This window comes from Thrips palmi, unplaced genomic scaffold (assembly GCF_012932325.1).
Source record: "Thrips palmi isolate BJ-2018 unplaced genomic scaffold, TpBJ-2018v1 HiC_scaffold_4, whole genome shotgun sequence".
NCBI classification, from domain to species: Eukaryota; Metazoa; Arthropoda; class Insecta; order Thysanoptera; family Thripidae; genus Thrips; species Thrips palmi.
In genome coordinates this window covers 10,313,058-10,430,454 of record NW_023144631.1, presented here as the reverse complement: position 1 = coordinate 10,430,454, position 117,397 = coordinate 10,313,058, and the positions used below count along the sequence as shown (strand labels likewise).

General features: G+C 58.0%; 8 protein-coding genes across 22 annotated transcripts; 7 read left to right on the top strand and 1 right to left on the bottom strand.

Moving 5' to 3' along the window:
* Nucleotides 1-333: 333 nt before the first annotated feature.
* LOC117649336 (single-stranded DNA-binding protein-like) lies at nt 334-1,444 on the top strand. Its single transcript, XM_034391986.1, has 3 exons — nt 334-492; nt 573-769; nt 876-1,444. Exons 1-3 carry the CDS (start codon nt 372-374, stop codon nt 1,113-1,115), a joined length of 558 nt encoding a protein of 185 aa, XP_034247877.1. The 5' UTR covers nt 334-371; the 3' UTR covers nt 1,116-1,444.
* A 3,835-nt stretch (nt 1,445-5,279) lies between these two features.
* LOC117649339 lies at nt 5,280-9,957 on the top strand. Of its 4 annotated transcripts, none has more exons than XM_034391991.1 (4): nt 5,280-5,381; nt 6,027-6,184; nt 8,484-8,728; nt 9,476-9,957. In XM_034391991.1, exons 2-4 carry the CDS (start codon nt 6,067-6,069, stop codon nt 9,509-9,511), a joined length of 399 nt encoding a protein of 132 aa, XP_034247882.1. In that variant the 5' UTR covers nt 5,280-5,381; nt 6,027-6,066; the 3' UTR covers nt 9,512-9,957. The 4 variants fall into 4 exon arrangements, with proteins under 4 accessions (XP_034247882.1, XP_034247883.1, XP_034247884.1 ...); XM_034391992.1 differs by lacking the exon at nt 5,280-5,381 and adding an exon at nt 5,498-5,706; XM_034391993.1 differs by lacking the exon at nt 5,280-5,381 and adding an exon at nt 5,498-5,773.
* A 4,945-nt stretch (nt 9,958-14,902) lies between these two features.
* Nucleotides 14,903-17,811, top strand: LOC117649337. 2 transcript variants are annotated; one of them, XM_034391987.1, is made up of 3 exons: nt 14,903-15,332; nt 17,130-17,338; nt 17,420-17,811. In XM_034391987.1, exons 1-3 carry the CDS (start codon nt 15,173-15,175, stop codon nt 17,504-17,506), a joined length of 456 nt encoding a protein of 151 aa, XP_034247878.1. In that variant the 5' UTR covers nt 14,903-15,172; the 3' UTR covers nt 17,507-17,811. The 2 variants fall into 2 exon arrangements, with proteins under 2 accessions (XP_034247878.1, XP_034247879.1); XM_034391988.1 differs by lacking the exon at nt 14,903-15,332 and adding an exon at nt 16,786-17,024.
* Nucleotides 17,812-17,892: 81 nt separating this feature from the next.
* Nucleotides 17,893-21,285, top strand: LOC117649335 (protein MEMO1). 2 transcript variants are annotated; one of them, XM_034391985.1, is made up of 9 exons: nt 17,893-17,939; nt 18,069-18,126; nt 18,372-18,453; nt 18,535-18,603; nt 18,682-18,794; nt 18,878-18,989; nt 19,106-19,325; nt 19,398-19,502; nt 19,592-19,735. In XM_034391985.1, exons 2-9 carry the CDS (start codon nt 18,078-18,080, stop codon nt 19,733-19,735), a joined length of 894 nt encoding a protein of 297 aa, XP_034247876.1. In that variant the 5' UTR covers nt 17,893-17,939; nt 18,069-18,077. The 2 variants fall into 2 exon arrangements, with proteins under 2 accessions (XP_034247876.1, XP_034247875.1); XM_034391984.1 differs by lacking the exon at nt 17,893-17,939 and having other exon boundaries at nt 17,946-18,126; nt 19,592-21,285.
* Nucleotides 21,286-21,965: 680 nt separating this feature from the next.
* On the top strand, nt 21,966-27,935 carry LOC117649333 (regulator of G-protein signaling 7). 3 transcript variants are annotated; one of them, XM_034391977.1, is made up of 12 exons: nt 21,966-22,021; nt 23,535-23,841; nt 23,924-24,020; nt 24,117-24,167; nt 24,245-24,403; nt 24,481-24,704; nt 24,842-25,011; nt 25,190-25,303; nt 25,437-25,562; nt 25,650-25,839; nt 25,918-26,010; nt 27,047-27,112. In XM_034391977.1, the coding sequence occupies exons 2-12, from the start codon at nt 23,548-23,550 to the stop codon at nt 27,110-27,112; spliced, it is 1,584 nt and encodes a 527-aa protein (XP_034247868.1). In that variant the 5' UTR covers nt 21,966-22,021; nt 23,535-23,547. The 3 variants fall into 3 exon arrangements, with proteins under 3 accessions (XP_034247868.1, XP_034247869.1, XP_034247867.1); XM_034391978.1 differs by having other exon boundaries at nt 21,967-22,021; nt 25,918-26,018; nt 27,047-27,935; XM_034391976.1 differs by lacking the exon at nt 21,966-22,021 and having other exon boundaries at nt 23,548-23,841; nt 27,047-27,935.
* Nucleotides 27,936-38,128: 10,193 nt separating this feature from the next.
* On the top strand, nt 38,129-55,568 carry LOC117649332 (ecdysone 20-monooxygenase). 2 transcript variants are annotated; one of them, XM_034391974.1, is made up of 10 exons: nt 38,129-38,566; nt 46,526-46,683; nt 52,089-52,217; nt 52,424-52,622; nt 52,718-52,908; nt 52,996-53,191; nt 53,268-53,430; nt 53,508-53,753; nt 53,848-54,048; nt 54,132-55,568. In XM_034391974.1, exons 1-10 carry the CDS (start codon nt 38,535-38,537, stop codon nt 54,237-54,239), a joined length of 1,623 nt encoding a protein of 540 aa, XP_034247865.1. In that variant the 5' UTR covers nt 38,129-38,534; the 3' UTR covers nt 54,240-55,568. The 2 variants fall into 2 exon arrangements, with proteins under 2 accessions (XP_034247865.1, XP_034247866.1); XM_034391975.1 differs by lacking the exon at nt 38,129-38,566 and adding an exon at nt 46,323-46,458.
* Nucleotides 55,569-55,877: 309 nt separating this feature from the next.
* Nucleotides 55,878-62,964, bottom strand: LOC117649334 (serine-arginine protein 55). 4 transcript variants are annotated; one of them, XM_034391981.1, is made up of 11 exons: nt 62,808-62,964; nt 62,246-62,369; nt 62,101-62,171; nt 61,672-61,764; nt 61,154-61,183; nt 60,370-60,439; nt 57,939-58,012; nt 57,668-57,853; nt 57,519-57,587; nt 56,803-56,967; nt 55,878-56,520 (listed from the first exon to the last, which is right to left on the bottom strand). In XM_034391981.1, the coding sequence occupies exons 2-11, from the start codon at nt 62,366-62,368 to the stop codon at nt 56,403-56,405; spliced, it is 999 nt and encodes a 332-aa protein (XP_034247872.1). In that variant the 5' UTR covers nt 62,369; nt 62,808-62,964; the 3' UTR covers nt 55,878-56,402. The 4 variants fall into 4 exon arrangements, with proteins under 4 accessions (XP_034247872.1, XP_034247870.1, XP_034247874.1 ...); XM_034391979.1 differs by lacking the exon at nt 61,672-61,764 and adding an exon at nt 61,524-61,637; XM_034391983.1 differs by lacking the exon at nt 61,154-61,183.
* Nucleotides 62,965-63,183: 219 nt separating this feature from the next.
* Nucleotides 63,184-71,920, top strand: LOC117649330 (chromatin-remodeling ATPase INO80). Of its 4 annotated transcripts, none has more exons than XM_034391968.1 (22): nt 63,184-63,665; nt 64,306-64,525; nt 64,616-64,716; nt 64,801-65,000; nt 65,107-65,277; nt 65,365-65,559; nt 65,651-65,908; nt 65,984-66,153; nt 66,240-67,308; nt 67,413-67,629; nt 67,722-67,812; nt 67,892-68,285; nt 68,374-68,535; nt 68,620-68,845; nt 68,942-69,069; nt 69,187-69,281; nt 69,360-69,432; nt 69,525-69,683; nt 69,783-69,885; nt 69,977-70,170; nt 70,259-70,340; nt 70,431-71,920. In XM_034391968.1, the coding sequence occupies exons 2-22, from the start codon at nt 64,347-64,349 to the stop codon at nt 70,979-70,981; spliced, it is 4,818 nt and encodes a 1,605-aa protein (XP_034247859.1). In that variant the 5' UTR covers nt 63,184-63,665; nt 64,306-64,346; the 3' UTR covers nt 70,982-71,920. The 4 variants fall into 4 exon arrangements, with proteins under 4 accessions (XP_034247859.1, XP_034247861.1, XP_034247860.1 ...); XM_034391970.1 differs by having other exon boundaries at nt 63,184-63,517; nt 70,431-70,981; XM_034391969.1 differs by lacking the exon at nt 63,184-63,665 and adding an exon at nt 63,762-63,965 and having other exon boundaries at nt 70,431-70,981.
* Nucleotides 71,921-117,397: the final 45,477 nt, after the last annotated feature.

Below are 117,397 nucleotides of genomic sequence, written 5' to 3'. Positions count from 1 at the left end.
TTTGTCTCCTCCATGTAATGGCGCATAGCCTTTCCGTTCAATTTTCAGTGCCGGCTCCGCGGGCATGTCGCTTGCCACCGAGTTGAAAGGGTTACTTCCTCGGCGTCGAGGTGATGGGCCGGGCCAACGCGTGGCCGCTGGAGCGGCTGGAGCGGCTGGAGGTGCCGGCCGGGGTCTCGGTGCGCCGCTGACGCCCGGCTCGGTGCCCCCTCCCCTCCTCCAGCACGCCGAAAGCAACAACACGCGGAGTGGGACGGCCGACGCGGCGTCGCGGGACGGCCTGGCCCGGGCCTGGCGGGAAAGCCAGGAACCCATCCGGCGGGAGGCCAATTTGAACCGTAATCACTAGACAATGAATATATAAACGAGCAATGGAGTGTGTGCCTCAGTCTGGAGTGGATCGCGAACTCGGCAACATGAGGACGAGCACCGTGCTCCTGCTGTGCCTGGGCCTGGGGGCGGCCCTCGCCCTGCCCGTCGACAACGCCCAACGTGAGTAGCAGTGCGCCTTCCCCGCCGAACCTGGGACTCCGACAGCGACACCGGGACTCAACTCTACGGTCTCTTTGCAGCCGAGAAGGAGGAGGCCGTCGCGACCCCCGCCGTCGTGAAGGAGGAGGCCCTCGCCGAGGCCGCCAAGGAGGTCATCGAGGAGGCCGTCAAGGACGTCGCCAAGGACTCCGACGAGGAGCCCTCGGACCACACGCACACGCACACACACGCCGTGGAGGAGGAGAGCCAGAGCAAGCTGGCTGCCATCCTGATGCCGGTGAGTGAGACAGACAGAGCGAACCCAGAACCCAGTGTGGTGGCCGATAGTCCACTGCTCGATTCCCGTCCGGACGATCAATAATGGATTTGAATTTGGCGTGCAGGATCGTGCCAAGCGATCGCCCACCTTCAAGGGCAAGTACGGCGGCTACGGCGGCTACGGAGGCTACGGCGGCGGCGGCGGCGGCTGCTGCAACCCCTGCGGCCAGTGCGGCGGCGGCGGCGGCTACCCCCAAGGCGGCTACTACCCTCAAGGCGGCGGCGGTGGGCAGTCTTACTCCCAGAGCTCCTCGCAGAGCTCCTCGCAGTCGTCCAGCTCCAGTGGTGGCTACGGCAAAAAGTGATCAAACTAGTGACTTAGTGGTGTCGGCATATCAGTGACCAAGACGATAGTGACTACGCAGTGAATACGGACCGAGACGGACGGACCCACCAGCTGATCAACAAACGAAAAGTGACATCTTTCCGAAAAGAAGTGACAGATTTTCGGCAAGTGGACACCTCCACGTCGATACTACTACTGTACCTGTATTCTCGACTCATCTGGAATCTCGTGAAAGTGACAGAAATTTTTATTGTGTTGACTTCTTCCGGATGCCGATTGGATGACGATGACTCAAATGTGATAAATGTGTATTGGATCTATGTTTCAATAAACAATAACTTATTAATATTGGCGGCATCGTTTTTGAAGGCACATCCACATCCGCATTGAGTAAATACGCATTTGAGTAAATATCCATAAAACTGGCATAAAAATCCATATTGAGTAAATGTGCAGTTTCCAGACTCGCTCTTAGTCCAAAAAGGGCTTATTCTCAATGCATAACCCAACGCACACAGTAGCTTAAAATGTTAACAAATCGACTCATCCCAAGGAAACGTTCCTACCAACAGCTAGTTTGGGAGCAACAGTCTCGTTCCAAGCCCAGTCTCGCATTCTAACTCCTGTCGGGACGGAGCACTCCATGAGTGGGGAAAGAGACAGGAGATAGAGCGAGGAGTTAGGGGATCGACTTCGCTCGCGAGTACCTGTGCCGCCCGACGACCACGCCACCCTCTCTACACGAGTCGAGGTGCGCCGTGCAGGCAGGCAAGCAGGCGGCCAGACATGCAAACAGACAGTCAGGCAGGAAGGCAGGCAGGCAGGCAGGCCGCCGCGCGCGCTGGCCGCCTGGCGTACGCGGCAGGCCGTTGGGTGGCCTGCCTCCAGGGCGCCGGGCACCGCGTTGCTCCGTGCTCTACGCCATCTCCTGGACAGGGGCGCGGATCACGGCCGTGGTGGTTTCTTTCGGCCTCATTGAAGAGCGGCCCGGCACGCGGCAGGCGGGTGGCGCGGCAGGCGTGCGTCACTTAGTGAATCAGAACAAGGTCCGCCCGCCGAGCGAATCCGAAGAGTCGTTTCCGTTGCCCTGCCTCTCTCGCACCCCACCGCGACGCCCCACGAGTGCGACGGAGACAGGGCGACGAGAGCGACTCGTCGGTATCGGTCGCCTGGCCGCCATCGGCTGCCTTTGTTCGGCTGACCCCGCGACCCGCGACCCGCCGCGACCCGCCCACAAGGTGTGGGTGTACGCCGCGCGCGACGAAAACAACCTGGGGCGGGTTGATAAACTAGCGGCAGCGTGGAGTCTTGTTGTTGAGCCTTAGCGCCCACATGATTTGCTCGCTCTGTTTGTTTCCGAAACGCGAATTGGAAAGCCTTACTTGACACCGATTTAAAGTGAGTTTGTAATTTCAAACCTCTCAGTAGACTGATTCAGGGAGTCGTCTACGTCGCTCTATCTCTCTCGCACCTATACAGGGCGCCCCATAAGTGCGACAGAGACGGGGCGACGAAAACGGCTCTCGGAATCAGGCTACAGTGAGGGTCTCTAGCGCACGCCGAAGACGCCGAAGACGCATGGCGCTGTCCACCCGTTTAAGTACTTCCTGCGACACGGCCGCCACGCCACCACACCGCAAACCAGTGTCAAGTGCACGTCAGCCATTCGCGCCGCGTTGAGGGCTCGGCGCTCGGCGCTCGGCGCTCGGCGAGCACGCGAAGCTAGGAAACTGGATCGGGTGACGTCGGCGCCAAGGCGGCAAGGCGGCAAGGCGTTCCCGCACGCGAGCGCGGAAACTGGCGGACGAACGCCCCGGTCAAGGATGACCGCGCCGCGAGGGTCAACGGACTCCACGCCGCGACTATCATCCGCGGATCGTGTCAGATTGTTTATGAAGAAGAGGTAGGCTTCGTTAGAACGCAGTTTGTGGAACACACGGCAGCGAGGCCCCTTACGAAGGCGGGGTAGGCAGTCCCGCATCGCAGCCCTGTGTAACGGGACGGCCCACCCTCCAGGCGATTGCGATTGCGATTGCGATTAACGGCTGGACCACAAGTGATCGTCTGCCTTTCGGGCCCGCCCGGCCATGTCGGTGATACACCAGCACGTGACGGGTCGTCCCTACTGAGAGTAGTGGTTTTCTCGGTAGACCGGGAACATACGCCCCGGGAAGGCCCCTTACGAAGGCCGGGTAGGCAGTCCCGCATTGCAGCCCTGTGTAACGGGATGGCCCACCCTCCATTACCATTACCATTAAGGGCTAGACCGTATGATCGTATGCCATTTCGCAGGCGGCATGGCCCCTTACGAAGGCAGGGGATGCAGTGCCGCATCGCATCCCTGTGTAACGGAACAGCCCACCTTCCAGGCGGCGTATGAAAACATTTGAAATTTAAAGTGTGGCGCTACGAAAACACGAAAAGCACACGCCAGCTCGGACGGTGATCTTCGTGAGCGGGACTCTGTCCTTGGCATTGGCGGCGGCGGCGGCCTAGCGGTGGTGCGACGGGGCGGCGAGGCGGGTGGCCAAGGCGAGCCGGGCGACGCCGTGCTCATTATCAGAGCGCCGCCCTGACCCTGCGTGGCTCTGTCTCTCTCGCACTCACGGGGCGTTCCGTAGGGGTGCGAGAGAGACAGAGCGACGCGGCACTGCCGGTGAGTTACTTGGCGGCGCTGTAATGGCCCGGCCATCACGGGATAGAGAGAGGGAATGGGCTCGGGGGCCGCGCCGAAACTACTCGGCGAGCTGCGCTGCGCGTCGCAAATAGGCACTGAGTCGCGGATTCTGGGTCGCACGCACCACATTGCTTTGGTGACGTCTCAGGCCGAGAACAAGTACATATCTAGACGCACTCGCACTGACTAGCCTTGCGTTGCATTGCGTTGCATGCGTTGCACCGCGCCGCTGCGTCGAGGCGCAGCGAGGCAGCGCGGCACTTCCCCGACGTCCTGGCCTGCGGCTGCCCGACTTCCTTCCGCGCCGCGGCCCGGCTACACTGTAGCGCCGCCGTGTGGTGAGCAGCACCTCCACTCAAAGCGAGCGGGTTCAAATCCCGACTGTCCGCCCCAAAGTCGTCTGGAGTCGTTGAGGCTACTGCCAGCCAGCGCTGCTTCCCCCTTTCGGGTCGGCAGCGCCTGCAGGTTGGCGAGCTCGCCGCGCCGCCAAGATAATTGTTTGGGTACAGTATACACTGTGCGGGTCGCTGCGATGCACAGGCGGCCGCAGCACGCATACGCAGGTCAGGGACCCCCGCGCAGCCCAGCCAGACGACAATAACCCGTCGAAAATGTGTCCAAGGTGTCCGCCACGTCCGACGCAGCCAGTTCGACGCACCCCGGTGGGGGCCCCTCTTGGGGTGTTGAAGCTCCTCATTATTTCCAAATCACATTCCGTCAGATCGTTCTAGCTAGTACGAAGCGCCACATGGATGCGGATAGGCTAGCCACCTCCTGCGGTCTGGGAGTGACGGTGTGCTGCAAGTCGGAAGCGGTGAGAGTCGGAGTTCCGGACGCCGGCGCTGCGGCCTGCGCTTCCCCGGCGTGCGGCGCAGGCGGCGGCACACAGTGGGCCAGAAGACCGGTGGAGGCGGCCGAAACTCTTGACGCGTTTTGAGCTCCAGAGTCGCGAAGCAGGACTCAAACCGAACGTGTGACCCCACCAATGGATTCCTCGCTCGGAGAGCAATCCATTGGTGGGGTCACACGTTCGGTTTGAGTCCCATTTGGCGACTCTGGAGCTCAAAACGCGTCTAGAGTTTTGTCCGCCTCCACCGGTCTTCTGGCCCACTGTGCGGCAGGCGGCGGCAGGCGGCCCACCGCGCGTTCATGCAAACGACGGCGTGCTGCGACGCACGGCGCGGCCACGCGGCCACGCGGCCAGGCGGACAGCTAGGCAGGCAGGCCGTTGGCCGTCGGCTTGGCAGCCGTCCGCGAGCGCCTTCGCCTTTCCTCTTCCTGCTTCATTTAGCGTCCCGACGCCCCCCTTTCCCCCGGCCTCCGCGCCCTGCGGCGTCCTGCCCGTCCTGCTCTTGGCGGCGCCGGCGGTGTGTGTCGCCCGGTGCAAGTGCGCCGCGCGCCCCTGACCCTGGCGACGCCGCGCCCCTCGCCGCGCCCCACTCCGCGGCCCCGCCCCGCCGCCTCGCGCCGCCTCGCCTCGCCGCGGTGGCGGCGCTCACACACGTGCTGGACGCGGCGCGCGGCGGCAGGACTGGCAGGACTAGGACGTCGAGACGCCGAAACGGAGCAGCGGCGGCCAGTGCCCGAAGATTACCCTCATCACCATCGGTACATATTATGTGGCGGGGCGGGGCGCGGCGGGGCGGGCGGGGCGCGGCGGGGATGCGTGCCGCCTAGCCGCCTCGCCGCCGTGCCCCCCGCGCAGACGGCGCAGACGAGCACCACGCCGCGGCCGAGCAGCAGAGCAGCAGCCCGGCGTACTGCGCCACCGCGCCGCGCGCCTCCACCGAAACCAAGACGAAGACCACGGCGTCGTGGAAGTGCCCTGTGATTGTGCGCCGCGCCGTGTGTAATTTTTGGCGGCCGAAGTGCCACTTCCCCGCCCTGGACCCGCGGATAGAGTTTCGCTCCGTGCCGACGCGGCGTTGTTGGAGTGAGTGCTGCTGAGTGCTGTGCGCCCAGGCCAGCCAGGCGGCCACGTTCAAGTGCGAATTGAAATTGTAGGCATCTGGCCGCGAATGACGGCGGCGAGAAAATGATTTAAAGTGTGGAGACGCTGGGTGCGCGAGTGTGTTTGTGTAGAGGGGAACAGTGTTTCGCTGCGCGATCGCATGCTCTCTGTGTCCGCGTTAGTGAGTGTGTGCGCGCGCGTGCGTGTGTGCGCGAGTGTGTGTGTGTATGTGTGTGCAAATAAGAAATCCTCTCCTGTGACTGTACAGCAAACCAAAAGCCATCGCGTTTTCCTTTGCCCAGTCCGAGTCGAGTCGTCTGACCGGACAGCGTCGCCGTCGCCATGAGGGTGCTGCTGCTGGTGCTCGCGGTGGCCGCGGCCGCCTCCGCCGCCATCATCCAGCCCAGGCCCGTGGACAACCGGCGGGACCCGCACGACGGCGAGCCCTTCGAGTGGGAGCGTGAGTAGAACGACGGGCCGAACGGGCCGGGTGTCCTTGGCGGGGTGCCTACTCCACTCCGGGGCCTAGGCCTACTTCGGGGGGCGCGGAGCGCTCTGCACCGCCAGCAGCCGGCCAATGGCGGCACGCAACGACGCCGTGCTGCAGGCCGCGCCGGGCTGCCAGGCTGCTAGGTCCCGCCCTATTGCAAGAGTCCGCCGAGTCTGTTGAAAATGCAGCGCCAGCGCAGCCAGCGCAGCCGTACCACGTGCAGGCCACGTGGCTGCGCCTTGCGCCTACAGTGTAGGCCGGACCGGGCTGGCACGGCGGCGGCGTAACAGCGCATTTATATTGAAAGTCCTGACGGCCCGCCCTGCACTGGTGCGGGCTCTATACTGCTACGGGCCCTGCACTGGTGCGGGCCCTACACTGCTATGAGCCGAAGAATGTTGCGGCTGCAACCGCGTGGACTCCAAGTAGGGGCAGACGAGACGGTGCTGCAGTGGTGCCGACCGCCGGCGCCGACCTCTTGCGTCACTTCCTCGTCGGCCACGTCCAAAGCCGGCCCTTCTCGGTAGAGGGCAGCTGGGCAGCGAGTGCCCCTCTGCGTTATCCCGCGAGGCAGCGGGCTTCGTGGCCCCAGCAACCTGCCAGCCGTCTCACCACACACCCACACGCACTCACACTGACGCCACGCACCCCCTGGAACAAGCGGAGGCGGTGCTCCGTCGGCGAGGACGCGCTACATAACACCAGGATGACGTTCTCGACCCCGCCGGGCTGAGCCCCACAGTGAACCGGTAACCGGTCTGTCGTCCAGAACTTTCGTCGCTTTCCCGGTCATTTCATTTAATGCGTCTGCGCGTCACGTTGGCCGATTTGAGCAATGGGCCCGGCTGGCACGGCGGCGCGCGCGTCTCGCAAGTCGCAAATTGATTTTGAAAACGTGTTGGCGGTTCGCGGCAGGCTGCGACCGCGTCCCGACAGCGTAGCGCGGCGGCAGCGCGGCAGCGCGCGTAGCGGCAGTTTGTTGCAGGCCACTTGCCTGGCCGAGAAGTCCGGCATTTGCATGTAAATGCTGTCTATAGCCAGCCATATATAGCGGTACATGTAACATGTCGTGGAGATTTCCTCCCCCCTCTACGCTCCAGTGCCCCACACACTCGCGCCGCCGTGTTTCTTCTGCCTTTTTTTCGAAAGTAAACACGGCCATCCACCGATAACAGGAGCTCCGTCCAAAAAAAGCAGTTTCTTGATCCAAGAAAATTGACCAGCAACTGGTAAAACTGGTACTAGGTGCATGTACATGTTGGTTCAAGACACGGCTTTTTTTGGTGTGTAGGTCCCCGGACCGGGGTGGCTCTCGCGTTGCGTCTCACGTCCCCGCCGGCCGCTGCTTGCTGCTTTCGCGTCCCCGGGGTCGCCGTCGCCAAAACGACACGACAAACGGCGCCGACGCCACTGGGGCGGCTTTCTCTCGCCGTATCCAGGAATACGGTTGCTTCTGATTGTTTCTTTCGTGTCATCACGCCCGCCCCGCCTCACCCCGCCCCTTCTTACCCCCACCTCGCCTTACCCCGCCTCACCGGCGCCACCCGCGGCTGAACACTAAACTTCCGCGTTGCTGAATTCCCCCCCCCCTCCTCCTCCGCCTCCCCTCAGACACTCGGCGTTTTCTTTGTTTACTTTTGTTTTTCGAGTCGGTGCGTCTTAACTTTAATGATGTGGATCTTGCACTCGAGTAGAATGATCCGTTCTCGCATACCAAAGCGATTTTTTTAGCCGCCGTGTGCGTGTGTGTGTGTGTGTGTGTGTGTGAGAGAGAGAGAGAGAGAGAGAGAGAGAGAGAGAGAGAGAGAGAGAGAGAGAGAGAGAGAGAGACGGGGTAGACAGACGGGTAGACAGACAGAGAGACAGAAAGAGATAGACATATCGTGGGTGTTTGTGTGCAGGCGCGTCTGTGTGAGTGCGTGTTTGTGCAACATTGTGATGCAGGCACGATCGTCGGGCCGCTGTCTCGCTCTCCCTCGCTCTCTCTCACGCCGCGGCCGAATTGTACCGCCGCGGTATGTCACAGGCCTCGCCGGACTGCGTGCGTGAGTGTGTGAGTGCGTGTGCGCGTGTGTGTAGTACAGTGTGTCGTGGGAGACGGCTACTGGGAGTGCGTTTGACCTGTGATCCGCACAGCAGAAAATCACTCACCGCACGACATGATGAAATAAAACTAAACTCGAACGACTGTCGCTCCGCCTCCAACAACAATCGCCGTCAGGCATAAACCGGAGTTCGGCGGATTGATTGATACCCGTCTTCCCCGCAGCCGTCGACGACGACCCCTGGCCCGGCCCCTCCTTCTCCTTCGCCCAGCTGCCGGGCGTGGACGACGTCGGCGTCCTGGCGGACTCGCGGCCGTCGAACCTCGCGGACGCGCGGGTGCGCGCCGCCCTCCTCATGCAGGTCCTGCGCGCCGTCTTCAACAACGGCCGCCGCGGCCAGGGCGGCCAGGGCGCGCCCGCCAAACCGGTCTCCTCCAACGAGGTGCTCCCGGCGTGGCAGCAGCAGCAGGTGAGTGCGGCGTGGCGGCGCCGAGCGCCAAAACGAGCCAAAATCAACAAAACCACCGAGACCAATCAATTGCCGCCGAATCTGGGAGATAAGACTCTACGCCAAAAACAGTCCCAAGACTTTCCAGAGGGTTCCGTAAAGGAAACCTCGGATCAATCGAGTTGAACTCCAGTTTTTTGTTTTTGTTTCTTCCTGGGAGGATCAGGACCAATTTGATCCAAACACGGAAAAGCCGTCCCAGAGATGACCTTAGCACCAGGTTTGGCGGGTTGAGACTAGAAGCAGGACCCCGACAAAAACGACACAGGAGCCATCGGCGTGCCGCCGTCCCACCGGCAGTATACACTGTTCGCTTGAAGCCCTGCCCTCGCTTCGTTGCGCCTTTTAATTTAAATGCGTGAGCGATTTCGTTCACCTCCAGCGCCCACCTGTCCCGCATCGAGTGCCCTTGACCTTGGCCGTTTCTTGTCTCAACCCGTTTTTTTTCTTTTTTTTCTGTTTTATCTCACTGTACGCTAAAAATGGCGACGCGGACGTCGTGAAAATTGGGCCGTAAATAAGTTTCGGAAGCATCACCTGACTTGTCCAGCCTCGAGCGTCAGAGCCTTACAAAGATTGCAAGCCGGTGTGGGCGGGATGGATTGGCATTTTCCAATGCATCGAAGCGCTGGCGGCGTCAGGTGTTCTTCCATTATTCCTCATTTAAATCTTGATTGCATTTTTGTTTTGTTTTTTTATTTTTTTCAGAAGTCTGACAAGCGTGGTGACAGGAACCGCCAGTGAACCCCGACCTAGGCCCCTGTGGCCCATGTCTGGTGCATCGTGACCACGTCGTGACACCCCTCCCCTGCCCCCGGCCTGGGGCCAGGACAGCCAGGGGCCAGGACGGCCAGGACGGCCAGGACGGCCAGGACTTGCTGCCGGCCGGCCGCGGCCCTTCAAGGAGACCGTGCGGCAGTCCAGTGCAGTGGGCAGTGTACTCGTGGGGGGAAAAAGGACCACGTCGGTCGGCGAGGGCAGAGATTGGACTGATGTCGACCGACTGAGCTTGTTCTGGTCCGGTGGAAATTTTGTGGCGGTGCAACACTGTGCAACGCAACCCTGCCGCGGCCGGCCGCGGCCCTGCCCTGCGGCGGGCTGGGCTGGCCGAGCGAAACCTGCCCGCCCCGCCCTACCCCAAGGACGTCTCCACCAGTCCCCGCCAACCACTGTGGACAGTGTTGGCGTCAAGTAGACACCCCCCAGCAAAAGTCTGCTATCTGTGCGAGGCTAAAACATAAGCCGCTATCTGCGTGCGAACGATTCTAAAGCCGCCATCTGCGCCGGACCAAAATAAAAGCCGCTATCTGCTTTCCCCACCTCGCGACTTTGACTCTATATAGTTTAAGAACTAATACAGACATCGCTATCAAACTTTTACCTGTTTGTTACTAAAGTTTGTCAGAGTAACTTTGCCACGGCCCAGAAACATTGTCCGAATGGTTAATTAGTAATTTGCTATGTTTATGTCAACCCTAACCTATACGGAAAGTTGGTTAGCGGCTTTTATTTTGGTCCGGCGCAGATGGCGGCTTTAGAATTAGACCGCACGCAGATAGCGGCTTATGTTTTAGCCTCGCACAGATAGCAGACTTTTGCTGGGGGGTGTCGCGTTTCCAGAGTAGGTGGTTGTGAGCCGGTGAGCCTACTCGTTCTGATTGTTTTCCGTTGTCATTACAGCTACTTACGTTTTTTTGTACATAAAAGGTGGTTAAAAAAGTAAATGCCTGTGTTGAACGAACTGAGCTATATTGCACATATTATTTACGTTTCACATATGTCACAGAAAAATGTATAAAACAATCACTAGGCACACACAAAATAAAATATATCCATAGCCCGAAAAATGGGACGTCAAAATCATCTCGAAATCGTGTAAGTAAAAGAAACGGTTTTGAAATGGTTTTAAGGCCCTCTTTGGTCCGCTGGCCGGCTGGGTCGTATCACGCCGACAAAAACTTCCAAATAACCTAAATCACTAGGTGGTGTGCGCTACCACATAAAAAGCTAAAATTCCCACGATACCAGTTTTGGGAGGGTTGCCAACCTCAGTCTGCTCACCAGGCAATGTCTCCATTTTGCTTTCGAGAACCTGCCTTGTTGAGGTTGACAACCCTCCCAAGACTGGTGTACGGCGGGCATTGCCGCCCGCGCATGCGGCAATATGACGGAGGTTCGCGTTGACGCAGGCTGCGATGCGACGCCAGGCAGGCTGCCCCTCGCGGCGCAGTTGGTAGGCAACCCATCTTACGGGGCGGGCGGAGCACACCAGTGCCGCCTCCCGCAGCAGCGTTGGCCAAGCGCAGCTAGAACCATGCAAGCAACCGCCGCTTGAGGGGCGGGGCGCAGGTCACTGCCGCTGGCCTCCACCTCCACCGTCGGCACCACCGAGGGCTTCTTGCAGGACGGCCTCCGCCCTACGCCAAAGGGGTGGTGGGCAGCGCTGGCCTTGCGGTCGTGAAGTGCGCCACCGTCTCGGACGGCAGCTGCAGGTACTCGGAGGGCTTCTCGACGGTCTCAGTCTTCTGCATCATCTGCTCCGAAAGGTCGTCCTCCGGCGTGAGGAACGCCGACTCCTCGCCGGTCTCCTCGTGGATCGGCTGGACCAGCGCCTTGGCGAACTGCGTCCTGGTCATCGAGTCGAAGCTGGTGCTGCCCAACCCGGAGAGGAAGCCGGGGCTCCCGGTCATGGCGGAGGAGTCCGGGAAGAACGTCGAGCTGTGCAGCAGCCGAGCGGAGCCCGGCGACGCGGCGGTCGAGGTCTTGGCGGCGTCCAGCAGGACGGGGCTGACCTGCGGCGCGTAGCCGCTCTTGGTTTGCTTCCTGCTGTGGCTGGCGCGGACGCCCGCGGCCTGCAGACCACCAGCCACCTGGTCGTACTCGATGTACTTCTCGAACTTCCTGACGGTGCCGTCGGGCTCCACGACCGTCTCCTCGGAGCGCGCTGGCGGCGGCGCGGGGCCGTCGAACGCGGGCACGTCGACGACGCGTCTCACCGTCTCCACCACCACCATCTTGCCGATGGACTTGAGCTTCTGCTCCTCGGTGGCCTCCTCCTTGGCCTCGTCCTCCTGCGCCAGGAGTGTCTCGGTCGGAGGCGGCGTGCTGGTGGGCTCTGCGATGATGGGCACGGCGGTGGTGGGCATGGCGGTGGGCATAGCGTTGGTGGGCATGGCGTTGGCAGGCATGGCGTCGGTGGGCATGGGGCTGGTGGGCTTCGGCGTCGGCGCAGCCAGCTTGATGAGGTTGTACACGTTCTTGGTGGGGGGCGGCACGACGACGAACGGTTGCTGGCGCTGCACTGGATGCTGCACGAAGATGTTCTTGACGAACTTGTTGAAGACGGGCGGGGAAGCCTTCACGCTCTGGACCACTGGCGGCGCGGTGAAGTACTTGCGGATCACGGGGGCGGGCATCACCTTGAACAGCTTCTGCACGACGGGGGCCGGCAGGATGGTGACGGACTTGCGCACCACGGGGGTGGACTCCATCTCGGCGTACTTCTTGATGACGGGGCTGGGCAGCGCGGAGTAGGAATTCCTGACGATGGGCTCCTGCTGTTCAAAGTACTTCCTGAGGGCCAAATCAGAGTCCAACTCATAGTTCTGGCTGACGATGGGCCTCTGCTGTTCAAAGTACTTCCTGAGGGCCAAATCAGAGTCCAACTCATAGTTCTGGCTGACGATTGGCCTCTGCTGTTCAAAGTACTTCCTGTGGGCCAAATCAGAGTCCAACTCATAGTTCTGGCTGACGATTGGCCTCTGCTGTTCAAAGTACTTCCTGAGGGCCAAATCAGAGTCTACCTCATAGGTTTGGCTCAAGATAGGCTTCTGCTGTTCAAGGTACTTCCTGTAGGTGGAGTCAGAGTCCATCTCATAGGTCTGGCTGATGATTGGCTTCTGCTGTTCAAAGTACCTCCTGAGGGCGGAATCGGAGTCCAAGTTGTGAGTCTGGCTGACGATGGGCTTCTGCTGGTCAAAGTACCTCCTGTATGCGGAGTCAGAGTCCAGGTCGTAAGTCGTGCTGATAATAGGCTTCTGCTCGAGATACTTGGCGAAGACATCATCGGAGTCCACGTCGTAGGTCTGCTTGACGATGGGCTGTTCCAGGAACTTCCTGAAGGTGTCCAGGGCATCCACGTTGTAAGAGTGGCCGAGCTCCGCTGGCCGTTCGGACTCGTAGGTCTTGGTGGTGACAGGCAGTCCGTGCAGCAGGAACTCCCGGACGTCGGCCCCGCCCCAGTGCGTAGTGCCGGTGTACTCCGAGGCGGGGCCCTCGAAATGCAGCGCGCCGTTGTGGCCGCTGGCGGTCGGCGCAGTGCCGAAGACGCCCTTCCAGGACCCTCTGTCCGCGTCCTCGCCCTCGGCGGGGTCCGGGGTGTCGGTGTAGCTGTCGGTCCCGAAGGCGGAGCCCGCTGCGGGCGACGGCTGCGTGCTCTGCGGCATGGCCAGCATGTACTCCTGGCCCCTGCGACAACGCGGGAAAAGCGTGAAGGGATGTCCCTCGGCCTCGGCACGCCTCGGCACGCCTCGACACCCACAGCGCAATCGCTCACTGACCTGTCGTACTCGTTGTCGTCGGTCCTAACCCCGTGATGGCTGAGGGACCCCGAGAGCATGGGCAAAGACTCGAGGGTGGCCAGGGCCTGGGGCTGTGGTCCTGGAACAGCAAGTCACAGTGTAGAGACCACTGGCGGCGGGCTTCCGCGCTGGCCTCATGCGCGCGAACCTACTTCGGTCTGCAGAGGCTTTGGCGGCCAGCAGCGCCAGGCCGAGGCAGATCGCCCTCAAGCTGCTCGAGCAGGTCGTCATGGTGGACCTGGGCGTCGTGGAGGTGGCGCAGGGGGTCCAAGCACTGCTTGGAGGAGAGTGTGAGGTCCGGAACGGGGCGCCACCGTTAAATAGGAGCGCGTATCTTCCCCCTGCTTCCCCAGCGATGGCTGGGCGGGAATCGGCTCTCCAAAATACCTTCGCCATCAACGCAGTGATGACGCTTGCCCAACCCCTTCAAGTCCCGAAACACAAAAGATGTACTGTTTTGAATCTTACGTTCATGTAGGTATTTTAGTTCTTTAGACTTGCTCCAACTTTAAAGCCGCCCCCCCTTTATTTGATTTTGTGTGACAGCTTTATTTTGCCGTTTGGTTACTTTTGGCGCGCGCGTAGCGAACAGCCGTTCTGGGGCTCTACGCGCGTCTATTTTGGCTCCAGTTTGAGCGGACCGCGTAGTATCGTGGGTTATTCACGCGCCGCGGCTGCGTGATAGTTGGAAGTACATTCACTAACGATGCCTCCGGCGCGCTGCCGCCGGCGTGCCTGATGGGGCGGCCTCGGGACATCGGCTCTACTCCACGGCAGCCATAACAGCCACCAAGCTATAGTCGCTAAGCTTGCCGTCACGCTGGGCCACCACGCTAGCCGCGCCGGGGCGACAGGCAACCCAACCATCACAACCGGAGCCGAGGCAGACGCAGCTAACGCAGCGCGCCGGCGCCGTGGAGGCAGGCAGCCCACGTGGCACGGCCGGAGGCCCGGAGGCAGCGCAGCCGCGCTGGGCCGCTGGCTCAACAACGAGCAACAATCTTCACCTTCACCGCACCGATACAAACAGTAGTCTTTGTCCAGATGCGCACTGATACGCGCCCAAAATATCTTTCCGTGGGCTGTGCGGCAGTGCGCGTGTCTGAGTGTGTGGAATTGACAGGAACGTTGTTTGCCGTCTGTGGGCCCAACAACGCCCGTATTCGGATAGGCGAAACGCACATGAGTAGTACGGTACAATGAGATATTGAAAAAAAGAGTCGCTTATACGGGGTCTGCCCTACCAGGTTTAGGGGGAATGGGAGACTGCAGTCTGAAGTCTGGAATGCGAACGCGCGCTTCCTGGGAGCGTGACGCTACTGTACCTAGACCTAGACGTTCTCATAGCTCAAGAAAAATGACCTGGTTTTTAATAGCATTATTTGCATCCAAGTCGCGTGTCCACCGCAGCGGGGAACGTGCCTGCGTGCACGCCGGAGCCGGGCCCTCCCTCTCCCTCTTACCCCTTCCCCCTCCGTCCCTCTCCCTCCCCCGCGCGCCTCTCACCGGTCGGCCACGCGCAGCCCGCGCAGCCCCGCGCTGGACCGGCGTACAACAGGCACGGACACAGTCTTCTCGCAGACGGTGGCACGGCAGGTCCACGATCACACTGCAGAGTCCTGGACTGGACTGCGTGGTCTGCCCCGCAGGTCGTGTCCGCGCTCCCTTCCTCCGGAAGTCCCTCCTCCTCCTCGTCCTTACTTCCGCCGCCGGCCCGCCGGCCCGCCGAGGCCTCTAGGAAGCCGCCAGGAAGCCGACAGGCCGACCCAGGCCCGCTCCCAGGCTCCGCCCGCAGGCCGAGACCCCCGAGAACCCCGCCACGACCATGGCGCCGCTCCTGCCCGCCGTCTGCCTGCTGCTGTGCTGCGCCGCGGCGACGGCGAACCCCATCCTGGGCGTGGCCCCCTACGCCGTGCGCGAGGACGCCGTCAGCACCAGCGCCGCGTCGGAGGGGCTGGAGTTCGCCCACCTGGTGGTCACCACAGGTAAGACGGTCGGGACGGGCGGTGAGGCCAAGGGACGCGTCCCGAGCCGAGCCGGTGTCGAGGGCGTCCCTCACCCCGACCGGGCCGGCCGGGGTCACAGTCCTCGGTCCTCGGACCTCGGCGTGCTCCCCATGCCAACCGGATTGTTTCCGATGAGAGGGCAAGGGGGAGGGGCCGACCGCGCAGCCTGTTTGTCTGCCGAGGATGCCGATGGCCATGGAGTCACGGTGCCCGATGCAGCCTGCCCGAGTCTGCCCGCCTTTTTTTTCGACGGATGGCTGGTTTCCAGGCATCCAGGTTGCCGCGCTGCCGCGCCGAGTTTGATGCAAAGCAAGTCGTGCCGCAACACCGCAGCGTCGCGTCACCGGCAGGTCCTCAAGTCGTGCTTCTCGGCCACTAAAAGTCCGCCGCTGCGTCGCACGACCCGTGGTCCCGTCCGATGGTCCTCAACGCTGTCTGTCTGTAGGCGTTCGGCACACAAATTAGCACCTCCGGCCGGACACTGTTTGCCCTCCTCTAACAGTGGCGCGGCATGGCCCGGCACAGCCCGTCACGACACGGCTCCGGCGCGATGCATGCGTGCTTCCTGCCCGTGCCCCCTCCCTCCCCGCCCAGCAAAAGCGGTCGTCCTCCGGGTGGCGTCGCCCCCGTAGCCCGTCGCCATGGCGTGGCGTGGCGTGGCGTGGCGTGGCGTGGCGTGGCGTGGCGTGGCGTGGCGTGGCGTGGCGTGGCGTGGCGTGGCGTGGCGTGGCCCCCGGAAGAGAGGCGGCGGCCGGCCGGTCGGCGGCGTCGTCGCGGCCGGACACAGTCAGCCTTCCCCGGAACGCGACGCGAACGCGGCGGCCAGGCTCCATTTCCATCTCCATTTCCATCCGCACGTGTCCGGTGTCCAGCCGACCGGCACGCCGACCGGCACGGCGCACCAATTTGGCGCTATTTCTCGCCTCCTTTGCATAAGCCGCGCCAGAGCCACCGCGGCCGCCACTTATTCCTCATCGCCGCCATTGACGTCGCCGTCGCCGTGTTTGCCGCTGCATGTTTGCTGCAGGCGGGCCGATTCCGGAACGGTGCGCCGTCGCTCTGTCTCTCTCGCACCCCTACGGAACGGCCCGTCAGTGCGAGAGAGACGGAGAGACGGCCGGCGGTGCAGGGCTCCGGGCCGCTGCGGGCAGTGCGATGGCGATGGCCCGATGGCGATGCGCCTCATTACACTCGCCGGGATAATCGGGGAAAATTACCGCCACCTCCCCGGCGAGCAACAAACGGCACGCAGCACGCAGCGGTCCAGCCCGACCACGGCGGCGCGGCGGTGGCGGCGTGTTGGCGGTCGCGACCGCAGGCTGCCGCGGGCGGTCCGCAGCCCTTTGCCGACGCTTCGCTCGCGGCGTGCGTACTCGCCGCGCGGCTCATAAAAATGCCATTAAAATGTTTTCTGGAATCTTCCGCGCAAGAGCGCACGTGCTCTCACACTGTACCGCCAAACCGCCTCAGTCCCAAGACGTGATGCTCGGTTCGAAATTTTGGAATTGACAGAGTTAGCGCTCCTTTGCGTGGCACGCTGCGGCGGCCGGCTTTCGAGTAATCGATTCTTCGATTAGATAGGAACGCAGATGTGCGGCCGCAGAATCAGAGAGGTGCGCGGTTTTGGCCGGCGCGAAGCGCGAACTCTGGGTTACCTTACTCGTTTTCGAGGTCACAAAGCCATTTTCTTATTTTTAGAAACAAAATTGCAGGACTTTTTCGAACGGAATTTTCAACTTTTTCTAAACTCTGTTTTCTTTTCTGTTTGGTCCTCAGCGAGCCCCAGCAGCACCGGCGTGCCCGACGACGTGGTGCCGCTGGACTCCGCCATGGAGCGCAGCCGCTTCCTCGTCTCGGTGCTCATGCTGGAGAGCCTCCACGACAAGCCCTTCGGCAAGAACAAGAACGACCCCAAGATGCAGAAGGAGCTGCTGGCCGACGAGGAGGTGATGCAGGAGGTGCTCAAGCTCTACGAGAGCCAGCAGGTACGCACCTAGGTTAGGTTAGGCAAGCGCCGATCCAAGGAGTGAAAAACATGAGAGCAACGACTTTTTTCTTTATTTCAGGAAACCAAGGGACAGCACTACATCAAAATTCCTCCGAAGCTGATGAAGAAGATCAAGAGGAAGATGAAGGAGCTCCTCAGCAACTGAAGAACTCGCCACCACGGCCAAGCCACCTCTGCGGTGTCTTAGCTTGGGTACAGCGAGGTCAAAGTTGCGCCTCGCAGTTGTTAAGATGACAGATAGTACGATTCCAGTATTTATTGACTCATTCGAGTGCCATAGTTGTACATATTTCATAAGGCCTGTTACCATTTCATCGTCTAGTATTATTATAACAATAAATTATTAGAATAATAATATTTATTTTAGCTCAAAAAGGTATTATGGTACAAACAACGCTGTAAACAAAACACAATAAAGAGCATGTTTCTGTACAGCTGAAATTCAGCGTCTGTTTGATGTTTTTCTTTCCTGAGGGAAGTCCCTACGTTCCTTTCCTCGTTTTGAATGTGGCGCCTTCCTGCCAATACACACCAGTCTTATATGCAGTCACACCCTCTAGGAGCATAAACAGAAGGCTGTGAGTTTCATCCCTTCCAAGCTTTTGTTTGGTTATTGTACAGTTATTTTGACCGATTAACACTTTTCTTTTTTGGCGATTCATTCTTTGAATTGAGGTCTGATTGCCCCATATTTTATTCTATATTAGAGATTCAACATGTCCGTTCGACGCGCCTCTCATGCCGGTAGCTGGTACTCTGATTCTGGTAGGTGTTTCTGCTCTTTGTTTTCCTTTTGTCATTTTCAGATAACCACTCTTTTACATACATTCCTATTAAAAAACTGCAATGAACTCTTCCGATCTAGTCTTATAAATTTTTTAAAAAGTCTGGTTAAGTTTTACTGTTTGTGGAAGTTTTTAAACACTTACATGACAAAACTGTAACCCTAAACAAGGAACACCTATCTTCTCTTGCCGTGAAAATCCACTTCATTTCTGTGTTTCTGTCAGGCAAAGAACTTTCAAAGCAGCTCGAGGGCTGGCTAAGTGCTGCCGATCTTTCTCACGGTCCTGCTAGAGCCATCATTGCCCCGTAAGTACCATATGATATAATGCTTGTCGCCTTGTTTGAATGATTCCTAGCCCATTGGTATGATTTTTTCCTCTGTCCAAGACATGCTGGATACCAATACTGTGGAGCTTGTGAAGCATTTGCGTATCGCCAAGTCAGCCCTGTTTGTGTGTAAGTACACTCTGTATTATGTCAATTTCATACAACACATTTTTTTTACATTTCTTCTGTCATTTTTTTGTTTAACAGTAAACGGGTATTTATCTATGGGCCCTCTCATCATGTCCGACTTGCCGGATGCGCTCTGTCATCTGCTACCAAGTATCGAACTCCTTTGTATGACTTGAAGATAGACACTCAGAGTATGTATCACATACTTTCTAATGCCTGACTAGTTTGATTAAAATTGAAATTTAACTCATTTAACTGTTCGTATCTATCACAGTTTATGCTGAACTTGAAAGTACTGGCCACTTTGAGAGGATGAATATGACTGTTGATGAAGACGAGCACAGCATTGAAATGCATCTGCCATACATTGCGAAAATTATGGAAGAGTAAGTTCAGTTCAGCAGCCCTGACTCTTTCATTTTAGTTCTCTTCTTGTCTTATTGTTTTGCCTCTTACCTTAATTTTAAAAATAAATTAAAAATATTTTTTTCTATTTTAACAGCTATAAGGACAAGTTTACAATTGTTCCGATCCTTGTTGGATCTCTTTCTCCTGAGAAAGAAGCTCTTTATGGAAAGGTTCTTGCAAAGTATCTGGCTGACCCTCAGAACCTCATTGTTGTGTCATCTGATTTTTGCCACTGGGGCCAACGGTTTAGATACACATTCCATGAACGTTCATGGGGTCCAATACACCAGTCAATTGAAACTCTTGATCGCAAAGTAAGAACCTTGCCACTCCATGATTGCTTTAGCTGACAATCTACCAAATTTAACTGAAACTCTGTGTCTTAGGGTATGGACATTATAGAAACTCTGAACCCATCTGCCTTTACTGATTATCTGAAGAAGTATGGTAACACAATTTGTGGCCGCCATCCTATTGGTGTCCTGTTGCAGGTTTGTTCTTATCACAATTATTTTTGTTTTTCATGTAAAGTAATAATTATCTGTCCAAATATACTCATTTTTCATTTATTCTTTTTCAGTCTGCTGCTCATCTCATTAAAGAAGGTGGCTTGAATGGAGAGAAGCTCTCCATGAAATTTTTGCAGTATGCTCAATCAAACAAGTGCTGTAACACCAGTGACTCGTCAGTTAGCTATGCTTCTGCTGCTTTGGTGTTTGAGTAGTACATGAAAAAGGAAAAGTAGAGGTGTTGTGTTCTAGTGACTCATGAGTTCAGTGCAATGAACAGTTGTATTATCCTTATTTTATTGTCTGCATAGAACTACAGATTGTACTGAACGATAATCTTTGACTTGTAATTTATTGAACATAATTTTCTTGTCAATGTGCTGCTTCACCAGTAGAGACGTTCCTCATGGTGGGACGTAATGTGTCAATGTGATAATGTTTCTTCTCCCATATCTTCACAATTGATTGTCACCGGCTCTTATTGTCCTAAAGGTGTGATCTGCAGTGGATCAGAGGCTTTAAGTTTAGATAATTCAAAGCTAGGCTCTATTATATGTCTATTGATTTAAATAATTTCTGAGTTGAAAGTATGACTTCATGCCCAATTTGACTCAGAATTACATTTGAAGGCAATGAATTTAGTTATTCATTGGCAGATGCTAAGTTGTGATTTTTATGAGAAAAATGTTCTAGAGACATAACGAACTTCTTAATTTAATTCATCAGAGGATTGTTTGAGTCCTTTCCAGCTATGAAGCAGAGTTTTTACTTTGCTCAGAGGACGAGTAAAATTGTCCATGTATCCCACTTGATGCATTTCATTACCTACTTTTGGTACTAGACAAATATTCCCTGCTAAGTCAGCAGCTTTGAACTGCTGTTATTCGTCTTTGGTGGCTGAATTATTACATGTATCCTTTAGGAATATTTTATTTTTAACTGCCATCATTTATCAAGCAATCTGTGATTTGTGCCCTGCATTCTGTCAACGAAGACTGTAAAAGGTTGTCTGGCCATACTCAGGGATGCAGGTTGTGTGTCCTCAAGCAGTGCGTCTTAACATTTGGAATGCCTCATGTACTTTACTGTGCCTTAAATTTTCAATATTTCTTTTTTTTTCTTTATGAGCTGCACTGCTTGAAGGGAGTAAGGCTTTATACATGTTGTGGAGGATTTCTTGTGAAGAATGATTTTTGTCTTCATTTTTCATTACACCCTCATGGCACTGAGTGGGGCCAGGACTTAAAAAACATATGTGGGAATTTCTAGAACCTTTCCTTCAATGCTCTTAGTGATTTTTTTTACCAGTGTGCTCATTTTTTAAAGTTTTGTATGGGACTAGAAACATGTTTAGTCTAGTATGGCATTTGGTTGGTTTAAATTGAGATTTTCACATTTTCATGTGGGTACACTCCTTTATATCCTGCTGTGATCTGAAAGGTAGTGATTTCACTCTGTCCAAGTAATGACTTAATATTAAATGTTTTAGTTGATTTGATATCTTTATGCTTAAAAATCTTGGAAGAAAGGTTGTGAATGTTAATGGATCTGAAAAAGAGTTGTGTTATTGAAGACAAGTTCAATTACGTGTAAGCAAAGGCAAGGCTGTCATTTGCTGATTTAACTGCCTATGACTTGAGTGAACTTTCCATGCCAAGAGATAGCTTTAATCTGTACTGTGACTTATGTGAAGGGAATCTCGGTGAGCTCTGCGAGATGCTTTGACTTGGAGTTTATTCCTACAATTAAAAGAAAGGAACAAGAACTTGTGACTTGTCGTTTTTTTTTCCCTCGATGTGCTTCCTCCACGGTCCAGGCATAAGGAGAAAGACCCAGGGGGAGAAGGGGAGAGGGCGGCTCAATCCTGCAACTGCCCCACCAGCCCCGAGTGTTGTCTCAGCTCTCCTTGCAAAGTAGCACTGTCGGAGGGAGCGGCGTGGCCAAGGCCTGGCGTGGCTCGGGGTGTGGGGCGTGTGGGGCCACAGTGCGCCGCGGCCTGCTCACTCGCGCATCCCTTGCCCTACCGCGGCACGGCGGCACCGCGGCCGCGGCAGCGTCCAGGAAGGGCCCAGCGCGCGGCGCGCCTGCCCGCCGAGATGAGAGAGAGGCCCGACGCGCGGCCGCGCCCGCGTACGCCCGCGGGGCGAGCGAGATGGAAGACGGCGCTGCTCCACAGCCCCCTCCCTGAGTCCCTGCCTGCCCTGCCTGCTCTGGCTGGCCTAGGCTGGGCTGGCCTGGGCGCCCGGATCGATAAGCTGGAAGAGGAGGGAGTCCTCCATGGGGGGCGTGGCGGGGCGCGCGGCGGAGCGGGGCGCGGCGACGGAGCCGTACTTCGTAACGCAGTCTGGTCGCGGGGCTCCGCAGCAAGTCTACCCCGGTCCGCTCCGCTCGGCTCGGTCCGCCCCGCGCCGCGACGTGACGCGCCCCAGCGGTCGACGCGGGCCTCGCGGGCACTGCACTGCACTGGGACAGTGCCATTGCGCGGCGAGGAGGATGTCCGGGTGAGCACTGCGACGACAAGTCCCTGCGCCGCGGCCGCCGTCACGCCCCCGTCGTCACGGTGTCACGGCGGCCGAGTCGCGCGAGTGGCGCGCCCCGTGCGTGCGCGGGCCGCGGGGTGTGCGCGCGCTGCCGCGCTGTGCGTGGGCGCCCACCCTCCCTCCGCCCCCGTCCCCCCCGTCCCACGCCCGAGCGAGGCACCCCGCGCAGCGCACCTCAGGAACCGTGCCGTGTCTGTTTCCTTGGCTAGTTTTAAGTCGTTGCTTTTTTAGGCGGGTCGATAAAACACGGTGCAGGACAGGGTCGCGCGTCGCGTCGCGCGGCCGCCTGGCAGGACAGCGACAGTCATGACAGCCCTCCGCGTTGCCGCCGCGTTTTGAATGGGGCCTTCGCCAAAGCCCGAAAGAGCGCGCCATGACGCCGTCCGCGCGCTGGGGCGGTGGGCGTTCTAACCTCCAAGGAGGCCGTGGCCGAGGTGGCCAGCGTCACTCCACTCCGACTCCCACGACCCGCATGCTTCCGCCACACGCCACGGACGAGGGATTCCGGAAAGTCGAAAGGTCTGTCTCGACCGTGCCGCTACGGGACGCCCCATGAGTGCGACAGAGACAGGGCGACGCAATGACGACTCCTCGGAATCTGCTGCCTTGCCCTGCAGCCAAACCTAGCCGGCCGAGCCGTATCCTGCCGCCCCCGCGGAGTGGAGGCTGCCGTCGCGACGAAGGAGTCCCCGCGGTCCTCGCGCGGGGTGGCGTGGCGTGGCGCGGCGTGGCGTGGCGTGGCGCGGTGGACAACAGGTAGGCACCACGCGCGCACCTGCGCTCACCGTGTTGCCTACCGCCCGATTCGCAGGCGCTTGGTGCTCGGTGCTCCTCGCCGTCCTGCCCGCCGCCCGCTCGGCCTGCTCGGCCTGCTCCGGCCCAGGATGCCACGCGGCCGTCCGCGGTGTCCGCGGTCCGCGGCGGGAGGGGAGGGGCGGGCGTCCCGGGCCCCAGGTGGTGGTGGTGGTGGTGGGTGGATGTCCTGCTGATGGGTCTATTAATAATTGCGGCTCGGATCGGTGGGTCGATATGCCGCGGTCCTCTCCGGTCGCCACGCCGCGCCGCGGGAACACCGCGGACCTTGTCAATTAGTGGAGGCGAACCTTGATCCCCCCCGGCGGGACTCGGGCAGCGCGTCGACGGCAGCCCACCTGCACCCTGCCCCGCATCCCCTGCAGCACCGAGCACTTGTACGGGGGAGAGTGGGAACGAGGACTGGAGGGGAGGGGGAAGCGGGTAACACGTGGGTGTCGGGAGTCACACGGACTGTCGCAGTGGCAGATGGGGGGGGGGGGGCGAGGAGGGTGGCGCGGCTATTTTAGGAAGTACCAGCAGGCTGGATGGGTGGGTAGGAGGGGCGGTGGCGGTCGCTGGAGCCAGGCAGCGAGCTTGGGTTCCCGGTTTCTTTTTTAAGGTCGAATCAGTGAGAAAACGAGAACACAAATTGAACATGTCGGTGGTGGACGTGTTGCAGCGTTTGATCCATCATGGTCACCATGAACTCTGACAAGTCTGCCGGGCGACGACGCATGGAGGAATCTGGCAACCAGACGACGGCCCAGGGAAGCGGTTCGCAGTCCTCGCAGGGCCACGGCCAGGGCGGCGGCATGGGCGCGCTCAGGCCCCCCAGTGTCCGGGTCGCCATGGGCTTCGGTGGCGGGGTGCCCTCCGTGGCCGAGGCCGCCCTGGCCGCAGCGGAGGCGGCCACCCCGGCAGCCGGCCACCGACCCACGCTGCTGCAGGCCAAGGAGGACAACCCCAACGCCGGCGTCTACAAAAAGGTACGCACGCCTTGATGACCATTCAGCATTCACCACCCCCGAAACAAAAAGACGCGAAAAATAATGGATTACCTTCTTTCAGATGGAGGCCATCATCGAACGGATGCAGGATGAAAACACCGGAGTCCCCGTCAAGACCGTGAAGAGCCTCATGGCCAAAATACCCTCGGTGTTCACAGGTAAGCACCACCACCAAGCCACCTGCTCTAACTTACTCTCGCCATCGCGATTCTTCCCCTGGCTTGTGAGTCACACTTCGATCCTCTGCCGCGCAGGTGCCGACTTAATACAGTGGACCATGAAGAACCTGGACATCGACGACATAAGTGAGTAGACCGTCGGTTCGGAGGTCAATGAGGGACGTTCGTTTGGGTGTCCCTCTAACTTTGACTTGGTCCCGCAGGCGAGGCGTTGCACCTGGGCCACCTGATGGCGTCCCACGGCTACCTGTTCCCCATCGACGACCACGTGCTCACCGTCAAGAACGACAACACGTTCTACAGGTTCCAGACGCCCTTCTTCTGGCCGTCGAACATGTGGGAGCCGGAGAACACGGACTACGGTAAGGATAGCCTCACGCATGTTCACGCAAAGCGGCGTTATTCCATGACGATAAAATGGATTTCTGGACGTTTCTAGCGGTGTACCTATGCAAGCGCACCATGCAGAACAAGACGCGGCTGGAGCTGGCGGACTACGAGGCCGAGAACCTGGCGCGCCTACAGAAGATGTTCTCGCGCAAGTGGGAGTTCATCTTCATGCAGGCAGAGGCCCAGAGCAAGGTGGACAAGCGGAGAGACAAGCTGGAGCGCAAGGTGCTGGACAGCCAGGAGCGCGCCTTCTGGGACGTGCACCGGCCCGTGGTGAGTGTCTCTCTCGCACCCAAACGGGACGCCCCATGAGTGCGAGAGAGACAGAGCGCTCTCCGAATGAGTCTGCAGCCGCGCCTCACAGTTCCACTCCTAGCCCGCGTTGCTCATGGCCTTCTTTCCCCGTGCAGCCCGGCTGCGTCAACACCACGGAGATCAACATCAAGAAGATCTGCTCCAACAGCACCAAGCTGATGACGATGCCCGCCGCCACGCCCGCCCAGCTCATCTCGAGGCAGATCCAGATGCTGAAGCAGCGCCTGGACCGCCGGAACATCAAGCTCTCCAAGGTGGCTGAGTCGTAAGTATTCAAACGTTTCCCGCGGGCCCTACGCCTCCCCTCCTCGTGCTGCGAACGCTGCGCTGCCGCGTCGCTACCCCGCGCCTCCAGTGGGCGCTAGGGGTGGCGCGGGGTATCGCCGGCCCGCGCGGCGTGTAGTGCTGCCGAAGGCTCGACGTGTGCTGCTGCTCTGTCCCAGGTACATCAGCTACTTCGAGCAGTACCAGGAGTACGACCCCTTCCTCACGCCCACGGAGGTTCAAAACCCGTGGTTGTCCGACAGCGCCGAGTTCTGGGACTACGAAAAGCAAGTGTGAGTACTCTGGACCGTAACTCTGAGTACTCTGGGCCGTAACACCCTGGGAGCTCGGCTTGTAGGGAAATCTGAACTGCAATGTGTTGGGTCTGAACTGCAATGCGTTTGCTCCGCGGCTCCGCGTTTGCAGGAAGGACGTGTCGGCGCGGCGCGTCAAGCGCTGGGCGTTCAGCCTCAAGGAGCTCCTGGCGGACCCCGCGGGCCGGGAGCACTTCGGCAAGTTCCTGGACAAGGAGTTCAGCGGGGAGAACCTCAAGTGAGTGTCGCGCGAACCGCGAGTGCGTTCTTTGGCGTGTGTGTGTGCGTGCGTTCGTGTGCGTGACGCCGTGGGCCGCTGCTGCAGGTTCTGGGAGGCGGTGCAGGCCATGAAGACGCTGCCCCAGGCTGAGGTGGCCGACGAGACCAAGAGGATGTGGGAGGAGTTCCTGGGCCCGGACGCCGGTATCCCGATCAACGTGGACGGCAAGTCGTTCGAGGCCACCAAGAAGAACGTCGAGGAGAACCCCGACCGCTGGGCGTACGACGAGGCAGCGGTGAGCAGCCTGGAACTTCCAGGGCCCGGCAAACGCCAGAAACTTGAATTCAAACGGAGCGTCCGAATCTTGTTCCAGGCCCACGTCTTCCACCTCATGAAGACCGACAGCTACTCGCGGTACCTCAGGTCCGACATGTACAAAGACTTCCTGAGCGGGTCCAAGAAAAAGGTACGTAGGTACGTGAAACAGACACAATCCAAGTACTTACAATACACCGATCCGTTTTCGCTCTTTCATTCCGTGTGCTCTGTGAACAGCCACAGGGTGCACACAAAGCTTGTCCACGTCGACATGCGCCTTCTTGCAGAGATTTTTGAAGTCGTCACCATCGAAAAACTAAATGATAAATTTAAATACTTCGCTCATCACAGACCTAAAAAAAAAAAAAAAAAAAAGAATCGCTAAATATTTGGTGAAATAGATTTTGACCTTTTAAAAAATAACGGTGGTGCAAACACGACAAAAATCTCTCGTTCAGGTCACATGGGTAAAGTACAGATTACAACACTCTAAATTTGTCGAATTGTTGGAAGTAGTCGTTTGAGCTTTCGTAAGCAACAAAGTATGCCTAGCGCGAGTGTTGAGTGTTTTATTTAGCAATATCTTAGCCATTTCACGTTTCAATGTACATTCTGGCCGAAAAGCGCGAGCCTTCTCTGGCCGACACGCCGCGGCACTGTGTGGTTATTTTTTTTTTCATTTGAACTTTTGCTTTCACTCGGCGCACTGTCACTGTTAGTTTCCACATCCTATAAACATACCAATCACCACACATAGTGCCTGGTTTTGGCCTGGGTGGTCCGAACATGATGATAGCGACACATTTACCCAAGTAGTGAGGGAAGTCCCACTCACTTTCCATAGAAAAGAAAATATGATTATTAGACACTGTTCCGCTTCGATTCACTAGTTTGGTGTCTTAGTCCGGAGATGCATTCCATCTCGTGTCAAAGCAAAGTGTGTCTATAGGAGCATTTTTTGTAGATTTTTTTTGTATTTGTACTTTGTTTTACTGCATGACTCTGTGTGTGTATTTTTATACGACAATTCTAAGGCTACACATGTAAATTTCGGTTTCGTTACACACATTCAAAAGAAGCCTGAACAAGCCCTTGCCTTACAGTTGCAGCAAGACTCGCCGCGCCGCGCTCCCGTCCGCGTTCCGTGTTCGGTCTCCGTGCTGACCCCCTGGCTCTGGTTGCAGACGTCGGTGAAGGGCATCCGCTCCATCGTTTCGTTTTCCGGGCGCAAGGAGGCCGGCGCCACGTAAAGAAGACCAAGAAGACGAAGAAGACCGCCTGCACCGCCATCTACTCTGTGGCCGCACCTCTCCGTGCCGGCACAACGTGCTCTGTGGCCGCACAACGTGCTCTGTGGCCGCACAACGGGCTCTGTGGACGCACCATGTACCCTCCGCCACCCTTACCGAGGCCGTGCCTTGCTGGCCTCGCTGGCGAGGCTGGGGCAGCTGACTTGCGCGGTCCACCTGCGGATAGTGACGAAAGAGAGGTTGAGATTACGTTACGTGTGCCAGATTGATCTCAAGAAACACCTCTAGCAAACTGTAACTTGTAGCAGACGTTTCTCTGAACGCTCTTGTGGTGTGTTGAGGGCTCAGACGAGATAGAGAGAGAAAAATTTGATCAAATCCTGTCCTGACGATGACTTTAGAGGCGATGCGGACCGGACGGGCACTGCGGTAGTGCGGCGTACCGCTTTTGTGTGTTTTGCGCATTCGTCCTTTTTCCGCCACCTGGAATCTTCCCCACCGCACTATTTCAAGTACATCGATTCCAGGAATGGTCTCAGTGGGGAATGGCATCGGACCTGCATTGTCGGGAATCAGTTCTATTAATTTTTTGAGGATGGGGAAAGATATTTTGCATTCGTGGAGGAAATGAAGGGTCGAGATGCAACTTGTATTGTACAGCAGCCTCGCATGGACTCGCACTGTCTCGCGTTACGTGGAAAGGCGGGGACGGTGTCGGTATTCCCTTTGGCGACCAAACGTCCAAAGTTTATCTGAATGAACCGGCCGCCTCTGCGTGGAATGGATATCGGTTTTGTAATAAAGCATAATTTTGGTACAAAAACAGAAACACGTTGTGTCGACTCTTATTATTCCTCGTCACTGCGGACACTCCCTTCCAGGACACCTCACTCCAGTGGCGCTCGCCCCGTCGTCCCACCCGCAACCCCCGCCTTTGTTCGATTTGGGCGCGGAGCGGTGCGAAGCGAAGGCTGGAACTAAATGTTGCACAGTGCGTTGCTCTGCCAACACTGCGCCAACAAACAGACTGCTAATGTTGGCGGAAGGGGATGCAGCAACGCAGCGCCCTGCTGCGCGTGCTGTGCGCTGCGGCGGCGTGTCCAATGCGGGCTTCTGGCTGCGACGGCGGGGTGCAGCGCGCGGTGCAGCGCCGCTCAAAGGCCCCCATTGTCCAGGACCGCGTCGTCGGGGAGGCCGGCCTGCCTGCCGGCCGGGGCAGGGGCAACGCTCTGCCTTCGCACTCCACGGCGCACGCCACGCGCAGTGCAGGTTGACGACCCAGGCGTGAGTCAGTCCAGTCAGTGGAGGCAGGCTTACCTGCCATGCCGCTGGCATCACGTGATCCACGACCGACACCGCGTGTGACGTCAGCGCGTCATTCACAACGGGCCACGGCGTGCGCGAGCTGCGCGAGCTAGGCGTGCCGGCCGGTCGGTATGCAAATGTTGCGGACTCTGGCCGCCACGCCGCCACGCCGCCGCCCGGTGGAGCGGCAGCCCACCGCGCACGCACGCTGCAGGGCTGGCTTGCGCGGCGGGCGCTTCGGCGGCGGTCGGCCTGCTCCACGACCTGGACGACCTCCGCGGTGAACTAGCCCAGCCCGGCGCCGGGTCACCACCCGCACCACCCTCAACGGACGCCTGCTATCCCCACCGTCGCCATCGAGTCCCGAGTTCAACCACAGTCATTCGGTTTAGTCTTTTGCCCCGAGTTTGCACGACCCGCGCTGGCGCGCTCCACTCGGACGCCGGTCGCTGATTTTTTTGCACTTGAGAGCTGCGCTGTCGCTGCCGGCACGCGGCTGGAGGATGCTCCGCTTGACCTTGACCTTGGTGACGTCACCGCAGGGCTGGTGTGTAATGCCGCGCCCGGCCGCTGTGTCGGTGTGTGTTGGGTCGCCGCGTCGGTCGCCGCGTCCGGCCCAAACTTGTCCTGCTTGTCCCGCCCCATCTGGCAGTACCGGCTGCCGTACCGTCCGTACCGGTCTGCTCGGGCAAGGCACTGGAGCTGGAGGTAGCTGGAGGTAGCTGGAGGCTGGCTGGCTGGGCGAGGTCCTCTCTGGTCCGGCCGAACCTGGCCGCCGACGACGACACTCGCGCCACGCCGCCATAGTGGCCGGTCCTAACCGACCGCCCCGCCCCGCCCCGCCCCGCCCCGCCCGGCCCAATCCGGCCAGACTCGAGTAAAGTACTGCGCAGCGCGCGGCGCGACAGAGGGTGGCAGAAACATCCAGAAAACACTCGAGGAAAGGGACGGAAAGAAACGAGATGGGAATAAAAAGTGGAAAAGGCGCGCGGAAAAGCGAAGGCAGGCCGACGACGCGGGCCGACAGGCACGCAGTCGCCTCGCCGTCCCGCCACAGCCAATCGTCAGCCAATCGTCAGCCAATCGGCGTCCAGGAACGGGCGACATGGACATGCAGCGCCAGCATGCTCCTGCCGCCTGTCTGCGCTTCCGGACGGCCACCGCCGCCGCGCCGCCGCGACACGCAAATCGATGAGCGCAACGCAGGGAATCGCTTTGAGTCAATGCCGCCTCTTCTTTTCCGTCTCTCATTTCCCTGGATTTCGCTTCGCAGCGCTTCTCGCAGCCACGGCGGCGGCGGCCGGGTTCGCCTCGTATTACACAACCTGACCCGGTTGTTTCCTGCTTCCATACGAACACACACGCACACACACACACACACACACACGCACACACACACACAAACACACATCTAACCCCCCCTCCCCCGGCGCACACACACAGTGCGGAATCGTGCATTTTGGAAGGGCACCAGACGACGCAAGGGGATTCAGCCAGCATTCAGTGACAGTCCAGTCGTCCAACTCAATAAACTTGGATACAAGAGGATGGGCTACACTGTAAACTTGCTTGACTTGCTTGCTCTTGCTGCTGCTGCTCTTTTGCAGTGCGGTCTCCGCGTAAGGACCCTCTACAGTGCAGTCACGGCGTCGGTGACGTCGGTGACGTCTGTGCGCCTCGCCGGTGACGTCCGCCGCTTCCGTTTCCAGGCCACGGATTCAGATTCAAGTTCACCGGATGCGTCACCGAGCGAACGCGGACTTGCCGGTGACGTCACGGCCTGGACACGGACTTGATGGACTTGGACATGGACAAGAGGGGCGCGTGTGCGGTATGTGCTCTGTCAGTGTGTGTGGTAGCACCGCGGCCTGCGACTGAGCAATAGAGTTCGATGGCTGACCCCCCAGGCCAAGCCCAGGCCATTCATTGTGCACTTTTTATCAGGCTTCTATATGTGTAAGAGTCATTACTGTTTTTTCCTTCGGCAGATAAGTACAAAATACGTCGCTCTCGAGTACACACAAGATTTCCTCGCCCATTGTCGTGTGATTTGGGCCTGTGTTCTTTTTTCGCTCGAGTCGCGCGCGTGGAAGAGGGTGAGTGTTACAGTGTGTACACTCCACTCCGTCAGGACAGCGTCGCTCTCACCAGTGACACGAGCGCGTCGCGCACAGTCCGGTCCAAAACGCGGCCGCCTGCTTCGCGGCGTTTTTGGAGAGCCCCGTCAGGCCCCATACGCACCGTCGCATTCATCAGATAAACCGCCAATGTCATCGCCATCGCCCATTTTATTTTGGAGCCGTTATCGCGCCGCCCTCCCCTGCGCGATACCAAGGTCACGGTAAATCACTCTTGTTTTCATTTTCCTCATTATCGCTTTCTTTTCGCAAGTAGGCTGGCTTCGGTAGGTCCGAGTAGGTCCGAGTGGTCCCCGAGTGGTCCGCGCGCCGCCCGACGCTCGTAGTGAGACGCAATGTCTCTCCGCCTTGCGCGCGGAGGCGGCCCGGCAGGGCCCGGCAGTCCGACTCCACCAGGAATACAACAATATAATCACAGTGGGGCTGACACGAATCAGAATGGGCGAACGCCATCATTAACTTTTATGGCACTAGTCGTGCGTGTGTGTGTGTGTGTGTGTGTGTGTGAGAGCGTCCGTGTGTGAGTGTGCGCGTGAATAAAAGCCCGCGGCGAGGCGAGCAGCGCTTATTTGCAAAGTCAGAGGTGTGTCCACTGGCGGCCCAAAAATCCGCTGACGCCGTCAGAGTCCGGGGTGGGCGGACCTGCGGACCTGCGGACCGGATTTCGCAACAGCGGATGCGCGTCCACGCGTCCACGTCCACGGCGCCTTCCATTCAAGAAATGAAAAATCAGCTGCTGGCTGGCACGCGCACGGCACTGGCCCCGGCCGCAGCACAGCAGCCTCAGCAGCAGCAGCGGGACAATTCTCATTGTTATCACGACCGAATTTTCCTAGTTTGCTTTTCAACGTCGCCGCGGGTTGCCAAGCTGCGACGCGGCAGAGCCCTCTACAGTGGAGCCAACACGAGCAGAAGGTGGGGATGTCGGGCCCTATGCCAGCCTATGAGTGCGAGTGAGAGGGTTGCTCGTGTTGGTTCGACGGTTCCGCGCAGTATGAGATTAGTGCGGCGTGCGCCACCCTCGCCTCGCCTCGCCTCGCTGGGGGGAGACGCGAGCTTCGCGTGAAGGCAAAGGCAGGTGTGGAAGCGAGAGCGACGATCTCACCGAACACGCAGGCGTTCCCGCGAACGGCGCCGCGGAGCCGCGGATCATTGATGCGCAACCCGAGACGCCGATTGGCCGATCGGCGGGGCGCGTAGCCAATCAGGGGGCTGCGTCGGCAGTCCGTCGGCTCGGGTTCCTTCCGGGGCGCCACGCTGCGCCACGCGACGGCGTCGTGCCCCGTGATCGCGACGGGGTTCCGCGAACGCCAGGCAGGCCGCCCTGCCGGCCGAGGACCGCGTCGTCCTCTGTCTATCTCGCACCCCAACGCCCTCTGAGTGCGAGAGAGACAGCGACGAAACAATCCTTTCGGAATCGCTCGCCTGGGAAGAGGCCGCGGCCTGCGGCCCGCTGGCGGTAAACATGGTGAATCTGGCCGCGCTGCCGCCATGCCGCCGCGCCTTGCCCGCGCACTCCGCGGCCATCGTGAGAACGCGGCGACAACGCGCGCAGTATCGCACCGCGCGTTTCGTTTCGGCCACTCCTTTTTCCAGAAACTAATTTTTGAACAAACGAACGACGGCCACGCTCCGCTCCTCGGCAGGTCGCGCCCCAGGGCAGTGCCGGCCAGGCCGGGCCAGCGGTATCTCTATCTGGCCTTTTATTTTGGCCGCCGAATCTCATCTCATCGCGCGACCTGCGCGTTTGTTTGGCCGGGGGGACCTGCCTATTGGACTGCCTGGCCGGTCACGTGACTGTGCTTCATTGGATGGCTTGGCGATACTAGCTTACGTTGCGCGCCGAGTTGCGATTCCAGCCTCCAGCGCCGCGGCCCGCACTTCGTACGAACGTGGGAACGGTGGCCGGCATTGCTGCGCACTGCTCGCTGTTGACTCGAGATTGGGCTAAGAAAGCCGAAAGCTGCGCGGCAATTGAACCTGCAGGCTGAGTTGTTTTTCGTCGCGCTGTCTCTGTCGCACTCATGCGGTGTTCCATGGACAGCGCGAAGGAACGACTCACGATTCGCGGGACGCTAGATAAGGACGTGTGCTTTTCGGCGGCGGTGGCGCGCGCGGTGCAGGACGAACGCAGGGAGGGCGGGCCAGAGAGGATCAAGACGACGACGACGGTGGCGACGGCGGCGGGGTGAACGGCCGCCTATCTCTCCTCTGCTCGCGTCGCCCCGCCGCACCTGTCGCGGTAAGGATGTGCGTATTTGCGTCCCGGCGCCACGGCAGGCGCGGGAACCACGAGTCGTCGGGCGTCGGGTGGTGGCTCGTCGACGCGGTGCCCTGCAGGTGCCCGTCGTCGGCGCGGTGCTGCGCGGAGCTACGGCGACGCGGCCACGCCCCAGGCAGGTGCTTCCCGGTGGCTCCGCGTGCGCCGTGCGCCGCGCTGCCCTGGGCCCCCACGACGCGGCTCTGTGTTTGTACAAATACCGCGGCGGGGAGGGGCGGCCGGGTGGGCGGCCGGCCGGGCGTAGTAGTACGGTAGTACTCAATGGCCAGCTTGTGCTGCTCGTGCACAGCAACGAGCCGCGGCTCTGGCTGCGACTCCAGCATTGACATTGCTCCACTCCAAGCGACGCCTTCCGCGCCTTGACACACTTGTGCCTCGCGCTCTCTCGCACTCACGGCGGCGCCGCGCCGCGGACGCCGCGCGTCTTCGCGGGCTGGCCCTACACCGCAAGGGACCCGCAAGGGATGGAGCCTCGTCCAGCCGCTCCAGGAGCCCACAGGACTCCAGGGAGGGCTCCAGCGCCGCGGCACCGTGGCGGGCCACGTGCAGGCCGACGACTCGGTGACGCACGAAGTGACATAACGATGGACACATCCAAGGACCGAGGACCGGCCCTGGCCCTGGCTGCCCTGGCCCTCAGTTTGACAGGTTTGACCTGCATTCGCTGCTGGTTGGGTTTGGTGGTTCGATAGAGTGGTTTGGAGGCACTGGCACTACGAGCCGCGGGTCACGTCCAAAACCTACGGCCACCTCAAACTCGTTCATTTATGTAAATGAGTAAGACTGGCGGGAAAAGGAGCGGACAGGTTTTGTCCGCATTCCCGCGCCGTGGCTCGCCGTGCCTCGCCGTCGTCGTCCAGCCGCTGCCCCGGACCGCGACTCCGTGACTCGAGCGGTGGACCTTATGGCTTCCCGGCAACCCGAGTTATTGACCCAGGTCAGACCTGGAAAATTGATTCTGTCACAACAAAGTCGCCTGTGATTGGCCGAAGCACTGCCTCGCGCGGGACTCACAGACACACGCGCGCACACACCTGCAGCCTCGCCTTCCGCCACCTTAGGCTTGTGGTTTCCGTTGATCGGATTGCCAGCTTTGGCAGCTTTGGCGGTGGCGGGGTGGCCGCACTGGCTTAGCCACATTCCGTGGCTCGTACCGTCGTAACCTCTCAAAGTCTCAAAACAAGGTTCGGTGCGCTATTATAATTCCGAACCCAGCGCGCAGGCAAACTGGCGGAAAATAAAATGGAAAATGGAGATGCCTTTCTTCTTGTTGTTGATTATTTTTTTGGCGGTTGTTGTTTGTACTCGGCCGCCTAGAGTTGGTGACGACACTGTACACAGGTGTACACAGCGGGACGCGCAAACGCTCCGGGGAAGGATTCACCGTTACTCTGGCGGTCCGGCTGCTGGCCGATTCGTCGCTCTGTCTCTCTCCCACTCATGGGGCATTCCGCAGAGGTGCGACAGAGACAACGCCACGAGGCACTGCCTGCAGCAGCGGACGGCGGAGGCACATTCCGGGTCCAGCGGCCCAGCGGCCCAGCGGCCCAGCACCAGCGGTCCCGTCCTGTCTGAAGACTCCGAGGACGGGATTGCGACCATTGCAACAACTGCAGGACTGCAATCAGCGAGCCCTGGCCTTCCCTTCATGTCGCCGACGACTCCGGCTTGTTTCAGTTCCGTCCTTGCCTCGTCCTTTGAGCGGCAGTCAAACAGACGGATGATGGATTGGCACGAGTCCTTGGAGTCCTCGGCTGCCCGAGCTGCCCGCGGGTGACAGGATGCTTTGCCATGCTCTGCCCGGTTAGATTCCTGATCCAGTGTTACAACTGGGCTGGCCGGTCTAACGGTCCCTATGCAAATAAAAGCTGCCCATCGTCCATAGCGCTCCGCCCGAAACCGCCCCGCCCCGCCACGACCCAGGACCTAGGACCCCAGGACCTTCCTGCGCCCGGGTGCCCGTCTCCGAACCGCGCGCGGCGGCCCGGGCGCGGTCTGCTCCCTGGCCAGCCTCCAGAGACCGCGATCCTGGACGGCGGCCCGCTCCGCTCGGCGCCGTGCCTTCGCCTTCGCCACCAAGGCAGCCTCCTGCCCACCCGCTTGGCGCTTCCGGTAAAAAGATGCAACACAACAATCACCTTCGGCCAGCCTCGAACCTCAACCTGTTCCCGGAGAGTCCCCCAGTTATCCTCCGACCGATACACTACCTTTTTGCGTCGACGCGTCGCGCTGCCGCACCGTTCGGTGCGCAGCACTCGCTTCGAGCTTCGAGCGGAGCGGGGCGCGGGCGGCAGGCCGAGTCCCTCTCTTTCTCTCTCGCACTCACAGGGCGTCCCGAATGGGTGCGAGAGAGATGGACCGATGGAATCACTCTGCAGTTACTGGCGGGCAGCAGGGCCCGCGACGAGAATAGGAAAGAGTGCATGCAATACAAGAGCATTGTGCCACCGCACTGTCTACTACATACCTGGCGCGCCAACGCCAGGTAAGCGGACACTACACTGTGGACATGCCAACAAGCACGCAGCGATAATGGCTATTGAATTGCGCATCGGGACAGCCAGGACAGCCTGGGACAGCCGGCCGGATGGGATGGACTCGTCGGACAGGGCAGCAGCCTGTGACCCGATCGCATCGCCACCGTCTCGTTGCGCTCTTCCAGCGCTCTTCCGGGGACTGGCGCGGAAAGTTGTAAGAAAAAGAAACGCCGAACTGCCTCGAACATGTTCTGTCTCAAAAAAATTAAGTTAGTCCTTTTTTCCTAACGCCCCACGGAGCTGTAAAGTTTTACACCTGAAAGGGAAAGGATGTTCCTGGGGCATAATAATCCAGGGACATAATAATACACAACCATCCAGCCGAGCTGTTTCGAAGGATCGTTTCGTCAGTCTCTAGGGGCGTCCCGTGGGGGTGCGAGGGAGACGCGGCGACGAGCAAGGCGACGAGCAGTCCTGGGCAGGCTAGGCACGGCCTCGAGATTTTTGTCGGCGAAATGGTCGCAATGTCGACTTTCCTTTGTAATTTGTGCCCTTACCCTGCGTCTCGTTGCCAACCTGATGGGGTTTGTTTTATGGCATGCAACAGGTAGGCAGGCAGGCTCAGGTAAGCAGTGCACTGGCACACTGGCGGTGCAGGGACGCGCGCGCCCTCCACGCGCCTGGCCCCGCGTCGTCAAGAAGTGCCGCCTCCAGCCGCCGTGACAAGACAAGGCATTTACAGCGTATTAGACTCGGTTGACTTAGAGCAGAGAGACAAGGCCCGAATCAGCCCATGGCAGACGCTATAGTAATATCCAATGAGCGTCCGGTTTTTACCCCCCATCCCCACCCCCCTCTCCACCGCCAGGGCGGCCGCCCCGGCCTTCGGCGAGGTTCCATTTTGTCGAATTTGCGTGAGGCGCGTCGGGCGAGCCCAGCAGCCCAGCATCGCGGGGAGAAGCACTCGCAGACACGCACACAGACGCAAGCACTCACTGAACCGGCACTTACGCAAGTCTGCCCTCTGGTCAAATTTTTAAACCGTTTAAAGCGATTTTGTGAAACGATAACCACCGGAGTCCGGTTTTTAAAATAGCCGGTAGCTGGGCTAATCACACCACCGCCTCGGTGCCTTGGGTACCCCTGGGGTAGGGTACCCATCCCGGATTAGTGTATTTTCGCCTCCGGCCGCCACGTGCACGACGTGCACCACCAGCACCGCCTGCCCCGCCATTCCGAAGTGTCGCTTTGCCGCTCTGTCTCTGTCGCACTCACGGGCCGGCGCGGAGGGGTGCGACAGAGACAGAAGCGGCTCTTCGCAGACGGTGTGCCGATCGCGATGAATAAACCCGCGATATGCAGCCCACACCCCACCTCCTCGCCACCGGGGGTGCAGTGAGTCATCGCCATCGCGGCGCGATGGCTATCGCGCTGCACGCTGTAAGCTGCTGCAAGATGCGGCAAGGTGTTGTCGTGCCCCCTTCGTACTCGAGCCCCGAGTTCAAATCGTTCAAACTCGCCCAGGATTATTTTGTTTCTGATTGAGCCGCGGTTGGAGGTAACCTCGCGCCGCCCCCGCGGTGGCCGGGCGCGCGGCCAGGCGGCCAGGCGGCCAGGCGGTCCCCGAGTGCCGAATGGTACCCAGCCCAGATTGTTTGTTATCGAACAGGCAGTGCTTCCGTTTCGCCGTTCGGCGTGGAGGCGGCGCTGGCGGCGGCGCTGCTGGCGGGGCGGGCACTCCAACACGGCCTGCTGCTGCTCGGGCTCGGCCGGCCTGGCCACCCCCACCGACACCCTCGCCGTGGACGACGCGGCGCGTGCGGGTGGACGCAGTGTTCGGCCCTCGTTCATAGTTCGGCCACGTTTCGGTGGTTCGGTCCGGCCGGCCAGATGAATGGCACTGGCGATGGCGTTGTTTTGCAAAGCGGTCCGTTTTTCGGGGCTCCAGAGTTCAGTTCGATCATGCGGGAATGCGACAACACGCGGACACCCGCCAGGCCGGCCAGGGTGGCGCCCGGCCCGGCGCCCGGCCCGCCGATGTGGAGGCAGGCGGCTAGCGCCAGCTAGCGCCGGCTAGCGCCATGGCGGCCGCCAGGACAGTGCCCTGCCCGCCCCGCCGCTACCCGCGACGCTATCAGATGGCCCGGTGGCCCGGTGCGGCCGAGGCCAGTGCCGGCGAAGGCCAAGAGCGCCGTCGGCGTCGTCGCCGCCCTCACAGCTGGAGTGCGGAGTGCGGCCGAGCCCGTGGGCGGAAGCGCGCGCGGCTGGTGCACGTTGGGCTGCCTACCCGCGGCATGGCAGGCGTTGCGGTTATTGGTGCACCCACTGCGCGAGCAGCACCCCCGCGCCCTGCGCCCTGCGTCGCGTCCTGCATTTAGTTCTCCTGCGCCGCGCCCCGCGCCCCACCCCCGAGCCCCAACCCCAGAGGTGCGCGGCGCGCCCCGTCGGACGCTCGGCGCGAGCCCCCGCGGCCCCTCCGCCCCGCCCCGCTGGCACGTCCATGCCGCCGCCGCGCCCCTCCCCACTCCCCGCCTCCCACTCCCCGGCGGCGCGGTGCGGCGCGGTGCGGCGCGGCCAGGCCGACCAGGCCGACGGGCTGCCGGTGTCTGGCTGGGTCTGCTTCTCCTCCTGGCTTGGCTCTGGGCTCTGGCTCTACTCGGCATCGGCACTCGACTCACTCAGCGCTCTGCCGCCGTGCGTCGCGCCACGATCGTCCACTCCGGGAAGGGCAGGGAAGGCAAGGCGTCCGCGACGACCGACGACCACGCGACACGCCACAAAGTTCCGCGACGACCACCCCGCCCCGCCCCGCCGCGCGCCGCCCCGCCCCGCCACGGGCCGAGCTCGCGGGCAACAGGTAGCTGCCGTTTGGCGTTGATTGCAATCGCTGCGACTCGACATGAGCATCGAGTCCGTCGCCGGCACTCGGGCCGCCGTTCCGCGGACTTGAACGGCACGCCGCCGACCTGAGGGGAGGCCCTCCTCTACCGCAGCCTTCACCGCCTTCCGGAAGACGCAGACCGTCGCAGACGGAGACGGCCCGGACTCTGCCGCCGTCGTCTGCCGCGTTTCGGCGTTTTGTTGTCATCCTGTTTGTGTGCGGGAACGGGTGCCGAAGAGCGTTCCCAGTGTGAGTGCGTCCCGCGCGTCCAGTGCAGTGCCGCGCGCCGCGTCGTCTGCTGGAGGCGCCGAGGTGACATTTTGGCAGCGTTGTTCGCTAAATGATATTCGACCGGAGCTTCGACTTTGCAAGGTAAACGTCTTTTGTTTTGTATTTGTACTGTACATCCCCGACGCGCCGCCGCACACTGACACCGGTTTTTATTTCTCTCTTTCCGTTTCTGCGTCCTTTCCCCCCCCCCTTTCTTCGGTTATTTTATTTGAAGTCTGCCCTTTTAATGAGTGCCAGTGGCGACGCGTCCCGGCCGGCCTGGGACTTCCCTCGGGAAGGGCGTCCCGGCGTCCCGGCGTCGCTGCACTGCCACTACACTGCCACTGCTGGCACGCACCGCCTCGCCTTATCTCGCCCCGGCTCTGCTCTGTCAGTGTTGCGACGCGTCGTGATAATGTATGCCTCGTAAATTGGGCGTGAATTTGTTATTGGGAGACATCCCTGAGCACGCCGCCGTGCCGCCGTGCCGCCGATGATGTCCGTGGATTCCATTGACCCCGTGGAGGTCGCCGGCAATCTCCCATATTGCTGGCTGGCGATAATTACGTCCATGGTCACACTCAGTGCTCTCTCTTTCCCTCTCTCTCTCTCTCTTCTTCTCCGTCGAGCGCCGCCAAACGTTCCCGTTCCACCGCATCCGGCTCGCGCGCGGTGCTGGCGGTGCTGGCGGTGCTCGCGCACCCTGGCCGCCGACACCGCGACCGAGGCCGTCATCCTTGTCCGCATCTCCAGATCGCGGACCCGATTGCGTGCATGAAGCCCCCGCCGCGCCGCGCCGGTTGCTCGAATTGGTGGGTCTTTTCCACGAAAGGCCGCGAGTGCGGCAGTTTGGCAGTGCAGTGGCAGCGCAGCCCGCAGGCCGACGAGGCGAGGGTCGCCACCCCGTCCCCGTCGTCCCCGCGGCCGCCAGGGTGGGCAGCACTGTCAAAATTCGTCGTCACTTCATGACAAAATCGTGGAAAATTTTCTCATCACGGTAAAAATTATGACAATTTCGTCACGAATTCATGACAAGCTTCTGTACTTTATTGCATGGACGGTGACAACCGCGTTGTCAACTGGTTTGATGACGTGATTCTGGCATGGAAAATTATCAAGTGACAACTGAAATTTTGACAGTGCAGTGGGCTGCCGCTGGGCTGCTGATGGACAGGCAGGGGCCATAAGCGCAATAAGCGGCAGCGAGTCGCCGCACCGCCACCGTATCGTACGGGACTCGAGTAGTATAACGTAGTTCTCATTTGTTTTTATCACGGGTCCGTTCGTCTCGGTTCGTCTGCGGGCCGAAGCTGAAACAGGTACTTTTATCAGTTGCCATGCCGGCACGACAGTGGTACAGTGGTATTACCCAGTGAGTGTGCGTACGTACAGCCTAAAGGGGCGCTGCGCGGGGGCGGGGGCGGGGTGGGGCGGGGACGGGGCGGGGCGGCCTCCATGCCGGCAAGTCCGTGTTCGTCTTCCGGCAGTCAGCTGATTGTGGGCTCGTCGGCGCGGCCAGACAGCTGGAGGGACTGGAGACTGGGGGGTGCCGAGGGGAGCGAGGGGCTGACGAGGCCTCCGCTCCTTTCCTTTTATTCCCTTTACTCCCTCGCTCCGCCCCGCCCCGCCTCGCCCCGCCGGCATGTTCCCGAGTGTAGGGCCCCTCCGTCCCCGACCCGCCCCAGCGCGCCCCAGCGTCACCGTCCTGGTCTTGACTTATCGCAGGGACGCGGCGGCGCGGCCGTCGCTATGCAGCGCACCATGCGGGACTGCATTGGAAGGGAAGCCCTGGCTGGCTGGCTGCGGGGGCGTCCCCAGCATGGAGATAGTATAGAGTCCTAAAAGTCCCGCAGGACTGGACGGGCCCACCGGCCGGACCTTGCTTGACGTCGTGGTGGGGAACTTGACACCACCGGGACATCCCGTGCGGGTTCCCCATCCCGTCCCCCATCCATTCGTACGGGGGCTCCACTCCTCGACTCTAGGCGCGACGACGCCGAGACTGGCTCGGGCGTCCTGTAGGAAATCCACCGCTTATTAGCGGTGGATTGGCGCGCGTTCGCGAGGGCTTCCCTGGGGCGCGGCCAGAGAGGCCATAGCCAGTGCTCGAGGCGGGGCCCGAATGGGGAACACATTTTGGCCGATGGGAATTTGACCGTCCCCGGCGTGGCCCAATGTCCGACGCTGTCCAAATGTCAGACTTGTCCTTGTCAGGCTCAATAGTAAATCATTGGCACAGTCGGGCGGGGCGGCGGGGCCCGTCTAAGCTTCCTAGAACTGGACAGTGGACGGGGACGGGCCTGGTGGCACCGCCTTCACCAATAGGGCCTGATTGTGGTGCGTATGGAATGGAAACCGGCTCGAGCAGGGCGGCGCGGCGGCGGGCCTGAGGGCAGGGCGGCCATGCTCCGGCGAGGCGGCGCGGCGGCGAGGCCCCCGACGACGGCAGGACGGCCCGACGACGCGCCTGGCTGCTTCCTGGCCGGCTGCCTCGGAAGTGGAGTTCTCACGCTGGGCAATGGGTTCGTCGGCTAGCTGCGATTGGTTGCGACACCGACCCCCGCCCCCCTTCCCCGCCCGGCCCTGTCCGGCCGTCCGGCCGCGGTCTGGAGAAAGGGGGTGCGGGCGCCAAGGCCGCGTCCGCGTCGCGCCGCAAGGTCACGGCCAGGCCGGCCTCGGCCGCGCCACGCCGCCACGCCTCGGAGGGGACGCGGACGGGGAACGAGTTGATTGTCGCAATCGAAGGCGATCGGAATCGAAAGGAAAATGAGGAGGGGCGCGGCGAGGATGCCGTCGACGCCCCACCGTAAGTCGAGTCCGGCCCGCGACCCTCCCGGCGTGCCAGACGGACCAAGCGGACCGCCAGGTCATTTCCTGCGAACGGGGTGCCTGGTCGTCCAGTGTCTAGCCTGCCCCGATTAGATTCGAGGGCACTGACGTGCACCCCGTGCCTTTGGCTGCCTTTGGCTGCCTTTGGCGGTGTTGCTGTGCTGCCTTGCTGCCTTGGAGTCCGTCACGGTGCTGTAGTGCCGCTGTCGTCCTGCTGCCGGCCGGCACTGGCCGCGGGGCGTGGCGGGGCGTGGCGGGGCGTGGCGGGGCGTGGCGGGGCGTGGCGGGGCGTGGCGGGCGGGGGGCGGGGCGTGGCGGGGCGTGGCGGGCGGGGGCACGGTGCCGCGAAGCGGTGGAGCGTCTCCACGCCGCGCGCCGCCACGCCTCGGCCGGTCTGCCGGCCGGCAGGACTCGCGATGTGATCTTGGCCTTGGAGTGCGCGCTCTTGGCCTTGGTCCTTGCGCTCTCACCTTGGTCTGGGCTTGCCGCCGTGCCGGCTGCCGGTGCCCGCGCCGTGACGCGCCGCGCCGGCCGCGTGGGCCACCGCGGAGGGGCCGCCGGTGGGAGAGGCAGAGGCAGGTGCGACGGAAGTGGCGGTTTTTGTGTTTCACCCCCACGGGATTCACGGGCTGGCCGCCCAGTCAATCTCAAAGCCGAGGCAGCGGGCGGTGCTGGCGCTCGTCGCGCTCGTCGAGAAGCGCCCCCGCGGTGACACTTCCCCGTAGGCCGTCGCTATCGCGGCCTGCCTTTTGTTGACTCGCTGATATTGTTTCATCCGAGCCCCGTCCCGTCCCGCTGGCGGAGGGCGGAGGGAATGTCACCTTCATTGATAAGTTATCGGGCGGCGCGTTGCTCGGCGTCGCGCGTTCGCAGATAATTATTCACGGTGAGCACCTTGTCGAAGGAGCCGAGATAACCTGCAGCCCGCCACTGCCGCCTGGAGCCCTGAGGCCTGGGGCTTGTAGGCCTGGAGGCACGCCTGGAGGCCTAGATGCGCACGTGCCTTTTGTTTTGGCTTTGGTGTTGTTGTTGCTCGCGGCTTGGCGGCTAGGCTTCGCACCTCGCGGCCGGCCGGCCGGCGCTCCCCGGCCCGTCGTGTCGTGTGCGAAGCGGCTAGGCGCGGCTAGGCGCGGCTAGGCGCGGCCCGGCGGCACGTTCAGGAAGCCTAGTTATAATTTGGTGGATTCGATAATTGCTTCAAGTGGAGGCGGAGGGGGATTTGAGGAGCAGAGAGGGGTAGAGAGAGGGGCGGGGGGACGCGTTCGGTGCTGGTTGGCTGCTTGGCTGGTTATCGGGTGTCGTCTGCCGGAAGTCTTGGCGCGCGAAATTCGAACTTCCTCCGGTCGGCCGGCCGCCGGGCCATTAGTGAGGCGATGCGACTGTTTTATCAGAAGCCGCGTCGCCCCGCTTCGCCCCGCGCAGCGCGCAGCCGGGTAGCGAAAGTACGTTTCAATGTCGCGGTGTCGTTGCTATCTGGCTCATTGGAGCCATCACGGCCTGACGACGCAAAGCGACGCAAAGTCAAACAGTGCTGGTTGCTGGTGGCACCAGCACGTTGCTGCCGGAAATACGCAAATACTTTGGCCAGTGTTGATGCGCGGTGCCGGACATCCCGGACACCGTGGCCGTGGCCTGCTGACGCTATGGTCCCTCTGGCCGTCGTCGGGGATGCACAGGAGTGCATTGCGCCATGCCGCCGTCAGGTAGACGCACGATGTTTGCGGGTGGGGCCGAATGCGAAAGGCCGAAAGTCAATTACAGTGGATGGTGTTTTCTTTTCTCCGGGCCGCGCTGCTTGCTGCTTTCTTCGGCCGCGTGTTATTTTTAGGCGCGGCAGCGGCGAAGCGGTGAACCGGACCCCCGTGTGGATTGGCTTCTAGGAACAGCCACCCCCGGCCCGGCGTGGCTGGAGGCTCTGGAGGCACTGGAGGCTGGCGCTGGGGGCGGGGCTCCTTCTTTGTCGTGCAGGCGCCGCGTTCGCACCCACACGCATTATCAAAGCGCCGCCACCAGGGCCGCCACCAGGGCCGCCACCCACCCCAGGGCCCCCGGGCCGCCTCGTGATGGATTATTGGGCATCAATCGGCGCCAATGATTCAAAGTCCGGGCGACCAAAGGGCGGCCTCTGAGGCGCTATGGCGGGCCGGCAGGCTGGCACTTTGTAGCGCTGGCGGCCCGCCGGCCGGCGAGTAGAGTCCAGGCCTCACTTTCCCACGCTGGCGTGCTCGCAGTCTCGCAGTGGAGCGGAGATAGCGAGGCGGCCCGGCGACGTAACGCGGCCCGGCCACCGCCGCGGTGCCGCCGCCAACGCCAAGGCCCCGCCGCCAAGGCCCCGCCCCCTTGGGGCCCTTGGGGCCGAGAACGGCGCGAAATCTGCAAAATCTGCGAAACGGCAAACAAGGTCGGATCGCTGGCGTCCAGTGTCGCCGTCGCCGACGGCATGCCGACGGCCAACGCGAACGTCACGCCGTGAACCCGAACCGGCGAAAGGGGAACAAGAAAGCTCTGGGCCGGCAGCGCCAGCGCAGCGCTCTACTTTTGCCCGCGTCTTGCCGCGGCGCCCTGCAGTGTTTCGTCGCTCTGTCTCTCTCGCACTTGATTGGGATGCCCCGAGAGTGCGAGAGAGACAGCGACGAAAGACAATGTTCGGAATGAGCCTGCTGCTGCTGGAAGGGCCACGCTGGCTTCGCATCCGCCGAGAAGTAGTCCGTCCGCCAGCGCCAGCAAAAGCGCCAACGGACTGATTCCGCACTCGTCGCTGTCTCTCTCACACCCTTAGGGCACGTCCCACGAGGGCGAGAGGGGCAGAGCGACGAAAGCGATGCTCAGAACCATCGGTCTTGCTGGCGACGCCCCGGCGCCCCTCCCTCTCCCCTCCCCGACGAAGGATGCCATCTCCGCCTCTGTATCGTGGCTTGCCATCTAATCGTGCGTTATTCGCTGATTGCGCTGCGAGACTGACTGGCGACTGCACCGCCCCGCCGGCCCGCCGACGTGCCAGGCCAGACGGTCTAAATCAATCAGGCGGCCACCAGCCGGCCGCGCCCCGCCCCGCCCCGCCCCGCCCCGCCCCCCGCCTCGAATCATGTTCAAGCGAGGACGCTAATTGGTGCTGAAGGGAATTCCCTGGACGTCGCGCCGGCATGAGAGCCGCGCCCGGGAGGCCCGGGACATGACAGGGACATGGCGGGGACCTAGCCCCGGGCCGAAAAAAGAAAAGAAAGGAAAAGTCCTTGGTCGTCTCAAGGCTCAAGGCCAAGGTCTTCCTAGGCGAGCCGCCGCGGGCCGCGCACCGCGTCGCCAGGGCGTCGCCGCCGCCGGAAGATCGTTCGTTGTACATGGTACGGACGGGCAGGCTGGCTGGCTCCTCTCCTACACTTGAACCGACTTGAACGGAAAGAGCGTCGTGCTGCGGGGCGCGGGTCGCGGGGCGCCAAACTCGTGGGAACGAGGCGCCAGAGTGCACCGAGCCAACACACGCACACGCTCGCACGCGGCTGCGTGTAGGTGTGTCACGCCGTGTGTGTGCCGTCCAAACGGATCATGGCCTGACCGGCCACTGTGTTGCTGCATGCCAAACATAAACAGAAGGGCGAAACCGCACATCGCGTTCGTCGCCAGCGACCGCGGAAGTGGGGTGCAGGGGGGGCGGTTGGCCCCCCCTGAAATGAAACGGGGGGGGGCGCCGCCCCCCCTGTTTTTACCATTGTTTCGTCGCAAATTTCTGTATAGTGTCCAAATTTTAACCAAAACACGCTAATATTTTCGTAAATTCGCTGGCTTTCAGCTCGCTTCGCTCGCATTTCTTGGTAGTTTCCACTATTTGATGACTTGTACTTTTCATATTTCGATGGCATTTAGCTCGCTTTGCTCGCATTTCACTGACTTTGAGGGTCAAAACCGGCCTCCTAACTATTGTAAATTCCACATTACACGCATCTTATTAGCCCCCTGTTTTTCTCCTGACCCCCCCCCCCCCTTTAAAAGGAAAGTCTTGCCCCCCCCGTCATGAACTACTTCCGCGGTCCCTGTTCGTCGCTGTCTCTCTCGCGCTCATGGGGCGTTTCGTGTGGCGCGAGAGAGACAGGGCGACCGCGGGGAATCAGTCAGCAGGGCGAAACCGAGCTGCTCCGACTGTCTATCTGTCTGTCTGCTGTCTGCTTGTCTGTCTGTCTGTCTGTCTGTCTGTCTGTCTGTCTGCTTGTCTTCGCTTCGCACGCACACGCGCTCAAACAGGAGCACCAGCGAGCACGCGTTCTTCGGCGTTCTTCCCGGCGTGGCGCCGCGTGCCGAGCGATTCGGCGCTCTGTCTCTCTCACACCCTAACGGATCGCACTGTGAACGCGACAGAGACAGAAGGGAAAAACGAAACGATTCTTCGTTGCGGCCGCCTGCCTCTCCGGCCGCCTGCCCTCTGCCCCGCACTGCCCCATGGCGCAGAGACGGCTCGAGCCCACGTCGCCCTGTCTCTCTCGCAAGCACGCGGAACGCAGCGGAACGCCCCATGGGTGCGAGAGAGACGAACCGTCCCGCAGATAGACGCGGACGCGGCCAGGCCGGCGGCGGCGGCCCGCCCCCAGCTTGCCCGCCGGCCGGACCACTCCTTGACCTTAGAAAACTGAGGCGACGGCGGCGGCGACAGCTCGGCCCAAACCCAAAAACTTGCTGACTCAGCTCGCTCGAATCAAAATCCGAAGACTCGCCTCGGTTCCCGCTTCCGAGCGGGAGGTTTATTTCGGTCGTTCCGTCCCCTTCCGGACTTCCGGTGCGAGGCGAGGGGGTAGACGATGGGGTACTCGATGTACGTGGCTGGCGTCGCGGCGACGTGCGCGGAGGCACGGCACCGCGAGGAAGACACGACGACTAGACGGGCGGCGCGGGGCGGGGCGGGGCGGGGCGGGGCGCGTTGTTTGCGCTGGTCGCGCTTTGGGCACGGCGCGGCAGCGCGGCACTCATGGCGCGGCATGGCCGTGCGACTGCTGGCTCAGCCATTGATCCGGACCTGCCTCACTTCGCGACGAACGGAGGTCGCAGTCGCCACGCCCCTCCGCCCGCCCCGCCCCGCCCCGCCAGCGCCGTTCACACGCGCACAGCCGCCGGTTTGTGTTTTTTTCACGCGGGGGGCGGCCTGCGTCCTATTTTGGCCGCGTTTGGGAGAAAAGATGGTGTGCTCTCATCGACGCCTGTTTGTTGTTGTTTGTTCTACATGGTGGTGTTGTTGTCTGCCTGCAGAATGCTGAGCGCCGTGGACCTGGTGGCGCTGGTGCTGTTCGGAGCCATCCTGCTGTTCGGGGAGTTCCAGACCAAGTGGGGCTGGCTGCGCCTCCGGAAGTCCAAGACTCTGTCGCCGCCGTCGTCCCCGACGCCCACGTCGCACTCCCACAAGCCTGGTACGTATCGCCGTACTGGCACGACACCGCCGACCCGACCCGACCCGACCTCCTCCAAGCGCGGCGTGAGTCACTGGCCAAGCGAACCGGCGACCCCCAAATACTAACACTCTAGGTCAGTGTGCGGTCCGGTCACCTTGGCTGCCGCGGGCTGCGCCGGTCCCGCCGCTGTCCCGTCCCGAGGATGGAAGTTGCGCCCCTCGTTTTATCACCTCTAGAGCCGCTAACGTCGCAACGCGTTCAGCTCGCCGTGGCGGAAGGGGGGAGGGGGGTTGCTCCCGCCATCTGCTCTGCATAGACTGGAGCAGAGCGTTGGAGTGCCCGGAGTGCCGCGTGCATTTCATTTCCGGTTTTAATCAGTCAGTTCTCCGGCCGACTCGTATCCTGGACTGGACGGACTCCTGTTGGCTTCCGTTCCGAGTCCGCGTCGTCGCGTCGCGTCGCGGTCCTCTGATGATCGCCGCGCAGCGCAGCACAGCGCAGCAGCCCTCCGCGGTTCCCCGCGACGGTATTGGCCCCCGCCCCGCCCCCGCCCGCCCCGCCCCCGCCAGCCCCGCCAGCCCCGCCCCGCTGTCTGCAACAGTCTAGACGACCGCGCGCGCCGTGCCACGCCGTGCCGCGAAGCCGCGACATGCCACACGGGAACAGCACGCAGCCTCTGTCTGCTCAAGGAGATCCTGAATGAGTTCCGCGTCGGATTTTACGAGTCGGTTGCCGATCCACACTCCACACGTGTATAGTGTAGAGGCTGTGACGCCACGCCGCCGCCGTGCCGCGCCTGCCGCGCGGGCTGCGTGCGCCAGAACCGCTAGACCCGTTTTGACAGTTTGACACACTTTCGCTTCACACCTGCCGCCGCGCCTGCCGCCGCCGCCCTGGAGCTTTTGCTGCCTGGTCGCCGCCGTGCCCCCGTGCCCTCCTCCAGCCAGAGCGAGGCCCCCTTGGCCGCAGTGCCGCAGTGCAACACGCTGGCTAGTGCTGCCGTGCCGGGCCGCTCGCCCCGCGCCGGCCTTTATCGAAACACCGCGGTCCTGTCCGCACCGCACTCTGCACTCGGCGCGACGGAAATGACGCCAGTGTTACAGTGGTGCCCGCACGCCCGCACCCAGCACCGCTCACGGCGGCCGGCTGTCTGTACAGGCCAACTTTTCCGTCCGGTGCAATGAGCCACTGCACTGCAGCGGTGGCCGCGCCACGCCACGCCGCGCCACGCCATCGCCGCGGGGAAAGCTAGGCGTGCACCGCGAGCGTGGTGCAACGCCCCGCAACGCCCCGCCACGCGGACGAGGCGCACCCCCGCGCTGACGCCGCCGCCCTGCTGACTGATTCAGAGAGTCGTTTTCGTCGCTCTGTCTTTCTCGCGACCAGAGGGGGGCGCCCCATGAGTGCGAGAGAGACAGAGCGAAGAAAACGACTCTATGAATCAGTCTACCGCAGCCGCCGACACGGATCCGTTCGGCCGACGATAGCCCTGCGGCTCGCAGTCTCGCAGGCCGATTCCTACAGTGCTTCGTCGCTCTGTCTCGCTCGCACTCATTGGGCACCCGTAGGGGTGCGAGCGAGACAGAGCGGCGAAGCACCGTTCGGCATCAGACGACTGGCAGACACCCAAACAGACGATAGCCGCGCGCATTGTAATACACAATAAAAAGTAGGGCGTGACGTAACGAAAAACGAGAAACGAGAAAAATGCGCGGAATCGCCGAATTCCGTCCTCTTGGCCGTTTTGTGTTTTTCGTCGAGCGGCGCGCGACGCGCGAAACTACGCCGTTCGTTGAGGCGGAAAAGAAAAGGAGCGAAGACAATTTTGGAGGGAAGACAGAGACAAAGCGGTGACATTCAAGCAAGCAGGGCCCGTCTGTCTCTCTCGCACTCATGTGAGGGATAGTGTAGGTGGGAGAGAGATAGACCACGGAGTCACTCTGCAGACGGCGGTACGCGGCTGGCCAGCAAGATGGTCTGCAGATTGCTGCAAGGCCGAGGACCTAGCGGCAGCGGCCTAGCGACCTAGCGGCCTAGCGGCGTCGCCGGCCATCCATTGATTGATCCGTAGTCCGCGTCCAGTCCGCACGCGGCACGCGTCCAGCCGGCAAGGCGGCGGCGAGGCGGCGAGGCGCGTCCCGGACAACAACAGGTCGCGGCGCGTGGCGCGTGGCGCTCGGCTCCGCAGAACCCGATGCCAAGGCGAAGGACTCCGGTCGCTCCATTTCCCGAACGTGTCAAAAATTCGGAAACGTCTACGTGGCCGCCCGGACCGCCTCCGTGTTGTTGACACGGCGGCAGCTGCTTCATTCCGAAGTCCCTCTTCCGCACTCATGGGGCCAGTAGGGGTGCGAGAGAGACAGAGCACCGATCATTCGGGATCAGTGGCACGCGCACCGCCCATCCTTTCGGCAGCCACGCGCGCGCCGTCGTTACCGTCGCGTTCGCGGCACGCGCGAGGCACGCGCCCCGCCCCGCCCCGCCCCGCGCGTCACGGTGGCCGAGGTGGTCACGACGCGTGCCGCACCACATGAGACGACACAACAACATGGCCACGTGTCTCGTCGGCAACAACATAGCCGTCATCAGCAACAGTGCGGCGGTCTGGAGCCCCGCGGCCCCACGGCCTATGCGTCAGCGACGCGGGCCTCGGGGGCCGCCACCGCCAAAGGGCCCGTTGCACAGTTATGCCCACTGAGGCTCGCGCCGAAAAGCACGGACCACTCGCCGGATTGTGACTACAGGTCGACGTCACCGAGGCAACATGGGCATCAGGGGGGAGGTGCGGGGTGGCCCGGCCGACTCAAAACACGTTCCTGTACGTTGAATATAAAATGATAAACACCTCTTGATCGGGGGTATAGTATATGACGTTGTTTACCAACACGGCCTGGGCCTGGCTTGACTCTAACGCCGTAATATGCCGGCCACTTGCTCGCCTGCCTCTCCCCACCGCACCCCGCCCCGCCCCGCCCCGCGCAGATTGTATTCTTTCCTCGCTGACGCTCGAACGCTCGCGGCCGGGCCAGCCGGGCAGCCAGCAGAGTAGTTCCGAAAAGTGCTTTCGTCGGTCTGTCTCTCTCGCACCCTTACGGAGCGTCCCACGAGTGCGAGAGAGAGGCCTCCCACTCGGAATGAGTCTGCAGGGCAGCCAGCAGGGCAAAGCAGCCCATGGGGCCAGCCCATGGGGCCAGCGCGGCCGCCCGGTCATTCCCCTCTCGCCCCAGAGGTTTTTCGAATGGGCGGGGCGGGGCGGCGTCGCCGTGACGTCGCGTTGCGGAGCGTTGCGGTGCGTTCAGTACAGTCTGAGGAGGAATGTTCGAACATTCGAGCACCAGCCCTCTGGCTGCGCCTCGCGGACTCGCCCCGCCTCGCCCCGCCTCGCCCCGCCTCGCCCCGCCCCCGCATTGGCACATGTTTCTGCAGCTCGGGAAGTCCCAAAAGACCACGGCCCCGCGACGGGGCGTCGCGTCGCGCAGGGTTCCCGGGAAGCGGACGCGATCGGGAAACTCTCGGGTGAAAGGGGCGGCAGTGGCGTGGCCCTTGGTGGGGCCCTAGCCGTGCCTCGCCGGGGCGCGCGCCGTGCGGGACGTGCCGGGCCAGGATCAGCCAGGATGGGGCAGGATGGGCCAGGATGGGGCAGGCGGGCCGCGCTGCCGGCTCTAGGGCCGCGGGTAGGACGCTGGGCACGCGGGGCCCGCCTGATCGTTTTCGTCGCTCTGTCTCTCTCGCTCTTATACGGGACACTCCGTGAGTGTGAGAGAGAAAGCGACTCTCGGAATCAGTCTGCTAGCCGGTGGGCCCTCGCCTATTCCATTCCACTAACGACGCTCAAGTGAAAGATGGGTCAGGCCGGAACTCACCGCGCCAGCCCTGCCGGCCCCAGGCCGGCCCTGCCTGTCTGCCTGGCCGTCTGAATTGGACGGATGAGAATGGGAATGGGATGCGAGCGCAGGGCGCAGGCCGGGCCACCACACTATCGCCTCACGCCTCACGTCCACGTCCACGTCAGCGCACTGGGTCTGGGTCGACACGCCAAGTGTCATGGCGCCACACCTCCGTGACTTTGCGAAACGAGAAAGGAGGAACGTGACTGGCCAAATGTGACATTAAACCATTTGCGTGGCGCTGCGGCGCGGTGCGGCGCGGTGCGGCGCGGTGCGGTGGCGGCATGCAGGCCAGGGTGGGCAGGCTGCGGCCGCCTGCCGCCTGTGTCGCAAGGTGCAGTGCAGTGCGCTTGCCGGGGTGTGGCGGGCTGCGGCAATTCGGGTAGGCAATGCCGCCAAAAGCCCACACGGACGTGCGTAGTGCCGTGCGGGCCTCGGGGACCACCCTGTAGTATTCGCTGGATGTGCTGGCGCGATCGTGGTGCAATCTGGTGGCAATCTTGCGTACGTGCGCTAGTCCAACCTGCAGGGCACCGACCAGGGAACGTCCGCCCCGCCCCACCCCGCCCCACCCCACCAGGCCGGTCTCAAGTTCAGTGAACTGGGCCTGGCTAGGCCTGGCTAGGCATGCTAGGCCGGCTAGGCAAGAGCCCCCTCCTCTTCCATTCAGCGACGTTTCGCGTTCCGGGACCACCTTCAGCCGACTGATTCCGAAGGAACGTTTCGTCGCTGTGCCTCTCTCGCACTCACGGGGCGTCCCGCAGGGGTGCGAGAGAGACGGAGCGACGTGACGACCCCTCGGAATCAGTCTGCAGGCTGTCTTCAGGCTGCCTTCGGGCGCGGCTAGGCCAGGCAGGCCCGGCCAGGCCGGGCGAGAGGCTGGACCTCGGGCTGCTAGACCAGCTGGAGGAACGCGACGGGCCGGCTCAGCCAGGGCCCAGGCTCTGCAGGGACGGACGGCAACACACTGGAGAAAGAGGGGGACTGCCTCGTACACGCTGTTATCAATGTGTGCGTGTTTGCATCGACTTCTATCCAACCAACACACAGGGTGAGCCGCGAGCCCAGGCTGCGGCTTGCACCGGGCCGCCCGGCTGCCTACCTACTAGGCGCCATGGCCCGCATGGCCCGAGGGGGCAACCTCTCGAGAAATCCTGTGTCCCCTGGAGCCCTAGAAATCTGAGGAAATCCGAAATCTTTCCCGAAGGGCCCCTAGCGTTACCCTTTTCCTAATTTTGAGCTGACTTTGTGACGTCAAGTTGACGTTTCTGTTCTCCTTGGGACCGCCCGCTCCACCCGCTTCACCGTGTGGCTGGCTTTGCACTTTGCGGGGTTCGCAGTCGGCGAATGCAGCGGCCAGACGGCCTGGCACGGTCATCCGACTGGCCATCCGATTGTTCCAAAGCCATTGTGTTGATTCGATGGCGTCGCAGCGTCGCAGCGACAGGCCGCGCGCCTTGCGTCGCGGTCTTCATTGTGTCCAACGCCCTACTGGACCCAACCCTGCAGAGTACTCACTTCTCGTCTGTGTTGCAGAGCCGGAGCCGAGGCGCAAGGGCGTGCAGGACATCCCGGGTCCGTGGCCCCGGCTTCCAGTGCTGGGCACGCGCTGGATCTACTCGCTGGGCGTCTACAAGATGGACAAGATCCACGAGGCGTACAGGGGTGAGTAGGGGTGTGGTGTCTTCCAGGCTGAGTACGATCACTGCGTGTCGCATCTGCCTCTCTCTTACACCCTAACGGTCGAGTTCTAAGACTCTTCGGCTGACTCATGAGTGCGAGAGACAAGAGCGTCGAAAGCAGTGTTCGGAATGAGTGTGCTGTTTGTGGGCGCGCCTTGACGCGGTTCGTCTTCCTCGTGATGTTGGCAGACATGTTCGAGCGGTACGGCCCCGTGGTGCGCGAAGAGGCGCTGTGGCGGATCCCCGTCGTGTCCGTGCTCGAGCGCTCCGCCATCGAGACGGTGCTCCGCAGCTCCACCAAGTACCCCCTGCGCCCGCCCACCGAGGTCACCTCCCACTACCGGCGCTCGCGACCCGATCGCTACACCAACCTCGGGCTCGTCAACGAGTGAGTCGTCTGGAGGGAGGACAACTTGGACGCCCCAAGTCTGGTGCTATAATTTCATTGTTTCATTCATTCGTTCTTTTCTTTCATTTTTGAAGGCAAGGCGAAACGTGGCATCATTTGCGCTCCATCCTGACCCCGGAGTTGACCAGCGGCAAGACGATGCTGCGCTTTCTGCCGGAGCTCAACACCGTGGCCAGCGACATGTCCACCCTGCTCGCCACCAGCCGCGACGCCAAGGGGGTCATCCCCAAGTTCGAAGAGCTAGCCAACCGCCTGGGGCTGGAGAGTAAGTGCTCACTACATTGCTAAACAAAAAATTACAAAAAAATAAAATAAAAAAAATACTAACATATTTGGTTTTGGTTCATAACAGGTACATGCACGCTGATTCTGGGACGCCGTATGGGTTTCCTTGATGATAAAGTAGACCCTCAAGCTGCTAAGTTGGCTGCTGCCGTCAAGGTGCACTTCTGTGCGTCGAGAGACACATTTTATGGACTTCCCTTCTGGAAGGTGATGCCTACAAAAGCCTACAGGGAACTAGTAGAAAGTGAAGAGACCATTTATGAGTAAGTGACATTTAAAAAATAATTCCTGACACTGTATATAGTGTAACTCCTCACAATGAATACTTTTCCTTTCCAGCATAATTTCTGGTCTCGTGGATACTGCCTTGGCAGAGGAACAAAATACTGCACAGATAGATGCCGTTCAGAGTGTATTCCTGGCTGTACTTAATGCGCCTGGATTGGATATACGTGACAAAAAAGCAGCAATTATTGACTTCATTGCAGCCGGAATCCAAACAGTAATAAGACAGCAATCTTTCTGTTAATCTGTTTTGTTGCTTTATCTCTCCTAAAATTTATCTTAATTTTATTTTAGCTTGGGAACACCCTTGTGTTTGTGCTTTACCTGATAGCCAAGCACCCAAATGTTCAACAGCGACTCTATGAAGAACTTATTACGGCTGCACCTCCAGGAAGTCCTTGGACTGCTCAGAATTTACGTAATGCTCCTTATCTGCGAGCCTGTATCATGGAGGCATTCAGAGTTCTCCCAACCGCTCCATGTGTAGCAAGAATTATTGACACAGATATGGTGCTGAGTGGTTATCATTTGAACGCTGGAGTAAGTGATCCTCATTTTCGCTTGCCAATTATTTTTTTTTTCATATAAAAACCTGTCTTTAAAATGGTTGCTATAATTTATTTTTTTCTTCCAGTCGGTTGTACTGTGCCATACATGGCTTGCTGGCTTGAAAGAGAGTAACTTCCCAGCTGCGCATGAGTATAGACCTGAAAGGTGGTTGAATGGTGGCCCAGGGTCCGCTGCAACTTTCTTGGTTCTACCATTTGGCTGTGGCCGGCGTATGTGCCCTGGGAAACGATTTGTTGAGCAGGCCCTGCAAGTTGTCGTAGCACAGGTAAAACCATACATTTATTAATTGCTTGCCACAAAAGATGATGAATTGAGTTAATTAAAAATATTTTTTCCTCTGGTTTGCAGACTGTTCGTGATTTTGAAGTAGGCTTTGATGGAGAATTGGGTCTGCAGTTTGAATTCCTTCTTTCACCTCAAGGGACAGCAAGTTTCTCATTCTTGGATAGAGTTTAGCAATTGCTGAAGTAGCACTAGTAGTTTGTGGTTTGTGACTCCTGGTCACTAATTTCTGCTATTGTCCTTTCCGACCTCATGAGCTGCAGTTAAAGCTTTTGAGAAGTAATGCATTCCTGCTTTGTCATTATTTTTTATTGGGAATAAGGATTAATGATTTTCTGAAATTTATTTGTCTGTATTAGCTGAAACTTTGGAAACCAGTTAAAATTTCTATACTATTTCAAGCAACGAGAAGGGAAGGGAAATATTGGTTTCACAGCAATTTGTGTAGCATATTTCTGATTGGGAAGTTAACTGATGACAAATGCCAAAGAATATTTATTTAAATTAAACTGGCCATACTTTTAAGTACTGTTTGCCTTATTTTCATAAAACATTGCTGTTACTAGTACTTATAGTAATGCATCTTACTCTCCTCGGTCGAGGAAACATTTCTGTGGTCCTTAATATGACGTACAAAATGGTTAGTTACAGCTGTATCTTGTAAAGACATTCGACAGCAATGAGTACTGATATTGTTTTATTGCCATGTGACATATGTGTAAAAATGTAAAAGCCTGACTGTAACTCTTTCCATTTATTTCATTATTTATGTGTGATTTATTACGTGCATCTTTTAGGCTGTGTAAAGAAAGACAAAGTGGCATTATTATGTTAAAAATTGGTCGTTATTTTGACCAATTTTTCTACATAAATTATGAATTTGTTCCCTTTTGGTTGTGTTATTGAAGATGACAGACTGCATCACTTACAAGCTCAGTGGGCTATGGTCATGATTTTGTGAGGAATGTGGAGTACCTGATAGTATTTTTATCTACTTAAAGTGTAGCAGTAATGTTTTTCCCCTGCTATTCACTCTCTGAATGTTTTTAATGACTTTTCAAGAAGCTCACGACTATAGTTTAAAGCCACAGTGGAGCCAAAGTGATTCTTTGAGTTCATGAACTAAAATATGTGGAATTTCACAATGCAGATCATTTTATTATATATGAAGGTTTTAAAAGTTATTTAAAATTTTCTTTTTAGTGTACTTGACTGTGACATCCCATTAAATTTGGCCTAGTGAATTTTATCTTCATTTTAAACAATTTTACATATTATTGATTTAATGCAATGCCCTGATGTATTTTTAAATTATGTGCTGTTTGCTGCTTGCCAGGTATTTTACAATTGGCGCGTAGTTTACTTGTTGGGCAATATCGGTTTATGCTGTTCATTGCTTCGTGATTTTATTGTAAGTTTATATTAGTTGTAAAGCAAATTCGTGATGAAATCTTGTTATTTATGTGTTAAGATACTAGAATTAAAGATCTTTGCTCAGATTAACGATAATTCAGTAATTTCCCCTCCTCCATGCTCGCACTTACTTATTTTAATAGGTGTTGAATAATGGCTTTGCCTTAGCAAGCAAGTCCATGGCATTGCCAGCTTGCCCATTTCACCCAAATGCGTTCTTTAGTAAAATGTCGAACAGAAAAACCATGAAAACAGAACTGTTTGATTGCTCAAGAGAAGCATTAGAGATTGAGATGACTGATTCAACTCTTCAATCTGAATGTCTCCCACCCATAATGTGTGTCAGACTTGCTAGTCCAATCGAACTATAGGGGAAGGTTGATTGAGGTAAAGAAACAATTTGTGGGAAAGAAAGCTTTTTATTCTTAAGTCAATTGTGATTTGTACAGTTCTAAATCAAATTTAAGTGAACCTTATCTCAGGAGGGGGCGAAAGAAAAAAAAACTACATGCGAGAGGGCAATGATAAAAGCATGGGAACTGAACTTTGCTCATAATTAAAAAAAGGTTTACACAGCAATGATTAAAAAAATTCTTACTTTACTATCAAGTTACTAAGCCAGCTGCTCCTAGGCTTTGGAAGTTAGAGGAAGGCTTTACAAAAGTATTACCCAGAAATGCACCTCTACAAATTCTAATACTCAACATTCATTGGGAATGGCAAGATCTAGAAAAAGAATGGGACAACAATTTTGTACACTAAACTACACACGTACCACCAAAACCTTTCACATGGAAAACCAAGAAATTACATGCTAAACAAAGTAATCAGAATAAAATTTTTTGGAATTGTCATAGATGTCTGATTAATACATTATATGTATCAAGCCATTCATATCCAAAACTTGGAAGAGTGTAAATTAGTTCAGTCCTCTTCTTTCTTGATGTCTTCAGGTGATTTGTCACCATTGTCCTTGGGAGACATGCTGCGAGACTTGGATCTGCCTTTGCTTGGAGAGCGTGAGCGAGAACGATCCCGTTCCCTGGGTAAAAGAAAAAGAAAAGCACAAGATTAGAGAAGGCACTGACAATGCACAAGACGATCCTTTAGATAGAGGTGGTCTCTACTACAGCGGCAAATTAACATTGCACCTTTTACAAGAGATAAAGCACATAGCTTCATTCCGGTGGGCAATAGATAAAGACTAGAATACCTACCAAGGCAACATGCAAACTGTCATGCAGTTACAGTATACAGGTTGCAAATACATAAATAGGGGGAGACCACCTCCACAAGGCACTAGACCCGCCAGGGCAATACTTACTTGGATAGAGATTTGGCCTTGGACTGGGATTTTGAGTGAGACCGGGAGCGGGACTTTCTATCCTTGATAGGGGATCGGGACCGGGACCTTGATCGGGAGTGAGCCGACCGCGCAGACCGAGATCGCGACCTGGACCGGGATTTTGACTTTGAGCGCCCCCTGGATCTGGCAACAACAACAATCCCCGTTTTAGACAGTGTCTTGACAACAAACATGGGAAAACAAGCAGGAAAGGCCAGGCCTCCTCCGGCATGACTCCAAACCAACCCTCCCGCCCCCTCAACAAAACTGCTTTCAAGAATTGGGCAATTTCATAGGGGACAGGATTGAGGTAGAATTTACAGGTTAGCAAATACATGGCCTACATTACTGCCAAGAGGAACCAAGTTCAAAGCAATTATGCATGCATCAAGACATGCACAGATCAGATAGAATGCTAATATTGATGGTATATTTATATTTATTCCCACTTTGGAGAGAGATAAGACAATTTATAGACAACAAGTAAAACAGTTAAGAATTATAAAGCAATCCAGACAATTTCTATATCACTTAAGAAAGCGAAGACAGACTAATTTGAAAGCAGTTCAAAGTGAAGGACATCTTATTTTAATGATGAAGTATCCTTCAGGCATATTTAAAGTGAAAAAGATGATCAATCTGGTTCCATGGTAAGAAATTTTAGTTAGAGATAGGTACAGGATAACTCTACTTACTTGGATCGTGATCGAGACTTGGACCGTGATGCAGACTTGGACTTGGATCTGCTTCGGGAGCTTCGGCGGCTGGAGGGTGAGAAAGGTGTGATTTTTTGATCTGTTTTATTCCACAATGAAGATGTGATAGAGAGCTTTGAGATAGTTACCTGGACCTGGAGCGAGACCGCCTACGAGATCTGGACCTTGACCTGGATCTAGACCTTGAAGACGATGACCTAGTCCTTCGTCTACGGCGGTCTTCAATCAGGCGAATTCTCCTTCCATTCAGTTCTGTGTCATCAAGTTTCTCAATGGCTGTCTTCATGTCAGAATATGAAGCAAATTCGACAACACTGAAAAACAGAAATGAAGTTATGAATGTCAACACAAACTTGAAACATAATTACGAAGTTACATTTATTTGAATTGATCCCTCACCCTTCATTCCTCCTTTGCTTGTGGGCATCAGCATAAGTAACTTCTCCTGCTTGACGCATATAGTCCTTGAGGTCCTGTGAAGCATTCACAAAACTCATATTAGAGTGTAACAACCAACATTTGAAAAAAACCCTACATAATCCTGATTTAACTGTACTAATGAGTTCTGGCAAATTGAGACTGAAATATTATGCCAAATATGAATAATTGAGAACCGGTGAACCAACACCAATATTTATGGTGCCAGAAAGTCAGCTTCCGGGACAATAAACATCCCACTGAAATTCTGTTACAATTGTTAAGGTACTCATCCTATTTCAAACAGCCAAATATTTAACCTGGAAACCAGAGAGCTCACAAGGTGACTAAAATGTTTGTTTTGAATGGCAAATCATAAGGCAAAAAGCTTATTTACAGTGCTGATCAACTAGGCCCTGATTAAATCCCTGACCGATTCCATGTCCAAAATTAAGAGCATGACAGACAGACTGGCTAGGAGAAAAATAAAACAGGAGTTCCATCTTCTTGAGCAAACTTAGGCTCATCAATACATCAACTGGTGAAGACGCCAAAATCCTGGTGATCCAAGGAGTCTTCTTATTTTCCTTCTGGTTTGACACACAAAACCACGCCCGGCAGATGGCATCATCTTGAAGCATGCGAAGACCAGGAAATCTCCAAGGAGGGACGCCGTATCCAGGCACCCAAGGAGTCTTCTTACATTCCTTCTGGTTGGACACGCAAAACCACGACCGGCAGAGGGCATCATCTTGAAGCATGCGAAGACCAGGAAATCTCCAAGGGGGGCTGGATCCACACATCCATCCTTCCATGGCATGGTTCCTGAAGATCCGATACTTCTTGAGGCTCGATGAGTGTCAGGGCAGGCACCAAACAAGTCTTCATGGTAAATCAGGAGTGTAAAAGGTGTTCAATTTGAAGAAACAAAAAAAAAGTGGGGGAAAAAAACAAAGAGTAGCTAACTATGACAGAAAATTCCCTTGCAGCAAGGTTCATTGAACATTCCCTCTCTAGGAAAACAGAATGCAGCAAGGCTCTTGGTTAAATTTTGGATATTGCGAAGCCTTTGCTTTGAAAGAAATGAAATCAGATTTGGACAAAATAAAAAAAACTAAAACAAGGTACAAATAAGTTATAAAAGAGGAAGTTTAGTAAAGCAAGTTCCAAGAGAGGGGACTTAAATGAACTGTCATTCCTGACTTCTAGCTTCTTTTAAAGCAAAAAATCAAGATGTCTTAGCAACTAATTTTGGACATGGACTTATCACACAGTATAGCCTGTGCTCAACTAATTGTATAAAATGATTTATTTTTAAATTAAAAATTGAGCATGCTAGACCCCTAAAATGTAAGATGGTCGTTGAACGGTGTGTTTACCTTGCGACCCGGGACCCAGGCCGCGGGGGGAAATCGAGCCACACACACCAGAGGGGAGGAGAGGAGAGGTCCTGCAGACGGGTGCCTGCACCGTTGCACCGCCCATACCAACATCTACGAGAAACCGTGAGCCGAAGCCGTCCCGTCGCCTTGCCCTAGAGTCTTGGCCGCGTCCTGCCGGATGCCATGCCGCCACCAGCCCCATCGTGGAACGGATCGGATCGGCGAAGGGTTGGATGGTGAATAGGCACGCCTCGGCACGCCACGCCTCGCCGGTACGGCACATCGCCAGCCCCTGGCAGGATCGGGCCGGGCCAGGCAGGCCAGGCCCCAGGACGGAGGCCCCGGAGGCCCCAGGCGCCCCAGGCCGGACGGAGGCTCCAGGCCGGACGGACGGACGGCGGCGGAGCCAAGCACGGAGCTGGGGGTCAGGTCCTTGGACGCTCGCTTGGCTCGCCTCGAGCTCCACCACGCCACCTCTCTCATAGCATCGAGTCATTAGGAAGCCCTACTGCGTGACTGCGTGGCTCAGGTCATCCCTCCAAGGAGAAGCCAAGGCTCTTTTGGAAAAAACACGCCAAAGTTTGTTTCGTTTTACAACAATCGTTCAAATGTGTGCATACCATGAAGTTGAGCTGAGTGAGACACCAATTTAAGTTAGACCAAGATAATTCAATTCACGCTGAGATCCAAGACAAATTACATGAAAGCGAGACAAGATTTCTTTGGCATTGAAACTTAAGATGGCTCAACATGTTTCAAGTAAGGGAGAAGTCATGATCAGTAAGATTAAAACAATGTTAGTCTCACTCAGCTACACAAATCACCATAACAACCAGTAAAACACTAGTTGATCTATGACAAAATCATCCTATTCCATTAATGAGGAAATTTCCTGCATTCCTCAAAGAATGAAAAGCTCGTTCCTAGAAGATTCGGCATTTCTTGATCTTATCCAGTGTGACCCTTTTCAGAATGTTGATGAAACAGGCTGCATGATATGATTTTAAGGTTGAAGAAAAGTAAGTGCTTACCTGCCAGCTGACCCTGCTAGAAAGGTTCTCCACGGTAAGGCGGTACTCTGTTCTTGTTGGGGGACCATATCTGAAACACAGCAAAAAGTACATTTACGCTATCCTGAGGTGCCAAGCATTTAATTCCAAATAATTAAATGATTTTTAAAGCATCCGAATGCTGAGAAACTTAAAATGAAATCCGTAGCCATGACTATGAAGAGTTAAATTATTAATATGGAGAACTGGCAGGAAGTCAATTAGGATAGAAGATACCAAAATTATGCACCTCAGGAAAGAAAGTGAAAGCACTACTAAATTTAAGTTAGGCAGAGAAAAAATAGAAATTCAAATCATTCCATAACAGAAAACTTAGTTTTCAAGAAAAAAAAAAGTATACCATAGCTTTATCCTTCATGTTACACAACACATTTCGGCATGCAATAGATACTTAAGTAGGTGCAAAATAGAGCAAATCAGGGGTAGAAGGGTGAGTATGTCAGAACATGCAGTTCAAAAAGTATTAAGTCAGGATTTGAATACTGTAGTTAAAATGATTAGAGAGAAATTAAATCTCCTAAAAAAGGAAAGGCATGCATTAAGTAGGTTTAAAAAGAAAAGATAGGACTGAAAGGCTGACTACAATTCATCACACGAGTGACACTCCGAGACCAAATATTGGCTTCAGTGCAAATTTAACTACATTGAAAAATTATAAGCAGTTCAGAAACTTGACACGGATCTTAAACCATTGCAATCAAAAAAATTCGAAGAGCCTGAACCAACAGGTATTCAAAATCTTTACCTGTCAGACATCCGGTGATCGTTATCGCGACTGAAAGTGAGAAAAATATAATTAGGACAGTAGCGCAAAATTATCATCTAGTGTAATTGAAAGTAATTTAAAAAAGAAAAGGAACTGATACAAAAAAAAAAAAAAAGCTAAATTTGAGTGGATAGTTCATCCAGCTATGCCAAATTACATTGCATGCGGAAAAAGTCAAACTGAATATAAAGGAGTTCGAGGTCAAACAAAAAATAATAGTACTGAAGCCAACCCTGAATGCCACTCCCCACCCTTGCTACCCCTTCCTTTCCACCAAACCTCCAGCGAGCTCTCCTCATCAACGTCATCGCATCGTTCGTTCGTCCATCTATCCGCACGGCTCGCTTACCCCCGGCTTCGCCCTCCCGAGGAGACAGGGGGCGGGCCAAGACTGCGGCCGCTACCGCTCCCCCTCCAGATGTCGCTACCTCTCGGAGTTCCACGTGCCCTCTCTACAGATACTCTGCAACAACAATGGGACGCTCTGCTCAGCTAACCTGTCTGCCCAGGAGCGTCGACGGCCGTAACTCCCAACTCCGCCATGTCGGTCCCGGGCACGGGCAGTGCCCCTCGCATGCTCGACAATCACTCTGCAAACACAGAATATTCGCCGACATTAGCGCAAGCTGCCTCCACTGCGCCACCCAGCTGCATCTAACCTGCACACAGAATCGCAAACGACAGAGCACATGCAATACATGGAACTAGGAGATAAGACCAAAATAAACAAAATACATCATGCAGAACATGGATAAAACAGATTCACTTGGCTAAAGAGGAAAACATGACAGCAGACCTGGGCACAAGAAACATTAACATGTCAACAAGAGAGAAACAAGTTAACACACAAGTCACAACAGTCGATAAACAGATTCAGAACACTCTTAGACTAAATTTTAGGGGTCACAACTGAATTCAAAACGTACCGTTCTCCTAAAAGTTCCTTGCCGTTCAGCTCGTACACAGCATCGTCAGCATCCCGATGATCATCAAATTCCTAAACAGAGACAAAACTCGATTAAAAAACACCAACATAGAGAGATAAGGGGCACAATAAGAACAGATACATACGACAAAGGCAAATCCGTTTTTCATGGCTATCTCCTTAATTCTGCCATACTTTCTGAAGAACCTCTCCAAATCTCGTTCCCTAACTCGGTAGGTCAGGCCTCCCACAAAGACCCTTGTACCCATTCTGCAACAAATAAAGAGTCAGAAACAATGAGGAACACACACTGACATGAAACGACAGGAAGAGCGGAATAAACAGCCCTGAACGAAGCTCGTTGGCTCGCTGGTGCTGCCTATTGGGCTCTGACGGCGGCCTAGGCCGCGAAAGCCGGCTTCTATAGACGCTACAGGCGGGACGTCGTACGCCACCGCATTGCAGCTCCGAACACAAATAAAGGCTCCCCTTCCACGGCCCGCTGAATCGGCAAGGTGAAATAGGTCGCGGGCGATGTAGGGGTACAAGAGTACGATTTTGGTGCGAAATTAACGCACGATAACAGAAATGGCGACAGCCGAAGCGCAAACGATACCGAAAACAGGGAGGGTTGACCGGCTTCAACTTGGAAATACGCTGACGTTGGAAGGATGAAGTTCAGAAAATTGTAGTATAAAACGTACATACCTGGTTCTTGATAGTAAAAACCGGCCTCAAGAGTTGGGAAAACTAAAACTATACACAAAAACAGTGAGTTTCAGAGATCCCAAGTGTCCAAGGACGCCATGCACGAACTAATGACCGGAAACAGGACGAACGGGGTCGACAAATCACGGATTCCACTGCTGAAGTCAACAGCCATCCAGTTTTTCGCATTGTCGCAAATATAAGGCATTTGAAGAAAATAAAGAAAAACGTTACGAAACGGTAATTTTTAAAAACTGTTCGTTTAGTTTTTCTTGCAGTTGTATTCACGAAAGGTCCTCCATAAGAAAAATATGAACTGCAAAGTTGACCGGAACTCCCAAAGTAGTCGGCACACAGTCTCCAACCCAAAAGTGTATTTACATTTGCCCTGCTCAAAAGCGGAACCTCATATATTTCCAAGTCCTCTAAAAATATGTGATACCGACCTTATTGATGATGTTGAAGCTATCAAATAAATGTACCCGAGTCGAACTCCATGCACCTACAGATTTATTATGTCACGATTAAATTTGAACTACAGAAGTAATGTCAATAATGGCGGTCGCCGTCATCCTGGAACCTTGCATTAAAATCAACATGGCCAGGATTCTCTGTGATCGGGTGGAGACAGACACTGCACAGCCCGTGACTGATGCATTCACGTGCTTAAATCTCAAATTATCTTGAGATAAGGGTGCTGTTGGACCCAGGTGAAGTGTATGCCGCATCCTGGAAGCAGCCTCCGTTGGCTGGATTTATGCAGGTTTACCGGTTTCCAAATAAGTAAATGCAGATAGAGGTGGAGGTCGGGCACTTGCCTTTATTTTTATGCCGCCCGCCCAATCGACAAATCCAAAGGTACGATAAGGATTGTCTCCTTGAATAATTTATTTCGCTTTTAATTCTCATGGGAGGAGCCGAAATCCCTGATTCCGGCAGGTTAAGGCAACAAGCAAATACATTATTTTCCTGATTTTCTCTGCTAGTAAAATACTTTTATCCACTGTCAGCGATGGTCACGCATTGGGAATTGCAGAAGGAAACGCCTCGTGGTGATTGCCACGCGTGACATTAAAAAGGGCCCGGGTTATGCAGATAAAATCAGTCTTATTTTCATGCCATCATTCATTTGAACACAATTGTTAGAAGCAGACAGTGGTAAACATAACCTATACAACAGATCTGTTCTCTGCTCATATCTTTTTGTAGATCTTTATTTTTGTCTAAAATTTTTAACACTTTATAATTTATGTTTTATTCTATTGCATGAAGCAGTCTTTGCTCAAAATTGTACTGTCAGAGCCTTAGAATCAAACTTTTGTGATTGTTGATTTGTACGATCTAAACTTGATTGTTTCATTTAATTTTGAAGACACAAGTTGGCACATATCACCTTTAAGCCAACATTTTCTTATTTTTTTCATATCAGTTATGAGCCTTGTAATTTTTTTTGTTTCATCTCAAGAAACTATCAACAATCTCCAATTATTTGTTTCAGACAATGTCGTCGACACCAGCCAGTAACATCTACTCTCACTCATGAGGGAAACAAGTATTGGAACGATGATAAACTCCATAAATCCAGCCAAGCCGGAAATTCAGGCTGAAATGAATTCAACAGAAATAGCAAAGCCCCTCCATCTCCAAAAGCTGGATCTTTCTCTGGACGTTCGACCATTCTTGTCTGAGGTCACGAAAATTTTTGAAAGTCCTGCTAGGTTTGTGTTTGTTTTTTTTGTTCTAAATTTATTTTCGCATTTTAACTGTTCTTCTAACTAATAATGCTGTCTTTTTCCTCTAAATTTTAGTGATGCTGATTCCAGTGACTCTGAAACAGATACAGGCGGCAGGGAGGCTTCTAAAATTAATGGTGAAAAATTATACAATGGAATTCCAACATCAAAACAAGGTAAGGTTTTACTGTCTTTGAGCTTCCTATTCTCATCTTTGATAAACCTTTGGTGATAATTCCCCATTGCCTTGAAACATCTAGAAAGGAAATCAGACAAGCTGAGGTTGTATAACTTTTCCCAACTATCTGGAGAAAGGGAGTGGTTAAAGGATGTTCTCATTAGTGATTCTGATGACTCGGATTGTGACGAAAATTGGAATGTTGATGAGCACATTAAACACATGCTTTACTACCATCAACTCAGGCGGAAGTATCAGAAGAAATATTACACCAATCCTGATGTAAGTTGGAAAACAACAACTAAAGACATAAACTTGAAATTTTTATGAGTTTTTTTATGTCTTTATACTTTTTTTATTTTTATCAAATTTTAACATTCCCTTTCAGAATATGCAATACCAGTACTATGGGGCAGGTCTTTTGTCAAATTTTGACAAATTCAGTGAACATCAGAAGGCTGTCATCGGTAACCGCAAGAAAAAGAAGAAAGAAAAAGTAGAGGTGAAAAAGAGGGGAAGAAAACCAAACAAAGACAAAATCATCCATTCTGCCTTTAATGTTAGTCATTTTTTTCATTTTTGTTTCTTTGTCTCATCTTTTTGAAAAAATTGTTGTTGATCTTATATTTTTGGTTCATCTTTTCAGGAGTCAGATCTATCTCATCTAAATGAGGAAGAGCGTAACTTGTTGCGCAAGCTGAGAATTGAGGAGTCAGGTCCTGCGGAAACTGGTAGAGCACCTCGTGGTCGTAAAAAGAAACAACCAAACAAAAGTCCAGAGGTTATGGCTCAGCGCAGGAGAAAAATATGGGCTGTCATGGCAAAGAAAGAATTGGGGAAGGTATGATTTCTTGTTTTTTTTTCCCCTTGTCTTAATTTTCCATTTCCTTTGGAATTTTATTTGATACTCAACCCTGGATATGATACTTCAGGTACAGAGGGCAAAAGCCAATAACCACAAGGAGCAACTTACTACTTGCCGTAGAGTGGCTACCTATTGTATGCGGCACTGGCGGCAAAAAGCCATGCAGTCTCAGAAGAACATGAAGGAAACGGTATGGCGGCTAAAACGCTTGACCCGAGAGATGCAGTCTTATTGGAAGCGATATGACCGTGTTGAAAGAGAAACCCGACGCCGAATGGAAAAAGAGGCTGAAGAGCAACGAAAAATGGATGTTGAATTAATGGAGGTAAAAATTGTACATATAAGTGGTGCTCGCATGGCATATTCAAATACTGTATTCACTTCCAATGTCTGTTTTTAGGCAAAGCGTCAACAAAGGAAGTTAAACTTCCTCATCACTCAGACAGAGCTTTATGCACACTTCATGTCTAGAAGATTTGGTTCAATAGCAAGTCAAGAGCAACTAAGAATCCTTAGTCAGTTGGATGAAGAGAAAAACCCGAGACTACAAGCTGTTGATGACTATGACAGGTACCTATTTGTCATTTATGATACCGTCAATCTGATGGTCATTTGGATTTCATTCTACCTGTTTCTATCTACATTTTTTATTTCAGTGATGTCATGAAATCAAAAGTGAAGCAAAATGTAAGTCAAGCATTCCGTGCAGAACAGCAGCGGACTAGAAAATTTGCTCCATCATCAGGTCAAGCTCAGGCACAGGCAGATTCAGCTATAGAAAATTCTTTCAATCCTCAAGAAGAGCAGCCACAACCACTCATGTTCAAAGGAAACTTGAAACACTATCAATTGAAGGGATTAAGCTGGATTGCTAATTTGTATGATCAGGGTATCAATGGTATACTTGCTGATGAGATGGGTCTTGGGAAAACTGTCCAGTCAATCGCTGTTATGTGTCATGTTGCTGAAAAATATGGCATATGGGGTCCTTTCCTAGTGATTTCTCCAGCTTCTACCCTACATAATTGGCAGCAAGAAATGGCTAGATTTGTTCCTGATTTTAAAGTTGTGCCATATTGGGGTAGCCCTCAGGAAAGAAAAATCTTGAGAGGTTTTTGGGATCAAAAAGATATGCATACTAAAGAAGCTAGTTTTCATGTTGTGATAACTAGTTACCAGCTTGTTATTCAAGATTTCAAGTACTTCAATCGAATCAAGTGGCAATACATGATCCTGGATGAAGCTCAAGCTATCAAGAGTACAAGTAGTGTGAGGTGGAAGTTACTCCAGTCATTTAGTTGTCGTAATAGGCTGTTGCTCAGTGGGACCCCAATCCAGAACAGTATGGCTGAGCTTTGGGCCCTGCTTCATTTCATAATGCCCACATTATTTGATTCACATGATGAATTTAATGAATGGTTCTCAAAAGATATTGAGAGTCATGCTGAAAACAAAACTGCAATGGATGAAAAGCATCTCACTCGTTTGCACATGATCCTAAAACCATTCATGCTTCGAAGAATCAAGAAGGACGTTGAAAATGAACTTTCAGACAAAATTGAAGTGATGGTTCATTGCCCTTTGACAACTCGTCAGAAATTATTGTATTCAGCTCTAAAGAAGAAAATTCGTATAGAAGACCTGCTTCAAACTTCTACAGGATCGTCTCAGTCTGCTCAAAGTGTGACATCTAGTCTTATGAACCTTGTCATGCAATTTAGAAAGGTATTCTTTCATTCAATTCCCTTTGCTTCTATGTGTGTGTGTGTGTGTGCTTTTTATAGGATTTTTAATCATTTTATATTAATACAATTCTGCTTTCATTTTAGGTTTGCAACCACCCTGAGTTGTTTGAGAGAAGAGAGGCTAGGTCTCCATTATTTATGCGCTGTGAATCCTACATTATTCCAAAACTAGTAGCTGAATATGGCATTTTGCATCATAGTATTCCAAGCAAAAGACACCTGCTCCTCAATCTTCTTAATATATTTACTTCTGAGTACCTTCACAACAGTCTTTATTCAACCGCAAGATCTCAAGGAAATGGTAACAACACATGGATGGTCATTCTTTCATAGGTCAATCTCATTTCACACTGGAATGCATCCCTGACGTTTTTCCTCTCTTGTGCATTTCAGAATATAGCAGTGGCACTTTTGGATTCATGCGAGTACTAAATTTAACTCCACAAGATCTTCACAGTATTGTACATTTTGGTATCTTGGCCATGTATGTAAAACTTTGTTTCTTCATATTTTTTGTGTGATTGACTAAGCTACTTGCATATTTATCACAAACTTATTTTCAGGTGGCAATTCATGTGGCGGACACATCGAGAAGCTGACCTGGCTTGTCATGAGCAACAGTGGAGCGAAGTTGAAGAGGCCTCTTGTAGTCCCTGGAGTTTTCAAAGGAGAAGAACACAGTTGCTTGTGAATTACAGTTTGCCCTTTGCACCATACTATTTGAGGACTAGCTCTTTTCTCAAGGATTTTGTTTTTACTGGCATGACATCTAGTCAAAGCACTGTCTATACACACACACTTCATACATACCACTCAATACCTGAAACTGTTGAACATCGGCTTCTTCGCAGCAAAAAGGTTAAACCAGTTGCTCTAATTGAAGTGAAGACAGAACCTGGAACACCCTTGTCACCAACTAAAGTGTCTCCTCGCAATCCTTTGGGAAGCCCTTCCAAGGTAGTTGTTTTTTCTTCTATCTTTTAGAAAGCTGATAATTCTCTCTCTCAAAAGCACTTATTTAAACTTAATTTGTTACATTGTCCAGTTACCTCGTGGTGTGAGCGCAGCTTCTAATATGGCAGGAGAGAATTTTCCAGGAGGGAAAGTAACACTTCTTCCTGAATTTCCTCACATACCTAGGCCACCTCTCAAAGTGGAATGTGCACAGACATCGATGCCATCTTTCCTCTATTATACAAGTCCAAAGGTTTTTGATTTTACCTACCACCTCATTAAAGTTCTAACTACTCGCAGACCTACCTTGACATCATGCTTTTCTTTTCCCTTGCAGATAACTGTTCGCAGCCGAAGTATGTTTGCCAGTAGCAGAGCAGCTGCTTGGCATCAAATTCAACATGACAGCTGTGGAAATCCGGAAGCAAGAGAAGTGGTTTGGCTTGGACAGCCTAGTATAGCTGAGCAGGTAGCAAAAGCCAAAGAGTATTTTGTTCCAACAACACCTGGCGGTCTAGTTGGCTCAGCTCCACCATTTGGATGGTCAAGTGTTTTGATCCCAGGTGAGTTCTCATCTTATATGCTCAACTTTGGCTCATAGCATTTCTTGTTTTCAAAGATTATGATTTACTACTTTATATTGAATCTATTCCCTACAGACAAACAGATTCTAGTCACAGATGCTGGAAAGTTGTATGTTTTGGATGGGCTTCTGACACGGTTGAAAGAGCAAGGCCACAGAGTACTTATATACTCTCAGATGACAAAAATGATTGATCTTCTGGAGGTACTTACCTGGCTATGTAGAATTTTTTGAGTATTGTGTTATAGAAATGTTAAAAAAAATAATAAAATTGTGTTTTCCTTTTTTTTTTTTTTTTTTTTTGTTTGTTTGTTTTGGTAGGAGTATATGTGGCACAGAAAACTCACATACATGAGGCTTGATGGTTCATCTAAAATATCAGAACGCCGTGATATGGTTGCTGATTTCCAAGCAAGGTCAGTCTAAGTGCTTTATGAAATATTTATGCTTGTATTTTATATCTCATTGGGTTATAATTATCAATTTTTTTTCAGGAATGACATTTTTGTCTTTCTCTTGAGTACCAGGGCTGGAGGTCTAGGAATTAATTTAACAGCGGCAGACACTGTGAGCAATCATGACACTTTCAATTTTGGTTCAGGACGGTTTCTCACCACTCACAACTGATTATTTCATTTGTTTTTCTCATTTTCTTCCAGGTTATTTTCTACGACAGTGACTGGAATCCCACTGTTGATCAGCAGGCTATGGATCGAGCTCATCGCTTAGGTCAGACAAAGCAGGTGACCGTTTACCGTCTCATTTGCAAAGGATCAATTGAGGAACGAATTCTGCAGAGAGCAAGAGAAAAGAGTGAGGTATGATCAACAGACCACACGTTCCTTTCTATCCTCCTTGAATTTTCTGAATTTGCTCTACCCTAGCATAACTTTTTTTTTTCTTGGTGTATGGTTTAGATTCAGAGAATGGTCATCAGCGGAGAGCAATTCAAACCGGACACACTAAAACCCAAGGAAGTGGTTTCCTTGTTGTTGGATGATGATGAAATTGAGAGTAAATGTAAGAAATGATAAAAGAAAGTTCCAGAAAAATTTTCTTGTGATTTGCCTAGGGGTGACTGACATTTCTCTCTCTCTCATCCGTGGAACAGACCGCCAGAAGCAGCGGGAGCGGCAGCAGTACGAGGAGCTCCGCGAGCGAGAGAAGAAGAGGCGCTTCTCGGGGCTGCCGAGCGCAGACGGCGGGTCGCCGTCGTCGCCGTGGAGCAAGCGAGCCCGCCTGGACGGCGCCGAGGACACGTGGGTCAACGTGGACTCGGACCCCAACAGCCCCGCGCCGAGCGAGGTGAGTCCCTCTCTCCCTGTCTGCTGTCCTTCCCTTTATTTGGCGGTGCTGCGGAGTGTTGATGCGATTGGTTTGTTTGCCTGCTCAGAGCTCACTCACTGCCACCGGTCCTCTGGACGACAAGATAGACACGCACATCATGATGTATGACAGGCCGGTAGTCAGCACAGGTACGTCCACCTCCGTCTTTCTTTGGGCTGTGGCCATACTTAAGGTCAAAGGGACAAAACTAATCGAATATCTTATTTTTTTCGGTTCAGCAGTCCGACGCTCTGGGAGGGGTGGACGCCGAGGCAGACCGAGGGGCGTACGAAGGGGCGCCGGAAGGGGTCGGATGGACTCCGGTGTCGTGGCTTCCATCGTCGGGGAGATGCCCAGCTCTCCCGCGCCGTCGCCCGCTCTGTCCGCGACGTCGTCTCCAGTGCCGTCGCCCGCTCTGCCCGCGGCGACGCCGTCAGCGCCGCCAGTGCAGTCGCCGGCGCCGTCCTCCGCCGCGGGGGAGGCCGCTACGCCGGTGGCGTTGACGTCGCCAGCACCCAGCACCCCCGCGCCGCCCGCGCTGCCCGTCCGCCGAGGGCCGGGCAGGCCGCGCCTCAAGCCGGGGACCAAGCCCGCCAACACGGGGACCAGGGGCACGGGGGCCAGGGGCTCGGGGGCCAGGGGCACGGGGACGAGGCGGCCGCGGAGGCCCGTGCGGCCCCTGCCGGTGCCCCTCGGCCGTGTCACCTCGCAGCAGCCGCAGCTCGGCCATCAGGCCCAGCAGGCCGGCATCGGCTTCTACACGCAGCGGGACATGTCCTCGCAGGACTAAGGCTCATGATGGGAATTCCACTGAGTGATTCCACTCTGATTGTTACAATTTTAGTTATTTACATGATTATGATGTACATTTTTTGTCACACGGCTGGGTTTGTCTGTCTTGCCAGAACTCAATTTAGTAATTTTGGGCCAATTTGATAGGTCTTCATCAATACATGTTTTTGACTCACCAGCATGTTTGTGAAAATTATATTTTACAGTCTGAAGTTTGACTTTTTTCTTGCTTCTGTCTGTATGTTTTTTCCTCAATGAAGGTAGATGGGTTGTGCCTGTTGGTTGCACTAAAAAGTATGACTTCTTGGTTGTGTAATTCTCGTTTTGAGTGTAGGCTGCATATGTAATATATGGCATAAATGAGCATTTATTTCATCAATGAAAATTTATCTAGGTTTTTCTTCCTATTGTGCTCAGGTTGAAATGATATTGCATGGAAATAAGACTGATTATCTCTATAAAGTGTTCTATTGTCTACTTAGTTCTGCAATATTTTTAGGGTATTACCTTTTTTTTCTTCTGCATAAAAGATATTTTCTGATCACTTTAAAGCAGGAAGGAAGATTCTGTCTAGTCCTAACTACGCTTATTCTTCCACTTATTGTACTTATGTTTTTGGTACGGACTGTTCAATCTTTCCACAATTCTTTAAATGTGAATCTCGGCTTTTATGTAGAGTACATTAAAACTTGTACAGTTTACATTAATTTTCAGTTTTTGAAACTGAAATGATGTTTTTAGAAATGAATTGTAACATTAGCTTTAGGTACTGTGTACTAGACTGTGATGATTTTCTTCTATTTGGAACAGGCGTTAACTCATGTTTTGTAATTTTCATTGTTACCTGACCATTGGATATGAAAGAACAATGTAATTCTATTTCAGAAGTTTTAGCATTTGTGCATAAAATAAGTAATAAAATTGAAATCAGCATATAGCTTTTATTTTGTTTCTGGTACAGTAATTACACACACACTGGAACAAATTTTCAGTCAGGGCCTGATAAGTAGGCAACTTATTTTGCTCCCTGGGAAAATCCGTTTCTACCTCCGCGTAAAGAAAAGCCTGGTATGCTTGAGGCACTCTCAGAAGTTTTTTCCCCCGTCGCATTGAAGAAACTGGCGCATTGCGTGCATGACTCGTACGGAACGGTGAACACAGACACCAATGATGTCCGTAGTGTGGGACTGAGAAACTGCCACGCAGGACGGACGCATCAGGGAAGGACACGACACACAGTAACGCACCAGACCGCGCGAGGACGGGCCCGACGGGCCGTCACTGCCCTGGCAGGAGCAGGGGCACCGCCTCGAGCCGCCCTACCGTGACTAACTGCCTCGAATGTCGGCCAACCTGCACCGAGGAAAGTTTCTTTCGGTTTTCTACACAAAAGTAACAAAAATTGCATCACAGTCATTGGTGCTCTGTTTGCGAGCTGAAGCATTCAGTGTACAAAAATCATAGGATGGAGACGGAGTAGCTAACATGTATTGAAGCCCTCAATCTGCTCAGTTGAAAGTTTTAAAATGGAGAGTTGATTTCTTTTCTTTTGTTTTGTTTTTTAATCTCACCCACTCCCGCACTGGCCGGTTGCACACACGAGCCAAAGTGGCGGCGGTCGCGCACCGATCCGAATCACACAGCAACACTCGAGTGTTTTATTCCTTTATTTCATGAAAGTGGGCATGCCCTGCAGGGCACGTCGCACGTCTGGCAATCAAGCTTCATCATCATCATCAACGTCACATCACCGTGATCGCGAGGACTCGAAACAAGTGCCGGGAGTGCGGGCAGCAGAGTGCCACCGAGCCGCGCCGAGCCGCGTCAGTCCAGACACATTAGTTCCCCCACCGGCAAGTCCAAGTGCCATGCCATGCAGGCCCTGCCCGCCCCTCTGTCTACCGTCGCCAAGCCAGGCAGCCAAGCAGGGGCACTCATCAGAACACGTCAAGCGAATCAGAGGCCGCGGGGGAGACGGACGGGGCAACAAAAAGCAAGATTTTACAACAGCGAGAGATAAAAGGGAATGCTGCTGCGTCGGTTCGGCCGGCAGTGCGTGCCGCGTGCGTCGCGGCGCGGGGCTGTCCGTAAACGAGCAAGGGCCGATCGGAAACGATTAGTGCGGCCGCGACCGCCAAGGGTCGCTTTCTTCACTCTGTCTCTCTCGCACTCATGGGCGTCCCTAAAAGGTGCGAGAGAGACCGATAGACTCTCGGAATCAGTCTGCAGCGACCACCCACCCAGCGACCGGCGCCAGGGCTGGCGAGGCTGGCGCTAATCCGCGGCAGATGCGCGTCGCGGCGCGTCTCTCCCGGTGTCACCGCGGCCACCGCGACGGCGCCCTGCCGACCTCCCACGGCCAGTCGCGGCCAGCGCCCGAAAAAACGGAACACCGCAAGCCTGCTCTCGTTCACCAGGACGCGGCGAGTCTGCCACAACCGACGGTTTCGTCACTCTGTCTCTCTCGCACACCTACGGGACGCCCCGAGTGCGAGAGAGACAGAGCGACGAAACCATCAGGCTAGCGCGGCAGTCGCGTGATGATTGATGCTCGCTGCAGGCGACGAAGTGACAAATTGCCGTGGGCTGGAAGCGCGGCGGGCTGGCGGCGGGCACGCCGGGAAGGGACGTGGGCGGAGGACACGGCGACGGTGCGCTGCAAGGCGGGGCGCCGCGTACACTGTACACACCACCGCCCACGCACAGCGCCCCGCACACAGACCAGAGGACTAGAGACTGCCACGGGCCGCGCGCTGCAGGCTGCAGCACGGACCATTAGGCCAAGAGCACTCCGCGCTCTGGAATTAGCTTCCATTGGCTGTTGGAGTGTTGCAGTCAAGTGCCGCCAGTGGCAGTCTTGGCTGGCCGGGGTTCGAGATTTGGCGCTGTTTCCAGGCCAGGCCCAGACGCATGGTTTCTCCTTCTTCAACATCGCACAGTTCTCGGTGCAGAAGTGCGCGTGGTAGTGAGCCTCTCTGCTCGTGACGTCCTCCTCGGCGGCGGTGGTTGCCTTAAAGCAACACACGCCGGGCCACGCCGCACCATGCCATGTCGCAGTGAGTAAGTACACGGGGAACTGCTATTTCAGACACTTCCTGGGCGAGGCGCGAGGCTGGTGGAGCGGCGGCGCACCGGACACCCAGGGCACCTCCCCGACCCGAAGCCGCCGAAGCCCGAAGCACCGACACGCTCCCCTTGACACTTTCTTCCCCAGGGAGCTCCCGTAAAAATAACAGGCGCTGCTCGGGGAGCACCCCAGGGCCGCTGCGGGGCCCACCAAGGGACCAAGGGGCACACCGCCCAACACCGCCTCGCAGGTTGATTCCACTTGTCACCGAGGCGCGTCGGCCCATTCCCCCCGTAATGAGGGCGCGAGGCCGCCGCCGTGAGGACGCCGTCGTGGCCGCGGGGCAGGAAGTCGCCGCGGAGGCGCGGGGGGCGGGGGGCGCCCAGACTACTGCTCCCGACGCGCAGGCAACCCGTGCGCCTGGCGCGCCGAGCGTGCGGCGTGGCCGGCGAGCTAGGGCGCGCCCCGGACCAGACGGGACGGCGGCGCGAAGACCGCCGGCCCCCACCACCGAGCCGCGAGGCCGCGAGGCACGACGCCAGCTACCCGCTCAGCCTGACGGCCTGACCTGACGTGCCTGACGCCAGCCATTGCAGGGCCTTACGTCAAGCAATCGCCACCAGCGATCACCAACCGAACCAACTTCACCCGGCCATCCACTCGGGCTGTGAACGGAAAGAAACCCCATACCACCTGAAAATAGTTGGCTCTGGCTCTGCATCTCGCCTGCTTACTTGGCCACGCGGAGCGCCTGCCCGAAACGGCGCACGATCAATTGTGATCCAGCCCGTAATGGCAATGGTAAGCAGCATAGGCCGGCCCGCCGCGCACGCGCGTGTGACGGGCCTGCCTACCTCACAGGCGCGCGGCTCTGGCAGCGCTCGCAGCCGTGACCCCTGTCGTGATCCTTTTTCTCATTTCCAGGGCGACTTCAAGCATTCCGTCCAGCGCGTTCGCGGGGCGCTCTCTATTCCCGGCAGGCCTTGCAGTGTGCCTGCGGCCTGGCGGCCCTGCTGCTCGGGGCGGACGTTTGCCTAACTGCCTGGAAGGCACTGGCTCGCACTGGCAGCGGCACTGGAAGGGCAGAGCGGCAGAGCGCGTGTGATACGTGCTTCCCATTTCCCTGTGTTTGGTGCCGCTCGCGGCTTGGTGCCGCCCCGGCTCGACTCGGCTCGAACCTGACGGGCATACTGGCACCGCGATGCGAGGCGGCAAGGGCAGCAGGCGGCGGGGCCGAGGCGGGGCCGAGGCGGGGCCCGCCCATAACAACAACAGTCGTGCCGTTTTCCTGACGGCGCCGTGCCGCGCACTCTATTTTTCATACACGCACGTAAAGATGATGTTGGAGTTTGCGCCGAGGCGGCGGCTGGGGCGGCTGCGGCCAGGCGGCATGCCTCTTGTCGTTTGTTGTTGTTGTTGTTGTTGTTGTTGTTGCTGCTGTTGTTGCTGTTGCACGCTGACCAAAGCGCGGCAGGCAATCCAGGCGGCTGCCGCGACACTTGGGCTGCTCTTGGCGCGGATCAACCACGGCTGAGGCACGGCGGCACGGGCGGCACGCCAGGCGAGCGACACGTCGCGGCCGCGGCGCCGCGGCATGCATTTTGACCTTTCAGAAAAGTTGGCGGACCCGGCTCTCCTCCTGCTCTCGCTCTGTCAGAGCGCGATCGTGGGAAAAGGGATTTTTACAGGCCTGCCAACACTCGCATGTCAGCAGTGAATATGCAGCGTTGGCTGCACTGTGTAGCGGAGTGCTTGCACTCGGTGCACTCCGTGAGCAGCAAGCAGCACCGCTGGCGCGCTGGCCGGCGAGCCGAGCCCAGTGCGGCCAACCTGTCGGTGTGCTTTGGACGTGAGGCAATGCAGTCCGCACACCACACCGCGGTTTGGGGAGGGGGGGGGATGGGTCTCGGCCGCGGCACTGACCTCGTCCAAGCCGATCCGCCGGGCAGCCTTCATTGCGTCTTTGCGTCCCTTCTTCGCCAACACACCCAATCGACTTTTAGCCACTCTCGGTGTCCGAAGCCCGTGGCTGGCCCGGCCGCGCCGCGTGCACCTGGAATCTGTCCCGACCGCCCTGCCCCGCCCCACCCCGCCTCTCACTGCGATTTTCCCGAACGCCCCGCAAGAATTTTTGGGCAGAGCGGATGTGGAGAGGATAATGGGCACAAGGGGGTAATTATCCGGAGCGAGTGAGAGAGAGGGAGAGAGAAGGGGGGGGGGGGAATCGCTTGCTGCCGCTTGCTGCCGAGCTGATGTAAAGGCATTTTTTAAAATGAAATTGCTGCGCCTCTCGAATTAATTTGCAGCGTTTAGGCCGCACAAAACAGCGCTCCGAACGGCAAACTGCACATTATAAGGCCATTCGTCGCTTCTAGTGTGACGCGGACGCGCGCGCAGGGGGCCATCTTCAAGGAGGATTTCTCACCCATTTTTTTCTTTTCCAAAATAAAGGTGAAAAATAAATAAATAAATAAAATGCTGTCAAAATGAACTGCCTCGAAGAATTCCCCTCCGTTTTAGGTCGACTGTTTTGTTTGAAAGGGCGCGACAAAAGCGCGCTGGAGAAGCTGCCGTTGGAGGGCCTGGCCAGGGCCTGCCTTGCTGGAGGCCTTGCTGGAGGAGGAATGCAACAGGAACAAGCAGTGGGCACCGGTGGGCACCAGTGGGTACCAAACAACACACACACCGGTACCCGCCTCCCACTCCCCCTTCTCCCGGGCCACTCACACGCACACATCACACACACACATACACAAACACACACACCCGCGCGCGGGCGGCGACAAATTTTACGAGAGGTTGTTAGTACGGTGGGCCCTTTGGTCCTTCTGGAGGACACACCGGCGGGCCGGCCGGGCCTCACCCCAAGCAGGGCCAAGCCAGGGCCGGGCCAGGGCCTAAAGGGCCTGGTCACCGTCCACAACAAAGGAAGATAGATCGTCCGGTCGGGGCGACAAACCGCCCGGCCGGCCGGCAGCTCTTTTGCTCGTGTTAACTTACTCTCTTCTTCAATCGCTGTGCACCTCCAGTCTCGGTCCTCCAGGGCGACCTCCGTCGGCGCCCTGCAGTAGGGCAGGCTCAGGCGAGGGCAGGCTAGGGCAGTCCAGGGCTTGCTTCCCCAGGCTTACCCCGACCAGAGAGCCTTGTCTGCGCGCCGAGCGAACGCTATCCGCGCCAGAGAGCCCCCCGCCCGAGAGTCGTTTTCGTCGCTCTGTCACTCTCGCACCTATATGGGACGCCCCATAAGTGCGAGAGAGACAGAGCGACGAAAACGACTCTCGGGATCAGAGGCTTTGCCGTCACAGTCGCCACATTCCCGCGGCCGTTTGCAAGGAAACGAGCCTCAAGTCTGCTCATAACGGCGGGGTCGCCGCAAGGAGTGTCGACATCTCGATTCGATATCTCGATTCGATATCTCGATTGGACGCGCGAATCGATACCGAGTCCTCATCGCGACCGTCGCGTCTCGGCGGCGATGGGCTGATGTCACCGGCCGCGGCACAGCGCAACCTCACTCTCAACCAAGCCAGAAAATCGAAAGCAAAAACAAAACAATGCCGCCGTCACCAGTATTCGAACCCGACTCCCGGCGACGCTGGCGTACTTTTCCTTTTTACGTGTGCTTTGCCGCGTGAAACCCCTCCCGTCCATGGTAATGCCCCTCGGCGGCCTCATGGCGGCCTGCAGGCCCTGCAGGGGGGCTTTATTGAGAAGACAGGGGCCCCGGGCGTGACGCTTGGTCGCGTGCCGTGACGAAGGGGAAAGGGGGGGGGGGCGTCCGTCTTGCGCCTCTGGCCTGCAGCAGGCTGGCCAACTGGCTGGCCAACTGGCTGGCCAACAGGCTGGCCACGCCCCGACGTGGCTACACTGGTACACTTCGCCGGCAAGGTCAAGGTTTGGGGGCAAACAGTGAAACAGCGCCGTCCTGTCCCAGAGGGGCAGCCGGGCCCTCGGCCAGGCAAGCAGCGGGGGCAGGAGACGGCCAAAGCCAAAAATTGGCACTTTTACTGAAGTACATGGCATAGTTGTCTCGACAAGAGCACCACGATGATGATGATGTCGGTGAGGACGGCGTCACGTCACGTCGACCCATTTTTCTCATTTCGTCTAACAGTTGTTTCTAGTCTGGCGGGGCCGGGGAATTCCCACGGGGTGCGGTCTTCCCGGCCCAGCCTTCCCTCCCGGCCCGCCTTCCCAGCGCAATATGGCATAAAGCCACGGGGACATGCACGGCATCCTCAAACCGGGCCCACTCGCGGACGAGGGACGCAGAAACCGAGGGCTTCGCGAACAGGGCCTTGTGCCCGGCGACCTCGACGCCGGGGCCTGGGCGAGGCGGCCGCGACCCGCACGGAATTTCGGGTTGACAATGAAACCAGTGCCGACACTTACGCGGGCAAAAACAATGATACGCACGTGTCGAAAGGGCTGTCCTACCAATCAGCCAACTTCTCTGCCTAGTAGGCAGGCTCAGCCTATGGACAGACGGAAAATTTTGCCTACCTATTGTGGCAACGCTGAGTCAAACTCGTTCGAATAATACCGACGACTCGCCGCGCCTTGTGAATGGGCGTCTTTGTGGGCTCCTCCATTCAGCACGGCCGAGAGCGCGGCGGCACGGCGGCGGCACGGCGGCGCGCCGATCTTTCTGTCCCGCCAGCCCCGCCCGGAACGTCCCTAATTCCCGGCCTTCCGGTCAAGGAGCTCCGGCGGCGCGGCGGCAGTGGCGGCGGCGGCGGGCTGCGGGAGGCTCCTTCCGGAAACGTCGCGATGCTCCTCCCGCGGGGCTGCAGCGCTGCCGCAAGGCGGTATGGGGTGGTGGAGCGTGGCGCCGCGAGCCGGGGCGGGGCGGGGCGGGGCGGAAGCGCGGCTGGCTGGGCACGCGGCGAGGAACACCTGCTCCCCCTTCTCCTTCTTGGGGCGCCTTACCAGGCTTACCAGCCTCACCGCCTTACAGCGGCCGGCCACGCGGACGCGACATTCACCGGTGGCGTAGCAAGTAGCGGTGTTGCAGCGCGGCAGCAAAGTACGCCACCGCCATCTCATTCTCCACCCCCACCCAGATCCCACATCGCGCAACCCCACACCGCGGACGGCATACGTACGTTCGATCTGGACGCGGCGCTCGGGTTCTGGCGGTTCTGGCGCCGCACGCAACGCGCCACACACTGTAACCGCTTCACAGAACCCCCAGTGATCATAACAAGCAATTAGTCTTCATTACTTTGCTGCTCCAAGCAAGCGCCCCTCCCCCCTCCTCCCCCCGGTGGCACGAGCCTCGACGCCGCGGGCCCCGCTATCGCCTGCAGCCGCCACCGCGGAGGCCTCCGTCGAGGTTATTACCGCCGAGGTGTGTCCTCCGCCTCCGCGCCGAGCTGCCGAGTGCCGAGCAGCAGGGAGACGGGCAGCGTTTAAAAAAGAAAAAGAAAAAGAAAATTTAAATTTTACTCCGGCCGCCTCATTGGTTCTCGTGATTTTTCATTACCGGCGTGCGTGGGAGTCGAAGCCGGGCCTGGCCGCTGCCATTCACCGACCGGGCCAAAGCCTGGGGCAGCGTGGGGCAGCGTGGGGCCGACGGAAGCGTCAGGGACACGCGCCGCTCATTCACTTCATTCAGTCGGCAAGGCCCGCAAATTTGCTGAATGGGCCTCTCTCCGCGTCTTGCCTTTATTTCCCCGCTGCGATGAGGTTAGCTTTTAATTCCCCCTCCCCCTTTCCCCCTCCCCGGCTTCCGCCACGCGAGTCGAGCCTTACTTCGTCCGCCGTGCAATTGTGCCAAACGCACGGACGGCCCCACCTGATTTCGACGTGCTGTCTCTATCGCACTCACGGGCCCTCCCGCAGGGGTGCGAGAGAGACAGAGGCGATCCTCGTTCGGAGCGAGGCGGCTGTTTAATTTGCCCGGGGCCAGTTTCCGGCGCACGCCGAGGAGGCGCTTAGCTTGATGAATGACCCCTGGCCGCGCCGGCCGCGCTGCTGCTGGCCATGCCCCTCCTGGCCGAGCCGAGCCACCGACACGGCCAGCACGGCGGCGAGGTGCGCGCGTGCCAGTCTCGGCCACATCCTCTTCCTCCTCGCCGTGCCGTGCCGTGCCACGCCGTGCCGCGCCAAGTGGATGTGAATGGCGTCCAGCCCATACGGCCCCATTCAAGTCCGGTCCTCATCGTCCGGCCGGACTCCACGGCGAGTAACGCGAATGGCGCTGAAACCCGAGAGCCGAATAATTGGACAGATTTATTATGACGATTCCGCGGACTGCGGACCTCCGTGCTAATTTCAAAGGATTCTTCTCTCGAGGCCTGCGCAGGCCTCGGGCATAAATGATGTGTTCGCAGAGTGGGGCACGCTCAGCACGCGAAAAAATAAAAGTAAAGAAAGAGTTGGTTTCGTGGACGCTGTTGAATCTGCGTAGGGAACTTTGCTGGGCGTGGTCCACGCCGTGTGGCAGTTTCTTTGCAGTGTGCTATATTGAGGAGAGGGCATAGCGCCGGGCGGGGCATGCCGGGCCAAGGGCTGGGCGGACGTCGGGCGGACGTCTCGCAGACGACCTTATCGCGAGGACTTTACCGTGTCCAGCGGCGCGCGGCCGGACCGGCGGACGGCGTGCATGAAGCGTGGAGGCTTGGAGCCTCGCTGGGGCTTGGGGCTTGGGGGGGCCAGACGCAACGCGCAACGCCCAACGACGAAGGTTCGAGTCCCGCCGCCGTTGGAAAGTGCACATGAGTGCGGGGGGAGAGACAGAGCTACGAAAACGACTCTCGGAATCAGTCTGTCCGGCATATGGTCAGCGAGGTGGACGCGGCCCGGCCGGTGGCAGGGCACGCCGGCCGCCCTCATGACCCTCTACTCGACGTCCTCATTGATTGCGCCCTGGGAATGCACGCAGGGACCCAGGCTTCCGGGGACAGTCTGATGACGGCGGCATCCGGGGCGTACCCGCCATGCAAGCCCCAGGGCGTACTCGCTAAGCCGCGCCTGTCAGGAAGCCGGCGGCACGGCTTGCGGAGGGTGGCTGCAGACAAGCCGATAATCAATCAGTCACATCCCCCTTCACACTCACACATGCGCACACTTACACAGACACGCCGCACACGTATATACGCACACACGGTGGTGTCGTCGCGGCGGATAGGGTTGCCGGTCAGGGCGTATCTCCCTCCCCGCCGGCACACTGCCACCCTGATGGCTGCTGCAGCAGTGCGTGTCGTGGTGGGGGTGGCCGTCGTGCCTCAGCCGCGGTCCCAGCCAGGGTGGTCCGCGCCGCCGCGCCGCTCGGGGAAGCACCAGGAGCACCAGGGGGTTGTCGGGCTGGCGCAGGCTGGCGGACCACCGGCGTGGCGCGGCGGACGCGGCGCAGGCTGCGGGCCCTGGAGCCCGTCGCGGCCGTGCCACCGGCGTGCCGCTGGAGCCGGGGACGGGGCGGGACGGGACGGGGCACTTGAGGGGCACGAGCGCGACGACGCGGGGGCACGCGGGGGCGCGGGGCGGACGCAGCTGGGCAGCCTCTCGGGGCGGAGGGTCTCGAGGAAGCCGTCTGGAGAGGACGGCCAGGACCTCCAACGGACTGTCGCCGTCCTGCTTCACGCGACCACCCGCCACGAGTCGGCCTCTTGATTGGATGACGTCGCCGTCGAGGGGCGTCCGCGGCGTCCGTCGTGAGAATCTCGACGATCTCGCTGCAGCGGGTCAAGGCGGGCCGATAATCAGCTCCGAACATGCGGCGGGTGCCGCCGGCCTTGCCGCCGGCCTCAGCCACGGCCAGCTGTCCCGGCTGTCCGCGCCTCCTCCCCCTGACCCGCGCCCAGCCCGCGCGAGGCGCGTGTTTGCACATATTTTTAAAATCTCTCCATCCCCGCGAGAATTTAATCCCGGCACCCGTCGCCAGGGGCTGTGCAGCCTGCACGGCCTGCGCGGGTCGCGCGGCAAATCCAATTGTGACGACAGCAAATTTATTGTCCGCCAGCGGAGCTCCCCCCGCGTCCACGCTCGCCGCGTCTTGGATTTCTTTATTTGGCGGAAAGGATCCGAAAGGCGACGCCGGATTACGGCCCACTGCTGGACGGGGGGCGAGAAGGCCCTGCCTCGCACCTCGCGCCTCGCACACAGAGTGGCTAATCCGGGTCGCGAAATCGGGTGCAAAAGCGCAGCCAGCGCAGCTTGCTGTCAACGCCTGCCCAAAAAACGGAATAAAATAAATACAGTCACGCGCGGTCGCATCATTAGCATCAGAAAACTCGAATCCTGCAGCCGCGGCCAGCCCGGTCTTGTAGTGGCCGGGCACTAGGCACCACTCCACCGCAACACGGCCTGTAAACCGCGGACTGCCCCAGCCGGCCAGCCCACCAGGGGCCGTCAGCGAGCGCGCTGGTCCAGGCCGTTAGGGTTGAAAACGGGTAGCGAAGCTCCAACCCAAAACGATGATTCATTTTCAGCGACTGCTTTCGGCCGGTCCCCGGCACTGCTCAGCTCGCAGCAGCACAGCCGCCACATGCGGGTGCGCGCGACGCGGTTCGTCCCCTTTCGTCGGCGAGGTCCTCCGGGCCCCTCCGGGCCAGGCCTGGCCTCCTCGGAGCAGTGCGTAATCAAGGCCACGCACTCGTCGTCCCTCCGGAGGCTGTGGAGATGGCCCCGGAGTCCCCCGGGGACCCTCAGCCTCCGCACTGCAACAGGGAGACGCCCTGCTTGGCCATCCGGCGCGCGGCCTCATTTTCATACCGCCAACGCCGTCTCTCTCGCACTCATGGGGCGCCCCCTTTGGGTGCGAGTGAGACAGCGACGACGCTGCGAATCAGCCTGCATTCATCGCTGGAAGGGAAGGATGCTCGAGGATGCACGTTTGGATCCTGGTGCCGCACTCGGCCGCGCAGCGTGGCCAAAGCGTGGCCAACGCGTGGCGAAGCCAAAAGCATTGGGTAACGAACACCAGAAATTTGAAATCGAGTTCCTCGAAGCGTAACACGCCCGTAACTCCGCTGACGTCTGAACGCAGCCTTATAGCACAGCCCACAGCACGCAGCCTGACACAGCCCGCGTAGCACACCGTCCGCGCTAAATCAGGAATTTCGTTACGACGGGAGACTTGAACGCACACGCACACACTTGCAGCGGGGCGCATCATTGCACTGGGCGCCGGAGGCTAGGCGGTTGCACGGAGCGTTTGCACCGTTGCACTTCGCACTGTGCACAAGTCACACACACGCACACAGAGGCGCGTCCTTTTAAACGCAATACATCAAGCACTCTTTAGGGGTGGGGGAGAGGGCGGAGGGGTATCGCGTCACTTCCCTATCGTAGAGCTCTGGCTGCACTGGCCGGTTGGATGGGGGAGCTCATTGTCCGTTACGTGGAGGGAGAAGGGGAGGAGAGGGGTGCGCTAGGGGAGGCGGCGGACAGGGGGAGGCGGCGGGGACCGTCGAGAAACGCGCAAGATTTGCATTCGAACATGACACCGAAAACAAACCAAGGGAAGAAAAAACGACCCAGTAGCGCAAGATTCTTTTCTTTAGAAATTATACTTTCGGTCCACTTGGTTCTCGACACCGCTCGGTTAAAGTTGCTTCGGATGGGCCCATTTTCATAATCGCATCGCGTTTAAAAGTCCTGCCGGCAGCACGACGGGCCGGGCGCGTTCTCATTCCAACGGGACGGACCGGGAAAGAGTTTGTTATTCCGGGGTCATGTGCCCGCAGGCTGATTCCGAGAGTCGTTTTCGTCGCTCTGTCTCCCTCGCACCGAGACGGGACGCCCGATGAGTGCGAGAGAGACAGAGCGACGAAAACGACTCTCTGAATCAGTCTTGGTGCGTCCCGTCCGCCTTGTCAAGCCACTGCCAGACACGTACCGTACCGTTTTCTGGAACTAACTACGCCCGCCCTGCCAACCACTGAAAAACTAGGAGCTCAAAATATGCTCAAAGCTTAGTTTCATGATTCATACCTCCAAATAAGACGATCGGAGAGACTGGGCTTGCGTTGGTTTGGTGCAGTTCGCTTGCCATGTCCTAGCCGACCCGGTCCTTGTCCTTCCCCGCGTCGCCGCCGTGGTCCACATTCGGCGAGTCGCTCACCTCGCGTGCCTGGGCCACATATTGCGGTTGACACGCCCACCTTCGCATTCTCATTCATATTCCGATTCGCGGACACTGGCTAGGAGACACCGGGGACAGGGCGCGACCCGCGGGAGGCTGGGCCAGCACGGCGTACGTCGCGAGGGGGACCGTCGAAGATACGCCGTTGTGTCCGAGTCCACGCCGTCCGCGCCGGCCGGTGATGTGTGGCCGATGAATAGCCAAACAAGTCGGGTAAGGCGAGTATCGATCAGCGCGCCGTCAATCACGCGATGTCGGTCGCCCTCCTCAACCCAGCGGGGCTGGCGGGCCATGCAGGGCCATGCAGGGCCGCGCCGAACTGGTGAGTCACGCAGAAATGCCGCGCGGGTTGCACTTTTTCCGGGCGTGCGTGCGGAGCACGGCAGGCGCACAAAGGGCGTATTGATTGTGGGGCCATTCACGGAGAGGCCGAGAGGCCCTGGGGGATGCTTCCGGTACGCCAAGGGGTGAGCTGGCGCGAGCACGACCACCTTGAGGGGCACGGGGACGAGCAGCGACCGCCGTTGCGCCGTTGCGGAGCGGGGTCGAGCAAGCCGTTTAGCCTGGCGAAAAGCCGCCAAAAATTGGCAGCAAGTGCGGAGGGCGGAGGGTCCCCGCCTCTGCGGCCGAGAAGTGCTTGACCAGAGGTTCGCGACGAGGCGGCCGCCGACGAATCGACGGTAGGCGGAGCGGCGCCGTGCCTGGACGTGTGCGGCACGAGCGGCCCCATGGCGGCCCCATGGCGGCCGGGCCGCGCTCCTCACATGACTGCGCCGTGCGTGGCGGGGCGGGGCGGGGCGGCCGAGGAGCAGGAGCAGGCCGCGGATGTGAAAGGGAGGATGTGCGCTGCATAACAGGTTCAGGCCGCGGCTCGGCTCCTCGTTGCCGACGTTCACCGCGTGCCGCACGGCTTGCCGCTCGCCGGGCCAGACCGCGCGATGTGGACGTGAATGTGATGTGGACGCCGCCTGGATGTGGATGTGAATGTGTGTTGGATCCTCTCACATCCGACGCCGCCCTGCCGCTCGGCGTTGCTGTGCGTTGCTCTGCATACGCAGCGCGTTGCGTGCGGCGCGGGGATAACCAGGGTAGCGCGGTAACGCAACGGGGAAGAAACGGAGCCCGGCCCAAAACCGCGCCGCAACTGGGGCGGGGCACCTTAAATTTTCTCTCTCGGCGCGACTGGGGGTTTCTCCGAAGCGAATACATACATGCCGCTTGGCTGTGCCTGGAGCTGCAGTACGTCCGTTCGGTCCGTTGCCCCCACTGTTTGTTTAGTCAGCCACCCTCGTTTGGCGGGTCGCGGCCCGCGGCTCGCTCGGGGGCGTCCACCAGACGGGGCGAACCAGCGGCCCGGCCGAGCCCGGCGCCCGGCCGAGCCCGCCAAATCGCCTCGAAAATGTCAAAAAGAAATCCCCGCCCGCGGCGGACGCGCGGCGGGGCGAACCACGCACGGTCCCGCAGCAGCGCGCCGTTAAATCGGATTTAAAGTGCGTTCGCCCCGCCCCGCCCCGCCCCGCCCCGCCCCGCCCCGCCCCGCCCCGCCCCGCCGCACCTCACCGCCGCGCCCCGCGTCCCCACAGGAGGCGGTGCATGACGTGTGACGTACTCCACCTCGTCTGGTTGCCACGGTTGCCACGGCAACGCGGGGCTCTCGCTCGCTAATTGGGCTTGCCGTCGCGAACGGCGTCTTGGCGGGGCGGGGCGGGGCGGGGCGGGGCGGGCAGTCAGGGGGAAGTCCGGGGGAAGCGAAGCAGCAAGCTGCAGAACGGATTTGCGGTAGAAATGATAAAAAAATTGTTTGTAAAAAATAAATTAAAAAAAGGTTTTTGTAAGCAATTAACAATAAAAGAATATGAACTACGACTAGACGTCTCGAAGTTGATTTAATTTATTTTCTAGTTGAGTGGAGGTCAGCCCAACTTCGCTGCCGCGGTGGTCTCGGTGTCGCGCTGGTCCCGCATGCATGCCTGGTTCCGCCGCGTTGCTGTGCTCTCCACTGTTTTCGGGTCGCGTCCCCTATCACTGTCTTATCACCCCCATCCTGCCGCCGCCGCGCCACCTGCGGACTGATTCCGAGAGTCGTCCTCGTCGCTCTGTCTCTCTCGCACCCCTAGGGGAAGCCCCGCGAGTGCGAGAGAGAGACTCGGAACGACGAAGACGACTCTCGGAGTGAGTCCGTTCGCCCACCTGCGCCCACCGCGGCGCTGCTGGAGGTGGGGGCGGGGCGGGGCGGGGCGGGGCGGGGCGGGGCGGAATGAAAGAGGAGCATGTCGTCGCAGCGCGCTGCAGCCTTTCGTTCGAAACGGCCTGAAACCGATACCGATACCAGAGGACGGCGAGCCCGTCGTCCGTGCAACCGTCCGCGCGCCACGCCGCGTCAGCCGCGCCACGCAGCGCCACGCTACGCCGCGCGCTGGACTCGTTTCTTCCCCCTTGCGTCGCACTGAGTGCACAGATACTGTCCAAGGGCACGCACACACACACACACACACGCACACACACGCGCGCGCACATGCACGCACGCGCAGGGCGCATAATGCCTGATAAGTGTGCGTAAGTGCAGCGCCCCGCGCCGCGTCCTCGACGGCGACCTGGAGTGGCGGCGGCAGCCTGGCGGCGAGGTGGCCGTCGACGGCGCCGTCCCACTGTAAAGTCGGGAGCGCTTGTCGTCGATTCAATTTCCCTTCCAAATCATCGCGTCTCGGCGGCCGGCCCCATTGCGAAGAATCGTCCCGTCTCCCTCGCACTCGTGGGGGCGTCCCGGGCGTCCCGCAGGGGTGCGAGAGAGACAGAGCGACGCCAGCGACACGTTTGGGCGGCGAGCGCGGTAATGGGGGTCCTCGCCGCTACACTGCTCCGTTTGAATTAATTCCGTGTCGTTGGGAGAAGGGCGCCGCCGGCCGGCGTGGCGCTAATTGCAGGTGGAGTGGAGGTACAAATTGGTGCAGTGTCGTTGTCGTGCTCACGGCCAGCCCGGCCAGCAAGGCGGTGGGCAGTAGTTGTAGTAGTACAGGGACGTGTACACCCTCGCACTCAAACGCACGGACACACACTCACACACATATCGCAATTGCACCTTCGGATAATTGTTTTACGGGCCGTTTAGGGGCCTGCCTCGCCTCGTCTCGTCTCGTGAGTGTCGACAGTCTTTGTCCGTTGAGCCACCACACTGTTAGCCGTCGGCCCGTCCGTACGGCAGCCGGTCGACGGATTGAATGAACGCGGAAACAACAGCACTCATTGATTCCTGCAGTGCTTAGCGGTCCGATCGTCAATTTTCTTTGCACGCTTTATTTTCCGTTGTTGTTGTTGGTTTTTTTTTGTGGTTCTCGCTGACCCTACAAGGCATTCCCGGGGAGGCAGCGGCGTGTCCAGCAAGGTGAAGTTCAGCAGTAACACACGCCATCTGAAATTCATCAAGCCCGTCGCGCTGGCCTCTGTCTCTCTCGTACCTGTCAGGGACGCTCAATGCGTGCGAGAGAGACAGAGCGACGAAACCGACTCTCGGAATCAGTCTGCTGGTCCGGCCGGTGACGATCAAGTGATCGAGATTCAGGAGCAGTGCCCATTATCTTCGCTCTCCACCTTGAATCCCGGGCGACGTGTGTTCTGCAGGCGCCTCGCCTTGCCCCGCCCCGCCCCGCCCCGTGTCACACCATTCCACGGCCACACCAAGCGGGCACACATCCCTCAAGAAAGAGAGAGACAGAGAGACAGAAAAAAATGCACGCTTGTTTTTATTTCCATTTTTTTTTGCCTTTTCGGAAGCAGCCTTGAAAGCGATACATTATGGATAGGCAGCTCGCACGGCCAGGAATTGCCCTCCAAATGCAATGGAGAGGCAATTGTGCAAACACGGCCTGGCCTGTCCGCCTGCGTCCCTGGCGGCCTTGCCTGCCCAAATGAACGGACACGTTTTCATCGACATTTTCGCTCAAATTTCGCGGGGCAAATCAACTTAAATTCGCTGGGATCCTTCCGGCCAACGTTTGGATCGGGACGAAGCCCGAAGCCGCGAAAATATCATTCATTTTTTTTTTCATCGGCATTTTTATATCATCTTTTTATCAATTTTTTTTTCACAAGTGAAGAAAATTGCATCCACGATTTTCTCACAAATTTTGACAGTGCACAGTCCCTAATATTCATCCCGAGAATGCCTGCAGCTTCTTGCCCGCGTCCGCCGGCGGAGGTTCTGTCTCCGTCCGCGGCTCGGCGCGCCAGGCCGCATACGAAGCAGAGCCAGCGCAAGGCATCTGCCGAGAGACTCAGAAGAGTGGTCCTCGCCGCTCTGTCTCTCTCGCACCCACGGGCGCCCTGTAGAGGTGCGAGAGAGACAGAGCGACGAAAGCGACTCTCGGAAGCAGCCGGCAGGTGCGCACCTGCCGGCCGGGGGGCCGCTGCCGCCGCGGCCGAGGACGTCAACACACAGACACGACCTAGACGGGGATTCCGATTCCACTCGATACTCTTTTTTTTTCGGTTCGAAACTCTGTCATTCATTATTCCTTGCGGGATGAAAGTTTTGATTTGACACTCTCCCCGCTCCTGACGGATGGCGCGCGCCCCTGCTGCAGGCGCTGGAGGAGCACGAGAAGACGCATGGGGAGACATGATCGTCATGAGTACCGGGGCTGCCAGATAGGCGGCCTTGTGGAGGAAACATCTTTACTCGCCGTACTTTTTCTTCCTCTCTCTCTTTCTAATTCCTGCGGACAGGCCTCTCCTCCATACACATGCAGCACTGCGGTGGATGAGCCGAGGGGGGCGTGGCGTGCCGGGCCTGCCGCCCGTTCCGACATTTAGTGCCAGTCCCTTATGACGTCTCGCTTCCTGTGACATCCTCGTGACATTAAAATACTCGGCGCGGCATTCCATGTCGCAGTGCAGTGGCAGCCTCTTCTTCCCGACCGTCCGAATCGGGATGAAAAACTGAGCCGCCCCCAAAGACGAGCAGGGGTCTAGCCATCAAGAGCAATAGCAATGGCAACAGTTCAGTACAGTGCAGTCAAACTCCTCGTTTTGTCCCTCTACCCGGGAGGCATAGATATATCAATAGCAATGCCAATAGTGATAGCAATGGCGAAAGCAATAAATGCAAATGATGGCAAATGCATGGAAAAGCAATCAGGCAATACAAGAAAACACCATGGGCGAAAAGCCTGGCGGGTGGGCCGTCCCGTCGAGCAGGCCTGCCCGGCGGGTTGCCGTCCCTCGCGTCGCAGGCGCTCTCGCGGCTAGTCCGTGTGCGGGGCAGGCAACTGGCCCTGCCCTGCGGCGCGCGGTGCTGGCGCGGTCTGGATCCTGTCTGCGCGTCCCCGCGAGGCGCTCCCTGGCCCCGCGGCCCCACCCCGCCCCGCCCCGCCCCGCCCCGCCCCGCACCGGATGCGGCTCAAGTACACGCCCTGCTTGGCCTGCTTCTGCTGCCCTTCCTTTCCTGCTCTCGAGTCCACCCCTGTTCTGCTCGGTGTCATTGTTCGCCTGCTCTGCGTCGCTCTGCGTGCGTGCCCGCCGCCACCGTGCACGCCGCCACCGTGTCCGCCGCCACCGTGCCCGCCGTGCCTTCGACATGACCCAGAATTTGGTTCAACGCACCTCAGTTCCGATCTGAAACGAAACACCCTCCCTAAAACTGCCCCGCCGCTCCCCTAAAGAAAAATCGCGAGCCAGGTGAGGTCCTTCTCCTCTCAGCCCTGGATAAAAAATAACATTTAAACCGGGACCGTGTTAAAAATGATCAATTTGAGACAGTCTCCCAGCAGCGGCGACGGTCTCCAGACTCGCACCTGGGCGCGCGCGCGTGTGCTTTTTTCGGGACTGCATACACAAAAACTGCACGCGCGGCATTCTGTAAACGCGGCCCGACAACTGGCAGGGCATGGCGGGGCGTGGCGGGGCGTGGCGGGGCGTGGCGGGGTGGGGCGGGGCGCACGCCCCCTGCCGCCTTTTAATCTTTGCCCCTCTCCCCCACTTCCAGCCGAGGGGCAACGCCCTGCGCCCCGCCCCGCCCCGCCCCGCCCCGCCCGCCCCGCCCCGCCCCGCCCTAAAAATATAAAGCCGCGCGCGCGCCACTTTGACAATTTTTAGTGGGTGCGTTTTCTTCCAGCGGGGGGAGCGAGTTCGCGTTTCGTGCGCACCGCGCCGCACCGCGCCGCGCGCTCGGCACGGCGAAGGAAGCCCATCGGCAAGCCAGAGGCCCAATAGGGGGCCAAGGGTAAAAATAAACCCGGTCACCGTCACGGACGAGTCACGGACGAGTCACGGACGACGTCGGCTACGTCGGCCGCGTCACGGCGGCGCATGACACGGGGTGCATGCGCACTGCTAGCGCACTGCCAGTGCCCCCCGCGGTGCCCGCGGCGGCCCCGCGGCCCTTCGATCCGCGACGATGCGCCCGGCCCGCCTTCTGGTCGTGGCGGTACGTCGTCCTGCTCTCCCGTCGCGGCATGACTCAGTTCGGGTTAGTGCGGCGCCGCACGCCACCCGGATTAGCGCACATTCAGTTCAGTCGCGCACTTGACGCACTTGCAGCGGTGCCTACACTGCCAGAAAAGAAAGAAGACCGCGATTGATTTTTTACGCGTTTTCCAGGCTTTCCACCACACTGTTTACACACGCAAAACAGCGAATCTCCTCCCTGCCCTTCCCCGGCTCTGTTCTGCTCCGCTCCCACCCCCACCACTCACTCCGTCTGGCGGCCTGGCCGTGACCCGGGGCGTGCCGCCCCCGCCGCCCCCCGCCAACCCCGCCGCCCCCAGGAGAAAAAGCAGGCCGAGTGCGCGCACTGCGCGGATCAGCGGCAAAGAAGCCTCCTTTGCTTCCGTAATTTCCGGTGCTCTAATGGGGAAGCAGGGGAACGGGATAGCGCCCTGCATCGCGGAGGCAGAGCAGCAGCGCCACCCTGCAGGGCATGCCGACGGATATATCGCCCCGAGGCCGCCGAGGACGCCGTCGTTGTCACGCCTGTCCGAGGCCATATCCGGCGTCAAAACGTCACAACGCGCGCATGAACAACGACTTGTCGATTTCTCCGCGTCTGCTTTTAGTTAGCGCCGCGCCGCCTCGGCCGGGATTGGAGCAATGCGACGCCCTTTTTTGGGCGCCACTACTCCGTCAACGGGAAAGCATGGGAAAATGATTTTCAAAGCAAAGCAGGATTGGTTAATAATCAAAGCACTTCTACCGTGGCAGAAGGGCGAACTGACAGCAGACTGGTTCCGAGAGTCGTTTTCGTCGCTCTGTCTCTCTTGCACATGTACGGGGCGCGGCTCCAGGTGCGAGGGGCGTAAGTGGCCGTGCCGCGGCGGGGCGAGGGGGCGCGACTGCGCGGCAAGGGGACACCTTACGCGCCCCCTCCGGGCCCTCCCTCCGCCGCCCCGCTTTTTCGGCTTTTTCCACGAGTACGCCCATTTTTACGAAATGGACAAAAAACGCCACCCCGTTCGTGGCATGGGAAAAAAGAGAGGGGGAGTCGCGTGTCGTGTGCCATGTGTGCGAGCAGCAGCGAGCCCGCCCGCCACACATGGACCGGATCACGGGAGAGAGAGAGAGAGAGAGAGAGAGAGAGAGAGAGAGAGAGAGAGAGAGAGAGAGAGAGAGAGAGAGAGAGAGGTGAGAGGCGTGCGAGAAGGGACCCCATCTTCGGGAGGCTCATGGCAGGGGCGAAGACCGCAACAATTCGCGTTCCCATGAGCTAAGGATGGATGATGATTCGTGCCATAGAAGGCCATGGGCAGCACCATCACGGAAAAAAAGAATTTGTTGTGACAACGAAAATGTATGTTGATTGGGATAGCAAAAAAAAAGTGTTAGAGTACTATAAATTGTTGTGAGAACGAACACTTTGCTCTCACGACAAATTATTCGTCAGGAGTACAAACATTCATTATTGTGTTGTACTCCTGACGATATGTTCGTTGTCAGAACGAAATTTCGTTCTGACAACAAATTGGTAGTACGCCCAACAACTTTTTTTAGCTATCCCAAAATCAACATACATTTTCGTTGTCACAACAAATTCTTTTTTTACGTGATAGACCTTCACACATTTTGTCGAGACTTTTATTTTAGGAGCGTTGCATTAGGCCAAACTCAATTTCTATATTTTTTTGGATTGAAAAAAAAAGGTAAGTTTTAAAACGAGGAAGAGAGGGGCCGCTAACCCCATTTCCCATTTGCCTCGCCAATATCCGGACTGGGCCAAAGCCACGGCGTCGGCAGGCGGCGGTAGCGGTGACATAAAGGGGACGCCACGGTTAAAAAATCGAAATAATAAAAAAGGAAACCAGGAAGTTGGGGGGGAGGGGGGCGAAGCCGCGAGTCGCAGCCATCGCATTGGCATATGTCGCACGTCGCCTTGCGGTGTGTCGTACCCAAACCACCGCATTTCCACCGTTTTTTGTTCGCTTTCCCCCCCAATTTGGAGGTTTAAAAAACGTGCGAATGGCGCGTGCCGGATCGGGAGCAGCAGAGGCGGCCGCTTTCCGCCTCGTCGGGGCTCAATGGCAGCGGGCCGCCGCAGTATCGATTTCGCGCGCCGAGAGAAAGAGAAAAAGAAAAAGAATATCGCGGCGGTTCACATCCCTTTTTTCGCGTCGCATTTTATTTCGCCTTGTTAGGCGGCGCTAAGAGGCAAGGCGGTCATCGGATCAGGAGAGTGAAGGGGCTCTCGAATTTTAGCACGAGCGAGGTGAGTCCTCGGGGCGTTCCTCGGGGCGTTCCTCGAGGCGTTCCGTGAGGCGTTCCACGAGGCGTTCCACGAGGCGTTCCACGAGGCGTTCCACGAGGCGTTCCACGAGGCGTTCCACGACGCGTTCCACGAGGCGTTCCACGACGCGTTCCACGAGGCGTTCCACGACGCGTTCCTCGAGGCGTTCCTCGAAGCGTTCCACGACGCGTTCCACGAGGCGTTCCACGAGGCGTTCCACGAGGCGTTCCACGCCAGGGAGCGCCACTACCGCCTTGCAGTCCCGCACGCGCGGGACGTGTTGTTATAAATTATTTCAGATCGGCCGAAGCGTTGAGCTTAGCGCACGCTAACGACGAGTCGACTCACAAACCATCCCGCGTCGTTTCGCAAAAAAGAGTAAAATACTATAAAATGGCTGCGCAGAGCTACGCGCTGTGCGTGCGGTGCGTGTGTGAGCGTGCGCGCGGTATCACTCGCGACGGGACGGGAATCGTATTAATAACAATAATAATTGCCAGGGATGAATTCGACGCGGGCGAATGCGCGGTTTCCTTAATTTGAGCGGTTTTTCACGTTTTGATGGATGCGCGCTTCTTGCCGGCCGCGGCCTGCTGACGGCAGCCAATGGCAGCGCGCGGCAGCGGTGCGCGAACTGCGAACGCGGCGAGGCGGCGGCCAGCCAGGCGGCCAGCCAGGCGGGCACACACCGGACCGGACCAGCTCTTCGGCTCTTTCCTTTGGACTAATTAATTATTGAATTAATTCCGCCGTCTCGGTTTCGAGGCTGCGGTGATTGCGGCGCGTAAACTTGTTATGTAACAGTGTTGCCAACTTGGCCGGGTGTAATTGGCTGTTAGTTGGTCGTTAGGGCAGGTCGGGGTGGTGCTGCGCGATGCAGTGCGATGCGCGCGGAGTCTGCGCCTCGGAGCCTCCACACACTGCAGCGCACTGCGGGCCTCGGACTCGAAATAGCCAGCGCCGCTCGCGTCGCCCTGTCTCTCTCGCACTGGTGGGGCTGCCCGTTGGGGTGCGAGGGAGACAGGGCGACCGAGGGCCGCGCCTTGGGCCGCGCTCGCACGGAAGAGTGCCGCCCGGGCTTCCTTTGGGGAGGACGAGAGGATGCGGAGGAGACAATAGGGACCGCGGGACCAAGGGGTTGCCTGGCAGTTCTATTTCCTGTGACCACGCCGCCAGGCCGCCGCCTTGTCGTTCGGAAGGCTCGGGGACCGTCTCGGGCACCGCCTCGGGGGTCTCGGAGGCGGCCGACGCGCTTTCCGATCCACTGGGCGCGGCCGCGCACCATTAGTAGTGCAATGAGCGCAGTGGCGCAGCAGTGCCGCCACGGGGCCGAGCGCTCCCGCCGCCTGGAAGGCAGGCAACACCTCTGGCAGAGTGGCGGCGCTGCGGTGTGCTTTGCAGGTGCTCCAATCAAAGTGCACTATTTGGACTGTTTCTTTGATTGCCCGCTCGCGACGCGAACCCCGTCCCGGTCTTCCACCGAACCGTCTTCCCGGCCGAAGCGCGCGCAGCCTGAATATTTACGCGCGTGCGTGCGCGGTGCGCGTCCTCAGCCCTTCTGGTCCTCCCCAGCCCTGTCTGGCCCTTCCGGGCGACGTGGCGGCGCGGCGCGACCTGCCTTGGACGCGTCGCGCGGACGGGTCCACCAGCTGTCGTCCTGCCCTCGGTCCTGCCCCGCCAATTACGCGCAATAAAACGTGCCATTCCCATCCGCCCCGCCGTCCGTCGTCGTCCTGGTGATAAGGGTGGCGGCCTGCGCGGCCTGCTCCGCGTCCGCCGCGCCACTGTCGGCCGGGGCGTCCACGACGGCGTCCTTATTTATCGCCTCCTGCCCTCCCGCGGCACGACAAGCAGGCCGCCGGGCAGGACGACAAGCGCCCGTCTCTCTCGCACTCGCGGCGCGCTCCGTCGGGGTGCGAGAGGGACAGGGCGACCGGCAGGCAGGCCGCTAGACGGGCACCACGACAAATGTCCCTCCCTAAACGCGCCGTTTTGCCGCCGCCGCTCCTCCAGCAGACTGATTCCGAGAGTCGCCTGTCTCTCTCGCACCTGCTCGGGACACCCCGTGTGTGCGAGAGAGACAGAGCGACGGAATCGGCCTGCCGCTCCTCCAGTGATAAAGCGCGCTGGATCCGCCACTGGCGCTTCCGGCCTTCCGAGCACGCTTCCGGGCAACGCCATGCCGACGCCATGGCGAGGCAGCGCGCGCCGCTCGTTTTTTAGTTTTATCACCGTTTCGGACTCGCTTAGGCAAGGCCTGGCACGGCCTGGCAAGGCAAGGCGGAGTGCCGAGGCACGCGTGACGGGACGGACCCCGCAATAGGAAACGCGTCGCGCCGAAACGCGCCAAGGGGAATTTATTACGAAAATGAGGGGAAGATGATGCGGAATAGGGGGGGAAATAAATGAATTGCACGTGCAGCGCTGCGCGGCGACGGGATTCGAACCCGGGCCGGGATACTAAGAGCCGACGCGGGACTTTCAATTGGCGATGATGCCTTCGTCTAATTGGAAGGCGAGCGATGGAATCCACTCGTCATTCATTCATTCATTCATTAGCCAGCCGGAATGACCGTCTCTCTCGCACCTGTGCGGGACGCCCCGCGAGTGCGAGAGAGACAGAGCGATGAATCAGTCTGCTGGCCTCACCTCCTCGCCCGGGTGCGCCTTGGTCCCAGTCGGTAACAAGGACTGCCGCATCTAGGCCACCCCCCTTCCCGCCCCCTCCCCCCAGACGCATCGCAACGGTCGTTTGTCGCGTGACGAGGCATAGTTTATATCATTCAAACGCCCCGTGCGGTCGCATCGTTGCACGGGCCCTCTGTAAGCGTAGTGACAAAATGATTACACAGCCCGGATTGTTGTTAGTTTCATCAAGTCGGCCATCCGTAAGGCGTTTTAGCTTCGCGTTAGCCGCGCGTGCGTTAGCAGGCCGATTCCGAACACGACTGTTGCTGTCTCTCTCGCTCCCAGTGGGTCGCCTCGCGAGTGCGAGAGAGACAGAGCGATGTCAGTGCGGAAGCAGCCCGCTGGGGGCAACGGGACGGGCTGGCTTCGCTTGCTTCGGGATCAGAGCAGCGCCTATCTGCGTATCGCCGAGACAGACGGTACGACGAGGTACGGTACGGCGGGGTCGCGCCCCCGGCCGCCCCCGGCCCCGCCCGCGGCCCCGGAGCGTGGTGTGCAGTGGAAAATCTTTCCGCACTCGAACGCCTAGGCAAATCGGCCTACAGCGCACAGTGGGCCAGAAGACCGGTGGAGGCAGCCAAAACTCTAGACGCGTTTTGAGATCCAGAGTCGCTGAACAGGGCTCGAACCGAGCGTGTGACCCCACCAATGGATTCCTCGTTCGGAGAGCAATCCATTGACGGGGTCACACGTTCGGTTCGAGTCCCATTTAGCAACTCTGGAGCTCAAAACGCGTCTAGAGTTTTGGCCGCCTCCACTGGTCTTCTGGCCCACAGTGCAGCGGCCGCCCGGGCGTTGTGTCGGTGTTGACTCGACTTGAGAGACGGGCGGACGAAACCGCCGAACCCCAGCAGCGGCAAGCGATCCGCGGCTAGCGGTTAGTCCGCGAAATTTTATTTTAGCCAAATTTCGAGCTCTGCCTATCGACTTTCGAGCTATCGAACAGAGCCGCCACTAATAGGGTCATCGGCCGGTGGGCGCGGCGTGCCGCGGAGTGCCGCGGAGTGCAGACAGGCAGACGGCACCGGCCGCCTCCACGGTGATGCATGCGTGCCGAGGCCGCCGGGAGGCGGGCAAGTGCGTTATTTTGGCCAAGACGACACTCGTGAGAAACTGGCGCCACCGCGGTGCGCGGTGCGGGGGCGGTCCGGCACTGCACTGGTTTGCTTGACGCGACGGTGACTCACCCTTTTGTTTTTGTACGTCTACTTTTTGTCTTGTTGTTTTTTGACATGGATCCGGCGGGCGGAGCGAGACGAGACGGACGGGTTTGGAGGTCACTCTGGCTGCGTTCGAGCGTCGTTGGAGCGGCGGGGGCAAGTCGTAGTGCACCTCTGTGCGGCTTTCGACGAAAGAGAGAGCGACTGCAGTGCGAATAACGTGACCGGGGCGCTGTCGGCACCAGTGCGGCACCGTGCGCATAGCGCCCTGTCTACGGCTCACACCCAGATCGCCACAAAGCTCGGATTACCAAACGCCCCGGGCCAGCCAGGCCGGGGCCAGGCCATCCCCAAGGCTCGGCGCAGCGCGGCGTGGCGCGGCCTGCCGGCAGCCGTCAGACGAGTTCTCGCGCCACCAACATTGCGGCCCGAAAACGAAAAACCCCCGCGGCCGAAAGACGTGCTCGCGCTAGAAATCTACCGCGCGATTTGGTGCGATTGACAGCCATTCCAACACCCCACCGCCACACCGTAGGTCCACGATCAGTCCCTCGGGAAAACACAACGCCCCACACACACGCACAGGGTGGCGTGTCGCGGAATCTGCGATCTGACCATCGCGGACAGCGTAGACGGGGTTACCCACCACCGTGGGATTGAACGCGCACAACTTATGCGCGAACCGGGTGAACTGTCTCGTAAATCGGCAAACTCGAGACGCTCAGGTTTCATTTCTCGTCGTCCAAATTCATCTGGTTTCCCGCGTTTGGTTCGACGTGTCGTTGCTTGACGTGTTCCGGGGATGGAGCTGCTGGCCGTGGTTTTCACGGCGGCCATCTGATACAGAAAGTCACGGCGGGGCGGGGCGGCGTGCGGTGGGGTAGGGCGGGGTGCGGCGGGGCGGGGTGGGGCGGGGCAGCACGTCCGCTCGGCGCCATGCCGGGGGCGCAACCACTTCCACGTATCGGCGTGCTGGCGGTGCCCCTCGCGGTGCCCCTCGCGCGGTGGGTCGCGGTACAGTACGCAGATCTGTGGCTGGGTCTCTGAGTCAGTATCGATCTATCGATCCCACACTCGACTCAGCACGAGCATGCGACATGCGACGCATCGTGGGGCCCGCCGCGGCCTTGCATAGTAGTGCCCCACCGCCAACAACAAAGACGACAACAAGCAGCGTTTGCTGGAGTCTGAAGCGGTGCGCGGTGCCGCCAGCGTGGCTGAGGAGGCGCTCGACTGGAGGGACCGGCGGAGACTTGAACGCACGGCGTCGCCGCAGACTCGCCGAGGACGGACACCCCGGGGCCATGCCGGGGCGGTGGGGCCGCGCTTCTCATGCGTTGCAGTGGCGTGGCGGCGGCCCGGACGGCCAGTGTCGCTGCGCTTTTTGTTTGGCGGTTATGAATCTTTCGGGGCAGGCAGCGCGTTTCGAGACGAGACTTGGAGTCGATTAGTCGATTAACGCGGCAAATAAACCACAAGGGACGCGGCGCGGCGAAGCAAGGGGAAGCGCATGCGCGGCCTCACTATCGCCAGATAGGCCGGGCCGGACCGTTTCGTCGCTCTGTCTCTCTCGCTCCCGTACGGGCCGCCCCGTGGAGCGACGGAGACAGCGAGAGCGGCAGGCAGCGTCGCGGCGCATCGCGGCGACGACGTGAAATACGGTCGCATCAAAAAGGCGAGGTGCCGCAACAACGGGAGAGAGGGATCTCGGCTGGGCCTCGTAAAAACACGATGCGTCCGTTAATGAGAATCTCTCTCTGTCTCTCTCGCTCGCCGCGGCAGGCCGGCCGGCCGAAAGGAGTAAAGCCCCGCGCCTTAATGCCGCAAACGCGCTTTCTTCCCCTTTCATTCAGAACGGCCGTCCCATCCGAGGACCATTCACACTTTGTTTCTTGCCTATCGGTTACGCGCGACTCGTTCTTCCCCGTGGCGGCTGATTGAGCGTCGGGACGGCGTTCGTGTGAAACAGCCAGTGTCGCAACCACGCGGCCCGCTCCGGGGACCCGAGGGGCTCCAGGGACTCCGGGCTCCCTCGCCAGGACCGATCCGAAGCGCGACAATCATCCATCTATTTGAACAAACGAGCCAACGGGGCCAACGGGGCCTCGTCACGGCGAGCCTCGGACAGCACGACGAGGCACTTGATGACAAACGGCAGCACCTCGCGTGCGTGTGTGGAGAGAGAGAGAGAGAGAGAGAGAGAGAGAGAGAGAGAGAGAGAGAGAGAGAGAGAGAGAGAGAGAGAGAGAGGAGAGAGAGAGAGAAAGAGAGAGAGAGAGAGAGAGGAGAGAGAGAGAGAGAGAGAGAGAGAGAGAGAGAGAGAGAGAGAGAGAGAGAGAGAGAGAGAAGAAGAGAGAGAGATGGTAGAAGGTGCGAGTAACGCCCACACAACTAGCACCCCATTAATAAGTACAGCAGGGACTTTCATTCACTCAGTCGGTCGTCCGTTCTTTCAGTTCGTCTCATCATTTGTTCACAAGTGGTTCATTTCGGTCAAACGTTTTCATTTTCGTCATTCATTCATTCATTCATTCATTCATTCATTCATTCATTCATTCATTCATTCATTCATTCATTCATTCATTCATTCATTCATTCATTCATTCATTCATTCATTCATTCATTCATTCGCGCACTTAATCAACAAACACTTTTACACACACACACTCACACAGCACGAGCGTGGCAGAAAATGCACCAATAACGAGGTGTGATGCCATCACGTGGCATGGCCGCTGCGGGTCGCAAATCACCGGGAAATTTGAATGGAGTGTCACAGAATGGGGCAGCACGCGCAGCACGCGTTGACATGCCGGGGTGCTTGTCGAGGTGCTTGTCGAGGTGCCTGGCGAGGTGCCACGCCGATGCCTGACAGCGCCCCGGTCCGGTACTGCGCCGGCACTGCCCCCTGATTGGCTGAGAGACTGCGTGCGACACACTTATGGCGTAGTGTCGCCGGGTGGACCAATTTGCGAAAGAAAAGAACAAATCACGCGCGTTGACACGCGGCCGTTAGACGCGCACGAGCACGCCGTCGTCGTCGCCGTCGACGTCCTCGACGACGGCGGTCGGCCCGTGGGACAGGAGCCCGGATTCGACGTTTCCAACAACACGCACCAACGCCGCTCGCACTCGCCAAATCTCCATACCGACATACCGAGCGACCTACTTTGGGCGCCAGATTCAAATTCCCCGCATAGAAATGGACACCGAAACTATGATAGATCGCGCGGCCCCAATGCTGGCCGCGCTGGCGGTGTGGCGCGGGGGGTCCCGCCGAAGCAACACGCCGAATCGCCCAGGGCAGGCAGACCAGCGCGGCCAGCCGATCTGTAGCAGCGGATGAGTCAAACAAACAAGTGGCGGCCCGGCTAATGGGAGAAAGTCTCGGTGCTTTCCACGAGAAATACTGCGGCAGATAGGCTAAGTAGAGTACCACACTGCGCAGCTCTGCGCCGCTCTGCGTTGCCCCGGGTGCGAGTCTCAGCAGCTTATTCCGTTTTCAGGGAAAGGAACCAGGCAAATCTGGCTTTGCTGGGAGTCGCGCGCGGCGCGCGGCGGTCCGACCCAACCGACTCGAGCCACACCGTTGGAGCCTGCTAATTGGACCCCCAATCGGACGCGTTGAGGATCGCTGGACCCGAGGGATGGACCGGCCGGACTTCCCCGGACGGTGACGCGGCAGGACCGGCCAGGACGCGGCTAAGTGACGCGTGATGAGTTTCCGGAACAAAGCAGTGCTGCCGAGGCACGCCGAGCCCTGCGTCGTGTGGAGCGTGGGTGGCGCATTCGGCCGACTTGGCGTCCACGCGGCGCGGCCTAGAAGTCCGGTTGTTTAGTTGTCCACGCCGCGCACATAAGTACAGAGACAATTCAGGACTCAAACACATCATGATGGCGACCACGGGAAAACCGTTTGAACGAGGAACATATGAGTATTTGAAGACTTCACGGTTCGCGTTCAAGTTGACACAGTTCAAAACACACAGTATTCTGTCCCTGTGCGATCTCAATCTCATCTCAGCTGAGCAGTGTGGCTGCAGAGGTGAGAGCGGGGCGGTCGTTGCGTCACCTGCAGCAACATGATGGGTGTGCGGGCAGCGAGGCAGGGCCAAGCGCGTGGGACTGCCGAGTTGACCCCAGACATGATCATCCACGCCGCGTTTCTGGAGCACCCAGAGGGCTCTCTCTCTCTCTCTCTCTCTCTCTCTCTCTCTCTCTCTCTCTCTCTCTCTCTCTCTGCTCTCTCTCTCTCTCCCTCTCCGCTGCTGGCTCCCCCGCACTGTCCCGGTCGTGACGTCCCGGCCGCGAGGACCCCGGCGAGAGTCGCCCGCCTTTATTCACTGTGACGTAAAGACCGGGGCGTAGTTGGTCTTCCCCGGCCAGCGGCCAGCCTCTTCGTCGCTGTCTGTATCTCTCGCACTCATGGGGCGTCCCGCAGAGGTGCGAGAGAGACAGACAGCGTCGAAAACAAACTAGGTGAGGGGCAGCGCGCGCCGCGGCGCGGCGGTCATGACGGTCCTCAGCACGCCCACCCGCGCCGTCCTGGCCGTGGTCCTCCTGGTCCTTCTGGTTGCGCGGCGGCACGTCACGTCGAGAGCCGCGCACACCGCGCGGACCGCGCCGACGCAGAATGGCGAAACTTTGAAACCCTTTACTTGACTTGTTGCTGTTGTTGGGGGCGGTCGCGACCGCGAGGTGTGACTCGTCCGGAGGGCATGGCGACGGCGTGCTCCGCGGCCGGCCGGTCGGCCCAGGCAGCCGGCGCCAAGAGGTTGCCAGAGGTTGCCGCCGAGCCGCCGGCCGGCCAAGGTGACCAAGAGAATGCACCACGCGATGCACCGCGCGACGCGCCCTGCCCCCGACAAGTTGTGCCGCCCCGCCAGCCCCGCCAGCCCCGCCAGCCCCGCGCCCATTACTATGACAATGAAGTTACCTCAGGAGTCGGCGGCCCACGCGGAGCTCGCCGCGCGGGGCGGGCCTGGCGGGCCTAGGGCGCGGTGCCGCCGCCGCCGACGGATCGGCACGATGATGACGACCCACAAAAAAAAAAAGTTTGCAATCAAATCGAGATAAAGTAATCGGGTGGAATAAGCGGCGGCGGCGCGGCCGAGTGCCGCATGCGAGGCAGGCAGTTCACGCGCAAAAGGCGTTTAATTTAGAAGACAATTTCGAAAGTGTTGATGCGCTGTGCGGGGCGGGGCGGGGCGGGCGGGGGTTTATGGTTACGACTTGCAATTATTTTCCTGCGTGCGTTCCGACACTGTTCGCGGACAAAGTCGCGGGAGACGAGGGAGAAGCGAAGCGTGTAGTGCCGCTAGTGCCGAACGGGTAAACAATTTATCTCCACCACAGCAAGCAAAGTACCTGGCGGCCCCTTTCGCACACTACTGTAGGACAAGCGTAGAGTTCTTGTTTCCATTTCCGCGCAGCAGCAGCAGAAGCTTATTGCCCCGCGAGGAGCGAGGCTGCCCAGTCCGATTCCCGACTGTCGTGTCGCCCCGTCTCTCTCGCACTCGTGGGATGCCCCGCAGGGGTGCGAGAGAGACGGAGCGCCAGTCCGAGGCACGCGAATGCACTAATTAGGCAGACGAGTCCCAACCTGATACAATTCAAAGCGAAACGGCAGCCGCACACGAACGCCACAGCGCCGCGGCCTTTCGTCATAAATCCCAGTGTGGGTGGGCCGGCCGGCCGGCCAGACAATCAAAAAGGAATCTTCTTTTACTTGAGGCTAATTAAGCGTTTCTTCGCCTCCATAGGCACACGCATGCATGCCGCTGTTGTTTTTTCGGGAGGGGTAAGAAAAATAAACTACCGCGAGAATCGCGTTATGTCCCTTTGTTCGGGGCGGGGCGCATTTTGGCCGCGATGTGGGTCTGGACTGTGGTCTGGACGGACGGCCGACTGGCGGGCCGGACTGCCGCGCCGCCGCGCCGGTTTGAACGGCAGCGCGGCGCTACGCGGCGCGGGGCGACGGAAGCGGTGGCAGGCAGCGCCCCCAGCGGCGGGCGGGGGAAGCTTCAGCTGTGGCCGGCCGCCGCCAGGGGCGCAGCGAGCGCACGCGGCCCTCGCCTCCCGCGCACCGCGCAGTGGAGTGGACTGATTCCCCGAGTGTCGTTTTCGTCGCTCTGTCTCCCTCGCACCTATACGGGACGCCCGATGAATGCGAGAGAAACGGAGCGACGAAAACCGAGTGACCGCCACGGGATCGAAATTTAGAGCTATCTTCCTCTAAAAGCGAAAACAAATGAACACATCCACGAGATCAGTGTTTTCTTTAGCGATCCTCTTACTTACGGCGCGGCCAAACTACCACGAAACGAGAAATGAGGAACCTTGTTTGCTGCTCACGTATACTTACCTCGGGAGTCAGACTGCACCTCCGTCGAGCCCTTGATATAAACACAAGTAACGTAGCGAAGGCTGATGCCGGGCCGGGCTTGCCCAGGGCTTGCCCAGCCAACGGAACACATGCGGCGCAGGCCAAGCGCGTCGCTCCAGGCCGCGTTGCCATCCAACGCGGGCACACGTGCGAGTGTGTGTGTGTGTGTGTGTGTGTGTGTGTGTGTGTGTGTGTGTCTTTATCCTTCCCTTTCCTCCTTCTCCTTCTTTCAAAGGAACACGCCACACGCGCCAAGATGCACGAGGCACGCGCCAAAGAATACGCTGCATCCCTCAGCCCCCCCCCCCCACTCCACCCCCTTTCCCCCTCAGACCCTACACTTTTGGCGGGAACGTCCCTCGCGGCCGAAGACAGACAGACAGACAGGCCGGTAGGCAGACGGCCGGGCAGTCAGGGTCGGCCGCTTGCGTGGTTGACGAGGGCGCCTTTGCAGTGCCCCTGCCAGTGCAGTGTAGGGTCAGTTCGACGCGGCCCGTGTCCCTCTCGGCCTCTCGGCAGCTGCTGCGCCGCCAGACCGCCAGTGTACCTCCGGGGCAGCGCGTGCGAGGCTTGGCCAGGCTTTGCACAGCCCACAGCCCTTTTGGCACACACGGCCGCCCCGCGCAGCCCTCGGCAGCCCTCGGCAGCCCTGCGGACGGACGCCAGGTGATGGCCAGCCCTTTGGCCCTTTGGCCCCTGCCGTTCGCCTTTTGTTCCAACAGCGATAATTCGCGAGTCCCGCCTGACTTGACACCTCATTAACAAAGCCTCTGCTGCTCTGCCGCCTGGCCGCGCCCCGAGCTCCGGGTTCAACACCACCTCGCGGCGATAACCTTTTTCGCCGATCTGGCCGCGGCCGGCCGCGGCGATGGCAGTCTCTCAAAGTCTGATTCTATGGCGGGGCGAGCCGGAAGCGAGCAGCGTGCTGCAAAGTTGCATCGGGGCGGCCGGCGACTCATTAGCCAATCACCGCGTCGCTCGTGGGGGGGCGGAAACAGCAGGGTGGGTCCAGGAAAAGCAGGGTGGGTCCGGGAAAAGCAGTGTGGGCGCCGGAAAAACGGGTCGAGCGGGGCGCTGCGCGGCGTTTCGTGGAAAAGCGGCTCGCTCCCGCGGTTCGGAGCGCGCCTCGCCGGCCGGCCACTTTCTGGCCCCGGCGTCGTACTTGTGCCACGCCACGCGAACTCGTTATGGTTACGCTGCCCGGCCTGTTTGTGGGAGGCCGGCAGGCCGGGAGGATCAGTGTTGCCAGCCCCCGCCAGCCGCCTCCGCTAGGCTTCGGGCCGAAATCCGCCAGATCGCGCTGCTGTTCCGCTAGATTCGAGGGTGGGGGTAGCCTTCCCGTCCTTCCCGCACCATACCCCCTCCCCCCCTTCCCCGGACGTCTCCGCGGAGCGTGGCGGAAGGCCGGACGCAGGATTCGGAGGTTCACTTGCACTTGTCCTGACCTGCACCCCCGGCGGGGACGGCTCAGGAGTAGACCGAATCACCATAAATGCCCCGATTTCCCTCAATTTCTGACGAATTTCTGAATCCGCTAGACAGAAATTTCTCCCGCTAGATCCGCTAACAGCCAAATTTTTCCGCTAGACGCCTCCGAAATCCGCCAAAACTAGCGGATTTTCCGCTAGGCTGGCAACACTGGGGAGGATCTTGCACCAAGAAAAATGAGGAGTGTGCTGCCTGGCTGCCTGCCTGGCTGCCTGCCTGGCTGCCTGCCTGCCTGGCTGCCTGCCTGGCTGCCTGCCTGGCTGCCTGCCTGGCGTCGGCGGGCTGGCGGCTCGGTCCGACCAGGGGGTGGCAACAGCCTAGTGCGCGCGTGAAGCTATGCGCGCCGCTCGGGCCGGCAAGGAGCGGCCGGGCGGCTGGGCCGCGCGGCCGAACCAAATTAAACAGAACTTTGTCAAAACTGCATCGAACTGAGTAAACGAGGTCATTTTTAGATTCTACGCAAAATTTCCTATCCGTGAGTGACAATGGAATGGACTTTTGGATATGTGAAACAGTTCTAAAATCAATTTGAAAACCAAATTTACGGCACCAGACAGCCGACTTGAAGTTTCCCTTTCACTAAAAAAGCTATTTCCGTTCGTTTTAGGTCCATACATGCAGCGAGCCGATTGTTGGCCACTATTTTCCGGGTTGCGTGGTACACTTGGAACGCCAATACGACTTCTGTAGCAGAAATGCCGATCCAAAAACTAATTTCCATTTTTGGTCCAAAATTGTATTTTGCAACTTTGGAGGTTAAAAGCACAGTTTAAAATAGGTTTCTCAGCATTGTCAACCTCACTAAGCAACCCAGAATTCAATTCTCTATCGCCTTGCTGTGTTGGATTTGCAAAAGGAGGTCAAACTTCTAATTGAAACGAAAAGGCCCGAAGCGCTGCAAAACCGGCAAAACAGTTCAAGTATTTTGTGGAGCTTAATGTGTGAAAACTATTTCTCAGATTGTAAATCCAACCACACCACCTTGTAGGCCAGTCAATTCTACAGCTCCATTGTAAGTTTCATCGCAATCGGAGACCAAGAGTGAAGGCGGCAGAATATATTTTAAAGTTAGCTGCAAAAATCTGCCGCAGCGATTTCTCATACTTGCGCCCGCTCGACCAATCAACCAAACTGATGGGATTTACAATTATTATAGCTGTCTTTACTCTTGGTCTCCGATTGCGATGAAACTTACAATGGAGCTGTAGAATTGACTGGCCTACAAGGTGGTGTGGTTGGATTTACAATCTGAGAAATAGTTTTCACACATTAAGCTCCACAAAATACTTGAACTGTTTTGCTGGTTTTGCAGCGCTTCGGGCCTTTTCGTTTCAATTAGAAGTTTGACCTCCTTTTGCAAATCCAACACAGCAGGGCGATAGAGAATTGAATTCTGGGTTGCTTAGTGAGGTTGACAATGCTGAGAAACCTATTTCAAACTGTGCTTTTAACCTCCAAAGTTGCAAAATACAATTTTGGACCAAAAATGGAAATTAGTTTTTGGATCGGCATTTCTGCTACAGAAGTCGTATTGGCGTTCCAAGTGTACCACGCAACCCGGAAAATAGTGGCCAACAATCGGCTCGCTGTATGTATGGACCTAAAACGAACGGAAATAGCTTTTTTAGTGAAAGGGAAACTTCAAGTCGGCTGTCTGGTGCCGTAAATTTGGTTTTCAAATTGATTTTAGAACTGTTTCACATATCCAAAAGTCCATTCCATTGTCACTCACGGATAGGAAATTTTGCGTAGAATCTAAAAATGACCTCGTTTACTCAGTTCGATGCAGTTTTGACAAAGTTCTGTTTAATTTGGTTCGGCCGCGCGGCCCAGCCGCCCGGCCGCTCCTTGCCGGCCCGAGCGGCGCGCATAGCTTCACGCGCGCACTAGGCTGTTGCCACCCCCTGGTCCGACCGGCGCCAGCGGTGTGTGGCGCTACGCCTGCCACGCCGCGGCGCGGTGCGGCGCGCGGGCCGTGCGCGTGCGGGCGAGGGGCCGGTCGCGCATCACGGCGCAAGGCGCAGCAAGGCGCAGCAAGACGGTGCTGCCAGCGCGACCGCCAAGGCCCGGAGCGACAACCGCGGCAGCGAAGGAGACGCCGTGCGTCGACAACGAGGAGCCAAAATCCCCTTGCACTTTAAAATATTTTTTGCAGTGCGTATTTCGCCAAATGCGCAACGATTTACGGGCTCGCCCTAACCACGTCCCTAACGCTAACGGGCACCCTGCCTGCCCTGCCGGTGCCGGCCCGCCGGTCGTCCGGGCGATAATTTTGGCAAACAAACCCACCGGGAGGCCGAAGGGACAGGCCTTTTTCCGCTGCCGTCGCTCTGCACTACTTCCGGCCTTCGGGCCTTCGAGCCCGACTGCCGTATCGAGGCCCGTCATCTGACCCAGGGCTGCTGGGCCAGCCCGGCCCGGCCTGTCCCGTCCGCGCGCGTGCCATTCATACACACGGCGAGCAATTAAGCGTGTTGCTTCCGGCGCAGCGCGCGCCACGCCTGCCACGCGCGGCCAGAGCGCCGCGAGCGAGTCCTGGCGTCCGCCTCGGCGTTGGCGTCCTGGCCCAGAAAGAAACGGCACCCGCCTCGGGGCAGGTGGCCGCCAGCCCGGCCAGCCAAGCCGTGTTTCTGCACACATTCACCCCGATCATCGCCATCCCGCCCGAGCTACTTTCACCTTTTTGCTTTGTTCGCCTGCATTTTTAATCGCCCCCCCATATCATCGTCTTCGGCATCATTTCAGTCGGCAAGGAGGCGTGTTATAAATGGCCCGCCTAGACGGGAGCTCGTCGCGGGGTTTCGCGACGTCGCTCTGTCTCTGTCGCTCGCAGGGGGCGTCGCGTGCGGGTGCGACAGAGACGGCGACGAAGCGAAGCCCGTCGGAATCGCTCGGCAGGCAACCCTTTTCGCGCGCTGCGTTTGATCGTTAATCACGCCGCTCGTTAGACTCCCCGACGGCCTCCTTGGCCTGGCCTGGGAGCGCAGCAGCGCGCCGGCCGCTGCAGCAGCAGCCTGAGAGTCGTCTTCGTCGCTCTGTCTCTCTCGCACCTATACGGGACGCTCCATGAGTGCGAGAGAGACAGCGATGAAAACGACTCTCGGACCCAGTCTGCAGCGCGCAGACCGACAAGGCCCTTTCCCAGCTCCTCGAGCTCCTCGCCCAATTGGACCGCGAAGCCCAGCGAAGCCTTCCTGCTCGACATGATCAGATGAGGCGCCGCCCCCTCCCCCGCAGCCCCGTGTCCCTGCAGCTGCTCCAGGTGGGGCTGGTGGGCCTGGTGGGCCCCGCGCTAAGCCCGCCGTCAGGGCCCCGTCAGGCACCCGCCGGGCCGCCGGGCCCCGGGCAGGCAGCAGGGCAGCTGTCGCCGTGCCTGGACGCCTGGCGATGCGTGGAGATGCCTGGATGCGGGCAGAACAGCTTCGCACTGTTCGCCGGCCTGCTGGGCCCTGCGCCCCGGGCCGCCCTGGGCGCAAGGGACTGGCCCGGACGGCCCGGGTCATTTTGAATATTCACGTGACCCGGCCCCGCGCGGCCCGACTGGCCCGACCCACAGCCGACGGAGCCGTACGCTGCACCACTGCGGGCGCGATCAGCACCGCACTGTTACGACCCAGTCGCACCTGCCAACCCCACAACACAAACAAAAAGTTGAAAAAATGAAATCAACATTTAATTTAAAACAGCAGTTTTGATGTGTATCCGCTCGGGGCTCGGTTTTTGACGAACGTTGTGTTTTTGACCATTAGCGCGGGATCGGTGGAATCAAAGTCACCGCCGCCCTGGAGCCTGCAGCTCGGCATGCATGCTACGTGATTGGGGAGAGTGCCTCGTCGCTCTGTCTCACTCGCACCGCCTGCCGCGGCCGGGACGCCCCGCGAGTGCGAGAGAGACAGGAAGCAGGGCCAGCTCGAGGTGCGAGAGCACCATCAGCCTCCCGCGGAGCGCGTGCAGGACGAGATGTGCAATCACACCCGGGCCGATCCGCCCGGGGAAAAGGGCCCCAACTGCACGGGATCTCCTCCACTGTTAGCGTCATTCCCTCCAGGACCGGTCGCGGCCCCCCGGACCGCCCCCCGGAGCCCCCCATGCCGTCACGAACAGACGGACGCCCCCGCCGCGCTCCGCACCTCCGCGTCAGCCGGTCGGCCGCGCGGCGCAGCGAGAGGGATCCCCGCCACAGATTCCCCCGTTCTAATGTCTTGTTAAGTCTGGCGGTGCGGCACGCCCGTCAAAATCCAAATCGACGAAATACGCGCGCCGGCCGTGGAATCGGTTCGGAATTCGGTGTCGTTGCCTTACGTTGCCTCGGCCGCTATCGCTCGGTTCCTCGAACCTCGAACCGGCTGTTCGATCTATCGAAGTGCACACTCCGGGAACAACACCACCAATTACAAACACAATGTTTGCTCCCGCCGCGCGCGCCCTCTGTCGGCGAGCGGCTGGATCGCAGCCAGTGACACAGTCCCACTATTATGGGTTCGGTTGGAGTGCCCGTCGATCTGGAGCCGTCCGAGCCATCTGTCGACGGCGACCTGGAGACGCTGGCAGGCAGTGCTGTGCTGCAAACTGACTCCGAGAGTCACTGTCTTCGTCGCTCTGTCTCTCTCGCTCGCACCTGTACGGAACGCCTCGTGAGTGTGAGAGAGACGGTATGACTATCCGGCGGTGCCGGCCGGCAGATGGCGCGCTAAGCAGCGGTTATTAAAATATTAAGCGCCGCCGTGCCGTCATCTTCAGAATGACAGCCGTCATTGACGGGCCCCGAATTCGAGCGCAGTGTGGCGCAGTGTTTCCGGCTGGCCCTGGACGTGCGGGTAATTTAATAGTTTTTTCTCGAACGACGGGCAAAGACGCCAAACGTAATTACGATTCCCGCGAGCTGAAACTCGACGAGGCTCGCCTCCCCCTTTCTCACCTGGATATCGGTTTTGTATTCGACATTACTACTCTGTTTGCCCAGCGCACACCGAGGCCATCGATACAGGCCGGCCCGGGCCAGCCTGGGCAAACAGGGCCATGATAGGGCTGGCGGGGCTAGGGGCACTGACATGAGAGTGAGTACATTCAAAAATAATAGTCTCTTTTTGATTTCTACGAGGCCTGTGGGCGACTTTGCGAGGGCCTGGTAGAGCAAACTGACCTAGTAGCAAACAGGGTTGTAGTAAAAGTCAAATAGGCTTAGTAGAAGTCAAATAGGCCTCTTAGAAGTCAAGTACGCCTCTTAGAAGTCAAGAAGGCCTCCTAGAAGTCAAATGGGCCTCCTAGAAGTCAAATAGGCCGCGTAGAAGTCAAATGGGCCTCCTAGAAGTCAAATAGGCCTCGTAGAAGTCAAATAGGTCTCCTAGAAGTCAAATAGGCCTCGTAGAAGTCAAATAGGACTCGTAGAAGTCAAATAGGACTCGTAGAAGTCTATATATAGCAAGCCTCGCAGGAAGCAAAAGAACCTTCTCAAAGCCTCGTAATTTTTGATTTATTTTTTTTAGCTGTTTTGCACATTTTTCCCGCCGGTTTCGTCCACGGTTCGTCCCCCCGCGTGCGTCCTTTTCTCCACGCGCTGCTCGAAGGCTTGCCCGTCTTCTATTCCCCGGAGCTTCTTTCACGTTCATTATGCAACGGCCCAGAGATTTTGGTCCAAGCGGGGAGAACGCGCGGCATGGGGGACAAAAAGTTACATCAGGAGGCACTCGAGAGGCTGCGTGGAGGAGATGATGCCCGTCCATTCAAGGAGGGGGAGGGGAGGATGATACCACGGCTGCCTTTACCTGGAGCCCGGTGTCAATCAAAGGGCACCTTTGTGTCGCGATGTCGCATGCACACTGCAAAAAGCGAAAAAAGTTTCCCAGTGAGTCACCGCCGCCACCGAGACTGCCGAGTCGTCGCCGAGTCGTAGTCGCGGTCCCGTAAGCGCCCCCAGGGTGGCGCCCCCTGCGCGGCTTACCGCCGCGGCTGCCGAGCCAGTCTAATTCGTGTCTCTGTCGCACTCGTGGGGCACTCCGCAAGGGCGCGAGAGCGACGAAGCGACAAACAGCGCTCTTCTGCACCACCCGGCTGGCCTCATCCACGCCGCGGGGCCGCCACGCTGTTAGTCTGATTCCGAGCGACTGTTGTTGTTATTCCGCCCCTATGGAGCGCCCCGTGAGTGCGAGAGAGAGACGGCGCGACGAAAGCGAAGCAGTGCCGGGGCGCCGGGCTGCGACTGCGTGCACGCCGTGGCGCATTCCGCGGCGTGCCTCCCGCGGATAATCCTGCAGTGCGGCGGCGTGCCCGGCTTTTCGCGGAGGCGACGTGCCTCGCGGTGCGGGGAGGTCACCCAAGGTCGCTCAAGGTCGCCCAGGGCCACCGTGCGTGCATTGCCAGCCTCTTTTCCGCGCGACTTTTCCCGGAATCGCGGTGGTGCGGTGTTGTTGCAGGGTTCCCGCCGCGGTTCCAGGGACTGGTCCGCAGGTTGAACCTGGAGGCGGCAGGTTATGCAGGTTTGGCGGGCAGGGTGCTGCAGGGCGCTGCGGGGTGCGGGGGCGACGCCTGCAGGGCACTGCAGGGCATTGCAGGGCAGCCCAGGGCTGACCGGCGCGCACAATGAGACGCAGGCTGCAGACGACTGATTCGGAAAGAGTCGCTGTCTCTCTCGCACTCGTGCGGCGCTCCCTAGGGGTGCGAGAGAGACAGACCGCCAAAACGATTCCCCAGAATCGGCTGGCCGGCCACAAAGCCCGGGCCCGGGGGTGGGGGCGGCTGGGCGGCAGGGCGGCATCTGCCCCGCCTTAGCCTGCGCCTGCCGCCGGGCGGCAGATGCTCGGGGGGCCGTGGGAGCCTGTGGGCCCCCGCACCCCTCCCCCGAGGCCCCCCCCCCCCCGTGGCACACAGTGCAGGTTCGGGGCCCCGCCTGGCCCCGCCAGGTGCGACACGCGTGCCTTCATTACAGCGTGGTACACTGCAAAAGAATCGTGGCGACGGCTTTGATTTTACTGCCATTTTGTTTTCTTACATCATTTTCACGTTTTCTTTATGTATTTTTTTCAATTTTTCTATTGAGACCCCGTGGTGGCTTGGCTCGCGCCGTCTGGACCGCCCCGCCCCGCCCCACCCCGCCCCGCCCCTTGCCCACAGACGCCACCTCCAGGGAAAAGGCAAGAAGAATGGCGAAGGCGCTGGTCGTCCACGGGTATCGCGTTTCCAGCAAGAACTGCGACTGCCTCACCTTTCCTTCATTGTGCTCTCTTTCCGCAGAAGACGCGGCCATGCTGCGGCACTGCTGCACTGCTGCTGCTGGGACCTCCCTGCTTTTTGTCGCAATCTATTCCGCCAACTGATCCATCATCGAATTGCAAGGGGGTTGCGCAGTAGCGAAGCGACGGTGTCAACTTTTATTTTTCTGGGAAACGGTGCGTCGGCAGCCGGCGGTTTCAGCGCCACGAACCACGACGTGGTCCGCGTCGCGTCTTGGCCCCAGCCGCCGCGCCACTGCTGCACACTTTTCTGAAATGTGGGCCACTTTGATTACAACCCTCGCGCGCCCCGGCGGCACGCGCCGCGGTAATCCATGCCGGAAGCCGGAAGTGATCGGAAGTAAGTGGCCCCCGGGGGGGGGGGGGGGGAAGCACACGGGGAGGTCCTTATTCACACCTTGTTTGTCCTCGCCGACTGCCACATGACGCGGCGACGCGCTGCCGGTGAGTACAGTGCAGGCACCCATTCGGACGGAAGCGGATCTGGGTGGGCGTTGGACAATTAATTTGCCCCCACAACAGGCGCTGAGGTGGGCTACACTGTCAAAAAGAAACGAGGTTTGGTTTTGGTTGTTGTTCGGAGAGTGTCGCTTTTTGAGCGGGGCCCGTTTTGGGGGCCGCCGCGGGGCCCGCCACGGCAGGGACGGGATGCGCGTTCCCACACCAGCTCCTTCGGGTAGCAGGTGTCCGCAGCAGCCCGAACGGCGCCTCGGGAAAGGGGGGGGGGGATCTGGACCAGCTGCTCCCCGATCAGGGCGTGGCGCGGCGTGGCGCGGCGTGGCGGCTGGTCGTTACCCCGACCTCCGCGACGTCCTCGCGACCGGCGTGTTGACGAGCTCGTCGTCGTGGTGCTGGCCATGCTGGCCGTCGGTGACGCCCTGGCGGCGCGAACCACCGCCACCACGAGGTTCACCGAGGGGCCCGGCGGCTTGGCGCTCCACCCGGACAATAAAAATGGAGACATCTTGTGCCTCTTGTGGGTGGCGACGCAGGCTGTCAAAAGAAACGAGGTTTGGTTTTGGTTGTTGTTCGGAGAGTGTCGCTTTTTGGGGCCGGCCCTTTGGGGCCGCGGCCGGCCCGGCAGGCAGGGACTGGATGCGCGTTCCCACACCAGCTCCTTCGTAGCAGGTGTCCGCAGCAGCCCGAACGGCGCCTCGGCAAGGGGGGGGGTCCCACTGACCGGCTCCCGGATCAGGGCGTGGCGCGGCGTGGCGCGGCGTGGCGGCTGGTCGTGACCCCGACCTCCGCGACGTCCTCGCGACCGCGTGTTGACGAGCTCGTCGTCGTGGTGCTGGCCATGCTGGCCGTAGACGCCCTGGCGGCGCGAACCACCGCCACCAGGTTCACCGAGGGCCCGGGGTTGGCGCTCCACCCGGACAATAAAAATGGAGACATCTGTAATTGCAAAACACAGTTCAGATTTTGTTCTCAATTTCGGAGAGGCACAGAAAGGGTTTTTCGATTCAAGGTTTCAGTGCTCGGAGCTTCTGAACGCACTGATTCGAACTGCAGTTATCAGATATCGGAAATTCACATGCGTTCAAAAAAAGTGTCCCGAAAATAGACGGCAATTCAGTTTCAAAGGTGGGTCTTTTGCAGATTGGCTAGGCCGTTTTTCATGGACGGACCTTTACTCTTTGGTTGTGACTCATTGGCCTGCGTGATCGACTCAGTTACCCCCGAAGGCGTTTCCCGGTTCCGAGCCATTGATCAAAATAAATTCGAGAAATGATTGTTCTGAATCTTTATGAGTCCAGCCATGTTACAGATAGCATCAGACAAATAGGCTCGAAACACAAACACAAATGGCCGAAAAAACACAGACTGCTAGAAATTTCGAGCAAAAGTATCAGAAATTGTATTACACCAGGCAGGCCCTGCTCACTGCACCAAGGCCCTACTACACACAAAGGCCGCTACACTACACCAAGGCCCTGCTACACTACACCAAGGCCCTGCTACACTACACCAAGGCCCTGCTACACTACACCAAGGCCCTGCTACACTACACCAAGGCCCTGCTACACTACACCAAGGCCCTGCTACACCAAGGCCCTGCTACACTACACCAAGGCCCTGCTACACTACACCAAGGCCCTGCTACACTACACCAAGGCCCTACTACACTACACCAAGGCCCTACTACACTACACCAAGGCCCTGCTACTACACCAAGGCTCGCCCTCACTAAGGCTCGCCTACACTAGAAGGCTCACTTGCAATACAGGCAGACGTCTTCAGCCTCTGTCACTTTTTTCTCGTTTCCCGATTTTCGATTCGGACATTGAATTTGTCATCGTTGGGCCGAACAAAAGATCCTCCCGGCGACACGACATGACAGCACGGACAACGTCGTGGCGGTGCGCGGATGCCGGTGAAAATATTTTTCTGCTACTTGTTGTTTTTGTTTTTCTCATCGAGGATTCAATCCGCACTCGCCGCCAGCAAGGGGGCATAACCGTGTGTGGCCGATTGTGAGAACTTTATTGAGGAGTGGAGTAGGAGCGGCAGGGGTACCAGTTTGTAAAGTAGGTGCCGGATTTTCAATTTACTGCTATCGAATTCAGCCTATCGAACAGAGTTGATAACCACGACAAAGTCTTTTATTTTCGTGAGTGTGTACGTACAGTACCCCGCCGTCACCTTCTGCTGCTGTCCGAAAGTAAGGCGAGGACCGGCCGGCGCGCGCACTCACCTGCCGTATTGTCAGCCCGGCCGAATAATACCCCCCCTCCTCCAGGACACACGACGCTGGAGATGAAAACGATCGCCACAGACGCCCACAGGCCCACCGGGGGCACGCCGGGCACGCGCCAAGTCCAGCGCGCTGCACTCCAGCGGTCTCCACGACGCCCTGGAGGACCTGGAGGACCTGGGGGCCCCAGCCACCTGTCGCCCCCCCCTCCCCCCGCCGAATCCTTTGGGTGGCACACTGCCGGCAGGAAGAGCAGATGCAGCCCGCCAAAAGGGCGCTCGCTCGCGCACGGCCGCGCTGCACGCCGCGCCGTCATCCACAATGATGGCGGTACTTGATTTTGAAATCTCGCGCGCGTTGTTGGCAGTGTCCGCGCGCACCTGTCGCCGCCCGGCCGCACGCGCCCTAATCCCCCACCCCCTCGGCCGCCCCCTCGCAACCCCTTCGACCGGCGGGCCAGCGGAGGGGAGGGGAAGTCCGAGCACGGTGGATGGATAGGCTGGCTGGGTGCAATCCGTGAATCTTTTTCCCCTCCGACATTTACATCGGTGCAGTGGTGCACCTGTCGCTCTCCTTCCGCCTCTGCGTGTGTGTGTGTGTGTGTGTGTGCGTGCGTGCGTGCGTGTGTGTGTGCGTGCAGGTATACGCAACCGGCCCGAAAGGCGGGTTGCGGCGCGGGTTGCCGCTACTCGTCGGACTTGGCTTGGAGTATTTTCGGGGAGGTTTCGCCGCCGCCGCCCCTCCTGCTAATACGAGAGGACTAAATTGTTTGTTTCGTGTAGCAATTAACATGCTATAATAGGTGCGATTGGGATCTTCGGCCGAACGGGCCCGGGTTCGAAAAGTCTAGGCCGCTGCAAATAACTAATTCGGTAGCCGAAGCAACAACAGCGGAGGGCTGCCGGGTAGTTGGCCGTCGTGGGAGGGCACGCCGGCACCACCGGCACGCCGCTCGATCGGGAGATACGCGTCTTGTTTGACTCAGCGTAGCGTCGCCACACGCCAAAAGTTAGTTTCTGTTTCCATAAACTGCAAAAAAAAAACATAATGAAAGAAATAAAAGCTGGCCCGACCGGGAGTTGAACCCGACGCACCGAGCGTGCGGGCAGTCCGGCTAGATTCCTAGGATTCCTGGTGGTCCGTCGGCATGGCGTGGAGCGGCGGCCAAGGCGGCGACGCGACCCTCCGCGAGGCATCACCTGCCCGCGTCCAGCGGACTCATTCCGCTGCCCGCGTCATGCCCGCGTCCGGCGTCGGGTGAGGTGTGTCGGTGGACAGCTGCGACCCGCCGCGATACGATACAAGTAGCGCGCGCCGTGCGACACCCACAATCCGCCATCTTACTATATTTTTCCATTCTTTTTTTCAAACTTTTTTTTTAGCTTTTGGACAGTGTAGTGTATCAGGGCCCGGTGCGGTCCGGCTGCGCGCGTGTCCCCTGTCAGTACAGCACGTGCTCTGTTCTGCTGGCGACGCAGGCGACGCCAGGTGCAGCAGCAGTGGCGGCGGGGCGGGGTGGGGCTGGGTGGCGGGGTGGAGGGCGGGGTGGCAGTGCGGGGGTGGTGGCGGTGACATCAAGAGTAACCCTTCTGTGGACGCGGGACAATAACGCACCGATCGCTGCACCGGTCGGCTGCAGGCTCACTTTTCGAGTGGCGGGGCGGGGCGGGGTGGTCCGGCGCGCTGGGCAGATGTGCGATCCGAGCGCCTTGTCACAACAGAGACACTGATGCGTTTCTGCCCCGTTTTTCCGACCGAGCGGCTCCGTTCTGTGAGCGGTGCTTTGCGGACAGGCGTCACTCAAATCCGCACACGCCGCAAGTGCAGTCGCTCGTCGCTATTTTTACCGGTCTGAACCGTCAATTTTGTTCCAGCGTTTGTTAAGTTGTTTTCATAGTGATGATTAAAGTTTGAAATAAAATTAACAAATGAGTCTCAAACACGACGATGTTGATGATCATGGAAGATGGAAGTACAGTACGGACTGTACAGTGCGGTGGCGCTCTCGGCGGAGTCCTGCGTTCAAGTCTCCTAATCTGCCCCGTCGACTGAAACACTGTTACCTAGGCCCCCTCTGCGCTCCCGTTTCCGGCCAAACTTTTGCGGTCCGGAGGTGAGGCCTTCTGGCCGTGGCCAAGCCAGGGCCAAGCCAGGACTCTGGAGCAACAACAGCAGCAACAACAGCAGCTGCAACTGGTGCAGGCCGTGCAGGCTGGGCCTGGGTCTGGGCCGGGCAGGCTGGCAGCTGGATGAGCAGCGAGAAGGAAGTTGTTCCCGAAAAGAAAGGTGTCTCAAGACGAAGCCGGGCTGGCGGCAGCTGCAAGTGGCGGGCATTAGGTGCACCGGGCCACGTATCCTTGGAAATTAGCCAGAGACAATATGGGAGCCGGGTCAGCCAGCGGGACAGCTGGGCTGCCTGCCCTTGGCTCGAGCCTTGGCTCCCTTGGCTTGCCCGGGGCACGCGCCGCTCTGCACCCAGCCTCCCTGGACGGCCTCAACGGGCAGCCTGCGCGCCCAGGGAAACTGGCTCTGGCTGCTTCAGGGCCCAATATGCCTACTTTACCCCTAATCAACGCAACAACAAAAAGCGGAATATTTTTTTTTAGCGCTTGGGCTTTTTCAAAACTTGATGGAAATATCAAAAAATTTACTTCGCAGGTTTGCACAAGAACATTTCCTCTGTAAAGACATTTGCCCCTTTTGCAAAACATCGAGTCAGCTTTTCTGCCAACTTCTTTCTTTTTTTTGCGACAGCACGTTTTGAAATTAATTTAGCAGCAGCATGTGCAGTGCGAAAAGCCCAATCGGTCTCAATTTCCTCTATAATTTTTTTTTCGGTGGCCTATTACATTGCAAGGACCTGCCGCGTGCGAAAAGGGTTCGAATCTCACCCACCTGCTACTTG

Bases quoted from the DNA above. Each gene is read 5' to 3' on its own strand.
- LOC117649336 (XM_034391986.1), top strand. From the start codon at position 372: ATGGAGTGTGTGCCTCAGTCTGGAGTGGATCGCGAACTCGGCAACATG. The intron at 493-572 runs GTGAGTAGCAGT...GTCTCTTTGCAG, and splicing joins GCCCGTCGACAACGCCCAAC to CCGAGAAGGAGGAGGCCGTC. The intron at 770-875 runs GTGAGTGAGACA...TTTGGCGTGCAG, and splicing joins TGGCTGCCATCCTGATGCCG to GATCGTGCCAAGCGATCGCC.
- LOC117649339 (XM_034391991.1), top strand. From the start codon at position 6,067: ATGAGGGTGCTGCTGCTGGTGCTCGCGGTGGCCGCGGCCGCCTCCGCC. The intron at 6,185-8,483 runs GTGAGTAGAACG...TCTTCCCCGCAG, and splicing joins CGAGCCCTTCGAGTGGGAGC to CCGTCGACGACGACCCCTGG. The intron at 8,729-9,475 runs GTGAGTGCGGCG...TATTTTTTTCAG, and splicing joins CGGCGTGGCAGCAGCAGCAG to AAGTCTGACAAGCGTGGTGA.
- LOC117649337 (XM_034391987.1), top strand. From the start codon at position 15,173: ATGGCGCCGCTCCTGCCCGCCGTCTGCCTGCTGCTGTGCTGCGCCGCG. The intron at 15,333-17,129 runs GTAAGACGGTCG...TTTGGTCCTCAG, and splicing joins CCACCTGGTGGTCACCACAG to CGAGCCCCAGCAGCACCGGC. The intron at 17,339-17,419 runs GTACGCACCTAG...TCTTTATTTCAG, and splicing joins AGCTCTACGAGAGCCAGCAG to GAAACCAAGGGACAGCACTA.
- LOC117649335 (XM_034391984.1), top strand. From the start codon at position 18,078: ATGTCCGTTCGACGCGCCTCTCATGCCGGTAGCTGGTACTCTGATTCT. The intron at 18,127-18,371 runs GTAGGTGTTTCT...TGTTTCTGTCAG, and splicing joins TAGCTGGTACTCTGATTCTG to GCAAAGAACTTTCAAAGCAG. The intron at 18,990-19,105 runs GTAAGTTCAGTT...CTATTTTAACAG, and splicing joins ATTGCGAAAATTATGGAAGA to CTATAAGGACAAGTTTACAA.
- LOC117649333 (XM_034391976.1), top strand. From the start codon at position 23,548: ATGGTCACCATGAACTCTGACAAGTCTGCCGGGCGACGACGCATGGAG. The intron at 24,021-24,116 runs GTAAGCACCACC...TCTGCCGCGCAG, and splicing joins AATACCCTCGGTGTTCACAG to GTGCCGACTTAATACAGTGG. The intron at 25,304-25,436 runs GTGAGTACTCTG...CCGCGTTTGCAG, and splicing joins TGGGACTACGAAAAGCAAGT to GAAGGACGTGTCGGCGCGGC.
- LOC117649332 (XM_034391974.1), top strand. From the start codon at position 38,535: ATGATATTCGACCGGAGCTTCGACTTTGCAAG. The intron at 38,567-46,525 runs GTAAACGTCTTT...GTCTGCCTGCAG, and splicing joins CGGAGCTTCGACTTTGCAAG to AATGCTGAGCGCCGTGGACC. The intron at 53,431-53,507 runs GTAATAAGACAG...ATTTTATTTTAG, and splicing joins TTGCAGCCGGAATCCAAACA to CTTGGGAACACCCTTGTGTT.
- LOC117649334 (XM_034391979.1), bottom strand. From the start codon at position 62,368: ATGGGTACAAGGGTCTTTGTGGGAGGCCTGACCTACCGAGTTAGGGAA. The intron at 62,172-62,245 runs GTATGTATCTGT...GTCTCTGTTTAG, and splicing joins AAAACGGATTTGCCTTTGTC to GAATTTGATGATCATCGGGA. The intron at 57,854-57,938 runs GTGAGGGATCAA...TCTGTTTTTCAG, and splicing joins AAGCAAAGGAGGAATGAAGG to TGTTGTCGAATTTGCTTCAT.
- LOC117649330 (XM_034391968.1), top strand. From the start codon at position 64,347: ATGAGGGAAACAAGTATTGGAACGATGATAAACTCCATAAATCCAGCC. The intron at 65,560-65,650 runs GTATGATTTCTT...ATGATACTTCAG, and splicing joins CAAAGAAAGAATTGGGGAAG to GTACAGAGGGCAAAAGCCAA. The intron at 65,909-65,983 runs GTAAAAATTGTA...GTCTGTTTTTAG, and splicing joins TGGATGTTGAATTAATGGAG to GCAAAGCGTCAACAAAGGAA.